The 144,179-nt window shown below is 36.0% G+C and overlaps 11 protein-coding genes across 19 annotated transcripts in view; 3 read left to right on the top strand and 8 right to left on the bottom strand.

The window, feature by feature from the left end:
• LOC109110059 (phosphatidate phosphatase LPIN2-like) overlaps positions 1-9,611 on the bottom strand; it is a 20,149-nt gene extending 10,538 nt beyond the window's left edge. The window contains exons 1-5 of one of the 2 annotated variants that reach the window (XM_019123109.2): positions 8,943-9,611; positions 2,963-3,163; positions 765-860; positions 306-610; positions 117-224 (exon numbers count right to left, since the gene is read on the bottom strand). In XM_019123109.2, the coding sequence (XP_018978654.1) occupies positions 117-224; positions 306-610; positions 765-860; positions 2,963-3,154 (701 nt within the window). In that variant the 5' untranslated portion in view covers positions 3,155-3,163; positions 8,943-9,611. Of the gene's footprint in view, positions 1-116; positions 225-305; positions 611-764; positions 861-2,962; positions 3,164-5,818; positions 5,969-8,942 lie in introns of those variants that run through there. The other variant, XM_019123102.2, reaches the window with a different exon arrangement.
• A 193-nt stretch (positions 9,612-9,804) lies between these two features.
• On the bottom strand, positions 9,805-32,637 carry LOC109110114 (M-protein, striated muscle-like). Of its 3 annotated transcripts, XM_042718414.1 has the most exons (38): positions 32,482-32,637; positions 31,590-31,794; positions 28,702-28,824; positions 28,258-28,435; positions 27,908-28,065; positions 27,723-27,815; positions 27,406-27,494; positions 26,789-26,824; positions 26,448-26,609; positions 26,126-26,287; positions 24,685-24,826; positions 24,412-24,611; positions 24,245-24,301; positions 23,311-23,435; positions 23,042-23,225; positions 22,078-22,252; positions 21,869-21,990; positions 19,569-19,765; positions 19,268-19,394; positions 18,301-18,476; positions 17,924-18,038; positions 17,661-17,817; positions 17,382-17,488; positions 17,075-17,119; positions 16,833-16,969; positions 16,577-16,721; positions 15,841-15,900; positions 15,692-15,759; positions 15,461-15,586; positions 14,457-14,528; positions 14,130-14,217; positions 13,570-13,608; positions 13,317-13,422; positions 12,957-13,120; positions 12,803-12,839; positions 12,524-12,546; positions 12,218-12,273; positions 9,805-12,127 (listed from the first exon to the last, which is right to left on the bottom strand). In XM_042718414.1, the coding sequence occupies exons 2-38, from the start codon at positions 31,739-31,741 to the stop codon at positions 11,867-11,869; spliced, it is 4,464 nt and encodes a 1,487-aa protein (XP_042574348.1). In that variant the 5' UTR covers positions 31,742-31,794; positions 32,482-32,637; the 3' UTR covers positions 9,805-11,866. The 3 variants fall into 3 exon arrangements, with proteins under 3 accessions (XP_042574348.1, XP_042574349.1, XP_042574350.1); XM_042718415.1 differs by lacking the exon at positions 14,457-14,528; XM_042718416.1 differs by lacking the exon at positions 31,590-31,794.
• Positions 32,638-33,559: 922 nt separating this feature from the next.
• LOC109110091 (myosin regulatory light chain 2, smooth muscle minor isoform) lies at positions 33,560-36,086 on the top strand. The gene is made up of 4 exons (XM_019123135.2): positions 33,560-33,699; positions 34,280-34,487; positions 35,334-35,495; positions 35,642-36,086. Exons 2-4 carry the CDS (start codon positions 34,304-34,306, stop codon positions 35,812-35,814), a joined length of 519 nt encoding a protein of 172 aa, XP_018978680.1. The 5' UTR covers positions 33,560-33,699; positions 34,280-34,303; the 3' UTR covers positions 35,815-36,086.
• Positions 36,087-36,336: 250 nt separating this feature from the next.
• On the bottom strand, positions 36,337-38,722 carry bag1 (BCL2 associated athanogene 1). Its single transcript, XM_042718413.1, has 7 exons — positions 38,620-38,722; positions 38,154-38,279; positions 37,838-37,920; positions 37,645-37,758; positions 37,429-37,536; positions 37,185-37,247; positions 36,337-37,003 (listed from the first exon to the last, which is right to left on the bottom strand). The coding sequence occupies exons 1-7, from the start codon at positions 38,654-38,656 to the stop codon at positions 36,914-36,916; spliced, it is 621 nt and encodes a 206-aa protein (XP_042574347.1). The 5' UTR covers positions 38,657-38,722; the 3' UTR covers positions 36,337-36,913.
• Positions 38,723-39,793: 1,071 nt separating this feature from the next.
• LOC109077636 (charged multivesicular body protein 5-like) lies at positions 39,794-43,941 on the bottom strand. Its single transcript, XM_019093176.2, has 8 exons — positions 43,778-43,941; positions 43,552-43,656; positions 42,967-43,013; positions 42,761-42,854; positions 40,761-40,832; positions 40,545-40,653; positions 40,337-40,452; positions 39,794-40,228 (listed from the first exon to the last, which is right to left on the bottom strand). Exons 1-8 carry the CDS (start codon positions 43,841-43,843, stop codon positions 40,178-40,180), a joined length of 660 nt encoding a protein of 219 aa, XP_018948721.1. The 5' UTR covers positions 43,844-43,941; the 3' UTR covers positions 39,794-40,177.
• Positions 43,942-47,925: 3,984 nt separating this feature from the next.
• LOC109077626 (delta-type opioid receptor) lies at positions 47,926-54,429 on the bottom strand. Its single transcript, XM_042718412.1, has 4 exons — positions 53,983-54,429; positions 53,451-53,698; positions 51,055-51,407; positions 47,926-50,619 (listed from the first exon to the last, which is right to left on the bottom strand). The coding sequence occupies exons 2-4, from the start codon at positions 53,693-53,695 to the stop codon at positions 50,084-50,086; spliced, it is 1,134 nt and encodes a 377-aa protein (XP_042574346.1). The 5' UTR covers positions 53,696-53,698; positions 53,983-54,429; the 3' UTR covers positions 47,926-50,083.
• Positions 54,430-68,585: 14,156 nt separating this feature from the next.
• Positions 68,586-106,099, bottom strand: atp6v1h (ATPase H+ transporting V1 subunit H). 2 transcript variants are annotated; one of them, XM_019116591.2, is made up of 14 exons: positions 105,967-106,099; positions 105,285-105,418; positions 99,230-99,329; positions 98,959-99,048; positions 97,996-98,109; positions 96,220-96,324; positions 88,181-88,234; positions 87,047-87,144; positions 85,574-85,766; positions 79,405-79,583; positions 79,195-79,320; positions 76,768-76,869; positions 75,155-75,268; positions 68,586-69,243 (listed from the first exon to the last, which is right to left on the bottom strand). In XM_019116591.2, exons 2-14 carry the CDS (start codon positions 105,386-105,388, stop codon positions 69,177-69,179), a joined length of 1,446 nt encoding a protein of 481 aa, XP_018972136.1. In that variant the 5' UTR covers positions 105,389-105,418; positions 105,967-106,099; the 3' UTR covers positions 68,586-69,176. The 2 variants fall into 2 exon arrangements, with proteins under 2 accessions (XP_018972136.1, XP_018972143.1); XM_019116598.2 differs by lacking the exon at positions 88,181-88,234.
• Positions 106,100-106,767: 668 nt separating this feature from the next.
• Positions 106,768-115,843, top strand: LOC109103228 (regulator of G-protein signaling 20-like). Of its 4 annotated transcripts, none has more exons than XM_019116605.2 (5): positions 106,768-107,172; positions 113,176-113,339; positions 113,748-113,837; positions 114,905-115,139; positions 115,234-115,843. In XM_019116605.2, the coding sequence occupies exons 1-5, from the start codon at positions 106,960-106,962 to the stop codon at positions 115,420-115,422; spliced, it is 891 nt and encodes a 296-aa protein (XP_018972150.1). In that variant the 5' UTR covers positions 106,768-106,959; the 3' UTR covers positions 115,423-115,843. The 4 variants fall into 4 exon arrangements, with proteins under 4 accessions (XP_018972150.1, XP_018972156.2, XP_018972162.1 ...); XM_019116611.2 differs by having other exon boundaries at positions 106,774-107,172; positions 113,760-113,837; XM_019116617.2 differs by lacking the exon at positions 106,768-107,172 and adding an exon at positions 111,051-111,672 and having other exon boundaries at positions 113,136-113,339.
• Positions 115,844-119,336: 3,493 nt separating this feature from the next.
• On the bottom strand, positions 119,337-123,813 carry tcea1 (transcription elongation factor A (SII), 1). The gene is made up of 10 exons (XM_042718410.1): positions 123,615-123,813; positions 123,005-123,067; positions 122,811-122,916; positions 121,309-121,408; positions 121,021-121,166; positions 120,708-120,764; positions 120,433-120,587; positions 120,207-120,353; positions 119,986-120,057; positions 119,337-119,885 (listed from the first exon to the last, which is right to left on the bottom strand). The coding sequence occupies exons 1-10, from the start codon at positions 123,687-123,689 to the stop codon at positions 119,877-119,879; spliced, it is 930 nt and encodes a 309-aa protein (XP_042574344.1). The 5' UTR covers positions 123,690-123,813; the 3' UTR covers positions 119,337-119,876.
• A 4,039-nt stretch (positions 123,814-127,852) lies between these two features.
• LOC109099702 (oxygen-regulated protein 1) lies at positions 127,853-135,604 on the top strand. The gene is given in 4 exon segments (XM_042718409.1): positions 127,853-128,561; positions 129,278-129,434; positions 129,568-131,527; positions 131,563-135,604. Coding segments are annotated over 4 exon segments (6,267 nt in total). The 5' UTR covers positions 127,853-127,892; the 3' UTR covers positions 135,044-135,604.
• A 111-nt stretch (positions 135,605-135,715) lies between these two features.
• si:dkey-94e7.2 (uncharacterized protein LOC100141353 homolog) lies at positions 135,716-138,774 on the bottom strand. 2 transcript variants are annotated; one of them, XM_042718407.1, is made up of 7 exons: positions 138,657-138,774; positions 138,120-138,235; positions 137,836-137,991; positions 137,591-137,695; positions 137,186-137,395; positions 136,900-137,092; positions 135,716-136,783 (listed from the first exon to the last, which is right to left on the bottom strand). In XM_042718407.1, the coding sequence occupies exons 1-7, from the start codon at positions 138,677-138,679 to the stop codon at positions 136,681-136,683; spliced, it is 906 nt and encodes a 301-aa protein (XP_042574341.1). In that variant the 5' UTR covers positions 138,680-138,774; the 3' UTR covers positions 135,716-136,680. The 2 variants fall into 2 exon arrangements, with proteins under 2 accessions (XP_042574341.1, XP_042574342.1); XM_042718408.1 differs by having other exon boundaries at positions 137,836-138,002; positions 138,657-138,675.
• Between the last annotated feature and the right edge of the window lie 5,405 nt (positions 138,775-144,179).

Genomic DNA, 144,179 nt, shown 5'->3' with positions numbered 1-144,179 from the left:
TGAAAATTAACAGAGTCTTCAATTCTTAAAACATATTTTTGGAAGATCCCCAATATGATAAGTATCAAAAACATATCTTAAAGTGCGCATGAGAGAGATATTAAGCATACACAAACCTATCTGTTGGAGACCAATCTCCATCAGAATAAGGGTAGTTGTCCAAAGAATGACGAACTGTTGGTAACTTGGGTTCAACTTCTCTAACTGTATTAATTGAAGATGTTCTGAAAGACAGATTTTCCTTTAAATCAAATGTTCGCTCCATCAGATACAAGTATATCCGATGTGGATGCATCAGTTGGTACCTGGTGTTGGAAGCAGGGTCCTCATCGGAACTCAGGTCCATCTCAAATATATCATCTGTTGAAGGGGTCGAGCTCATGACGGCAGGAGGGGTCAGCTCCTCTCGACGTGGGTCACCTTTATGCTTCTTTCTCCGTTTCTTCTTCTTCTTGGCTGCCCCAGTGCTGGCTACAGGGGGATCAGGAGGGTCCTCGGGGTCTAGTGGATCATCATCCAGGTTCTGACTTGACCTGTGATCACCTCCGATCCAAAATAGGTGACTCTCAGTGGGGATGGGGGAGGTAGCCAGGTGAGCTGGTACAATCTCCTACAAAAAAAAAAAATCATTAATGCATGGCAGATTGACTGTTTTGCAATGCTAATGTTTTTTAAACAAAATGCCCTTTTCATACTGAAATATGAAGATTTTTGGTGCAGTCAGTCAAGTGAGTGACAATACCTGTGAACAAGAGGACACTTACGTTCTGCTCTTCAGTTTCCTGCACAAAAAAGGCTTCTCCATTATCTCCCAGCTTCATATGGAGATCCACAGGCTCCCCGTTGATCTCTATGTCAATCTGAAGGAGTTGCAGATGATTCATGTAAAACACAACCTTAATATAGAAGCCACCACCAGATGTAGCTTCAAACTTTCAATAAAGTTACACACCATAACTTATGGTATGATCTGTGTGCGTTTCATAATTATCCAACACCACGATTCTAAATCAAATGTCTGACCTTTGCAATGTCCCTTTTTATTTTATTAAAAATATCTATGTACGGTATATGTGTTAGATGACCTTAAAAAGCCAATATCTGTTGACATTTACCCTGCGATTCCCTTCTGAACTCATGACTTTTCACCCTGCACGTCCAATATGAGACTAACAGCAGGTTTACTCTCCTGTCCACCAATGAAGTTTTAATCGTTTGAGACACAATACCTGTTGAGGGGGATCTAGCCACCAAAACATAATTAGCAAATTTGTGCCGCTCTGAAAGCACTGCAGCCAGCTGACCTGCAAAGAGGATCGCATCACACACCTGATACCACGACCCGGCACAACTGCAGCTTGATATTGAGCTGTCTCAGAGTCTCAGATGACATCCACAGAAACATTATCCTTCATAGGACCTCCAAGGTAATACAGATTTATTTCCCAGTGTTCTGTGTTTTTTAGTTTTCTCACAACTGTTTCTTTGGACTGCTCTTATACCAACTCGTTTTGTCTATCCAGGGGCCTCTGAATCTCAGCTTCAGGGTTGCTGGGTGTTTTATGCGTGCAGAGTAATGGGCCAGAATTTTGATGTCGGTATAAATCATGACCCTGGGTAAATGTTGAACGGAGAGCTCACTTACATGCGTGCTCGTGGACAACAAGATCTGGATTTCATTTCACAGCATAGCAAGAAGAGAGGGACGGATGTTGTTCTGACTCTTAATGACTGTTTTGTATCAGCAATCTAATTTGTTTACTTTAACAATCCAGATCCATTTCATAATGGTGGTAAGAAAGGCCAACTGTCTCTTATCTGCACTGTGGGCGAATGTTACACCACACTCTCTGACAGAAACTCACGCAAAAAACTGGGATTAAAAATGGCCAAGATAAGCTTGAAACACTTTTCAAAGGTTGTTGAAGCGAATCTACTGCCATCTCCCAATCACAGAGACAACCTTGACAAAACTCTCACTCCTCTGCCTCCATTTCCTATCTCTTTTTAGTCAGAGAAACCTGTTGCCATAGCGACCACTTCTTTTTAAACCTCTTCACACATCCTGTAGATAGTGAGAACTGCTCCATCCCCCATTCACTGCTGTTTCTCATGCACACTGGTAAATGTTTTATGCTAAACACTGTAACACATTCTGTCTGTGTACTATAGATGACTGAAAACATCCGAATGGCTTCAACATGACCGGAATGCTTTCAGATATGTTATTTATTGCCTATAATCTTGTTATTTACTGCTGGAGATAAATACATAGACTATCACAGAATGAACAGTTTCAAAATTAAAAAAATCTCACTGATCATGTCTACAGCCCATTTCCTATTTTTCATGATTTTACTGTTTAAATGAGAAGAATTTAACATACCACTTTCGAAATCACACGGTAATAGATAAATAATGATTTTCCTGTTTTTCCATTCGACCATTTATTTAGCATATTCTGTCAATGCTCTAGGTCTGTTTACATGCAGTACCCTCTGCTGGAATCTTCTGTCACGAACATGCCAGCAAAGACACATGTTTATAGAGCTGCTACAAAGGCACAGGCCTGCATACGCATTGTTGAGTGTTTTCAAATGAACCACCGCAGACATGCACAGATGAAGGCATATTTGAAGACAGCAGAATCATGAGGACATTTGTGGATTCAAGCTAAGCTTCTTTGATCGTACTTGTGTTAGCTTTTTCATCCAGTCATTATGGTGCAAGTTTAATGCTGCCATAGGCTCCAGACTGGAAAGCAGAAAAGCAAATATTGTCCAAAGCTCAGATCAATTATATTGATAGTGACTTGTCTGTGGATTTATTTATTCTGTGTTTTGAAAAGTTTTCTGAAACTCAGTTGCTTGATAAAAATCTATATGCCTTGGACTTGTTGATGACACTCACAATTTATCTTCATGTTTTAATTAGAAATTTCTATTTGCACTTCAACACTCACCACTTTCTCTTTGGAGCGCAGCACACCCAGTTTTCCGAAGCGCACATGGAAAGGGGAGCATTGGTAGGTGCCGTCCTTCTGCCGGACCACCACTACATCGATGCAGCCTGAAAGCGTGGCCTGGTTAATGCCCTTATACAGCTCCTTCATGGTCACCAGTACCTGACCGGCCAACTGCCCCACGTAATTCATGGTGTCCGCCTAAGAAGAGGAACAGAAAGCAAAACAAACTTAACCTTAAGACATCACACAGCAAACAAGAACTACCCTTTTTTTTATCTTTCCCATTGTATTTGCATATGGCAAATGTGGCACGATCTCCCCTTAACTCATAGTAAAAGTGAAATTCTCTGAAATGAAAAGTGAAATGAAAAAGTTCTCTTTGGCTGCCTGCCTTTTTAAAACTGTTATCAGCAGACCAGCAGACGGCTTAATGATGTTTCACAAGTGGTGGTCTGAATGTGCTCCAACATTACTGTCCAATAGGTGAGCAAAGAGAGCAAATTCACAGGGACACAGGATGAACAAAATAAATAAATAAATAAAAATGTATTTATGTTTCCTGATATACTTTGAATGTGAAGATCAATGCACATTTTTGTGGAATTGCTGGCATTCTTTTAGTACCTGTTTAACAAGTATAAAAGACCACAGCAGGATATGGTTGCACAAGCGGTTGCAAATTTAAGAAAACTGACTGACATGTTTATCTATGATAGCAAATTATTCAAAAAACAAAAAACATCCGGTCTAAAATTAAGGTTGATGCCCAGGGTATGAGACGACATGCTAAATGAATCCCCAGCAGACTAGTGAAGTTCACAGAAACGCTATTTCTGGAATTAATTATTATGCTAATGACAATGAGTAATTCTGATTTAACAACATGGCTTTTAGTCTTTATGAGGTCTAACAATGTGAAAACAGGCAAGTTATTTTTAAACATCAGATCAAGGAAACCACAAGATTAAATACTGTCACAGCTTGTATAAAATGCCTGGGGGGAAAGGCAAATAGCTAAAGCAGAGCATTCTCTCTAACAATAGGGGCAGCCAAAAAGGTCTTTACAGACTTTGCACCCATGGCTAACCTACTTTTTCCCCAGCACAAGAGTCACTATTTACATGAACCCTTTTCTCTGAACCATTCACACATGCAGTTGCTTTAAAGGAGAGAAAGAAAAGGGATATGCAAAAAAGCTGAGCACAGCATAACAATAAATAACATTTACATTTATGCATTTAGCAGACGCTTTTATCCAAAGCGACTTACAGTGCATTCAGGATATACTTTTTTTTTTTAACAGTATGTGAAACACTTGTGAAACAATATGTGAAACACACAGTATGTGAAACACTTGGCCTAACAGGAAGTGCATTTAAAGTATAATATACAACATGCAGCACATTATTGTAAAAAATGGCAGCATAGAGTAAGCTTTATATTCACAAGAGTACTTTGTGTGCAAAATTGGTCATATGGGGTAGAAAATAAATTGTACTAGACATAATTAATTTACGCTGATGAAAAACATTACCGTTCAAACAGTTAGGGGCAACAGCATTTTTTATGTTTTTGAAAGAAGTATGATAATGATAACATTATTTGATCCAAACTACATTAAAAAATGTTGTAACATTACAATTTAAAAACAACTGTTTTCTATTTTAATATATTTTAAAACTTAATTATTTAGAATAAAAGGGATGTTAATTTCTTTTTTTAAATTGTATTAACCTTATAATTCTGAACAGTATTATACATACATATGAGGACTGAACACTTGTTGCAAAGTGACATTTTAACTGCACAATATACTATTATTATCATAATTATTATTATGAAAATAGTGTTATTCTGCAAAACAGAACAACTGACCTCAGCCTCACAAACTATTTGTAGCGCAATTTATAGAGGACACTGTGAGCATGGGTCATAGCTGTGACACTCATATCAGCGATCTCCACATATCTAAATATTTGATTATCAGAAAACAGCCTGAACAGAACAACAAACATATGACATCCATGGTCAACCAAAACTCAGCTTACTGTGATAAGTTAAGCGCATAACTTGTGACTTAAAACTTTTAATTGCTCCAAAACAAGCCCCTGAACTGGATAGTTCAAATAACTATTAAAAGATCATTATGTAACGCCTATCTCTTTTTATAGCTTCTTTTTAAAAAAAAATGTTTTTTAAAACATAAGCTTCCAATATGAGCCCATAAGTTTTTCAAGCCTGCAATGTTTTAGCAATTAAGCAAATAAGAAGCTAGCAAATCCCATCCCAATCCTGACAATGACACTTTAGCTCAATCTAAATAAAAGGCTTAAGCCCTAACATAAGCAATTCGTTCAATTGTTTTATTGGCTAAACTGTAACTATTCTAACATCTTCATTTGTAAAATACACTGGTATGCAATCTTCAGCCACTGGCAATCAGCGTAAGGCCAAAAACTAACATAAATCTTAGACTTATATTAATCAGCTGGAAATCAAATTTTTCGTTTGCAACATTTGAAATTATTTTCTTCTCCGGTTTATATTAAAAATGTAGATAGAAGTAATTCAATGCAAAATCAGATAAAAATATAGATGTGCCGGACTATTTTTCATAAACTGTTTATAAGCTTTACCTGATAAAAGAACACGTTTTAAGGCATTTACATGACCTAACACATTGTCATGTTATTAGACATAATCAATGCAAGATTGTGCATGTAGACACTCAGTGTGTGGTAATTTATGGAGTTAATTGCTAATATTAATAATATCACTTAACTAATGGTAAACTGGACTCTTAACTCTACACCTAGATACCAATGAACTGTCTCATTCACATTTCTCACTCACCCAGGACCACGATGCCCCAAGGGGTGAGGACTCATCTTGTTCACTGTTGTCCTCCTCAGTGCAGCTGCCAGTGGCTTCTGGTTCTGCCCTAGGATGGAGTCTTTTCATCACTGTTTACCTCTGGTCTTTCCTTCCTTAGAAATAATTTCTTTACCTGTGTCATCCTAAACACTATGTCAGGTGGCCCGCCTACCTGGTCTGAGTCAATGACCTTGTATGGCATAAACATAAACTACTGTAACCTTTCTGTCACTGCATACACTTAAAAACTGAAGCTGCATTTTAGTTGTCAAATCACATCATACTAAAGAAGACCTAACAAATCAACCAACTGGGTATAAGAACTTACGCTCACCAACCAATGAGGCAAAAGTAAGAGGTCAGCAGTTCTGAAGGAGAACGTCCTACATGCTGATTCTGACAAATATTAATCTTAATTTAATTAATGATTCAACTCAGAAGATCTTCTATATAGGCATACGAGCCCACAAAGACACCCAAAAATAGAAAGTTAATATGCTACAAGCAAACTTATTCATCACAACATTACAATGTACTATATGAAAGATGGATAATTTCATTCTGAGATTTGCTTAAGAGAAACAATAAAATTATATTGTACTTGTTATATTGTACACACACATATACATACACACACACATATATATATATATATGCACCCTAATCCAAGATGTTCAAAGGTCTGTATGTTCACCTGCTCTGTTTAACTGACAAACAAGACTGAGTGTAGAATCAAATTGGTTTGTGTATCTGTGGTCTCTCCGGGAACACCTCTAATTACAGAGGGCACGTGTATTTGTCAGGTACATGTTATCAGTACTGCTGTAGATAATGAAAATATTAGGTGTAGTACAAAAAGTCTGTAATTTGCCATGACAGCACACCAAGTAGTAAAGGCTATTGACCTTTAAGGCTGCATGACTAATGCATAGTCATAACTAGCTGTACACAAAAACTCCTCTAACAGTTATTGTTAAGCTAGACTGTAATTATGAAGCAGAGAGTTCTTCACATTAAACAAGCTAACACCTGCAAGAACTTAAGGCTACTTGGGTGGGGATATCAAAATTATTAATGTACTGTGTTGCTCACACACAAAGTTGCAGGTTAAGTCCTAAAACGTGAGCAAGGAAGACATGAGTCAGTTAAAGTAATAGCTCACAAAAAAACAAAAATGTGCTTAAAACATTCAAGATGTAGACAGATTTGGGGAAATTTAGCATTACAATGCGCAGACAGATGTCCAAACAGCTGATAAGAACATCACAAAAATTCACAAGTATTTCACACACCTCCAGTTCATCAATTAACATCTTGGAAAGTGAAAAGCTGCATGTTTGTAAGAAACAAATCCATCTTTAATGCATTTTAAAAAAATGGTTGCTTCTGGCCAAAATATAGGTCCATAAGGCTCCGGTGAAAATGTCCATCTCATTTTGTCTGCTCACATCAAAATACATATTTTTTAGAACTGTTTTTGAATGTAAATGCAGTGCTTGATCTGTGCATATTTCTCTTTTTCAGTAGAGAAAGCAATATTATGGAAAGAGGACTCATATTTTAGCAGGAAGCAATGGTTTGAAGTTTAAAAAATGTCATATTAATGGATTTGTTTACTACAAACACAGATTTTCACTTTACAAAATGTTAATTGATGGACTGAAGTTGTGTTTTTATCACCTGTTTGGACTCTCAATCTGACGGCACTCATTCACTTCAGATGTAATGCTACATTTCTCAAATGTACAAACAAACAAACTCATCTACATCTTGTATGGTCTGTGGGAGAGTAAATTGTCATTTCTGGGTGAACTATTCATTTAACAAAACCACAATCTTTTTTCAATAAACCCATTGACCTCAAGCAGCACACTTTAGTCCATTTTACACCGGTGGGACGGTCAAATTATGTAATGGGAGTCATTTTGAACGAAGAATTTACTAAATGGCAGCTAACTTCTTGAACTTATGTTCAACCACCCGCTTTGCTTTATATTTCTTGTACTTTGCTGTATCATGAGATGTGAAGCAACATGCCCAGCATGAAGTCTTTCACGTACATACACTTACACTTTCAGTTCAAGTTCAGTTACAAAGGGCAAACAAGCCAGCGGAAATGAGCCGTCTTACGCATTCTCTCCTACTGTAAACAGTTATAGATTTATATCAAAGCCAAAGCAAATCTGAAATGTCAAAAATATGCACTTTAACACAATTCAGTTGCTCAAATCTGTAAACACCCTTGAGGTTTCATTTTCAGTTCTTTCATATTTAGCAGTAAACAACATGACGATTGTCAATCAGGAGAGACACAAAGCATATATAACAGCAGTGTCATACTAAGCTATTTCAAATGGTCATGTTACATAACTCAACGCTATAAAAGGTAACCCAATGTGGTTCAAAGAAAAAAGTTAACATGGTGACTTGCATTTATTGACGTTGAGACAAGTACAAGTTCAAGATAAGTTTGAGTACAGCTGTCTTTATCAGCACTTAATGCTTACTAACACTGTACAGTATAAGCCTGCTATTGCTTAACAGTCCTCACTGTTTGTTGCAGTTATAACAGCAAAACAGTTAATTTGTCAGGAAAGTAAGTGATGACTGTTGTCATTTTTCTTATTAAGGAGTCGAAAATAACTGCATTGTAACAAAATAAAATGTTCTTTTTCAATCAGCAGCCATTCATATACTAATGGTCAGTGTGCAAAACTCCTGTTGGCCAGTGCAATGACATAATGCTGCTGTGTTCAGTGAAACTGTAGCGTTTTGGATTCACACAACAACAGCAACTAAACATTCAAGTGACATTTTTAGACAAAATGTAGCATTAGCAAGCTCTAAATGAATAAATAGATAAAAATAAGTAAAATAATGACGTTATTCTTGGTTTAAACGACATGTTGGGTTACAGAGAATGTTCCTGTCAGAGCATTATCATTCTGGTTAACGTTAGCTCGACTAGCCAACCTGCTAAACTGACATTTACATCCCCATGCTATCAAATTTATGTTTGTGTCATTAAAATAGGTTTTGTATACTATTATATGGTACGTTTGACCGAAATGGTTACTCAGAAATGGTCTTGTGTAATGTTTACCTTTCAGGTGCTGCTGCTGCTGTTGTTGTTGAGATATTGGACGTTGTGTCGCCGTCTGTTTATCCGCTGCTCTCTCTCGCCGACGTTATTCATTCATTTCTGAACGAGCCTCGCTGACGCCAGTGAATATTTACACCTCTCAGCGCCGACCGGAGCCCTCCTGGTTGTCTCGTGTATCATAACAGTGGGCAGTTTTTCGGAGGGTCACTTGTACTGCTCGTCCACCGCGAACAGGTCATGCAGTGCAGCGGCTCACACACAGCGGTGGTTGGCAGTGACGACGCGACGCGACTGAGGCACTTCAAACAGAGGCCTCTCACGTGACCGCCACAGCAGAATTCCCCCGAGCGCAGTCTAGCATTCGCAGATAACCACCACAACCACTTCCTTTTAGAAGTTTGTTTGTGATTTGTTCGGCTACTTGTCAGTAAATAGCCGGTTTCATTTTCTAATCATGATTGACGTGCTTTTACTCATACACTTGATGAATGTTAACAGTACAGGTCCTTACACTCCAGGTTTGGCAGGTTTTCAAGTGAAACACATTTTCTGCCTTGCAACGGGTTATATTTATTGCATAGCACTGACTATGGGTTTTCTGATTAAGATCGGTGTCAGTTGATAAGAGCACAAAACAACAAAGCCTTAACAATAACTGATCCTGTGTTATCTATTGAACCTACACAGATTAAATTGCCTTGCAACAGTGCCAACTGACTTTACTATTTTTATATGTTTACATATAAAGACACAAAATGCATTAAGCAAGATTCAGCAGACATACAACAATAAATCATAAAACTACAAATGAGATTATCCATACATATATTTTTTTTTTCGAGAAAGGATTTACCAAATTACATTATTGGTTAAGTAACTTTAATGTTCTGTTGTCTACTGTTAAATAAATTTTTTTTTTTTTTTTTTCACAAAGCAGTAGATTGACACTGGAAACTACACAACCAATTTAAATTAAAATGAGACAACAGTTGAGATACATTCTAATGTTCCAGTTTATGCTTAAAAATAAAGCAAGTCCCAAAGCTTTTTAATTCAAAACATGTTAATATTGTTATACCCAAGTGTCATTATTAACTGCAGGTACACTGCAGTTACATAAAGCAATGAGATGCATATTTTCAGTTGCTAAATAGGCTTTGCGAACTTTTTTAAACCCAATATTAAGAAATGACCATATTTTATAAGGCTTATAACACTAGAAATGCCCATGGTACCACAATTTTAAGGTTAACACCTCGATATGTTTACTTTTCCAAACAGTTCATACATTAGCCTGGGTTAGCAATTCACACTGTATAGTTCTAAAGCCAGAATGGCAGCAGGGCTTCATAACCTCCCTCCCCAAATTCAGAATTACAAATGTGACCCTGGACCACAAAACCAGTCTTACATAGCATGGGTATATTTGTAGCAATAGCCAAAAACACATTGTATGGGTCAAAATTATTGTTTATTTCTTTTATGCCAAAAACCATTAGGATATTAAGAAAGTATCATGTTCCATGAAATATTTTGTAAATATATTAAAACTTAACTTTTGATTAGTAATATGCATTGCTAGGGCAATATACTCAGTATTTAGATTTTTTTGCACCCTCAGATTCCAGATTTTCAAATAGTTGTATCTCGGCCAAATATTGTCCTATCCTAACAATCCATACATCAATGAAAAGCTTATTTATTCTTGTTCGAAAAATTAACCATTATGACTGGTTTCATGGTCCGGGGTCACAAATGTGAAACACTGCTTAACACATTAGAGTATTCTTAACTCACATTTAAAAAGACGTTAAAGGGATATTTCACCTCAAAATTAAAATTCTCTCATCATATACTAATTCTCGAGTTGTTCCATACCTTTTATGAGTTTTTTTTCTTCTGTGAGCCAAGAAAAAAATTATTTTGAAGAATGTTGATAACCAGATTCGGCACCAGTCCACACAAACTATGGGGTGGGGGGCATTTGCATTTCTAGAGGGGGGCACAAGGACCAAAGTTGCTGGGCCAGGCCTCCTCATGGCACGCACACTGTTTGTAACCAAACAGTCGACGGTAGCCATTGGCATTGACAGTATTAAAAAAATACTATGGAAGTCAATGGCTACCGTCAACTGGTTACTAGTCTCAGCCTCAGACCGTTGGCTAAACGTCTGATGCATATGGGACACAAAAGTGGAAACACTTCAGGAGTGTCGAAGTCGTCATCGGACTGGTTGAATTCTACAGGATTTCCAGGAGACATGCGTGTCACGTCTTTAATGTTCCACCTGGAAACAAAGATGCCGTGGCGCCAAACCCCCTCACTAAAGAAGAAAGCCAAAGTGTTTACATCTGTGACAACAAGCACTTTTCAGTATTGCAGGATTTTCAAAAGTATGTGAAATATTTAGAGTTCGCGGCTTAGAATCTTTCAAATACGTCTGAGAGTTTTACACACCGGTCTGTTATAGTGGCAACATTTCCACGCCCCAAAACATGACGCTAAGCAAAACGAACTGTGATTGGTTGTTTGACAAGTCGGTCAAACGGCCTCATGGGCGGGCCTTGACCAATGAAAGCTGCCATGAACTCCAGACCTTCAGCCATCAGTCTGAAGGTCTGGCTATGCGAGACTAACTGGTTACCAACATTCTTCAAAATGTTTTCTTCAAACAGCTTGAAGGTGATTAAATCATGACAGAATTTGAATATTTGGATGAACTATCCTTTTAAACCCTGGGTTAAGTATAGTGTGAACAGCCTAGAAGCTAATATCGCTCACAATGGGAAAATTATGTTTATTTAAATGTTTATTTAAGGGGAGACCATACAAGATTGCACTGTGGGTGGGGCTGCTTTGAATTAAAATGCTTTGGAAGGTATACTGGTCATATGTTAACCCCTCTCTCCCTCTGTGCGTGTCTTTACTCCTTCTTCTCCGCTTCATCCTCTGGGATGTAGACACTGACGGTAAACTCTGCCGCCTCTGTGCCATACTTGTTCTTCACCAGCAGGGCGTATTTGCCCGAGTCGATGGTTGCAACAGCAGCGATGGTGATGCTGGCAAACTTTCCGTGCTCAAACTTCAGCGTGTAGTGATCATCAGACAACAGCGGTTTATCATTCTTCACCCAGCCAACCTCAGGAACAGGATCACCCCATACGTTGCCGGTGAGATTGAGAGATTAAAAGGGTGAAGATGGATAAAATGTCAGGCCAAATTATCAATAAATTCTTTATGAAATATGAGGCACATACACGATTGATTGTATTACCTTGCCCTCCTGAATGGTGACTACATCAGGCAGGCCGCCCACCACACGAGCACGGTCTACAGATACACAAACCATTTAATAAGCTGCAGCTTCAAGAAGTTTTAATATGCGATGAACCAAATCAGTATCTGTTCTCTCTAAAGGAATGAGTCTGAAATGTTTGTTCAGGCATATTAATTTCATCTACTGAAGACAGAATATGATTCTGCAACTGAAACATTCAAATTGAATTGCTTCCATGCCATGACATTGCGAATATGTACACACTGTCAGAGCACAATAATAACAGCAAAGACAATCACTTACTTCTCTCTGCTATGGCCGCCGCCCTGAGGAAGGAAAGATAGATAAACACTCTGTTATTTAGGTCTTTAAATAGTGACCCCAAAGGTGATGCATGTTTCTCACACTTTTCAATATCAGGAAATGCTTCACTGCAAGCCTACTGTGACGTACTCATGGGTGGTCTATTTTAAGATTATTCTGACAGCTTATTCAAGGAGGTCTTAACCAGAGAAAAGTAGAAAATTAACAAATCATTGTCACATTAATAGGATATGAAGTTTTTCATTAGTTTAAACTTACTTCAGCCTCTTGAATTCTTCAAATGCTTCCTCCCATACTATGTAGTGGAATGATAGGGGGGTAAATAATTAAAAAAAGAAAAATACAAAAGGTAATAACAGGGATGTATATGGGATTTTTTTTATATATTGTGTTGGAACACCTGAGCTCTTACCTTGTCCGGACAGGTCAAGAACTCTCTTCAAGCTGCCTTTGCCATCAAAGATATCAATGGCATATTTGCCCTTATCTTTCTCAGTGGGCTCGTTAATTTTGAGGAACAGCTGTTCTCCGGTGACTCCACACTGCACTCTGTCTGAATGGGAGATCTTTGATTCTCTGGAACCAGTTAGAAACAAAAGGGCAACACACAAGGTCATTGGCCATGGTGATATGGTACAGTGAGCTTTGGATTGGATTAGTTTTGGGAAGAAATTTAGTTTGAAACTGTTTCAGTGTGGCTAACGTGACACTGAAGTCACATTAAAACAGCCCACACACACTGTTAGATAGAGAAGGGCGCCAGGATGCCTACTTGTGAAGCCAGCCAACACGGAGATCTTCAATATAGTGCACAACGAATGAATAGAGAATGATTCCATGTTCTGTGCTCATAACCTTGAGCTCGGTTGAAGAATTGGCTACAAGAACAGAGAAAGAATTGCATTAAAATCACATGACATGCACTGATCGGATTCGAGTGCATGAGAGCACATTCCTAATGAAGCATCATGTTACTGTACATTCAATAACACTGTGTGGTGAAGAACTGATGGCATGACACTCACCAATAACTCTAAATACTTCATTCAGCACTGCTTGATAACCTGTTAGGAAAAAACAGATAATAATCATATTCAAATAGCCTATGGATTGAAAAAAGACAAAAAAAATTAAATAAGCATTTACTGATAGGTGAATTGTTTTTAAATCGGAATTTAATGACATAAAATCCAAGAATAAAAATGATTTTTCAACATGAAGCCTAAATTGCGTATTTAATATGTATGTATGTGTTACAAATTTCTATAATTAATAATGAAATATTAAATATAAGATAATAAATCTTATAAATAAGTTCTTTAAATAAGTCTTCATATAGAGCGAAACAAGCAAAACACCTAAAGAAGTCGTTTTTCCAGGTTTGTTTCTGTGCTGGACTAATGAAATTCTGTTGTATGTCTGTGCTGAATTTCTTTGAATTGCAAATCAGTAAATTCCACAACCTGTCATTCCAATTCAAATTCCAATTCAACATCCTGTGAGATGCAAATTGCATCTCAACGGAAAGGATGGCAATCCTTAAATTCAGAATTTTGATCAGGCCCCTTTACAATGTGGCTCCTACCTGCATCTGTCAGGTTCAGCAAAGTTTTGTCCTTTCCCCTTTCATCTTTCAGTTTAACCTCATATACTCCTGCATCTTTCTTTGAAATCTGTTGGGCAATTGTGGGAACAGTGAGGCATAGACACTGGACACTAGTTTTATCAATACGAATCAGAAGCTAAAACATTCTTTGAACAACATTTAAATAAACGAAACAGGAAAGACCGAAAAGCCAAGCTTTTCTCCTGCGGAGGATGCTGCAGGCAAACAGAGTAAGAGAGGAGAAGACAGCACCATCACAAATAACAACATATCAACACTGATGGCAACTTAATCAAAGCTCCAGACTTTTGGCTTGCTTGGACTTTCTTCGGTTGCAGGTTTCTTTTTCCGTTGTGCCTTTTCGCTCTTAATAACAAGCTGCGAATCAAACAAACATTGCAGTTAATGCCAGCGCCCCCTACTGGAGTGGCAAGGGAGTTTGCCCCTCTTCTGCAGCATGCATTAAATCCACCCCTCTCTCAGTCCAACTGGACTGGCACCTTATAGGTAGTTGAATTCAGACAAACTAAGATGGCTTTCAATATTTATAACCCATTAATATTACAAAATGGAGGTCAGATTGCACATAATATGATAATTTGCATTACTTAACCAAGCTGCCATCCAAATCTGACTGAATTCAGGAACTGGCTTCCTTTAAAAACCAAGGTACACACACGGAAGAACCATATATTTATAATATATGGACATAAATGTTGATAAATGTTATAAATAATTGAATAGGTTTTCCATCCTGTCCGTTCATGATAGAATCCAACACAGGTGCATATGCACTTACATATTTCTCCAAGGGCTATTTAACTTCAATAATGTAATTTTATTACTAATAATGCTGTATCCTTCATTACATTAACATTAACCATCACAACATTGCTGCGTTAACTATTGCCAAGATTTTTGAAACCTTGGATTACGTAAAAAGTAGCCTAAAACAAGCTTAAGCCTAAGTTGCTAATTTTCCAACGCAGGTGATGTTGGATGAAAATGAAGGGCATTTTAGAAGAGCGAGTTGTTAAATGTGGATAAAAGATTACAAAGATCACTTTTCATTGAAAAATATGAATGAATCAAGTCTAAAGGAACAAAGAAAAGAAAGATTCTTCAGTACTATGCAAATATCTCATCATTTATGAGCCCGTGTGTCAGAGAGGAGAGTGGCTTTTTGCGTAGCAAAGCCTGTAGCATATGTAAAATACTGCATTCAGCAAAAATGCATTCATTATAATAATCATACAGATGCTGGAATCCCAGCTCGAACACAGCCTTATCATTGCCCAACCAAGTCTGACCTTGCCAATGTCAAAGATCAACACGTCATCAGATTTTCCGATCTTCTTAGCATCCTCATCATCCTCTTCAATCTCAATTCCATCCTTAAACCAGGCAATCTCAGTGCCAGGTTTGATGTTTCCAACCTATAGCGGAAGAAAGATGGAAAAAGGGATTTTAACAAGTATCTTTTCAACCTGAGGCATTGACAGATGGTTTCATGTTCCCATCTTTGATTCCTAGAGCCTTACCTTGCATTTCAGATGCACATCACATTCTGGAGTGACCTCGAAACTGAGATACTCCACAAAGTGAGGACCTGTGTGTGGGAGAATATTTTTAGACATTCAACAACTAAAGTGTGATTTAACACAAACAAAACAGTGTAAAGACAGCGTACCTTGCCTTCTGACCCACTCTGCTCTCTCAAACTCAGATTTCTTCTGAAGCTCAGCAAACTCTGCAAAACAACATTATTAAAAATAGAAGGAAATGATCAAAGCGTGCAGAATACAGCTTATTTTGAGTTTTGAATTCTGTTTAGAGTCCATTCATAAGCATTCCCCGGAGCTAGATCACAAAACACATTTCTTGTCACCCCACCTGTCTAGTTCATTTGGATTTGGAGTTATAAACGGTACTCTTCTGCCCTCTAAAGGACATACTGATATAAAACTCTGTTAGGATGCAGTACTAGTGAGATGTACTAATGGTTCACTGGTTTTAATAATGGGTTGAACACAAATATATGGTGGGCTCCAAATCTGGGATTCAGAATCTAAGTTAAAATGATTTAATAACCAACAAAAGTTATGATGTAAAATAAATGAGAAATAAGTTAAGACTGTTTCTATATCACTAATTATTCACTCAAATTGTTGTGCTTTTAATAATAATAATTCTCATCATTATTATTATTTACTCCAGTGAATGAGTGACAGAAAGGGACAGAAAAATTATGATTTTTTTATTAAAAAAAATATGAATTAGAAGCATTTTAACTAATGGTTTCAGACTTCTGGACACCTCTGAATTTGAAAATAATATATATATATATACACACACACACACATTACTAATTGGACAAAAAATACTAAAGTGACAAAAAAACAAAACAAATTAAAATATGACTTCACCTTCTCCAATAAGCACTAAGCTGGTGCGACCAGTTGCTTTGCCATCAACGAGGTTGAATGTGAATGTTCCTTCATCAGTAACCTCCAGTAAGTCCATGAACATCTCAATAATGCCAGTGGTTTTGTTAAAGTTCATTGTGTACTTCTGAGTTTGACCCAAAAAAAAAACATCATCATGTATGCTGTTCAAGTTTACATGATAATTAATATTAGTTTGTGAAGTCCACTGGAGCTAAAATGTTCTGATATGTCTTACCCTTCCTTCATGGATGATATTGTCATTGAACACGTACTCCACTTGGCAATTAGAAGTGAACTTGCCAACTTCGGCCCAGAAACGCACACGACCCTTCTCCTGCAGCTCAATGGCCATTTCACTTTTGAAGGGAATTACTGCAGAAAATTGCTCAATTAACATAAAACAACCTACTGACTTGTAAATGCATATTAAGTATGCATATTGACTATACTATAAAAATGTCTAGATAAACCACTTACTGGGGAACTGGTGGTCATGGCTGATGTCCAACAAGCGCTTAAGTCCTACAAAATATAAACAACATTGCACGTAATCAACTTACGAGATGTAAACTTTCTATGAAAAAAAACAGATTATTGACGTGAATTATTTGTTTTGTGTGGAATCATTTGTTTGTTGTTTATGGAAAAGGAATCGGCAGCTGCTGTACTCTCAGTTGACATTAAGAAGTAGTGATCTTCATGTTTTCCCTTCTTGAGCATGAGCGTCACTCAAAGAAATGTAATGGGATGGAATATCACCACAGATTTAAGGAAAGTGACTCACCTTCCTCAGTGAGCGTGTAGCTGGCAGAGACACCATCAGTGTTAGTCACAAAGCAAGAGTAAGTGCCCAAGTCTTCCAAAGATGGGTCATTAAAGATGGCTCTGGACCTAAATAAAGGTAAATGAATGGTTCTGTCAACAGTGATACATACAATTCACTTGCAGATCTAGGTATTTCTTTACATGTAGGTTACTGGGTATACAAAAAACAGTCAATCTCAACAAAATATGAAAGTTTATGAAACTATGCATGACTGTATTATTTCAGAAGTCAACTCACCTGCCCGCAGCAGTCTGAATGGTGAGACGAGAAGTGTCAGTGAAGGCCTCGTAGTTTTTAGACCACACAAACTGAGAGTTCTCTTTAAGATCGGAGCACTCAAAGATCAGAGAGATCACACCATCGTCGTCCACATCCACCACAATCTCATTGGTTCCTGAGGAGAACCCAACATGTGTAACAAAATTAGAAGTACAGGTGGTGAGTGACAGATGTTTTCCTCTACCGCACAGCTCTATCCATGTCCTATAATAAAACCTCACCAGGGCGAGTCTCAGCCAAAATTGCATCAGTTGCCTTTGAGGGTCCACCAACACCTGCCAGATTCTTAGCATGGACGCGCAGCCTGTAGGAAACACCCTCTTGGAGACCAGTTACCTTTATCAAACAAAGAAAACTAAGATGAGTAAACGCCCTCTGACATTTTGTTCGTTCTCTTTTTTAAATAACAACTAAATGTCTCAACACAAAAAAATAAAGAAACAAAAAACATCATTAAAAACAGAAGCCAGTTCTAGGAAACTGGTGTGCAATTAAGCCATGGGAACAGTTCTGTCTCCTTTCTAAAAACAGAACTTGAGATACATACTGTAAAAATAAATGACTAAACTGTGAGAACTAAAAAAATCTCATTTATTACCTTCATGTAAGTATTTTTTGTGGATCTCTCTTGGACACATCTCCATTTGCCATTCTCTTCCTTATAGTCTACATAATATCCAGTCACAGCACTGCGGCCATTGAATGTAGGTGGTTCCCACAGAAGCACCACAGAGTCTTTACGCACCTCCTGGACACGGAGGCCATGAGCAGGGCCTGAGTTTGTTAAAAAAGTCAAATGCACAGAGAGAAACACCTGTGATACATCACCGCAGGTAAAATGGACAAAAAACCTGTGATTATTGCTGACTAAATTGAACCCAAGTCCCTTTAGTGGCAAATCAGCACCTTAAATAGTTAATAGGCAGAACAGCCTCTTTCAATCCTAAGAATGTAAAAAGATTTTTTATTTTTTTTTTAAATAAGAAAAAACAAGCATTAAAATGAGCACAAATAAATAAATGTAATTAATTAATAAATATGTTTTTTTCAAGATTAAAAAAAATTATTTTTATTTTTTTATAAAGAACAAGCATTTGGATAAAACTGCTTTGTCATTTGTATAATTCACTTTTTATTTCAGTTATGCCAAACTAACTATAATATTATATATAACTAACTAAATATTTTATTTGGCAGAAAAAAAAAGAAAAGAAAAAAGTAAAAATTATCCTTATTCTTTTTTTTTATTTCTTAATCCTAATTTATTAAATAATGAACAGCTGGAAAAATCATTGGGCCTTGAATACTGGTGTGAATAAATTTGGCCTTAGAGTCAAAAAAGTTAGCAGCCACTGTTATAGAGTAAACAAACTCAAAAAGGCAATTTACACTCCTGTAGCTCATATATCATATTGAACATTATGATTTCTTCTCCTTGATCATTTCCTTCATCACCTATGAGTGGTCTGTCTCCTCCCCATTCTAATCTCTCCCATGTACTGATTTGAACAAGGACATATGTCTTTAAAAATCTCATTGCCTGACATAAATACTGACTGGTTTACCTGGAACAGCCACAGTCCATTCCTTGCACTCCAAGGGGACAGTGGGTATGGAGGATTCACTGATACCAGCCCGATTGACTGCACGCACCTGGAACTGGTAGAATACGTTTTCCTTCAGGTCTGTCACCTAAGTCAATGAGACAGGAATAGGGACAACAGTTATTCAGATCAGTCTTCAGCACCATGTGCATTGTGAATGTGATCATAATTCATACAGTAACTTTATGAAAGCTTTTAATTTTATTAAACTAAATAAACCCACAAATCGTCATATATCCAGCACTTTGATCTTATGACCTACTTTATAAGATGTGCCAGTGACTGCCTGGAGGTTAATTTCATGCCACTTGCTTGTGACTCCATCCTTCACTGTTCTGTAGTCCAGGTAGTAACCTTTGATGTCAGCTCCACCAGTATTAGCAGGAGCTTGCCAGGCCAGCACCATGTAGTCACGGACCCTCTCCTGCAGGGTCACACCAGTGGGAGGGCTTGGGACGGCTGCAGAAAGACAAGACTTAGTTTAGCCCAACAATCATTCAAACATTGGCTGTTTTACATGTTACCCAAACAAATAATTCTTCTTGAAAGAGTACAAGATCTGTTGTGTATCTTCATAGTGGGACATCAGCATATCAAAGTCTGATGACCTGAAATTTTGCTGTTGCGTGTTCGTAATAATAAATAATAATAATAAAATAATAATTTTAGAATATTTTCATGCTGTTCAGACTATCAGAAAGCATGCAGCACTTGTTATATAACTCCTGTTATATAAATCCTGTTATATATAGCCTGTCTAGGTCAAATTTAACCACAAAAACAGTAGATAATAGAAATTATATCTTGCATTATTAAAATAAAGACTATTAGAAAAGATCTCTTTAAGACGTTTTTTTCATTTTGTGACTTTTCAAGAAAATCAAGTCTGTTCTACAGATTTTTTTTTAATTGTGATAGAAAAAATATAAAAGTAAGCTACTGAAATCTAAATTTCATTCTCTTAACTGGAGTACAAAAATATTATTTGTTATTACATTTTACTTTGTGAATGAATATAGTGAATGAATGGGGAAAATGTAATTGTTTATATATATATATATATATATACATATAATGCTTTATATATAAATAATATAAATTTATAATGCTATATATAAATAAATAACAACACACACACACACACACACACACACACACACACACACACATATAAACTACTGCAAAATGATGAGTTTCTCTGGATATATTATTTCTAGGTATGTGTTTGAATAATATAAACATTGTTTTATTCTATAAACTACTGATAACATTTCTTTAATTTTCAAATAAAAAATCCTTTTTGTCCTTTAAAGCAGAAAATTGAAATTTTGTAAAATGACAATTGTGACCAAGATTCATCCACCTGTCCATGACACATAATGATACACAGATTTGTCACAGTCTGAACAGGAATATACTCACTGTGCTCAGGACGAAGGATGACCTTTGCTCAGCTTGTTCTACCAGCCATCCTGCTCATGCATAGGTTTGCATTACACACCCTGCAGTTATTCAGCAAACAGACACACAGCACAGACACATGACAACACAGAGGCACACTGTCTGATTTTCAGTCAACGTGCATTTAGCTGTCTGGGATAGTTAACGAGATACCCTTTTTGTCTCTTTCACATGGCTGCTTTGTTAATCTTAGTACCTAGATGTTTGTGTCACGCAGCATACACTCAGGTAATGACTGTGTGTTTCTAAGGGAATTAAAGGAGTTCTGATAGCAGGGCAGGGCATGCAGAGGCAGGACTCGTTTTAATAATATGTTCATGCAGCATGCAGGCTTTGTATTTTTAGCTTGGTGGTATGCAAAGTTTGAATAGCACAGCCATTATATACAGTACAATGGTGACTTTTTAATGGCACTGAATGCTAAGCGAGAGGGTAATGAACATAAGAGGAATATGGAGAATGGTTTTGTACTAGTATGGTTCCAAGTGCTGGCATACATCAGGGAAAGAATGAATCATAGATATGAAATGCTTTTTAAATGGTTTCGTTCCCAAAGATATAACAGACAACATGAAATCTACACACTGGATGCCTTACACACATGGTTCAAATTAAAGGGAAAGTTAACCCAAAAATTTAAATTCTGTCATCATTTACTCACCCTCAAGTTGTTCAAAACCTGTATGAGTTTCTGTCTTCTGTTTAAAACAAAAGATATTTGAAGAATGTCGGTAACCAAACAGTTCAAATGAAATGGATAAAAATACTATGGAACTGTTTGTTCACCAACATTCTTCAAAATATCTTCTTTTGTGTTTAAACTAATACAGGTTTGGAACAAGTAGACCGTGAGAAAATGCTGACAGAATTTTCATTTTTGGGTGAACTATCCTTTTCATTTAAACAAAAGCTACAGTTCAGAAAAATTTCATTGTGCATCTCAGATTAAAAAAAAAGAATATGATGACTAATTTATAAGTGTTGTGATTAAGTATGTAAATTACAGGCCATGCTACTTGTTAGTTATACCTGTTCATTCTCTATATGGGGTCCTTGGCATGAAAAAGTTTCAAGACTTCTGCTGTAGACAACAATACTCACCAATGCTTGCTTTTACAATGCAGGCCTCAGATTCGGCGCTGCTTCCACTGTATCCTGCAGCATTCACAGCCTTCACCCTAAACACGCATTTGTCCATAGTGTTCAGCCCGTGGCACACAAACCTGCACACCAGAACACAAGTTATGCTTGCTATAAATATCTATATAAAATGCTTTATTGTAAGTTATTAGAAAAAATATCAAACATACCTAGTGCCTTTGACTGGCTTGTTGTTGCAGGGAACCCAAACGCCACTGCCACTGACGCTGACCTCGATGTAATAGCCCACCAGATTCTTAACCTCCTTAGATGCCCCCCAGCACACAACTACAGATGTGTCAGTGTTTCTGATGGGAATAACAGGCCCTGGGACAGAGGGCAGGTCTAAAAACAACAACAATAAAAAAAAAATCATATCAAATAAAAGACAAAGAATGGGGTTCATATGATTTCCAGGCAAGCCATACTCACACTTACATTAACAAGATCATGCCTATCGTGAATTTTTTTGTTGTTGTTATTTTGAAACAAAACATTTCTCTAGACATAAAACTACCGTTTCAAAAGTTTGGGGTCGGTAAGATTTATATTTTTTTAAAGTCTCTTATGCTCACCAAAACTGCATTTATTTATTATTAAAATGTATTTACTGTCAAAACTTACAATTTTAAAGAACAGTTTTATATTTTAAATGTAATTTATTCCTGTGATGGCAAAGCTGATTTTTTTAGCACCCATGTCTTCAGTGTCACATGGTCCTTCAGAAATCATTCAAATAAGCTGATTTGGAGCTCAAGAAACATTTCTTATTATTATCAATGTTAAATACAGTTTTGCTGCTTCATATTTTTGTGGAAACGATGATACATTTTGTCAGGATACTTTAATGAACAGAAATTATGGAGAAATCTTTTGAAACATGATAAATGTCTCTACTGTCACTTTTGATCAATTTAATGTGTCTGTGCTGGAATGAAAGTATACTGACCCCAAACCCTTGAATGGTAATCTTCTGAACTGATACTGCTGGTCTCATCCCAAATTCATGCCACGTAGGATTAGAAGCCCTTTGAGGCACTTGTCACAGCAGTCTTGAAACATACTCGCTATCATGCAATTCAGAACATGTGTCACCAACCTATTTTCTTTTTTGTGTCAAGTGCTAATACTCACCCAATCTGTCTCCCACAGTAGTCGCCCCAGTTTCTTCCGACGGCTCTCCAACTCCAGCAGAGTTGCAGCTACGGACACGGAAGCTGTAGGATTTGCCCTCGGCAAGGTCAAACAGGGCAAAGCGGGGGGACTTCACTGGCATCCCGGTGTTCACCCTCTGCCATGTATCTGTACCCACCAAGCACTGGGAAAACATTTGACAGTCTAAAAATGTCCAAACTCAATTCAAGGAAAAAATCAAATGTTTTATATGGAACATTCTGCTTCACCTTCTCCACATAATACATGACACCCTCATGTCCTCTCTGGATGGGTGGCTTCCAGCTCAGTACCACATAACTCTTAGTAGCCTCAGTGACAGCCAGGTCAGTAGATGGACCAGGAACCACCCCCACTGAAAGAGACAGTGACCGCCACACATTATTTCCCCTCTCTTTTTACATTTCCATTGTCTTTGCTGACATCTAACACTTAACTTCAAGTCAATCTTTAGTTAATAATTTAATAAAACTGTTAAATGCAAGAGAATCTATAAATGAATATCCATTTTTATAACATCCATTGTAATGCTGCAAAGCCTAGATTTACTTGAGGAATTTAAAACAACTGATTTTAATTTTCTGTATTTTATTTAATTAATTCACACTACTGTTCAAAAGTACAAGATCACTAAAATAAACTTATCAATAAATCACATTATATCAATAACAAAGTAAATAATAAAAAAAAAATTATTCAGGGACTGTCACTTAAAGATATTAAAAGTGTTACAAAAGATTTCCATTTAAAAGAAATACTGTTCTTTCGAACAAATAATCCAAATTTTTGACAATAACTGTGATAATAATTTAAAAAAAATGTTTCTTGAGCACCAAATCAGCATATAAGAATGATTTTTTCTGAAGGATCATGTGATACTGAACACTGAAGTAATGATGCTAAAAATTCAGTTTTGTCATCACAGGAATTAACTGCATTTTAAAATATATTCAAATGGAAAACAGTTATTTTAAATCTGTAAAAAAAAAAAATATTTAAAAATGTACTGTTTTATTGTATAAATACTGCCTTGTTGAGCATAAGAGACTTCTTTTAAAAACGTAATTAATAAACGAAAATATCTTACAAACCCCAAACTTTTGAACAGTAATGTACTTAGACAAAATTATGAAAGACTATTATCAAGTTAGTGTATTATTTTACCTGTGGGGTCTTCCTCAGTGAATTTGATCATTCCAGTCCATGGAGCCGAGGGACCAGCTGTGAAAAAAATAAATAAAAAACATACTTATTCTCATAGGCAAAACTGATTGGCTTTGTTCTTCACTTTTAATTCTTTGTTCTTTAGTCTTTATTCATATATCCTTCACCTCTAAAGCGGGCACGGTCTGATGGATCCATGGCAACTACAGGGTCAGAGGCCCGGGACGGGTGGCTCACACCAGAATTGTTGAGGGCTCGGACCCTAAAGGTGTAGGAGCGGCCCTCAATAAGCCCAGTGACAGGAAAACGGGCATACTTCACTGGAGTGTCATTACACTGGGTCCAATGATGAGTGCCAACCTCCAACCTGTACAGAAATATTTAAATGATAAGCACTGATGCGAGCTCTATGGTCTCATTGCTGATGGCATATGACTCACCTGTCAATAAAGTAGCCAATGATGGAACTGCTGCCCTCCACTGCTGGCTGCTTCCAGGTAACAACCACATAGTCTTTATTAGCATCATGACAGCGCACATCAAGAGGAGCAACAGGAACCCCCTCCTCCTCCACATCAGCATCTGATACACACAAATCAGCTTGATTTGCGCCCTGCTGTCACATCTAATTATGGCAAAGTAAGATACACGACAACGCCTCCGCTCTGTGAACATAGCTAGCTAATTTCAGCTCTCTCTTAACTTAGGAAGTGTTTTAATTATCTCCTTATGTAAGCCTTAAGGGTTTAAAAGATGATGTCAAAAACAAATACTTTCTAAAACCATTTATTTTGTACCATTCACGAGCCAACAACAAGCCTCAAATCAAATAAAATGGATCAAATTTGATTTGAACAAACAGAGACAGACTAAATCCAGAAGAGCCGTGGCAACGTCTCCAAACTGCTTCAAGAAACCTATCTGCAAAGCTACAGTATTTTTAAAATATTTGAGGCACTTGTGTATAAAAGCTGTAAAATTAGGATGCTTTCAAAAAATATTGTCATAAATAGATTTTCTTTATCAATTAACTTCTATTAACTAAATTAAAATCAACATTTGGTGTGACCATCTTTTGCGTTTAAAGCAGCTTTTGCCCTCGGTGCACTTGCGCACAGTTTTTCAGGTAGCTTTGCACTGTATAAATAAATAAAACTCTTAAATATTAAAATTTTATTTCTGATTTTATATATTTAATTAAAAATGTAGACTATGAAATTTTGACTTTGGGGTCAGTACAAGTATTAATGTTTTTAAAAGAAGTCGCTTATGCTCATTTATTGCATTTATTTGATGAAAAATACAGTAAAACAATAATATTATGAAATATTATTAAATACAATAATATATTATTTCCTTTTTTATTTATTCCTGTGATAGCAAAGCTGAATTTTCAGCAGTCACTACTTCAGTCTTAAGTATCACATGATCCTTCAGAAATCATTATAATATGCCGATTTGTTGCTCAAGAAACATTTCATATTTTTATTCATATTCTTATTATTCTTTTTGTGGAAACCAGGATACTTTTTTTTCAGGATTCTTTGATATATAAAGCACAAAAACAGCATTTTTTTGAAATAGAAATCTTTTTTAATGGTCTTTAATGTCACTTTTGATCAATTTAATGTGACCTTACTGAATAAATGTATTAACTTCTTTCAAAAAAAGTTACTGACCCCAAACTTTTAAATGGTAGTGTAACTTGTACTTCACGCTGGCTGCCTTTAGTGCTGTCAACCAAAGATAGAAGCAGCATTCCCAGAGAGAAACCTAATACATGTGGTAACTCTTAAAGATACAGTGCTCACAGCTTGTGCAAGGACAAGAAGACATTTCCTTTCAACATATGAGTACTCGGCACAAGCAGACAGGTCTCACCTCTGACAAACACATAGGCAGAGTGGGTGTCAAAGCCTGACTTGGTGTTGACACGCAGAGTGTAGAGACCCTCGTCTTCTTTGTTCAGATGCACAAGAGTCAAAGTGGCTCGCTCACCACTCCAATGCATTTGCACCCACTTAGAAGGTGACAAGGCGACACCTGATGAAGAAAAGGGATCATTATAGACTGTAAACCGCACTTTAATTAATAGCTCTTGCATATTAAGAGCACATAGGAGGACAAGGGTTAGGAGATGGTGACTAATGCTTCAGTAAATTTGCAAGTATCTTTTTAAAATGCACTTAGCATTCATACTTACCATTTCTGTACCACACTATCTCTGGCTGGTAGCGCTTCACAGTGGGGTAGACAATGACTGTACAGCCCAAACTCATGGTCTCTCCCTCACGGCCAAAAGAAACGTCAAACTTGTCAATGATGGTAGTGTTGAAGGTCACACCATATTCAGGGCTGAAACCATCTGAGTGAATATGAATAGAAACAGCTTAAAGGTCAAATGATTGCTATTATACACATTCAAATGATTATAAATGAGGTGTAGAATTTAAAGACCAAAACATAAAATTTGTACTTATATAAACACTTTATATGAGTACAGATGTGATCATAAAAGAGAATTATATGGTATAGGAAACTTACGGGGCCTTTCAGCCACTTCTTCTCCTTCTTTGAATCCTTTAGAATGAAAATGCAAATGAGCTCTTTAGTGCATTCTAAATGAAAAATGTATGATAATGAAACTGTATAACTGCATGGTGCATTGCAAACAGAACCAACTGCTTCTCTTTAAATATTCTGTTTGACCTTGGCGTACATGATTGATACACCAAACAACATTAAATAATAAAGACCCAGTCAAGATATTTCATAGCATTTGCCTGTGCAAAGGCAGTGGAAAGATGCTCTAGAATAACACAAGACAAACTGAGGAGCTGTAAGAGCCTTAAAATAGAACGCCAAGAGGACAGCAGCTGTAAACCAGAGCAGAGTGACTTACGCACAAGTATAAGCACAGTTTCTACATGCAGTAGAATATGAGTACAACTTGTGCCTGTGCTGCAGATGACCCCTTAATTATGTCCTTCATTAACTAAAAATATATATAATTCAGGTTAATAGAATGTTCAATCCAATCTTCATTATTTGCTTCTTATTTTTTGAAGACCAGATTGGAGTCATCATCAATACACAACAGTTTGATTTTGAGCAGATGTAAAAAAGTATTCAAAAATCCATTAAAAAAGTGAAATACTCACTTTTAATAATGACAGAAGCAAACGCAGAACTTTCTCCCTTCACGTTAAGTGCAGAGATTCGGTACTCAGCAGTGTCGCTAAAATTACAACTGCAACCCACAAGAATCATTTTAATATCATTTCAATATAATATAATATATCATTTTAAGGGAATCAAAAATAACAGTCATGCCTTTAATGTTTATCTTTTTCATGCATCTGATATTACTAAGAAATGAAATCATCCCATGTATTTATTGGAATATAATGAAAAAAAAAAAAAAAAATCACAAACTAACTTTCGCAAACATTTTAAACAACATAAAAATTTTCTTTACTTCTTGATTTCCAGAGAATGCATGTTGTATTGGCTCTCTGTGAAGTATTTCTCAGGGTGAGACTTAGCATCAATTAAAACATTGTTTTTGTACCTGAAAAGGAAGGATTACAGAACAGAGTTAAATTAAACCTGGGTTAAATGATTATTTCTATCCAGTAATGCTGGAATTGAAGTGTTTCTGACCAGGCCACGCGGGGTTTGGGCCATCCAGCCACCGTGCAGTGCAGCGTCACACTCTTCCCCTCCCACACGGTCTGGCCACGTGGTTTCACGATGAACTCCGGAGGGTGAGTCAAACTATCTGGGTTCATCTTCTTTTGGAATTCTTCTTTCTCATGAATCTTGTGTAAAAAACAACATAAAATAAAACAATCAAACAAATTCTCACACTGCTGGAATAGTTCGTCTGACTAACTTCTTCTACAATAAGCCTTAATATACAGTTTTGGGATACAAAAAGTTGCATCAAACTTTTTAACAGTTAAAGGCGCAATGTTTTATATAAGCATCTCTTTAAACATTTTAGGTCAAACCTTCCTGCTCAGAGCCATGCGTTCAGCAGACTCTCTCAAACTGGTCTCTCTGGACTTCTTCACAGTTCTCATCTTGAAGTCAGTCTCCCTGGAGAACAGGTTCCTCATGACGACATACCCCACACCCTCCTCCTTCACCTCCTCCTGAGTCTCCATCAGATCCTGGGTAGCCAAATGACTAATGGAAAAGAATAATTAAATGAGCAGCCTGAGCCAATATTGACTAATACTGTTTGACATATGAGATCCATGTTAGTCTAGACGTACAGTTTTCAATTAGCCAGCAAAGGGACGTAGGATCAACTCCTGACTTAACTTAAAAAAGGTCTAATGAGTTTCATAGACATGAAGGATAGACGATGACAGAATTTCCAGTCAGGTTTAATACAGTCAACTGAAACAAAAAAAACAACAACAACAAAATTATTAAATCCATGCAACCACCTGCTTCTGAAGACTGGCACAACGTATCCAATGACCTCGTCTTCTTTGTCTACAGCCAGGTACGAGCGCTTTTCTTTCTTAGAGAGAGTGCTCAGTTTCTTCTCCTTTTTTGAGATCTTGTGCCTAAACAACAGTGAACATCAACAACACCAATAAACACACAGTTGGATTATATGGCAAAATGCATCAAAGATTTTGTGCATGGCTGAAAACACTTCATTCCATTATTCCATCATAAAATGTCAATTGCATTTTTTTTTTCTTAAATCCTCCTAACGCTAATGGAACAAAAGGTTCTATATTTCAGCAGGGTTAATGGAATAGGATGGAACAGAGTCACTTGAAAGTCAGTCTTAGTGTGTTAGTGGAAAGTAAATATTAGCAGAGGCATCCACTAAATTAAGCATTTATTAAAAAATAAATGAAAAAGCCTGAAATAAGCAGCACTTTAGAAAAAGCAATTAAATCAATATACAGTACCCCAGGATATTGTTACTGTGTGTGCGCACATCATCCTTGTTACAATGTTCCTCATTAGCACACCAAAAAATATTAAAAAAATAATACTATATTACATTTTTTCTTCTTTTAATGTACATTTTGTTAATTGCGATAAAGAAAGATCATGACCAGCTGGAAACAAACATTACTTGAAATGTCATGTCAGCCGGAGATAAACCATTTAGTATGCATATGATCCTGACAGTCACTCACAACTGCCACCGGCATTATGGGCTTTGGAATGATTTATAGATAAAACATAGAGCTCTGTCTGCTATTTGTGAGGCTGATCCTTTTATCTCTTACACTGTTACAACATATTTTAGGATTACAGCAGATTCTAAGCCATATGTGGATTGTTTCATAAGTAATACAATAATACAAAGTGCATATTTTGCAATTTGTTCTAACAAACAAATACAATAAAAAAATAAAAAAATTAAATCCAAAAATAATAAAATACAATCACAACAAATATTTAAATACAAAACAGTATTGCTGTCAGGAACCTATAAAAACATTAATGGACCATATAAGTGTTTGGTTTGCCATATTTAAAGCATACATGTGGCAATTTCTGATTTCTAAGAGCTCAAATACTGTTCTACCTTAAAGGGATTTTTCACCAAAAAATGATAATTCTGTCATTAATTTCTCACCCTCATGTCGTTTCAAACCCGTAAGACCTTCATTCATCTTCAGAACACAAATTAAGACATTTTTGTTGAAATCCAAGAGCTTTCTGACATCGTTAAAGTAGTTCATATGATATCAGTGGTTCAACTGTAATTTTATGAAGCTACAAGAATACTTTTTGTGCGCAAAGAAAACAAAAAAAGACTTTATTAAACCATTTTTTCTCTTCCGTGTCCGTCTTGAACACACGGTCATGATAGTACCACAATGCATGCGTGGTGCTGCTGACACAGATGCCAGCGTTCTAAAGTGTTCTGACTATTTTAACAATGTCCTGACTTTGTGGGCCTTGAACGTTTAAGTTGATAATCATTAAATTCAAGGTCAAAAAGCACTCCAATTTCACAAAAAATAACTAAATTTATAATCCAAACATCAACTAAGAACCAAAAAACAACATGAACACTAATAATAAAAAGTTTTGTTGCACCTTCCTCTAACCCCTTAAACAGATACAGTAGCTCAACAAAAATAAAATTGTTTCATCATTTCACATGTTGTTACAAGCCTGTATGACTTATTTTCTTCTGTGGAACACAAATGAAGACATTTTGAAGATGGCTGGGACCAAACTCAAAATGTCTTCTTTAATGCCCCAAAAAAGAATGAAAATCATACAGGCTTGTAACGAAACAAGGGTGAGTAAATGATGAGAATTTTCATCTTCATCACCAAGCCACCTCAAGCAGCAAAGTGATGTACAGTTCATGTACAGTTACAGCTCAGCTCAACTACTGTGATTTCAAGTTTCAGTGACCATAAATAATCTCTAAGACCATTAATAACTTTGGCTCACTCCCACAGAGGCTCAAATTCTTCCAGCAACAGGGTCATGGTATCATGGAATCCTCAAGAGCACATATGTTCCTCTATAACAAAAGATTCTGACCTATATATAAACATAGTTCTAATGACTGTGAGCATCAAGAAAGCACAACAGCCACAGCACACTCAGCTGGCTTATTTTTTTTTAAGTATTTGTTTCCATGCATGTTCTCCATAAGGATTTTTTTTTAAATATTCAACAAAAAGTTATAAGCTATGAACCAAAACAACTAGCGTAGAAATAAATCACAATATTACAAACTATTTATAGTGTAAACAAAGTGAGAATCAGTCAGACACAGCAACATTTGCTCAACCAATGAAATGAGTGTGAGGCAGTGCATCTGTTTGTACAATCAGATACAGATCTATAAAATATATAAGAAGCTTGAGAGTGTAGGGAAAATCTATATCTCTGCATATACCAAAGAAAAACAAAGTCTTTTTATATATGACTTGATTTTAGAATCTATGTTGTCATTGGTCATAGTTATAGTTTTGTTACTGCAATAAGCGCTGATGTAATTTGCGGTCATCACAAAATGAAACAGATAATGAAAGAAAATGCATCAGTGTTCTTTGTAACATTAGTGAAACAGAAAGGCTTGTAACTTCCAACACAAAAACAACAGATTTTTAGAGGTATTTTGCTATTTTGTTTTAAAGCAAACAAAAATCATAAGCTTATAATGAAAGGGTTATGATGTAGGCACTTCATATGATGCACACATTTTCAAGTAAGCAGCATGGAATGTGTTATAAAAGCACTTGTAGCTAAAAAGCAGTGCTTGTGAGGGGGTTGCTCTACAGGGGCCAATCTTCAGGGCAGCATGAGCACAGGGAGAATGTCCCCTATGTCCTCTTACCCATGGCTGCTGCTACTGCTGCTGCTGCTCACATAAGCAGCATAAGACTGGCGGCTAACAGATGACAGGGAGCCTTGGTGGTAGCTGCTCTCAAAGCGTGTCTCAAGGTCCCGTTGCTGCTGTTCCTTTTGTAGTTTTAAGGATTCTGACATCCTGAGGTGCTTTTTAGATCGGCCCAAGGACCCTTTCTCTCTCTGCTTGCAGTCTCAAGTACAATTCCCAATGAATGTTAATTCAAATGCACAAAAAACAACACCTGACTCCAAACACAATTTTAATCATGAATATGCATTGTCAGAAAAAAAAAAGTGTAAAGATTTATGGCCTTATGGGGTATAGCAGCTTGTCCCTGGGGCAATAACCTTAAAGGGACATCTTTGTACCTTAGTGTAGTAATACCCTTAAGGTACTACTCTGCATCTTTAGTGGTAAATAAGGTACATTTATGTTTCTTTGAGAGTACTGCCCAGTCAAAAGCTGTACACCAAAATACATGCTTTGTATGCACTTTTTTTTTTTTTTGTAAGTCCACTATTATTTTTCAGAAACAATGTATGGGCCAACACACATATCCAAGACATTTGTCTATGTATCTTTGTTTACAGTTCCAAAAATAGTACCAGACACATTCTTGTTCAAATTAAAATGACATAAATCGACTTAATATCAAAATAGCAAAAATTAAATAGTCCTAGAAAAACGTTCCTAGTATTCAAAGTATAATGGCAGACACCATACAATCATATGATCAACTAGTTTTGTCTGTTGTGGTGGTAACTAATTCATAAATTTAGATTAAGTTGTTATAGACAGTTGGATGGTTTTAACACATTAGCCTACTTCCTATATTTGGGCCAGGCCTAGCGTCAATTAGAAATACAAAGTCACTTACCAAGTCAAAGTTGCTTTTGCAAAAAGAAGAAGGAGCACACTCCAAAAAAACGAGAAGCCAGTGAAAATCCAGGCACAGCGGCGGGTATGGGGCAGCCGACAGGACGGGACTTCACTGAACAAAAATAATGCTGCCACTCTGCAGATTGGAGCGTCAAGCCACGACCTTGTATGGCCACTAGGTCTGTTAAATATAGACCCTGACTAGGACTAGGGGCAGGCAGTTTCAACATGTTAACTCTGGGAACGCGCGTAATTCAATTTATAAACACAAACAACGAAACAATATTTTATTAAAGGAGTATCGCAAGACTGCTGTTATCAAATCTAGTAGAGCAGAAGTGATTGAGTGTGATATATATATATATATATATATATATATATATATATATATATATATATATATATATATATATATATATATATAATTTTTTTTTTATCTTAAACATTTCATCAAACAATATGTTAATTTGCGATTTAACCACAGTATCATATTCTCCCGGCAAACGAAAGTCCCAAAAGAATCCTATTTAGATATAAATTTATATATAAATGGTATTGATTATGATACGTTTACAAACTGTTTGCTGTCCCTTTCAGTGTTTTGTACTTGAACGTTCTGCTGTCATATTAAAATCATATATATATATTATATATATATATATATATATATATATATATATATATATTTATATTATATTAGCCTATATATATATATATATATATATATATATATATATATATATATATATATACTATATATATATTATATATATATATATATAGTTATTTAACACAAGTATTATATTAGCCTATATATAAATATTTTTATAAACCTATCTTTATAAATTATATATAAATATATCATATATTTATATATATAAAAAATCCATATTTTAATGGCCTACCAGCTTAAACAAGTAATTGAACTAATTATTTAAAGTATAATATACTGAAAACTAAACCAATAAACACACCCGTTACCTTATTGTACCAATTCACTCATTTTAGCAGTCATTCTGGCATTCTTCCTAATTTTGATAATTTGAACCTGCCCCTGCAGGATATAAGGCATGGTTTATTCCAGTCGGTGATGTAATGATCTGTAGACGGGACTTTACCATTGCACTAATCTACAAAGGGGTGCTGTGGGTCGTCAGTAACCAGCGTGGCAGCTGTTGTTTAGGTGTCCTGCCTTTTTTTTTATTTACCGGGATAGGTATGTGAAATTTTACTAGATTTACTGCGTCAGTATCTCAAATCTAGATGGAGATATTTTTATGAGTTTATATGACGTTAGAGTTTTATAATTTGTATTACAAACGACAGACTGAAATCAAACAGCTCCGTTGCTAGCTAGCTTATTTGTAATTACGTTACGTTATGTGTTCTGCTGCTTCCTGTCAGCACAACAAGCTTTATTATTGACCATTAGTGCTCTTAATAAAGACAATATATTTGAATGTGGACGAAGGAATTAAAATAATCTATCGAAATAAACATAACGTCAGCTATAAAGATTTTAAGTAAGTTAACGTTACTCAGTTTATGACAGTTAGCTAGTGGGCTGCTCCGCTAACGTTAACGCAGTTAGCAAAACAAACTCAACCACAGTTTTATATAAACAGTAGTTTGTTTGTCTTAAAAGTAAGTTGTTTAAAATAAACCAAAAGTCAATGTGGTTTATATTGACATGGTTGCTGAATGACTTTTTAATAGCTCATGGATTCGTATAATGTTTGCAGAACGTTTTTCACTAATGTAGAAGCCTAACAAGCAATACATCTCTTCTATTTCAGTTGTAATATCACAGCATTGTCAAAATGTCTAGCAAAAGGGCTAAGGGAAAAACCACCAAAAAGCGCCCCCAGCGGGCCACGTCAAACGTGTTTGCCATGTTCGACCAGTCCCAGATCCAGGAATTCAAAGAAGCCTTCAACATGATCGATCAGAACCGTGATGGCTTCATTGATAAGGAGGATCTGCATGATATGTTGGCTTCATTGGGTAAGGACAAAATAGAGTTAAGGTTAAATGTTTTATACTTGACCTTGGCCCTTAATGACCCAGCTACCTTCTAATGGCCTTCACTTTTCTTCACCTTTTTTCGCATAAACACTATTAAAAATATAAGCATAAGCTGAGCTCTAAATAAAACTCAGGTTTTGCCAATATTATATTTTGAATAGTATTTATAGAGTTCTGGAAAGGTTAAAGAGAAGTCTTAACCAGGTACAAACTTTTATCTTTAGAAAATCAATATTAATGTTTTATAGCATTCCTTTTTTCCCACATGTATGAGTTTCTTTCGTCTGCTGAACACAAAAGAATATGTTTTGAATGGTTGAATTTTTTTTCCCCATATTATGAAAGTCAAAGGCTACTGTCAAAATGTTTTAGTGCCGTCAAACGATTAATCGCATCCAAAATAAGTTTTTGTTTACATAATGCGTAGGTATTGTGTATATTTATCATATATATATAAACACACACACACACACATATATATTTTGAAAATATTTTCATGCAATATGGATATTGATATAATTTATATTAATAAATATAACAAATACATAAACAACAATTTTCTTAAATATATACATGCATGTGTGTGTATTTGTGTATATACACACAAAAAATATGCACAGTACATAAATATATATAAAAAAAAAAGTATTTTGAATGCGATTAATCGTTTCACAGCACTGAAATGTTTATATCTTTTGTGCTCCGCAGAATAAAGAAACTGAAACAGGTTTGAAATATTTTTATTTTTGGGTGAAATATCTCTTTAAAAGATACATTTTAATCAAATACAAACTGCTTTTGACTGACAGGTTATTTCATTGTTAGGTAAGAACCCCACAGATGAATACCTCGAGGCGATGATGAATGAAGCCCCTGGTCCCATTAACTTCACCATGTTCCTCACAATGTTTGGAGAGAAGCTTAATGGCACAGATCCTGAAGATGTTATCAAAAATGCATTTGCTTGTTTTGATGAGGAGGGGACGGGTAAGCATGAACAAACCACTGATATAAAATAGCAAGTAACACTGGTCATCTGTATTAGTCTGAAGTACTAAAATTAGAGGAATATATGCTGTATTTTATAAACATTTGTTAGGTTATTATTAAACAGGTTGCCTCGTTTGTCCTAGGTTTTATTCAGGAGGACTACCTGAGGGAGCTCTTGACCACTATGGGGGACAGGTTCACAGACGAAGAAGTAGACGAGCTGTTTAGAGAGGCCCCTATTGACAAGAAAGGCAACTTCAACTATGTAGAGTTCACTCGCATCCTGAAACACGGTGCTAAAGATAAGGATGATTAGAAAACGGCCAAACACTACTGAAACTAATGAAAACTACACTGTAACACTATGACATGTATAATTGTCTTCTTTTCCCCACATTTATGGGCTAGTGCAAAGGGATACGTTAATCAAGTCAAAATCATTTGACTCTACTGTACCTTCTCTTAAACAGTAGACTTGTACATAACTATGAAGTAAACAGACATGTAATCTGTGGTAAACCTCAAAGTGAATGAATGCTGTTCTGGGATGTAAATGTTGAGAAATAAATTCCGGAATTATTCAATGTAGCCTGGAGTTGCTGGATATTTACACTTTGTAATAAACAATTTAAAATAAGTTAAGTCATCAAATTTTCATTACAAAATGTGGGACATTTTATGAAAAAAAAAAAAGGTCAGTTTAAAGTTTCTCCCAACATTTTTTACCAAAAAAAAAAAAAAAAAAGGATTTTAGCATTTTAATTCATAAAATCATTAAAACCTAGTAGATATTGGATTTTACATAACAGGACAAAGATTTACAGAGATGACACAAAAGTTGTCTTTAAATGTTTAATTTCTCTCAATAACATCACAACAGCATTTTAGACAGAAATGGATGGGGAAAACCACCAGTGGTTTGAAGCACCCTGAGATTTAATCATGATAAAAACAAAACAAGGACTATCAATTCTGAAATCTTTTGCTTAGAACATTTTTTATCCAAAAGTTTTACTGCACGAAACTGATTTATTGAATTACATCATTTATGTTAGATCCTTTAAAAGGATATTCTTCCAGCACCGTTTTTTTCTCTTTGATCGAAATGAGACTATAAATCCGACATCTGTCAGGCTAGATAACAAAGTTTAAAGTGAGAACAGTGTGGTCCAGATGGTCAAAACTCCTTAAACCTAGCCAGAAGTATTTCCAGAAATTTGCATGAAAAATCTAAACTCATAAGAAAACGATTTCAAAATGTTTCGAGTGCTGCCTGTTCTTCTCTGCGTGACAGGTGCGTGTGTAGGTTGTGGGGTGTAGGCGAACTGCAGGACCACCTCCAGTGCCAAAGCTCTCAGTGAGGTTCTTCATTTGCAGCACCAGTAACTACTGATGTCAGGAGTCTTACTTCATGATCATTCTGCTAAGGCTAAGTTTTTTGTCTGAATCTTAGCCAAGTGATCTGATATTCCAGCTTCAATTTTGTCACACTGAGCTAAGAACCCCTGAGCATGAGGAAAATAAAGAAAACAATATTTAAGATATGAAATCAAATAATGGTCATGGGTATGTTAAAGTCTAAGGTGCTTAATTAAAACCCAATATTAAAGGAATAGTTCACCCATTAATATTTACATCCAATAACATAAATGGGTTTGTTATTCCTTTAATAAATCATAATCGTACCTGAACAGTTTTCACAAGTCCTTTTTTCTTCATCCTGCAATCGCTAAAACTCTCAGGAAAGCTCTGTAAATAATTCATATAAAGAGGCACAAATAAGTTTTACTGATCAGTGGAAGCAGCAAAATATTTTCTTCCTTGTGTCATACATCTAAATGTAACACAATGCATTTACAAAATAGGTAAGGTGAATTTTTCTTTCATGCCAACTTTAAGAAACAATATAACAACAACGAAAAACAATTACCATTCCATCGATTTCCTCTAGGAATTTCATGAACTGCTCAGAGGCAACTTTCACCCTGTGGTCCAGTTTGTTAAGAGCCTCGGCTTGCAATTCTTTTGCAAGAAAACCCTGTAAATAATCCATTAAATTATGAAATTACCATATTGCCAAATATATAACAAGTACAGTGTTCAAGAAGAGCAATAAAGAGTTTTTTTTTTTCCATGTTACACATACATTCTTCAGTCCCGTGAGTTCACCATCCACCTTCTCAAGCTTCTTGGCGGTTTGTTCCACTGACTTTTCAATGTCTTTGAGCTTTTTAAGTTCAGCTTCCTCCTCCGGGCTGTTCTGTAAAGATAAAGCAGCTTGTCAGACTCAGAAATAATTACAGTGCAATCTGTATGAATTAATGAACGGCACATTTTACCCTCTTTCCAATCATCATCAGTTTACAACCCTGCTTTATTCCAAAGCTGGACAGAGGCTCCTCCATCTCCTTCAGTGATTTCCCTACAACCAGAACAACATAATGTTACAATTCCAGTGATCCAGATTTTCTTGCATTCAACAACAATACAATGTTGCACTGGCACAGACTAACCATGCTTTTATTTCAAACACTGCATCATTCTGTTGAGTTCATGTAATGATAATTTCTGTAGTTTATACCCAAAACACAGCTGGTCATTTGCAGTTGAGTAAATATAACGCATGAAGCACATGAAGAGTGTATTCTGTGTTACCTTTAAATATGACTTTCTGGGATGGTACTGGTACTCCTGTGGCTTCTGTCAGCGCTTCACACAAATCCTTTAACAGTGGCTCATGTCCATCCTGTGCTGTTAAAGTGATGTTGTGTTTGGTTGTGACTGAGACAAGAAGAAGAAGACAGGTTTAATACTCAAAATGATTCCGAGAGCTAACTGGCACCGTTATCTGCAAATCCAGCATTGACATTTAAACATTAACTAACCGCAAGTAGATTACAATTAACCTGGAAACTCAAAAATATACATTCTTAGCCTCAAAATGTAACTATAATTGGAATAAACGTCTGTGGTTTAGAGGGATGTTCAAATAACGTTACTGGTACGTTAGCTAGCTTCAACGCTGTCGTACCGTATAAAGCCTCAATAAAAATATCCACTGCATTTATTTTCGAATTATCTTAATGTTTTAAAATATAAAAATGTAGTCAGTTATCTTTACCATAAGCAACTGTCACTGTCATAGTGTTCTCCGCCATATCGGCACACTATTAGCTAACGCTTCACAACTTTACACTGTATACACATGCAACCGGAAGTGACTCTATGAACAATAGGCCATTGATTCTAAATGTACAATTTATTTTCTTAACTAATTATTAGGGCCCGAGCACCGATGGTGTGAGGACCCTCTTGTATCAAACAAAAAGACTTATTTTGTACAAAAAAAACTATATTAAATAGAAAAAAAGTTTGGTATGCCTAATCTAAAGGGGTTGTGTGATTTATTATTATAATTTTTTTTTTTTGAGGATGTCATTTTAGAAAATAAAAAAAAAACACAAAAAACAATTATTATTAATGTAAAAAAACAATACATAGTGCAATTATTATTCATTTAATTAGGAAAATACCATATATGCAGGAAAAAGAGGGCTTTTTGCGAATCAGACTACACAAATATTTTGATCAAAGTAAATGCAAAAAATGCTGAAAATGTAATGTTTTTACATTGTAAATAATGCGTCTGTAATACCTCTTGTTCAGTCTGTCTTTCTTCTGAAATGTGTTATTGCTGCATGAATAGCCTAATGGCTCCACAAAAATGCTCCGGTGTTTTCAAATACCACCATTTATTGCATCTCTTACAGACAGACTCCAGTGATGCATTTCACATTTCAGATCTTGATGTATAACCAATAACGAAAAAAACGAATAAAACCATGTCATTTTAATAATCCAAGCAATATTTGGACTAGTTGATGGCTGCTCCATGCAGGTTCTTCATTCATGCTACCCAGAACTATGATCTTGAAATTCTTGATCAGCGTCAACAATTCTGTAAACTTTTAAACAAGCTTCAGAGTCCAGTGTGAAGCAACACACACTTAACAACTTAACATCTTAACAAGAGCATATAGACAATAATATTAATTGGCAAATGTAAAATTACTATTAAGAATAATATGAGTTTTTATGTTTATATGTAATTAATATAATTAATAAGTTAATATGTAATGAGATGTTTTAATGTGAGTAATAACTTGACTTTCCCCAAACTGTTTGTATCATATACCATTATGGCAGGAAAAGAGGGCTGTTTGCGAATCAGACTACAACAAATATTTTGATCAAAGTAAATGCAAAAAATGCTTTTGAAATTTTAGACATGCATTACTATTGACTTTCCCCAAACTGTTTGTATCTCATATCATCCAGAATTCTTTTTGTTTAGACATGCATTACTATAAAGGTATGTTCAGATATAATGGAAAGTAGGTGATCCAAAATTCTGATTAATAAAGGGATATGCCAGGAGTTTTACTTAGATATCTTAAAAACTGTAATCTCGTCGGAATTTACTGGGTTATGAAAATCAGGCGAACATGTTTACATGACCAAATTCTAAATAATCCTGAAAAAAACACACTTCATGTGATCATGTTAAACATTAAAGTGAATTTGCAATGCTATGTACCACACAACATGTTCAATACCATCAGCACAAGAAAAACTTCCTCCTCCAGCTGTAAACAAAACACTGTTTAGAGAACAGACTCTTATGTGGCAGGGATCTGTGGTAGACCAAATTCATCCACCAGAACACCATCCTGAGAGATACAAATACAAATATGCAGTAAATTACAAAGTCGAATAACGACAAATGATAATGAATATGAAGATTTTGTCATTGAAAGTTTTATCAATCCAATCTGTACCTTATTGGTTTTAGCGTCGCTGGGCATTCCTTCAGGAATGGAGGGTGCAGACGAGGCTTCATCTAAGTAAGAGCTGTCATCATCCAGCAGTAATTCATCTCCCAGAGCATCCAGCTCTGCAGCAGAAGAAAAAAAGTGAAGCTCTCAGCTCCATACAAACACACACACACACACACACACACACACAAACACACACACAGAGAACTACCTGCTTCTAGTTCATCCTCATCGATCTCTGGTGTGCCGTAGCTGCGACTGAGAGCTTCCTGCACCTCGTTGGCCTCTTCCATCATGTCTTCCAGTTGATCCTGCAGGTCCTATTAGTCACAAAGAATAGTAATGAAAAGTATACTTTATTACCACTGATCATCAATCAAAAATATAGCTTAAAAACAGTCAATATCAAAATGATTAGTGTATATACTTCAATCTGATCCATTTTCACTTGTTTATATGCTTTCTTCATTTCTTTTGCTCCAATCTTCATTGCCTCCACCTACAAAAGAATAAAACATATGCAGAATCTAACAGTTAAAATGAATAAAGAATGAATAAATTAAATTAAAAATCCAATATTAATAATAATACAATATTTTATTACTGATAACATGGACACAAAATGACATTTTAGAAAGTAAAAGAATATATATATATATATATATATATATATATATTATATATATATATATATATATATATATATATATATATATATATATATATATATATATATATAGTTGCATCTCAAAAAATTAATCATGAAAAAGTTTATTTTTTATGTAACTTATTTCAAAAGTGAAACTTTCATATATTCTAGATTCATTAAATGCAAAGTAAAACATTTCAAAAGTTTTTTTGCTTTAATTCTGATGATTATCTAATTCTATTTTGATGACTACTTTCTTATGAAAGTCAAAAATCCAGTATCTCAAAATATTCTAATCCTCCCTAAGATCAATTTAAAAAAAAAGGATTTGCAAAACAGAAAAGTTCAAGTTCTTTAAAGTATGTTCATCTCTGCTCTCAATACTTGGTCAGGGCTCCTTTAGCACAAACTCCAGCATCAGTGAGGTGTGGCATGGAAGCGATCAGCCTGTGCCACTGCTGAGGCACTATTGAGCCTTCAGCTCATCTGTATTGTTGAATCAACTGTTTCTCATCTTTCTCTTGAAAATATCCCGAAGATTCCATATGGGGTTCAGGTCAAGGATGTTGGCTGGCCAATCAAGCACAGTAATATCTTGGTCAGTAAACCAATTGGAAGTGTTTTTGGCACTGTGGGCAGGTGCTAAGTCCTGCTGGTAAAGTAAATCAGCATCTCCATAAAGCTTGTCAGCAGATGGAAGCATATAGTGCTCCAAAATCTCCTGGTAGACGGCTGCATTGACTTTGGACTTGATAAAACACAATGGACAAACACCAGCAGCATCACGGCACCCCAAATCATCACTGACTTTAGAAACTTCACACTGGACTTTAAGCAGCTTGGATTCTGTACCTCTCCAGTCTTCTTCCAGACTCCAGACCTTGATTTCCAAATGAAATGCCAAATTTACTTTTATCTAAAAAGAGGATTTGGACCACTGAGCAACAGTCCAGTTCTTTTTCTCCTTAGCCCATGTAAGATGCTTCTGATGTTGTTTCTGTTTCAAAAGTGGCTTGGTAGCACTTTTCCTGAAGATGTCTGAGCCTGGTGACACTTGATGCACTGAATCCAGCTTCAGTCCACTCCTTGTGAAGCTCTCCCAAGTGTTTGAATCGGCTTTGCTGGACAGTATTCTCAAGCTTGTGGTCATCCCTGTTGCTTGTGCACCGTTTCCTACCCAGTATCTTCCTTCCAGTCAACTTTGCATTTAATATGCTTTGATACAGAACTCTGTGAACACCCACCCCTTTCGTAATGTCCTTCTGTGACTTACCGTCTTTGTGGAGGGTGTCAATGATTGTCTTCTGGACCATTGCCAAGTCAGCAGTGTTCCCCATGATTGTGGTTTCAAAGAACAAGAGATACCCTTAATTTATACTGTAGGGATGATCATTTAATGAAACTCAAATGTATTTTGAGATACTGGATTTTTGACTTTCATGAGCTGTAAGCTCTAATCATCCAAATTAAAACAAAAAAAACTTTTGAAGTGTTTTACTTTACATGTAATGAATATAGAATTTATGAAAGTTTCATTTTTCAAAATAAGTTACAAAAAACTTTTTCCACAATATTTCATTTTTTTTAGATGCACCTGTGTGTGTGTGTGTGTGTGTGTGTGTGTGTGTGTGTGTGTATATATATATATATATATATATATATATATATATATATATATATATATATATAGTAGGATCCTAAATAATAAATAAACAAACAAACAAACATTTTATGCATTAACCGTGTTTGGAATAATATGAATAATATCAAGACTTTACTGTTGTTTTGGTGTCCCTTAAAGACTGGATTGTATAGTTGGCCTGTTCCATATTAAATGACTGCTGGGAAAGCTGATCTCTTTGACCTTCATACCTGCATAATACAGTCAAAAGGATTGAACATTATTATTATAAAACATAATCTTAAATACTGAAATACACATTTCACAAATTACAAGTGAATATTAATATAGGGGAAAACTCACATTCTCTTTTGTTTCAGCACTCTCATCGCCTTCTGTTTCACTGTATTCTGTAAAGAGATTGTTCATTTCATGCTTACAGAACTCTGTTTGATTTATAGTGGGGTCCAAATATCTTAGACCACATATAATAAAGTAAATAAAGTAAATTTGTGAACTTGAAAACTTCTAAAGATAATATAATGTATAATAGTATATAATATAACGTGTAATAATATATGATATGTTACTTCAATAACAAAGTAAAATTAAAAAAGTAAATGACAAAAACACAACAAAATGACTTAAGCCTTAACTAAAATAAAAAGAAATAAAAAACTAATTCAAAATATTAATAAAAACCATAATATTATCTCAATTATATTAAATTTATACTGGCTCAAGTTCTGCTATCATAAGAGGACATACAAAACTAAGACATTCATGTTCATTTTTCAATTAAAAATTAAAATTGATTAACAGGTTGTTATGTTGATAATAATGTATTGAAAATCCAAAACAGACTTTTGGATCTCAACTGCCTGTATATTTAGAATGAGTGTATTATTGCATGTTTACATGATATCAACTCGAGATTTTGATGCTCACTTTTGAGGGTCCATCCCTCATCTTTTTCATCTGGCCCTTATACTTCATTAGCTCTGCGTCGATTCTCGCTATTTTCTTATCGACTGACTCGATCCTCGTATCCACCTATAACGGGAACAGCACACAGCATCAACCATGTCCATGTTCATCCATGTCTGACATGCAAACACCAATCAGGATGCTGCACTCGTGTTCTGGGACACAGTCACAACAATACACTACTTACATTGCCTATGCAGTCAGAAAGGTTTGGGGTAGGCGTTTGTTTGCTCCGTCCGAAAATCCGGTTCATTTTTAACGGGATTGACACTTATTTGCTTTGTAAGGTATTTAAACGCTGATCACAGCGGGCTTGTTCCGGTTGGTCGTAGAATGCACACCATAATAAAAGTCACGGTTGAGGATTATCATCCGCTGTTTTTCTGTAGGTTCCCACTGGTCCCACTGGTATAGCTCTTCTTAGGTTATTGCTGTATATGTTTCTCTTTCGTCTTATTTTTCCCTTGAAATTGTTTCGTCACATATCTTTTAAACCGGCCAATATAGGGAGAAATGAATCATGTGTATTAATTATTGCTACCATTGGTTTACTATTATCAGGTTGATATATTTCATAATTGATGTGTTATGATAATGACTGATTATTGGGCTATTATTGTAATTTTTAAATAATATTTTTTGTTTGTTTTTATGTGTAATTAAACTGTGAAAATAAAATATTTTTTTTTTTTTCAATTAGTTTTTAATTTTAGTTATCTATCAATTAATGAATTTATTGTTTTAATTGACTGTAGACAATCTGAGACATCTGACTGCTGCATTCAAAAACCGATTTTTTTTAAGTTATTTTTTTAACCACATTCAGTAGGTAGGCTACATAGGCTATTACCTATCATGTTTATGTAACCACCATGATCTGATGATGATGTAAATTCACTCTATTCCAGTCAGAAAACATGTTAGACTAGTATTTCAATTTAAAAAAAAAAATAAAAAATGATGTAAGAAGAGAGGGTGTAAGAACGGATAAGTCATTTTCTCTCACAATATATGTGTAATTACAAACAGATTCCATGGAAATTAATTGTAGGCTACATATTCCTTCTCTGGGGCTGTTCTGACAAATAGATGTTTCACAGTTTCACAGTTTGACCTTGAAGCGCTATGTTTATCCATTAATGTCTACCATGGCAACGTTAACACTTCATTAGATTTACCAAGAACTAGATTTAACTGTGTACTGACAGAACCGTCTCTGAAAACTGTTAATGTGCACATAATCTGACAAGGTTCTGAACAACTCTGTAAAAAAGCCCTTTAATTTTCTGTTCCTTGAAGCCTACCATCATCTTAACTTGCAAAGCACGTTGTATGAAAAATTATTTAATGCACCTTTACAAGGACTGTTCAAAAAAATGTAAATTCTGCCATCCTTTAGTCTTCTTCATGTCATTCTAAAGTGAGGAATTAAGCAGAATGATTCCTAACCACTTGTATTTGGAAATGAGCATTTGGACTACTAAATATCTCTCTTGATGTTCCCTGAAAGAAAGTCAGAGGGGAAAATCTAATGTTTCATTAAAAAATATCATCAGTTTACAGAGAGAAAATCTTTTTTTCTAAATTAAGGCTTTAGACATATTGTCCATTGATCATCATGTCTTCCTCTATGACATATCTGAGATGTTCTCATTATACTGACAAGCATCAAAGGTGTGGAAAAAAAGAATGTGTCTCTTGCTGTTTGAAATAGGCTATAAGATGCACAATCGGTTGCCATGGCGATACTGCCTTTGTTACATGGTTACGCTTCTTTCATCTGGCTTTGTTGTCTTGAATGATTTTTCGGACGCATCATTCAGTCGTGATTGACATCTCTGAACAGAACATGACTCATCTCAACACTCATTCTTACAGTTCACTTTATTGACAATATAGTTTTCAAATACAGGTAATATTATACAAGCAAGGTACAACTGATGGCATAGCAAAGCTCATTTCATTTCAAATGATTTTATTTTATTTTATTTTTCAAAAATTGCACATATTGAAACACAAGCTGAGAAACAAAACTTACTAACACATTCAAAATCTGCCATGATATAATAGTGTACATTACTGAAAGTACAGTGGAACTTACAGAAACTGTGCTTCATTGTCCTATAACACCAGAAAGCATATTAGATGACCAAATATTTGCAATAATGTCATATATATTGATTTATGAAAAACCAAAGGCACAAAGGGCATTACATTTTTTCAAAAGAATTTTGCAATCTCTATACTGTTGTGGCAAGAGCACTGATGATGTCATAATAAAGGAACAGAACTACAGTAAAAGATTGCATTTTTACGAACGTCAAGACATATATATATATATGTGTGTGTGTGTGTGTTTTTTATTTAATTTAATATAAAAAAATATATATATATATATATATTGCATTCACATCCTAAAGGTAACATTACAAATACTTACAAAAATCAACTGTTACATCAATAATGTCAAAAACAATGTACATTTGAACTGTTTTCTACCACGGAACTGATTTTGTATTTTCTTTTCATTATAAATTGCATTTACATAAACATTTCTCAGCGATCCCCACATTTTCATTGTCAAACATGCAACTGAGATGTACATCTTTTTTGTAGTTCTAGGAAATGATAATACACTGTATTAAGCATGAACAACCTGACTAAGTAGATTCAGTCCTTTAGTTGGTTGTTTTAAAGCCCTGTTCCCAAAAAAACAACAACATATAAATCCGTAGACTCCCTCTAAGGCAACTAAGATCTACTTAGATACATAATCCTTCATACATAATAATTCATAATCCTTTTCAGACATAATCCTTCAATCTAAATCAAAGACAGAGAATATAAAGCACTTATCAAACAGAAAGCAGTTCCAAAAACACTACACTCACTTTACTTGAACTGCTGTAGACTATTTTTTCCCCACCATTAGATATATAGTTTCCTGAGTGATAATTATGTGACACTGTTGATTAATATACATTGATTTATACATTGATATATATATATACATATATATATATATATACATATATATATATATATATATATATATATATATATATATATATATATATATATATATATATATATATATATATATATATATATATATATATATATATATATATATACCATATATATATATATATATATATACATACATATATATATATATATACATACATATATATACATACATACATATATACATATATATATATATATACATACATACATATATATATATATATACATATATATATATATACATACACACAGTGCCTTCCACTAATATAGGTAAATATGAGCAAAGGTGGCTGTGAAAATCAATCTGCATTGCTTATTATTTTGATCTTTATTTAAAAAAAAAACCATATATATATATATATATATATATATATATATATATATATATATATATATATATATATATATATATATTTTTTTTTTTTTTTTTACAAAATTCTAACCTATCATTGAAGTAAAACAATTGAAAGTGGGGAGAAAATCTCATGATGAAATAATTGTTCTTCTCCAATGCATGTTGGCCACAATTATTGGCACCCCTAGAAATTATTTTGAGTAAAATATCTCTTAAGTATATTACCATTGATATTTACATTTTTTAGCACAACAGGGTGACTAGGAGCATGAAATTGTCCAGCCATGACTTCCTGTTCCACAGGATTATAAATATGGGGAACACAAAGGCCAAATACCCTTAATCATCCATCACAAGGAGTAAACCCAAAGAATATAGTTCTGATGTGCAGAACAAGATTGTTGTAAGAAAAGAGCTAAAGCATTGAAAATCCCTATTTCCACCATCAGGGCAATAATTAAGAAGTTCCAATCAACTAAAGATGTTACAAATCTGCCTGGAAGAGGATGTGTGTCTATATCGACCTCATGCATGGTGAGGATGAGAGTTTGAGCAGCCAAAGACTCTCCAAAGATCACAGCTGGAGAATAGCAGAGATTAGTTGAGTCTTGGGGTCAGAAAGCCTAAAAAATAAAAATAAAAATCATGCAGCCCCTACATCACCACATGGGAGGGTTTTGAAGAAAAATTCTCCTCACTCATCCAAAAACAAACTCCAGCATATTCACTTGTCAAACACGACTGGAACTTCAAATGGCACTGGCTTCTATGGTAAGATGAAAAAAAAAAAAAAAAAAAAAACCTTTTTGGCAGCAAACCCACCAGATGGGTTTAGTACAAACAGGGATAAAAAGTACCCCATGTCCAGGGTTAAATATACTGCTGGATCTTTAATGTTGTGGGCCTGCTTTTCTGCTGGAGGTCCTGGACATCTTGTTTAGCTACATGGCATCTTTGATTCTATCAAATACCAACAGATTAAAAAAAAATCTAAACCTGTCTGCCTCTGTTAGAAATCTCATAATGGGCCGTGACCTGAACCCTATAGAAAATGAGTGGGGTGAACTGAAGAGAAGCCCATCATGGAGCTGTGAATCTAAGGGATCTGGAGAGATTCTGTATGAAGGAATGGTCTCTGATCTCTTATCAACTGTTCTCCAAACTCTTCAGGCATTATAGGAGAAAACAAAACTCAGAGCTGTTATATTGGGAAAAATACTGTATGTTGCAATAATTGTTGCCAACATGAACTAGAAAAAGCATTTATTTCACAATGAGATTTTCTCCCCACTTTCAATTGTTTTACTTCAATGACAGGTAAGAATTTTGTGAATTTTTTGAATGAAAGATCAAAAGGATAAACAATGCAGATTTATTTTCACAGCTGCATTTGCTCATATATTTGCCCAATATTAGTGGAGAGCACTGTATATATGTATGTATTTACAGTTGAAAAACAGACGCATACATACAGTGTTTTTGTTTGCAGTTTTTGGCTACACTATTTTATTTTATTTTTCATATCTACTCAAATGAAACTATAAGTTAGAATTAAAATATGATGCCTAATATACTATATATCCCAAAGGACTTATTACGCAAAAGGATCTTTGAGCATGTCATTTGATTGTGAGGGACCAGATTTTAATCATTTTAATAATAATCACATATTTGGTCAATGGATATTCAAAAAAGCAATAAACTAGATTTGAATTTGAAGTGATACACTGTAGATTTGAAGTGATACACTGTAAGAAACGATCATATTTTATCTTAATGGTAATTCCCTTACTATATATTAGGAAAAACTATAATAATGGGACATGAAAAAAACCCCACAAGTGATCCTATCATTTACAGTGAAAAAAAATGTAAATTGACATTCCTGTGTGACACTTCACATTTGATGGCTTTTGATTGAAATAACAGTTTCTTTGTTTTTTTTATCGTTTATGTACATTAGGGTTTAAGTTAGTGAATTAATGTTTACTGCATTATTTTAGAGTCATGTATATTCATGTAAATCTTCTGTATATTAATATCAACCCCTTGTGGAAAAGTTACTTGTGATAAGCTTTGATTCATCATGTGGCTTTCTCATTACCACTTTGTGTTTTTGGTGGTTGTCAACATATTATAAAAGCATAAAACATATTTAAAAATTTTACTAGGTTGGTGTTTTCACATTATATCAGTTAATAAAATATAATGTATGGATTTTTACTGTAAACTTAAATGTTTAAAGTTTTATTTATTTTCTTATAGCGTACTATCAAAATCTGAATATGGAAATACGAAACCCCTTTCACACAGTAATACCAGTAAATTGCCGTAAAATTACCGGAACGACTTTACCGGTAAATTAAAAGATGCACTCTTCACAAGGGCAATGGCGTTCCGTCTTTTTTCCGGTAAAGCACCATTCACACATTGGTTTAAAATTTCAAAACCGGTATATTCTGTTACAAAATTAAACGGAAATGTGCCTCATGGTGTTGTGTTTGTAAACATAGTGGGGAAAACGCGGCCAGTGTTTTTGTTGATGTTTTCATTTTTGTGTCAAACAATCACATTCATGCAGCTTCTTTTGGCCCAGAGACATCATATTAGACGACTTCAAACTGAAATACACAGCATGGAGTAAATGCGCCATCTGTGTCAGAATGTTATGATTGGCCCACAGCCATTGAAGTTTGTATTTCAAAGGCTCTGGATTGGCCCGGAGTAGACATTAGCGCATTCTGAACTCATACATGCTCATACCGGTCATTTTCATTCTGCGTTCACACACAGCATCATTCCGGCAATTTACTGGTAATGTTACTTCTCATACCGGTAAAATTGCTGGAACGATTTTTTATTTTTAAAAAGGGCCTATTCACACATGACCTCTTTACGGCAAATTACCGGTAATTTTCCAGTCAAATCCGTATGTGTGAAAGGGGTAAATGATTTTGCTAAAAGATCCCTTTTTGCTCTAGCACTAGTTAGCCCATTTTTCTAAAGGTAAAGGGCACAATCTCTTCCTCACATGGCGGTGGTGATCTGTGTCAGTCCCAGGTCATTTGAGTCCTCTTGACCATGAAAGGACGACAGCTCCACGGCTAGTCATACGGGTCGACCTTGGCCCCCGTCCCCTTTGGCCTCTGCTGGGCACGTGTGCTCGCGAAGAGTGCTTCTGACCCGACTGACGCCATGCCCGTTCCCAGAGGTCCGACCTGGGCAGCAGAAGTCCCTGAAGCAGCGTTTGAAGTTCTCATCAAGGAAAGCATACAGGATGGGGTTCAGGCTGCTGTTGGTGTATCCCAGCGCCACACAGAAGAAGTAGGCAGCCATGACCGCAGTGGTCTCCGGCACTCCGGGCGCAAGAGCTTTGACTAGGATGAAGATGTGTATGGGCGTCCAGCACACCACAAACACAGCCACCACAACCAGCACTAGACGGGTGATGCGTCTCAGGTTGCGGTCTTTCTTCCGGGAGCCCGACAGCAGACGTACGCTCTTGAGACGCAGGACCATGAGCGTGTAGCACACCGTGATGATGAGGAGAGGAGCCACAAAACCAAAGATGAAAACACAGATCTTCATCAATGTGTCCCAGTAGAGATACGGGTCTGGAAACTGCAGAGCACATTCTGTAGTGCCTGCAGAAGAAATATAACAACAGCGGTTAATTATTAATCAGAAGTGAGGACAGCTTAATCATCTGTGCTGTAATGAAGCCTGTGGGAAGGAACAATAAATACATTAGGATGGAGTAGAGAACTCACAGTCCCATCATTTAACGTAAGATATTTTGGATTTCTTCCTAAATGATAATTAGATGTCACTACTGATTATAATACATTGATTTATAGATAGATAGACAGACAGATGATAGATAGATAATTTTATTCAGCAAGGACGCATTAAATTAATCAAATGTTACAAAAGTAATAATAAGAAGTGTTTTTACACACCCAATAAACATATTAGAATGATTTCTGAAGGATCATTTGAAACTGTAGACTGGAGTAATGGCTTTCAAAAATATTTAAAAAAATATTTTGAATGGTAGTGTATATATCATTCATCCCTACCATTGTTTGTTTGAGTGCTCCCAAGAACCATTGCAGGGATCCCAGCAGCCGAGGACAGCACCCAGATGAGGATGTTGATGATCTTAGCTTTCATCGGTGTCCGGAAATCAAGGGCCTTGACGGGGTGGCAGACGGCCACATAGCGGTCCACACTCATCATAGTCAAGGTGAAGATACTAGTAAACATGTTATAGTAGTCGATGGAGATGAACACCTTACAAACCACCTCTCCAAACGGCCAGGAGTTCAGCAGATAATCTGTGCTTTGAAAGGGCATGGTGGTGGTTACCAAGGCATCTGCAGCAGCCAGGTTGAAGATGTAGATGTTTGTGGCGGTTTTCATTTTAGTGTATCTGTTGGGAAAATCGATTGAGCCAGAGAGTGTCAAAATAAATGAAACACAACCCATCAGTGTGATAAATTCACATATGAGATTGCTTTCAGACTGTATACTAAATAAACTGACAACAAATTCTCAAACGTTACCAAACATTTCTCTTTCACTGGTTGTGTATAGAAATTATATATCATTCACAGCTTAAACCCATCTGTGTTTTGTGGTTATATTTGCAGTATGACAGCTTGTGCTGTGATACATTATTTAAACAAGCATGAACTTCTTTATCTCAAATGTTTCAAAAACCACATATATACGGATCTTTACACAGCACAGAAATCACATTTAAAGTGCCATATACATGACTGCCCTGTTTTAGTATGATTCTTATTCGTCTATAAACAGAATGTGAGCAGACACAGTCTTTGCTCAAAGCAGTATACAGGTGCATCTCAAATTAGAATGTCGTGGAAAAGTTCATTTATTTCAGTAATTCAACTCAAATTGTGAAACTCGTATATTAAATAAATTCAATGCACACAGACTGAAGTAGTTTAAGTCTTTGGTTCTTTTAATTGTGATGATTTTGGCTCACATTTAACAAAAAACCCACTAATTGACTATCTCAACAAATTAGAATACTTCATAAGACCAATAAAAAAACATTTTTAGTGAATTGTTGACCTTCTGTAAAGTTCATTTACTGTACATGTACTCAATACTTGGTAGGGGCTCCTTTTGCTTTAATTACTGCCTCAATTCAGCGTGGCATGGAGGTGATCAGTTTGTGGCACTGCTGAGGTGGTATGGAAGCCCAGGTTTCTTTGACAATGACCTTCAGCTCATCTGCATTTTTTGGTCTCTCATTTCTCATTTTCCTCTTGACAATACCCCATATATTCTCTATGGGGTTCAGGTCTGGTGAGTTTGCTGGCCAGTCAAGCACACCGACACCATGGTCATTTAACCAACTTTTGGTGCTTTTGGCAGTGTGGGCAGGTGCCAAATCCTGCTGGAAAATGAAATCATCATCTTCAAAAAGCTGGTCAGCAGAAGGAAGCACAAAGTGCTCCAGAATTTCTTAGTAAACAGGTGCAGTGACTTTGGTTTTCAAAAAACACAATGGACCAACACCAGCAGATGACATCGCACTCCAAATCTTTACAGACTTTGGAAACTTAACACTGGACTTCAAGCAACTTGGGCTATGAGCTTCTCCACCCTTCCTTCAGACTCTAGGACCTTGGCTTCCAAATGAAATACAAAACTTGCTCTCATCTGAAAAGAGGACTTTGGACCACTGGGCAACAGTCCAGTTCTTCTTCTCCTTAGCCCAGGTAAGACGCCTCAGGAGTGGCTTAACAAGAGGAATACGACAACTGTAGCCAAATTTCCTTGACACGTCTGTGTGTGGTGGCTCTTGATGTCTTGATCCCAGCCTCAGTCCATTCCTTGTGAAGTTCACTCAAATTCTTGAATCGATTTTGCTTGACAATCCTCATAAGGCTGCGATTCTCTCGGTTGGTTGTGCATCTTTTTTCCTTTCTTCCACACTTTTTCCTTCCACTCAACTTTCTGTTAACATGCTTGGATAAAGCACTCTGTGAACAGCCAGCTTCTTTGGCAATGAATGTTTGTGGCTTACCCTCCTTGTGAAGGGTGTCAATGATTGTCTTGTGGACAACTGTCAGATCAGCAGTCTTCTCCATGATTGTGTAGCCTAGTGAACTAAAGTGAGAGACCATTTTGAACTACTTCAGTCTGTGTGCACTGAATTTATTTAATACACATGTTTCACAATTTGAGTTGAATTACTTAAATGAACTGTACTGCATGTCAAGGTAATTTTGACTGCATTGTGCATTCATATTTCAGTCCACCGAGGGGAGCTAAACTGCCGAATTGGACTTAAACCCTTGACTAAATGTTTTCCTTAAAACAGGTATTTCGTCCAAACTATCACATATTTTAAAAAGTGAGATACATATTTTTAAATTCGATTTAAAGGCACTCGTAAACAATGCAGGGCAGTACATCTTAGGACAATGCTGTTTCTTACCTGATAATGACATACATCACCAGGCAGTTTCCCACTAGTGCTACAACAAACACCACGGAATACACGGCAGTGATGATCGGAATAATAGGAGACATAGTTTCCTGCTCGTTCGTCCAGCTTTCATTCAGTGAATAGTTATAAATGTCCGAGACAGCAGACTGCCATGTGAAGTTGGGTAAACAATTCTCGAGGTGCGATGAGGGGCATTTGTCCTCCTTAAAAATCTGCACCACGTTGCTGTCCATCGTCTGTTTATTTGCAAAATGAGAGCAAATGTCTAACTGAGTCACTGGAAAAGTTCAGTCGCTTAAGAATACAGATTATATAAAAATGGTCAAATAATAATCAGAAATGAATAAATAAACGACGGATATTAATACTGACAGTTTTTACAACATAATTATTCAGTATGCATTTGTTAAAAAATAGATACAGTGCATAGGCTATATGCTGAAATCTGATTCTGTATTGCACTTTACCTCAAAAAATATCTGTTGCACAGTTGTTAAAACATCTAATATAAAAGACTTACCTTATTATAAACTGCAAACCGCAAATTTAAATTGAAAAGCCCAAGCTTTTAAAACAACAATGGGGTCTGTGCGCAATGCGTTGATTTCTTTGGCCCGCTCCTATTCAACTGATGACTGACTGCCACCTTACGAGAGCAGCTGCCTCCGCCGTGCGAGCGTCCCGTATGACATCAGATCTCATGTGACGGTCTCCATCTGAAACAGTCCGTTAAGCAGCTGTAGTGTCTCACTGCGACTCTTCGTCTATATCGGCGGTAATGAAGTTGTCTTCTAAATGTGAAAAATGTCTTGAAAACATACGCCACTTCTGTCGGTTAAATAGTTTTAACGTTTTATGAGATGGCGCGCGCCAAACTTCATGTCTGGAGACATTTCACGCGCACACCATCGCGAGAGAACTCAACAGGCAAGACCGCAGGTTCAATAAAGATAGCAGCAGGTGAAGTTCTCCAGAGTGAGTGGACATTATCTTTTTTTCAAAGAGACAAAGATGGGGAAAACCGCATTAGTTTTGTCAGAGAAGGATGTGCGTAATTCTGTGGGCAAGAGACGTATTAGAGTAAAGGATTAAACAGTGATTGCGTTTGGTGGTCTTCTGACCCGAAGAGGAAAAGTCCATCTGTCTTGTTTTGTAGTAGCCTACAGTAGGCTATACATTCATGTGCATGTTCCATTTTATGTTAAAACGGTTTGTGGGTAGGGGAACAGTAATTATTATTTTTTATTTATTTATATTAGGCCAATATAATATTTCTAATAACTTTCTTCAAAGTCTCGTCAAGTCTATGGGCTATCAAAACTTTTACATTTTTTAAAAAAATAATAGGCCTCACCATAATACAGTAACTAATTTTTTCTATGCATTTCATTTATTACCACTAACTGGTGTTCAGCTATTAGGCCTATTATTAAAAAGCAACTTAAAAAAAGCAACCTAATTAAATTCCTCAACTTCCCAATTAAGGCGGCAGGTGTCTAGTTCAATAATATTCAGACTAGCGTCAGCATCCAAATTCGCATATTGAATGAGTAGGGCCTACTTCTTTTGAATATTTACAAATGTGAATTTGTACTTACTACTCCTTCACATTCACTCTTTCACTATTGTTCGTCTACTATATAGTAGCGATGCATATGCAGTCTAGTTGATGTCTGAGTGGGTGTATCCTTGATTTTGTAATGAAACTATTTTCACTAGTTTCAGGCACATGTGTGAACTTGTTATGAACATCATCTTCAAAACAGCATGATCAGCCAATCACAGTGACTTGGAGACACCACCTCCTCTCATGTGACTTTTCAGCGACCTTCACTCCCCCTCACATTCACAGAGAAGAGGCAAGAGAGATGCTGCCTACCTTGTTACTACTGGACAGTGTCACTTTATAACAGTAGGTGCTTTATAGACTATTTGATCTTATGTTCCATAATATTAGTTTTAAAAAGGGGCTAAAAATCCCTAATATGGTGGTCTGCTTATCATGTTAAGTACAGTAGTAAAACTTTATCATGTTAAGTAAAGTAACATTAAAACTTTTGCATTTTCCAAAATAGGCAAACTTATTAACTCTATAAAATTCTCTTTAAGCAAGGTTAAGGAAGCAGAAAACTAATGCAAGCATAATATGTGATATCACCTTATTATTCTGTTGCTATTAAATATTTGCCCATTCTAGATGGCAATATTAGAAACATAAATGGAATGAAAGAAGTAGGTTCAGCAAAACCCAAATGTGTTCCTTCATGAAAGCACATGTGCTAGTTTTGTTCCCTCCCAACAACTTTGAAAACAAAGTACATGACTAAGGGTCGACCACAGCAAGAGCTCTAATGGCCCCCTTTTAATGTTACTATTTACTCTTCCATATTGATTTTACTCATCTAAACACAGTCTTGTCATGCCAGTAATGGACACAATAAACATCTACTGTAGTTCATCAGCATGACATTCTGTGAATGCAGATTCTTGTTCATTTCATTCTTTCTAGGCAAAAGTAAGAGTAGTTTTCATGTTGCTAAGAGACATAGGAAGTTGATGTTTGTGTGGTATGCTTTTCCCCCCAGTGCTTGTGCTTCGTAACTTCAGGAAAAAGGGCTTATAGGGGTAGATAATTACAGATCCATCAGACATCACAAAATCCCACTCAAGGACACAGCTGTGTGGAGGGAAAATGGATTTTAATCAGTTATTTTATTTAGTCTTTGTATTTCTCTTATGCAAGTTTTTTTTTTCTTTTTAGTCTACACAGACATATACAGTACATATAACACAGCTGAGTATAAGTTGTTTGGAAGTTTTCCACATATTCTGTCATATTCATGCATACTATTTTTAGTACTCTGCCTACATAAATTACTGAGATATTATTGTAAACCTATAAAACTGCATATATAAGACAACAAATTAAATGGTTAGTTTACCTGACATTGACTTTTTGCTATTTACAATGACAATTCTGCTGTTTTCTTACAAAATATTATACATATATTATACAATATTTATTTAATCACATCATTATTTTGGCAATACAACGAAGAAAAAAAAAAAACCTTAATAAAATACAAAACTGAAGACAAAAAAAATCACCAGATGTAAACACAGTAAAAAAGTCACAAAACAGTCAAAAAACAACAACAAAAAATATTACTAACCACCAATGAATGATTAAAGATTTTTTTTTTAAGAATCTTCAAAAACAAACAACAACAGTTATGACCATAAGCTTTCAAGGCAAAAAAATAAAACACATGAAAGCAGTCAATAACTCCACATTCCACATCTTCTGAAGTCATAATGACATGTGTGAGGAACAGAGCAACATATGAGTCATAATCTTCCTCGCTGCTGCAGCTCTCAGGTCAAAATATGGCATGATGAGAGATTCATAGATATGTGTATATAGAGCCACATTGGACTGCTCCGGAAACATCAATGTGTCCGCCATCTTGGAACAGTCAATGTAAAAATCAGTTCCTCTTCCGAGATTTAAATTCTTGATCTTTCATCTTTCAGAGGTGAGAATGCATCAGTTTGTGTTTTTATATGTGTTAACTCAATATTACAGATTTTTAAGTATGGTAACTAGTTTTAAGTTTAAGTTTTTTTAAGTTAGCTAACGCCTTTATCTTGTTGTATTGTGTTAGATTATCAAAATCATCTGCTGAAGACTATTGCAGATATACGTAAATTCATATATGCATATATCTATGATTGCAGACACAGTCAGCTTGCTCTTAGGTGTTCACAGTCCATCCCGGATGGGGTTACATATAATGGTTCATGGAAATAGCCGCTGGTGAGGCATCTATGTATATATATAGCTATGAAAAGATCATCATGACATTTTTACAAGACTGAAGAACCAATGGCATACAGCATGTCCAACCTGCCTCTTGTGTAGGTTTGTAAATAATGACATAATTACTATTTAACAGACAAAAAAATAAAAAAAATAAATGCCATTTAGACAAATTTTCCAACAATAAAAAAAGCACAAATTGTTCGTCAGAAATAAAAAAAGGATAGAGAATAATTAAAAATTCTCATTATTTGTATGTGTTTTTAAAATGCTAATGTGCAAACAAAACTAGCACATGACAAAGAAAAAAATTGAATATTTACCAATGATGAATTCAAGCATTGATGAATAATAAAAGAGAAAACTTTTATTTTTTAGAAAGAACCAATAGGGAAAAATGGAACTGTGTGCCATGCTTTCTCAAGGTAAATCAAGTCAAAGACAAGAAAAAAAAAAACCCACTCTGAGTCACATGACTCTATTTTATGATATGGTCTTTTAAATCCAAGCTCAGCAGTTGAACACAGTTGAAGACGAAACTGTACAATCTGTTCAAGTCTAAATAAATATATTAACATATGCCAATATATGCACAACTTGGATAATTGCATCTGCTAAATGAATAAATGTAAATGTAAATATGCTCTGCTTTACACTTATGAAATATAATTTCTTAAATGTGAGGCATCTGTAGCTTAAGTGGATTGAGAAATAACCTGCTGAAATTGGCCAAAAACAAAAAGCATGGAGAGGACAGTTTATATGTTTTTTTTTTCTTATGCATTTGAATAAGAGACATGAGTGCATGAGAGAGATAGAAAGAGAGAAATAGTGGGGTTATTCTTTCTCTTTTTCAGTGCCCTTGAAGAATGAAATGAGTGTACTGTGTGAAGGCATCAGTTTGTTTAGAAACAGTTTCCATGGAAACCAAAGTTTATTTTTTATATATATTCACCAAGGTGCAACAGTTCTGAGTGTGCATGATTTCATGCCAAACATCAGACCTCCCAGCCATGAAATAGATTATTGGTGCCCTCACAAATACAAATGAAGTGTTACAATGACGACTCAAGAATGCAGCCTGCAAGGAAATCAAGAGACAGTCCTTAAGCATTCTGAATACCACTGTACCAGAGAAAAATAATAAGAACTAACATCAACAGCCAATCATGTAAGCTACTATAACAGACAGGTTACCAACACTTCCTCTCACAGCTACATAAAAGGATGCTTCTAAGAACAATAGATTTAATGGAAGTCCTTATAGATCTGTCAGGTAGTTATAAATCAAGCCAAGTAGTTCTTACCAGACATGCAGTTTCTGCATTCATATATATTCACAAATAGCAATAAGTGTGTCAAAATGGAAGTGATCTATGGGAGAGAATGAAATTTTTCCAATATTAATTGTTTCCAAATACACTAGTATACTCAGTAATGTTGACGTTCACATCACATTATACGCAATGTACTGCTGCATATGGATTGCACACATGATGAAAACAGCTCTTGAATTATTTCTGCTTCATTTCCGCTCTATGTGCACCTTCTAATTTATTGTTGTGAATCCCAAAGACAGTGACCATGTTTTTGTGGTATAATGGGCAAGTGTTTATCATGCACAAAAGGATAAAAAGGAACACAAACTTCGGATTTTGTTCCATTCCACCCCGCCTGAACATTGCAAAGAGGCTCTCCAAATAAAGGCTAGCCACAGATGGCTCCGCTGATGGTGCCTAAGCTTGATCAAAGTCCGTGTCATCCTAGCACAGGCCTGAAGATTGAGCACTCTTAAACAGCCATTAGTGCTGATGGTGTAATATTGGAGGAGAAATTTATGGTTGAGCTCTATTCTCTGTGGTTCTGCATTTTACGATATCAACCAGTAATAAATAACAACCTGCCTAAAAGCAAGTAAAAGTCAGTTCTAAGACTGCTGGCTTTAGAAATTCATTTAACCACATCATTTCATTGATGAATGTCTGTAATTATCAAAATAATAAAACAAAACAAACAAAATAAAATACAAAAAATAAAATAATAATAACTAAATAAAATAAATAAAAAGAATAAAATAAAATACACAAACATAAAACAAAAACATGGAAAAAATGACAATGCATACACAGAAACTAAATACAAAACACAAAAGTAAAAAAAAACAATAAAAACAAAACAAATAAACTACAAAAATATATAAAAATACAAAGCAAAACAAACAACAGTATAAAATAAAATAAAATACAAAAAAACTAAATAAAAGAAAAAGAAAAAGCAAATTAAACAAAAAGCAAGAAAAAATAAAATAAGTTAAATACAAATAAAATAAAAAACTAATGACAAACCATACACAGAAACAAAATACAAAACACAAGTAAAAAAACAATAAAAACAAAACAAATAAACTACAAGAAATTCATTGAAATACAAAACAAATAACAGAATAAAACAAAAAATAAAATAAAATACAAAAAATAATGAAATAAAATAAATAAAAAGCTAATTAAACAAAAAACACATACAAAATAAAATAAGTAAAATACACACAAAAAAAGCAAAAATAAATGACAAAGTATGCACAGAAACAAAATACAAAAGAAAAAAAAAATTAACAAAATACCCCAAAACAAATAAACTACAAAAAATAAATGGAAACAAACAGCACAGGATAAAACCAAATAAAAATAAAATGAAGAAAGGAAAAATAAAACAAGAAAATAAAAATAAATTGAAACCCAAGCCAAACAAAATAGGATAAAAAAGACAAAGGAACAGTCAACATCACATAAAAAATCAACCATGTGACCAACATCATAGCATACCAGATACATATATGTATCTGGTATGCTATGATGTTGGTCACATGGTTGGTATACCAGTATACTGGTATACCAGTCCATTTATAGTATACTAACAATCAGTGAATGTCTAGACAAAATCATCCTAGTAGTCCTTGTGACTTCTAGAGAAATATCAATATATTTAATCAATATCTTTAAGCCATTTACTGATCCCCATGATTATCTTCTCAATTTGAGATATTTTTGAGACATCCAAAGATGACTAATTGCGCACTGTCCACATTTAATAACAAATATCAGAGAAATGTGTCTGATTTCCAATGAATGAGCTTATTGGCTGATGCTGCAGGGTTAAAGGCAGTTTCACTACCGACATGCCATGAAATGGCCCTGATCTCAGCAATCAGGAGCTGAATAGGAACTCCTGTTGTTAGTGAAAGGTTCATTGGAGAAAGAGAGGCTACGGCTGCAAAATGTCAAATGGATTCAGTCGCAGACTGATTGTAACAAAGCGGTCTAAATGTGATCCAATATCCAAAGACAGTGCAGCCCGTATGTGTGAATTTAGATCATCCACAAAAATGATTCACAGAAAGTACTTCAGGTTATGCAGGTTATGCATTATGCCTAACAATACACATGAGAATAGCACATTATGAATTCTAATAGTTCCATTACAGTGATTGGATGAAATTCAGCTTCTTGTCACACACAAAGGTAGATCTGCAAACTTTGAAAACAACAAATACCACAATAAATCTTTCTGTCAGAGTCCATCTGCTATCAGGATGAGAGGGGAAATACTCTTAACTGCTGTCTGAGTTGCTCCTGTTTTTAATTGTAACCATGGGAACAGGCAATCTGTGACCCATGTCAACAAGAGCAGAGAAATCCGGTCAATTTGACTAGTCGATAATATTCCACCTGTATTACAAAGCCACATCTTCAACTGACAGCCTCAGTGAGTGGCTCGGTAAGCCAATGCTGCCAACATTCGGCTGTAACATGCAGCTGTAAGCAAGCACTGGGGATTGTTGTTGAAACAGTGCTGTCAGTCAATTAAAATTTTTAATCTAATTGATTACATGTTGTAGCAATTAATTTAATTAATCGCAAATTAAATGTGGTTGTGAAAATACCCACAAAAGATTATTTAAAGCTATTATTGTGTTAAATGAGAAAGTAGCCATTACAAATAGTAGAAAGAAAGAAATATGTTACAATGGCCTAACATAAACTATGGAGCATAAAAGAAGATAATTTGAGAAACATATCAGTATTTTTTGTTCATGCAATGAAAGGCACTGTTAGCCAGTAGTGATGGGTCGTTCTTGAACGATTTCGTACATTTTGAATGAATCTTTAATGTATGGAGACAGATAAGTCTCAAATATAATTCACACAAAAAACACGATTCCACACATGCGTAAACAATTTCACATGCATGAAACCTAATTCACGTACACACAAAAAAAATTCACGTGCGTGAAAAAAAAAATATATTTCACAAAAAGCAATTCACATGCGCAAAATAAAATTATATATTCATAAAATACATTTCACGAATGCAAAACACAATTCGTAGATATACAACTGTGCACAAAAACCTTTGAATGTTTAAAAATGTACGAGTGTCTGAATGTACAAATCATCATTTACTACGAATCCACTCGGATTTGTGTGTGTGTGTTTTTGAGACTTTCCTGGCACAGCTCTCTTCCCACGTGGGTCTGTCGTACTCTTTAACCAATCAGATGCGAGCTTACCATTCAACCAATCATATCATAAGCCACCGAGAGTGCATTCAGAAGCTCGCAGGCAATCGGGGAGACGTCAAGAGAGAAGCCCATAGAAGCCCTGGCGTTACAATTTTAAAATACTATACAAAATAATTAATCAGAATACTTACCCCTGCTCACTCACGCCAAAGAACTCCCCGCTCAAGCTCGCAGTCTCTGCAAGATTAACGATGGCAGTTTGCACGCACAGCTACTAGAAGATTTACATCTGTCAGACAGGTTGCTGACGTCATCAAGCTTAGTTTGAGTCTGCGCGTCAGAAACGGAAGTTCTAAAAATCGCTAAAAATGGGCTTCACTTGTCTCAATTGAGTTCCAATTGGGTCGCTGTGTCCATTTCTTTTACTGTCTATGGGATTACTGATGTAAAGGCTTAATTTCCGTTCTAATTAATTCATATTGCGCAAAAGGTGCGCAGAATCATTCTCCTTTAATTCACTCTCAGTGGCTTATGATATGATTGGTTGAATGGTAAGCTCGCATCTGATTGGGTAAAGAGTACGACAGACCCACGTGGGAAGAGAGCTCTGCCAGGAAAGTCTCAAAAACACACACACACAAATCCGAGTTGATTCGTAAATGACAATTTGTACATTCAGACACTCATACATTTTAAACATTCAAAGGTTTTTGTGCACAGTTGTATATCTACGAATTGTGTTTTGCATTTGTGAAATGTATTTTATGAATATATATTTTTATTTTGCGCATGTGAATTGCTTTTTGTGAATATATATTTTTTTTCACGCACGTGAATTTTTTTTGTGTGTACGTGAATTAGGGTTCATGCATGTGAAATTGTCTACACATGTGTGAATCGTGTTTTTTGCGTGAATTATATTTGAGACTTATCTGTCTCCATATTAATGTGACTCGGGAAGAACGAGTTGTCTCGGGTAGTGATTCGTTCAGTCGCGCAAGATCCTATAGGTTCTGCACTGAATTAGTCTTTGGGTCTTTCGAGTCCTTTGTTCATCACGTGACAGCCCCATATGCGTAAACCCTACAGTCCGGAAAGAGAATTGATTAGTTCATCTCTTGAGTCTTCGGGTTTGAGTCGTACGTTCATCACGTGACAGCCCCATAACCTAAACCTATGCAGTCTGAGGGAAAAAGACTTAATAATAATATTATAACCAACTCTTTAGTTTATTACCTTTGTTACCACATTCACCGTTATGGAAAAGAATCATCATGACAGAAATTCACACATTTAGAAACTGTTAGAAATAAAAAGCTGTTTACTGTTACTGTAAGAGTTAATAATAATAATAATAATAATAATAATGACTATGCACCCGTTTGTAAGGAAGGTTGTAAAATAACTAATTTCTCTATCCAATGCTGTCACGTCACGTGGCAAAAGAACAAACCCAAAGACTCGAGAGATGAACTAATCAATTCTCTTTCCGGCTCTGACTGCACAGGTTCAGCTTATGAGGCTGTAACGTGATGAACGAATGACTCAAACCCGAAGACTCGGGAGATGAACTAATCAATTCTCTTTCCAGCTCAGACTGCATTGGTTAAGTTTATGGGGTTGTAACGTGATGAAATAACAACTCCAACCCGAAGACTTGTCAGATATAAGAGCTGAGGTGAATTAATCATAGACTAAAGACCCAAGTAAACTATTAATTATTTTTTTCTGTTTCTTATACCATTATAATTTTGTGTTGTTTGTATTGTGATCAACATTTGCATAAGTAGTAGATGTGTTAGGGAAGTAGCACGTAACATTTTAATTATATATACATTTTGCTATAATGAACGAAATGAACGGAATGACTCGAAAAAAGATTTGTTCATTTTGCAAAGGTCATTTCAAAGGTCTGAGTCAGTAAAATGATCCGAACTTCCCATCACTAGTAGCCAGAACAACTTCAAAATACATTCTTTTATGTTGCACAAAAGCAAGCAAGTCATTCAGATTTGAAACAACATAAGGGTGAGTAAATGATGTTTTTTTTTTTTTTTTTTTTTTTTGTGAACTATCCTTGTAATGTTTGCATTTATTTATTTATTTATTTATAAATAAAATGATACTCTAAAGAAGAAACTAAAACTGCCAGCAGGTGGCGGTAAATGTCTTTATGAGTCATTCATTCATTCAATATGTTCACACAACTGATTGATTCAGGAATTAAAGGTGCAGTAGGAGATCTTGGAAAATGCTAATTTTAGCCTGATGGCACTGAAAGCAAATGTCCCACCCTCCCTGCAAATCGCAGTCCAAAGCCACGCCCCCTGAACACATATACACACACCAGACGACCAGAGACAATGTTACTACAATACATCATGTGTTATTCAACGTTGAGAAAACTTTCTTTTCATTTTACATTTTTAGATTTTACAGCACTTTGGTCAGCAGCTGTTGTTTTAAATCTGCTTTAGAAATAAAATGCCTTGCCTTGCCTTAGTAAAAGTATTACAATACCAGGAAGGAAGATCAGGTTGTTGATGTTTGCCTGTCATTGAGTTTTGATTGGATGAACATTTCTTGGTCCTACGCCTTCCACAGAATATATAAATACATATAAATACATTTAGACCACTTAACTTAATGATTGCTATCGGGATGTGAAGAGACTTTCAACCAGCATAACAAAAAATGTTTCTGAAGACAATCACCTGTTGCACCTTTAAGTAAACACTCTCTCTATGAATGGGGCTTTGAAGCATTGGTTTACATGATTTGTTCAAAACACAGATTCATTCAGAAACTAAACTATGTTGCTCACAGATGCACAAAAGTGCCTTTATGGATAATATTTTTGTTTGCAAAATTGAGCAAACAACTTAAAATATCTTATTAACTGAAATGCTGTATAAAATCATTTTCACTCGTGGTATTTGGACATAAACAGCACTCGTGTGATATTGCTTTTGCTGCTGATGTGATATCGCTTATGTGATATAAATAAGACAAAAACTCATATGGGGCATTTTTTGCCCCAATATCTTGAATTTTAGGTCAAAACTGCATTTATGGAGTTGTTGCCCTGCATATTTGTCAACAGTCAACTGTATGAAATGTAAGATGACTCACAGGCATGGGGGCGGGGCCAGTGTGTAAACTGCGTTAAAATATTTTGATCACATCGTAGTTGAAACATAAGTAGGCTAAACCAAATCTGAGCCTCTTCGCAAAGACTTGCCCACCTTCATTACTGCTGGTATGTCCAGCAAGCAATGGCGCTCTCAGTAAAAAATACATTGCGGAGCAAAGAGATAACTGACAACACGTTGACAGACAAGACAGAGCAGGCTCTGTTAGGTATAAAAAAAAAAAAAATCTCAGCTTTCTCAAATGTTCTCAGAAAAAAAAAAAAAAAAAAAAAAAATCAAACAATAAATATAATTTTGTAGCTCTTTAATGTGTTGTGACAAATCGCTGTAGCACTTCAGTTCAAGCGGCACGTGAACCGATCATCTCTTCCTCTTCCTATAACATGAAATAAACATGAATGAACATCAGAACGTATCTTGCTTCTACTGCGGAAAGATGTCAATACACACCATTTTTCAAGTTTAACTCCACCAAAATTAATCTAATCTAAACCTGTCTGATTCATTTGTCAGACAAAACTGTCAGATTCTGCGTTGTGATTGGTCAGATCGCCTATCAGTCAAACTCCCTGCGAAGGGTAAATTAGAAGTTTTGTCCTAGCTCAGTGAATTTAATGTCACTGAAAGAGGCCGTTTATAAAAACAGCCCTTAAGAATGCTATGTGCAGCATGAAAAAGAATTCACAAAAGCCATCGGCACAGAGTTCTCAAAAGCGACATGCCTCCGAGAGCCCTTACACAAATTCATCATTGATTATGGCAAAAGAATGTCTGCATCGCACATTGCTTAAAGCAGCCACTCAGTGTGGGAAGTGTCACACAAGCGCTGGCATGCCATACAGCCCTGTTGATATGTGGGATCGTAGACATGAGTCACTTCATTCTTGACACAACAGCAGCATCTTAATATGACGGAGGTGTGAAAGAAAAAAACAAGATTCCCAATAAGGTCGAATAAGACATCTGATAATGCCACTAACAACCTTGTTCCACGAGGCCTAAGATGACCCTATTAGAATTCAAATGACCCTTTACACATCCCGAACGAGTTGATAACCACATATGCTGTGGATCTGTCAGACAGTGTGGTGGTAATAGGCTTTGAAGGTTATCTCTATCTGGACATCCACAAAGCACACAGAGTACCGGGCTATTTGCTAACTGATAGTACTACAGCTACAGCTTGTTTTCCATTTAGACAGAGAGAGAGAGAGAAGAGAGGGCGACTGAACACAAATTACCCAGTGGCTGCATCTGCTCTCGTCTGATGCTCTGCCCAGTCGTGTATGGAAAAGGTTCTGGGAGGTTATTTAAAAAATGGGATGCACAAGGAATGCAGCAAATTGGCAAATGGGTTTGTGTTTACGAATGACACAGGTGTGACACCTTATCATAAAAGGTGTAAAAAGGCCCACTGTGACATGAAATGAAATACATGAATCTGATTGGAAATATCTGAGAAGCTGACAACAGGAGGAATTAAATTTTCTGTGATGTTCTGGGCCATTCATGCAAATACGTTTTTGCCTTGAAAATGAAAGATGCAGGGCAGTGGAATGAAAAAAAAACACCTAGAGATTTAACTTAATTAATTTAAGTTTTAGAACTGTGTGTAATGTGGGAGACCCTGCAAAACACAGAAGGAGAAATTTTGAAGTAACTTAAAAAAAATGCTGCATGTACATCAAGTGTAATGGTTATCCATAAAGAAAATATGTAGGGTGGAGACTTGGTTCTGTGCAATGGTTGTTGACTGGATCTTGATTGTGAGCATTGCATTTAAAAATGGAGGCAGATCAATATAAGCAGTCATAAGAAGTCTGGCATACGTCACCAGATAGAAGATGGGAAATATGAAAAATTATAAGTCCTTTAAATTAAATTATAGTGTTGTTACACTACACTTCAGTTTCTTGTTTATGAAGACACATTCATAATTTCAAAAGAGCACGGCTCTTCTAAAGGTTAATAACTTATTCCCTTAGAGTAAAGTATATGATCTAAAAAAAAAAAAAAAAAGCTTGCAATATCAATAGCCGCCCCCAGTCTGTGCCGGCAGATTCAACCAGGCCACCTGTTTAGGTGCAGGATGCATTGTGTTTTAAATATATTTTTCAAAATGGAGATTTTCTTGAATTTTCTAAAAAACGATAGAGAATTGAATGTAGTCAAGATGCAGTCAATAGTATGTCCGATGAGCAACTACTGACATATGTCCCCAGATCTGGAGACCGGATTGCAATGAAACAGTACTGCAGAAGAGAATTAGCTGCATTAGAAGGAAATACCATAGTATTTGACGGAAGCATAAGGGTAGACAGAGAGAGAGTCATTGGGAAGTATTCTGTACAATGTAAGCTATTTAAACCCTAGTACACTGAATGGTTTTAATTTACTAATAACGTCAGATTTTGGGGTAAAAAAGTTAGTATAAGAAAATCACCAAAACAAATCTTCATGTTAAGAATAGTGAATAGTGCACAAAAACTTTAAAAGTTTATTTAAAAATCAAGCGTTCATTAATTATTTTATGATAAACATATCACTCTTATGTGCCCTCATTTATAGTTATAAATTAATAATAATAATAATAATTATTATTATTGTTGTTGTTGTTGTTGTTGTTGTTGCTGTTACTACTACTACTATTATTATTAGGCTACCATTGTTATTATTACATTTACATATGTATTTAGAAAAAGCTTTTATCCAAAATGACTTTAAAAAGGAAACAAAGCAGTAAAAACAGTTGTAATACACAATGCCAGGTTAATTAGACAATAATAATAAAGTGCTAAGATTATCACAAATAAGCATAAGATTTTTGATGCAACTTAATAATACACAATAAAATAATATACAAAATTTGTTCTTCTAAAATGAGTTTGTGAGTACAGTTTACAAACCTGTTGGAACAGATTGTGAAAGCGTGCACACAGATTATGAATTTGTGGGTACGGATTTTAAAACCGAAGGTACGGTTTACAAAATCTGAGCGCACGGATTGGAAATTCGTGGCTATGGTTTATTAATCCATGGGCATGATTTATTAAACCAAGGGAACAGTTTAAGAATTTGTGAGTACGGTTTATAAACTGAGGGGTCAAATTGCAAAACAGTCTTCGTGGATTAAATTATTTATTTATTCCTACAGGTGACTCCATACTTTCAAAAGCAAAACGTTGTGATACACCGTAAAATAAAATTATGACCTGAAGGTGGTTGTATTGCTTATTACACTGAAAGGAATGATATGGTCCAGGGACTTCTGATATTGAAGGATTATCATATGAATCTGATATTTGAGCAAGATCACAGAAAATCAATCTGTGTTTCTATAAGATCCTAGGATGAAGTGCAAATAACTCCAGATGATTTTTCCATCTATTCTGAGAAAAACTAATCTGAGATAATCAGACATATGATTCTGTCTGCCAGTCAATTTATCGATCTGAAATAACCACACATATTGTCTCGATCTATGTACTGCATCTACAGACAGATAGATAGACTTAACCACAAAGACTGAGATTTCAATTTTGAATGAAATTTAAATTTTTATAATTTACATAATATATAAAATTGACATTTGACTGGAAAAGCTAAACAAGAAAAACTCTTCAACAGAAACATTTGTCAAAGTGCACTCTTTATTGGAATGCGTACTCATTGTTTACATCAAAGACATAAATAACATTTTTTATAAAACGGATAGTTCCGGTCCTTGATTCTGATTGGTTGAGCCGCGTTCAAAGCTGTTGTAAATGACACTACAAACATACACCTTTTTTTACTTCTTTGCTCGGCAACCACTTTGATGGAACCACAACTGTTTCTGAGGAACTACATTGTTTGGAAAAAGAATACTGTTTTTATTTATATCATTATACTTTATTTGCTCTGTTTTATTCTGTGAAACCTTACTACATGGAATAACCGTTTTATAAAAGCAATAAGCCCCGCAAAGCTTCTTGGGGCTTATTGCTTTATAATATATCTCTCAGAACTGTTCCGATCACTTAATGTGATTTTATTATAAGGACGCACAACTTTACACAACGACATAGAGCACAACAAAGAAGAAGTAAATCATAAATTTAGGGTTCAGTACATCAACTCGACTTTTTTTTTTTTAACATGTTCATTCTATATAGCACAGATTTACATTCACACCAAGAACACAGGATCAGACACACTGGCTCACACACAAGAACAGGAGCAGTTCAGCTTCGGGCAGCCACAGCTGGAGTCGACTGCTCGGTGGACTGCAACTGCTTCCCCAGGTACTCCCTGAAAAAACAAAAAATAAAGACCACAGGATGATTATGCCCGTTTATCTTTTGAACATCTATGATATGCACCTCTTTGTATTTCTGGATATTCCTCAAGCCTTTATGGAAGTTAAATAGCAGGTTTTTGAGCCGCTACTTTAAGCTCGATGAGAGAAAAAAAGAAAAAGAAAATGTCACGCGTGCGGAAAGAGAGAAAGTTTGTTCACGGCGTTTTCCTACAGCTCCACCACAGATGTTTCTCCAATCTAACTATATTCAATTGCCTATGCCTTCCTGAATAATCTTCACAAGATTTGATTCCTTCCTCTTTGATTACTGAAAATGCCATTTCACCAGAGATATTTCATTCTGAATGGCACCTGTGGTTTCTCAGCTGTCGGGAAATGCTATCTGTCATTTAAATCCTTTCAAAGTGTCCACCATCTTGATGTCGAGCCAAACCCGTCAGCGTTTTCTGTCTTTATGTCAAACCTCGTAACAGTTTCTCCTTAACTGTGACCTTTTTTAAGTGCTGTGCTTTATTTCAGGCCTTAGGTGCTTCAGAAAAGATTACACTGCTTTTTAAGGGGTATACAATTCAGATACGATACACAATAGATGCCTCATATCTCACATCATTCATGTCAGAATAAACAGTATCCAAGAAAGCAATTACCACATCTGCTGAAAATCTAACATGTATGATGCATGAAGGGTCGAGAAGTTCATCTAGCAGGCTCTGAAGTCATCTGAGTTCAGAGACAACTATGTGAGTTCAGGTCTTCTTTTTTTGTGGGCAAATTGACTACATTAGCACACCTGTCATTCAATAATTGTCATTTCTGGCGGCTTGTCAAACAGCTACTGGGTTTGACTTCAGCCAATATTTGCATGGAAACAAAGCAGATAAGCGACGCGCTATTGTACATCAGCGGCAAGACAGAGTGAGAGAATCACAGAGGGCTGATTCATTGGGGATCCAGCAGAAGAAATAAAACAGCATTAAATATGAGGATTAATAACAGCTTGACAGTCCATTTGTATATTAATTGAGCTAATATGTTCACAGCTAGCACACAAAAACAAGATATGCATGGCATTAGGGGTTTGTTATGGAGATACGGAGCATTAAGTAACTGCAGAGCAGGGTTTCCCAAGTGGAACTGCAGAGGGTTTGTGAGTTGATGAAAAGCTAAAAAATAATTAAGCTATAAAATGTAAAAATTTAAATAAATAAATACGGTTGCATAAAATCTCAAAAGTCTGATGCACTACATGATTAAAGCACGGCACTGTGTTCATTTACACACAAGCAGCACGTTTTCAGCTTTTTGGTTCACAGTAAATGCTGCTTCATATGAACTCCATCTCTGCAGGCTGCTTCTAATACATTTAGGAACACACCATGCATCATTTTATTTTCATATTTCCAAACATTTTTGTGGATATAAGTTTTCAGCATTGTACCAGATGGTTAACAAGAATTCTCACTATTAATATATTGGCTGTTTATCAGTACTTATAAAGCACATATTCTGCATGACCATGCTGTATTTAACATCCCTTATCCTACCCAATTCCTAAACTTAGCAACTACCTTACTAACTACTAATAAGCAGCAAATTAGGAGTTTGAGGCAAAATGTTTACCTGGATGTCATGTGACCATTAACTGGCATAAAAGAACCATAAGCAATTATCAGAATTTGAACTTAGATTCTCAGGGGTACTTCAAGAACATTTTGACTACTAAAAAGTTTAGAAATACCAGTTGTAGAGAAAAGTGTCTGAAATCTGACGTACTTAATGTTGAATTTAGGCACCATAAGTTCATAAAATGATAGAGCTCTGCTATGGACAGGAGCTGCACTAATAGTTTACATACTATAAGGTCTGTCTGTGGAACATAGTTAATTGAATATTAATGTCAGATTAGTTGCACTGCTTTGTGCCAATTGAAGTAAAGCTTCAAGCTAATATAAAGATCAGCAGTAGATGACATTCATATATTAAAATGCCCTATGAAAACTTTCATAAAGGTCTTCATTTTAAAGGGTAAAATGGCAACTCACCTTATGAATAAAAAAAATAAAAATGTAGAAATTTTAGTGCAGTCTAAAATGGGTATGCAGAAAAACACATTACCTCACAAATGACTCATTATACTGAAATCTATTTTCATTTCCTATCAAAAAGCACTTCGAGGCATAATTTAGTTAAGTTCCCCAGGTTTAACATAGACTTTGTATCTTACACTTTCAGTATGGTCTCAGAATTTTAGACTGAATGGCATCGAACAAAAATCACACAAAGACAGTCCTCCAGAACAAACAGGACGCAGACAACAATCAGACTGAAGCAAAGTCTCCACTGGGCTCAATCAGTTGCACTTTGCATTCAATTTTCTGCCAAACCTGCAATCGACCCAAACCACAGGATGTATGTGAGGGTCACAGTGTCAGCGTGATGACTTCAAGAGAATCTTAACTTTGTCTTCACTGACACCTTGAACTGATTCCTTCATTTTGTCAATGTCAATGTCTTATAACGAACAGCAAGAAAAGTTAGCAAACCTGCCAAAGGCGAGATTTCATCCTCATTCATCCCAAATATAGAGCAAGAGTGTGGCATATGAGACACTTATGTCTGTGGTCTTATTCATTCAACCTGTGGTAAATACGACTATGACCCATGGCGACCTTGTGTTGGAAGAGCTATGGCTGATTTTGAAAGCTGAATAGAAAGACACGACTCTGTTTTTCTACCAGGCATCAACAACACTATGCATTTTTACAAAATAAAATTCAAAACTGAAGAGCTGATTAACAATCTACCTGCGTCCTCAGTTGTCTGAGACTTTAATGACTAAGAGGATTCAAATGAATGCTCTATTACTCTATGGACTGGAGCTTCTAGAATTATCCAATTTAAGAGTTCAAGAAACGGTAATATTGAATTCTCAAGGCAAGGCACCATTGTCTCATGCTGAAAGTTAAAGAATATTATAAAGCCTTTAGAAATAGTACTAAAATAAATATTGATAAATATCTAAGCATACTTTATTCAGTTTGGAATGGAGCACATTATTAAACATTCCTGTAAATATGTCAGGTTAGTTATTATTACAGCAAATTTGCTAATGTAATCTCTATTAAGTTTTCAGATTGTAACAGAATTTTTCAATCAAGATTTTAAGGTGACACTAAATGAGTGACAGGTTTTACATTTTACATTTTTCTCTCATGCACCTTTAAAGTCTGTTAGTATACTGACTGTACAAGCTTCGGACCAGATGCCTGAGTCCAGCTGGATAGACAATATGTATAGTATATTGAATTGAAATAATAATAAAGTGTTGATGCCTTTGTATTCTTGATGCTTTCAAATATAACAAATTAGAAATCAATTAGGTATAATTAAACATTCTATATTCATATATACTACCATTCTAACATTTTTTTAAAAGAAAAAAAAAATTCAGCAAGTATGGACTAAACTGATAAAAAGTAACAGTAAAGACATGTATCTAGATAGACAGATAGATAGTGTGTGTCTTATAAAATATTATAATGTCTTAAACCTGGATGTCTATGCAATTTCTCTTCAAATATTTCCACATTCACTGTATAAATTACTTCTAAATGATAAAGATATGAAGCACATAACATAGCAAAGGTTTAATCATCTTTGGTCTTGTTTGGCAGTGAAACCTTGCTTAATAATTTTTCTGTTATTCCGATCAGGACTTCATTTCCGAATAAAATTAAGTTTCATAACATCGAAGCACTTCTGAGAGATTTCACGCTAAGCTGCATCAGACAGACCGCAGATGAAATCCTTAAGTGTGTAAAGGCTTGAGCAAAACAAACATGAAAAAAAAAGAAAAAAATAAATTGATTAAACACTGTGTCATCCAACATCTCAAGACTGCGGAGCTGCTGGCTGAATTTCTACACACGCACAGCGGCACACCTCCAGGGGTTAACCCAGATGGTACAGATACAATAAGCTAACAGCGTGCAAAGTCGGCCATCTAGAACTGTGCCAACTAAAACATCTTCTCCTCCGGCTGTTGCCATGACACCAAACAGTCTCTATGGTGTGAGAATGGGAAAAAGCGACAGCCATAGTGTGGTGGCAGAACCACATCTCTCAAGGGGAAAATAAACTGTACGCACACATGCTTTTTTTTTTTTTTTAGTTATTTTCTGTATCCAACTCAGAGTAAAAAAAGCTCTACACCAAAAAAACTAAACAAAAACAACAACAACAAAGAAAAATAACCTTTTAGTATCTTTATACAAAAAACCATGAAGACAACGTGTTATGCAAAAAATGCCATGGAAACTAGATGTTCTTGTATGAAACATCATCTCAAAACCATGCTAGATAACGGAAGATAACCCTCACCAATATAAAAATCTCTCGAGAAGAGTACAGCAAATGGAAATGGAGTCGTGGATGCAACTGGATTGCAAAGATGGCGTTTGAGGAGAGGCAGTGAAAGGCCAATCTTGTATGGCTCTTCTTAAGAGCACCTTGGAAACCACGTTCACCAAATCTTAACTCAATCATCCGGTTATTACATCCCCTGTAATTTCCTTCTCCAATTAAGAATACAAATAAGAGTTGGCCTTCACCTCCCTTCAGATTTTCCTATAATACATGCACTGTCTGCCTCTTCAGCCCAATTGCCATTTTTAATAGTTCCCTTTTAACTCTGGGTCTGTATCTGAGAGACTTGAACCAAGATGCAACCATTACATTATTCCCGAGAACAATCAAAACTTACTGCTCTGCTTGCTTTTATCCTTTTTGGTGGTGACATGCTAAGCCTTACGTCAAACCGCTTCAAATTTATGCACAATTAATCCTGAAAATTACATTTGAGCCATTTAGCTAATGGCTAATAATTGCCATGATCCACTGAGTCAGAATTAGCAGACGGAACAGTTTCTAAGCAAGGAAATGAAAGAGCTGCTGAAATTATCTCATATATATATACACATATACCTACATAAAACCCTCTGTCTGGGTTCACAGTATAAATACTAACATAGAAATTCTTCCCTGAGCATCGGCCTCCATAAATTTCTATCTCCTGCAGTGCGGCTGATGATAAAGATGAATTATTCGGAGATACTTTATGGAGTCCATTCTCCCTTTGCAGGTGTGATCTATACCACTCAGGCAGCATTTAAAGTGACTTGTATTCTGCTCGATTTGGCGCTAAACTTTCAATTTGAAGGCTGATTTAAAGCCACTGTAATGAAACGCTGACAGCGAACAATTACTTTTCATGACACCACTGAATGTACACCAGTAGATGTCCATTGTGCTCTAAACACGCATGCTGTGTGCCGGGGCCTTTGAGGTTTATCATCCCTGTTTAAAGAGTAATCTGAAGCTCCTAAGGATGAATGCAGACACAATAATGAGCTACTAGTGTTAGGCTGTGTTTGTTCTACCTGAACCTGAGCCAGAGCCTCGTCAGCCTTGATTCAACAGTTTGTCGCTCGGACAAACACATCGAACATGCTTGGAGAAGTTAATCATGTTTTTTTCTACTTATTCTGTTCCCTGGGTTTTAATCAAAGATCAACTAACGCTGAAAAGACACAATGGTCCACTGAATAATTCAATATATTATGCAGTGCTGAAGTGAGAAAATTACTACTGCGTGGCAAAGAGAGATTAGGAGAAAGCTCTATTCCAGGTCACTATTGAGGGCAGTGTTGCATCAGGCACAAACACTAGGGATGTTTTGCTTGAGGAATAAATACAACAATCAGAACTGCTGTGAAGATGTTAGGTTAAAGAGAACACAATTTTGTGCGAATATCCTGTAAATAAATAAATAATGGCAACATGTAATAAATAAATGCTGAACATAAATTTTAAATTCATAAATGTATATGAAGTTAAACGTACCAGTTATGCACCATGAGCTTCTGAACAGCCAGCAGGGCATTATAGCGGACAAGCTGGTCTTCATGATGCATGTGGTTCATCACTAGCTGTTTACCACCCAGCTGTTCGATCACCCTAAAGGACAGAGAAGCAGAGAGATGCAGTTCTAGATTATTATGTTCTGCAAGATGGGTAATAACACAGGGCCTCTATGCCTTTCAATTCAACTCTGGGAATGACAGAGAACAACAGCTGCATTATTTTTGGCAATTCCAATCATTAAAATGAAAAGGCATTTCAGTGCAAGATCAACAAAATCACAAAGCTCAAAAAGCCTTCAACAGGTCAAATAGTCCTTATCTTTAAATTAAAAAAAGCAACTTTCCAAAGAAAATGTGGCAAAATGTGAATGTGACATTTTCTATAAAAAATGTGAATGAACTGGAAACTTGCCACTACCATGCTAGAATGTCGTTTTAAGAAAGTTGTATGTATGTAAATAAATACATACATACATAAATAAGAATTAACAATTCATAAATTAAAATTTTAGGCCATTTTATAAAATGTAATAATAAAAAACATATTTGTAACACCATATTAAATTTTACATGGTCAATTTCGACTTGATTTGTTGATGCTGCTAGAAATATTCAGAAGGAAAGTGTCAGCAAATGAATCCTTTTAAAATAAAACAAAATTATTAGAGCTGTTAATAAAGCATCCACAAATACCGAACTGCGTAATCAGACTCTTGTTGATACTTTGTGAAAGATTCCAAAAGAGCTCAAGTTTATCTAACACAGCGCTTTCTATGAACTGCTTAATGGCACTTACAGTTTTCCATTTAAAATCAGTTTGAACTTGATCTGAAATGCTCACGGTAGAAAAATGCTACCTTCTGTAAGAAATATTATTGACAAAACCATTATGCTCCCACCTGAGGACCGTCTGTGCGATTTATACTATAGATACAGACAGACAGATAAAAAGATAGAACGACAGAAGGATAGATAGATAGTAATATCTCAGCACTTGTCAGAACTGAATGCAATTCTTTTGCTCACCTGCAGAAGCTAATTTGTTCTGGAGTGGACTAATTACAGGGTTAGCAGGGCTGATGAAACCAATGAGTCCCTATAGATTCAGCGCGGTTTCTTTGAACGATGGGGGCGTTTTGAAGAGGAAAGCGAGAGTGTGCGTTGTGAGTGGCTGACCTCAGGGGGAGGATGGTCTGGATTAGAGAGGGTATTAGACACTCACATGATTGGCGGATCTCTACTTTTAGAAGAAAACTATATATAGCATTCTTAAGTCTAAAATTGATTGGCCGATCATGAATGCTACGTGCCTACAATATAAATGGCAAGCTTGGGCAATATCTTGCAATAGGTCAGCCTGGACGAGTTAGTATGCTGCTCTCTTTGAAGTGATGTAAGTGTAAATTGACACTGACATCATCACATGCAAGCCGTTGCCACAGATGGTAATAACTCTAACCTGGGCGATTTTCAGCACTATAATCGCACAGAGCTACAGGATATTTGGGTACTGAGAAACAGTCATAAATTTGCAGAGCCGCAGAGTCAGAGAGATGGTCATTTATGGATGAAGGATGAAGGACACTCGCTCACCTCTTGCCGCGAGGGTAATGTCTCACGTATTCCCCCACGTCGTGAGCTGCAACGGCAATAACCTGAGGGTCATCAGACACTTCCAACAACCTGGTCAGTATCCTGGCAAGAAGCACAAACACACAATCATTTCAGGTCCCCAAAAGCAATCAGTAACACCTCTAGGGCAACACTAAACCCACGCTGAGCAAATATATCCAAGGGTACTGTACAGCTGGAGATGTGGTACCACAGCCCAGGAAAACATTAAAGGCTCTGTTAGCTCAGTAAGAAACAAATATGGGAAAACTGCAAAACAAGGTTTCCTTAAACAGTATTTTAGCCTTGTTTTCCAATAAAAGAGCTATACATCAACCATATACATTTAATAGAAAAGAATAAAGGCTTGTTTTCAGAAAATATACAGTGGGCCAAAAAGGGTTTGATTTTTAATTGTTTTTGAAAGAAGTTGATCAGTAAAAACATAATATTTTGAAATATTACAATTTAAAATAACCATTTTCTTTTTTAATATATTTTAAAATGTAATTTATTCCTGTGATGCAAAGCTGAATTTCGAGCAGACATTTTTCAGTCTTCAGTGTCAGAAATCATTCTTCATGGGTATACAACAATACATTGTATGGGTCAAAATTATCGATTTTTCTTTTATGCCAATAATCATTAGGATATTAAGTAAAGATCATGTTCCATGAAGATATTTTGTAAATTTCCTTCCGTAATTATACTAAAACTTAATATTTGATTAGTAATATGCATTGCTAAGGACTTAATTTGGACAACTTTAAACCATACAAACCACACATCAATGAAGCGCTTATTTATTCAGCTTTAAGATTATTTATAAATTATTTATAAAGTTCAAAAGATTGATTCTTATGACTGGTTTTGTGGTCCAGGGTCACATATGCTGATTTTAATGCATCCTTGCTGAATATAAATATAAATTCTGTGAGATTTATGGCTTGTAATTCTTCATATAGTCATCATATACATATTTTTCACATCATATAAGTTTTTTTTTTTCAACATAAATACAGCTTAAGAAAATGACTTTGTAGTGAGCAAGAAGCTTGTTGCTCTGGGGAATATGATTTCAATCTATTTCTGCTCAAAAACAATGTCAAGTATGAGACGGGTCTCTTCTGCATGAAAGCATGAAATTATAACAGTCGTGCAGAATGGAGAGAGAGGGTTCAAGCGCTACAAATCACCTGCACACTGAGAGCAAGAGATGGAAGGATGGAGACGAACTGAAGTAAAACACAAATAGCTGAGGGCTGAAATGGAGCCTTGTGCTGATTGTGGAGAGGGTGGTGATGAGAGGAATGAGATGAGTAGATTAGGATTTAAACAGAGCTGTCAAAAGGGTCGAGCTGACGCATGATTAAACTACTGAGAGACAATGAAAATGAGAGTTTCAACCGCTGATACTCGGCTTTGGTTTCAACTTGTGCGGCCTTCACCAGAGAGGGAGGAGAGGTGATTCAGACAGTAAAAACAACTTGTTTAAAAACAGTACAGTAGGTTCAAAACAGTAATTGAACCATTTGCTCAATACTGCAAAAATCATTTCAGTCCCTCTCTGAACACTTGACCCCTGCTAACATCGTTTTATTCTAAAAGCAGGGAGAACTGAAAACACTCATTATGACTGTTCACACGTGTGAATGATATCAATTCACACAGCATGTATGTTTTTAAAGCAGCAACATTCATATTACAATATTCTTAATCATCTTTTTTTTTCCTTCTTTTTTATTTATGGCCTTTGTTGGAAGAGCGCTAGAAATAATGGGGGGAACAGAGAGGGAAACAGAGAAATAACAAGCACTCAAATATTTTGTTTTGCAGCCACTGTATCTTGAATTAAGTTTTCTTGGAGTAAATTGGCAAACAGATTTTTTCTGTCAACCATAAATTGACAACATTTTGAAAACAAGTCTTAATATCTTATACGAGTTTGTGCTTCAAGTAAACATGCTTCTTTATTTTAACAGGACAAGACCTGTGTATTCGTCTGTAAAAAACAAAACAAAAACAAACTATCAATTAAGCAAATATTATAAAATGGATCACTACAACTGTAAATCATGATTGGCAACTTGTTAACAATTTTCACACAACCAGTAATTAAACCAGTAAATTATATGTGACTATCAACTGGAGTGGAAGTTACAACTAAGCATTTGTGGAAAAAGAAAAAAATAATTCAAATATATTTTTGGCTGTTTTGTTATTTTTGATCAAAATTCAGCTTCAATCTCAAATTCTGTGGATTTTATTACAAAATTCAGACAATAAATCTGATTTTCTATGACATTCTATGATTTGGTGTGACAGAACACTGTAGATGCCAAATGGCAAGTGGTCTTTCCCTCTTTATTACTAGTTATAGCCCCAATACTAACACCAGATGCTTCTTACTTCAGCAGCTCGTAGTTCTTCTCATTCAGGCGAACTGCGTTTTCCCTCCAGAACTTCTCTGATTTGTGCACTGGACTCCACTCCAGACGTCCAGACTTCAGCTCAGAGCTGTACTCATCAAAAGAACTGCAAGAGGAAGAAGGAAAGCAGTATAAACATGAGGAAAAAGCAACCTGTTGAAAACATGTTGAGAGAGTATGTGGGCTTTACCTGAGATCCTGAACGCTCTCTCCCAGTCTTTCCAGGAGGAACTTGATGTCATCAGTGATGTCCTCATCATCATATTTCTGCTGGTCCAGGTTCTCCAGCTGTTTGAGCACTTTGCACTGGATCATGGCAAGAGCGTACTCCTGACGGGTCTCTCTCTCAGCAGACTTCTCCAGCAGGTTCTTTAGCAATGAACATGTTAATGGTGTTACTAGAGAAAAATTCAAGTACTAAGAGTACTGGAAATAATCCAAGCACAATTTAATTGGATGTCTATGATGAAATCAATCATATTTAAACATCACTTCATTTCAAATCTACTTTGTGATGAGTGCAGTAATTCAGAAATAGATATCTGTCACAATATTTAAATTATAACAATCATTTTCTTTTATCAGATTTCATTTGAAGGTGGATACCATGTTACCATGGTGTTTAGTAATAAAGACGATATATTTTCAAATATATCTTCAAAGAACTTTAAAATTTTAGATCAACAGTGGTTGAACAGGGGATCTTAAAGACCTGTCCTTGCCTTTTGCAGTCAAATGATTCAGTAAATTCAAGACTATTTCCCAGCAAGAAAGATGCTGCACAGCATTGGGAAAAAAAAAAAAAAAATCACTATTTGAATTGTTGAGACTGTTGTAAAGAGAAAGTCAGTGCTTTCAATTTTAAATATGCATTCACCATTTCTTTTAGAGTTTCTACTCTTAAGGAAAGCTTTGTGCAGCTACATAGTGTGAGAAAAGATGTTTTACCTGCACAAATTTGACATGGCCCCTTTCGACAACCAAAAAATGAACCCCTGCACTGAGCACTTGATGAGGAAATGAACATGCCATATTTGAATAAGAGTGCTTTTATTTCTCAGAATTTATTACAGTCTTAATGGACATGGTTCATTTGGCAGGAAATGCTAACATAAGCTTTGACTTCCTTTTTTAAAATGCTTTGCTCTTAGCTGTACTAAATTAGGTGTTGCTCTTTGAAAACTGTCCTACAAGCCTTGAAAACATGCCCTTTCTGGCAAATTCCTCTTAAGTTGTTCTTCCAGTTGCTACCGGTAGTCATCAAGTTAAATTGCTTAGATCAAATTGGGTGAAATATCAAATCAACTCATGCTGCTACTCTAAAAAATATCATCAGTTAATGGACATGAGAATGCTCAGATGTATAAAAAAAAGAAAGGAAATTAATAAATGAATCATATTTTCCTTTCATGTCTGCTGGTTTAATAAAGTTTAGCTGTAGGTTTTATGATACACTCAAGGTGGTACATAAATGTCATTCCACTCAGGCAGCCTAAGAAGACGAGCTCTCAAACAGGCGAAGTATTGATTACTGATGAAACAGAAACAGATTTCATTTCGAAGGGGCCTGAATCACTGTTACTGAGACACTTCAATTTGAAGCTAGTGAGGTAGAAACCAAGTAATAATTAGGCATCTCATTGCTTCCAGGCAGCTTTTAATCACCAGAATTGAGACATTATTATATAATAAAGCTACTGACAAAATTGAATAATTAGAGTCAGTGAACGCTCAGCTGTCCAGCAGGAAGGATGTCATGCTGTTGAATGTATGAAGGACAGCAAAGATATAAAAGAGGAGTAAGTAAGCTTGCAAAGGAAGAGTACATATTAAGAGGCAGTGACAGACTCCTAATAGAGCGATAGCTGCAGTGTTGAATTACAATAGTAATGCATTTTGAAGAGACGATGAACAGTGCTGGCATTTTAATTTGCAGCAGCCTAACGTTTTGCTTCATTGTGGACTGCTGCAAGGCAGTCTGACAGGTCTTGGTATTGGCAGTCCTGCTTCAAGCAAACATACATTTTTTATGCAGTCCGGACACATTTCTCCATTCCAAACAAAAGCTTCATAGTTATTCTCATTCTCTTTCTCATAACGATATACCGCAAGTCACATCCTTAATCAGATCCAATTCCAGATGCACCCAATACCATGTGACTATTCTTTTGACACAAAAGAGGAAGTCTCCTTCATACATTTGTAACACAATTTCTGGCCTTATAATGCTTGCTTTGCAACACATAATAAATCATGCTGAACAGGTCAAAAATCTGATTAGCCCAATGTATAGCTGCAGTAAACAAGATGATGGATTGTTAGCTCAGTGCTGCCCTACACCTTCCTCTGTGACATTCTGCATCTATGCATACTTATACACTGCTTTCCCATTCCGTGGAAATAAGACATTGATGAATGAGCAGTAAGTGTGGTTTGTTGGCATGAGAGTAAATGAACTTGTTAAAAAAGACACTCAGATTGACAAATGGAAAATGATAGAGTGACAGATTGTTAGATACTGTAGAATAATAGAACGATAGACAACTAAATAGAATGCTAGATAGAATGTCAGATAGAACGACAAAGACAGATAGACAGACAGATAGATACATAGAGACAGTCGGATGGACGAACGGACAGACAGATAGACAGATAGATAGAGACGGATGGACAGATAGACGGACAAACAGAGAGACAGAGAGAGAGAGAGAGAGAGAGAGAGAGAGACAGACACAGACAGACAGACAGACAGACAGATAGATAGATAGATAGATAGATAGATAGATAGATAGATAGATAGATAGATAGATAGATAGATAGATAGGTAAAGATGGATGGAAGGACAGAGGGAGGGAGGGACCGATAGACAGACAGACAGACAGACAGACAGACAGACAGACAGACAGACAGACAGATAGATAGATAGATAGATAGATAGATAGATAGATAGATAGATAGATAGATAGATAAAGATGGATGGAAGGACACAGGGAGGGAGGGAGGGACCGATAGACAGACAGACAGACAGACAGACAGATAGAGACAGATGGACAGACAGATAGATAGAGACAGATGGACAGACAAATAGATCGATAGATAGACAGACAGACAGACAGACAGATAGAGACGGACGGACAGACAGACAGACAGACAGAAATATATACTGAAAAACAGAGAAACACAGACATACAAACAGACAGACAGATAGATAGATAGATAGATAGATAGATAGATAGATAGATAGATAGATAGATAGACAGATAGATAGATAGATAGATAGATAGGTAAAGATGGATGGAAGGACACAGGGAGGGAGGGAGGGACCGATAGACAGACAGACAGACAGATAGATAGATAGATAGATAGATAGACAGACAGACAGATAGATAGAGACAGATGGACAGACCAATAGATCGATAGATAGACAGACAGATAGAGACGGACAGACAGACAGACAGACAGACAGACAGACAGACAGTTAGATAGACAGATAGACAGATAGACAGATAGATAGATAGATAGATAGATAGATAGATAGATAGATAGATAGATAGATAGATAGATAGATAGATAGATAGATAGACAGACAGTAGATGGATGTACTGACAGACACACAGACATCAAGACAGACAGACAGACAGACAGATAGATAGAATCATAAACTCATAGACTTAAAGATGGATATACAGTACAAAAGATAGATAGATAGATGGATAGATAGATAGATAGATAGATAGATAGAGAAGGATGGACTTACAAAAGACAGACAGACAGACAGACAGACAGACAGACAGATAGATAGAGACAGATGGACAGACCAATAGATCGATAGATAGACAGACAGACAGATAGAGACGGACAGACAGATAGATAGATAGATAGATAGATAGATAGATAGATAGAAAAATAAAAAAAAACAAAAAAAAAAAAAAAAAAAAGAAAGGACTGACCGACAGATAGATAGATAGATAGATAGATAGATAGATAGATAGATAGATGAAGAACGGATGCAGACCAAGTGACATCATTCCTGTACAACCAGATCTCTATACCAAGAACAGAAAGACAGAGCTGTGCAGCTGATTACGCAATAAGAATAAAGAATATTTGCAGTATAAGAATAAAAAGAGACCTTTGATCAGCTACAATAATCAGCTGATTAATAAATAATCACAACTAGGCTATACAACAGACCAATTTCTTCAATCCTGAGTGTTTAAAGTATTGCTTTAGGTAATACTATATATAACAGTGGAGAAGAGTGTACAAATGTGGAACATAAATAATGGCAAATGTGCAGAGGCAGATCCATTGATAGCTGTGAAATGGAAGCCATGTAATCATGGACAGGCACAGAGAGAGAATACCTGGTCAGGACAACTTAATAAGCCCTTCAGCAGGTGAGATGAATGAAGCGCTGCACTCTAATTCAATACTGTCAGCGACATGGACAATGAATTCATTACACAACTCTAATACCAACAACAGAGCCCAGCTTTCAGGGCTAATTTGAACATTAAATGTAGCCTGCACTATGAACGCCATGTGCAGGAAAATGAAATGCAGAATAAGAGTAACAAGCAGCCTGTTTTTGTGCCTCGGCTATGTATTAAACAAATATGTGCCGGCAGTGGAAAAGTAATAAGCCCGACGGAAGATAAAATGCCTTGGGACTACATTTGGTCTAGCACTATATCCTGATTCAAATGATCAACACAAGCAGGAAGGGCAATGTGGGGGTGACTAGGTTTTTTTTTCTTTTTTTTCCATTTATAGTCTCTTAAAACCAAGCACTGAATAGGCGATGAGTGTAGAAGAGATTAAAATGAGCGCTTTTGTCAATCTGCAACCTTAATAAGGTAATAATGGGGTTCTTAGTATATTCTGGGTAAATTACATCCTTTCAGAATAAAAGAGTGAGTGATCCGCTAATGGACTTTGAAGAGGACACCTTCTGCTGAGCTATGCCCTGATCTAAAAAAAAGTGAGAAAACAGACACATCCATCCATCTGTAATGGATTCAGCACACGCACTGTTTCATTCATTATTTGTACACCAAAAAAAAAACAACAACAGTCAGTTAAATAGTCCGGCATCAGACTTAATGATCACTCATTAAGTACTTTTAGAGATATGTTTATATTTACTTATCTTCATTTAACAGATGCTTTGCAATCCATTTCCTTAAGCACTCTAATTGCAGCAATGGTGCCTTGTACTGTACATGATTGGGGTTAAGTGTCTTTGAAGTGTCTCAATATGTTGTGGCTCTGAAAAATGTTTCACTTTTTAAGTGCGAGAGGTCACAACGGTTCAAATTATGGTCTAATGACCAGTTTTTAAAATAAACCAATTCAAACTGAATTGTTCATCAATACATATAAAACACTGAAAAAAATTCAATTCAAAATCTAAACCGTCAAAAAAAAAAAAAAAATTTTTCAACCTGTAAATAAATAAAGATTTTGAATACATTAAGAATTTTTTTTTTTAAAAAAGGTCATTCTAAAAATGTCATTCTAGGTCACTAATTAAATAAGCAAATGTGGGGAAAACAAAATGAAATACACACTGAAAAATATGGAATTTCAAAAAATCTCAACCGAGATGCAGATGAGTTTACTTCTTCAAAAAATGAGGAAAAAAAAAAAATCACCACAAGTAATCCACTCTAGTCCATCAATTAATTTATTGTAAGGTGAAAAGCTGCATGTTTGAAAAAAAAAAAAAAAATTGATCTCTGCATATTTTTCTCTTGATTTAGGAGAGATGACTTTTTCAGAGAAGCGATATTATGGATAGAGGACTCATATTTTAGCTGGAAGCAAAGGTTTAAAAATGTCTTGATGTATTTTTTTCTTACAAATATGTAGCTTGTGGGTCACTTAGATTACTTGTGGACTTTTGTGATGTTTTTATTAGCTGTTTAAATTCTCATTCTGACGGCACCCATTCACTTGCAGAGGATCCATTAGGTGAACTATTTCTTTAAGAATGTACTAAAAAAATAAAAAAACTGTACTAAAAAAATAATAATTAAGTGTTCTCAGATTTTTGGAACTAGTAACAGTGGCATTTTGAAAAAAAAAGCAGGCGGCTGAGTGATGCTGAGAGGATTCAGGGGTGGCTTCAGTGTGAAATAACCTATTAGTTTTCTGCAGCTGAGAAGGCATGAGGCTGATTTTAATCCTACAATCGCTTAGTGTGTGTGTGTGTGTGTGTGTTTTTTTTTTAAAGGGAAAAGGCATGAGGCTGATTTTAAAAAGAAAATTTGACACTACTGCATTCACAAAGTCAGGAAAGGAGACTGGATGGCTAATGAGTGCGGTTTGAAGCAGACGCGTTTCATGACACATACCCTGAAAGCAGCCAGGATTATGCGAGTGACCTTCTCTTTGACAGACTCTTGGAGGATGTCGGAGAGTGCCGGTACCACGTTATAGCGCCGCAGCTGTTCGCAGAGTTGCGGGCTGAATGCCAGAAGCCACACGCAGAAGATCATCTGATACTGCAGCTGGAAGCCACACTTATTGCTCAGCACTGCCGTGATGCTGAAAGAAGGACAGACAGAACAGTCGAAGTTAGTAAACAGTAGGGCATCTCGCCCCTAATGGTGTGCTGAGAGGATGCTCTTCATAAAGTTAGCCCTGATGGTCTGATGAGGGGAAAATGAAAGCCCACATTTTTGTGATGTATAATGAGACCATTACATGAAAGAAATTTTACTTGAGAGGTAAGAAAAAGAAAATTATCTTCAGAGAAGCCTCATTATCCTGTCTTTTACTCTGTCTGTACTCTAGAAAACAAAAGAACTTTTATGATCACAGGGCTAAAACCTGCTAGGACAATGAGATGCTTTCTTGTTCTACAGGATTTGTTCTTTAATACGGCAGGGGATGGGGAGCATAAAAGGGGCGTGAGTAGAGCACACTGATAATTATGTGCTGCAACTTTCAAAAATAAATAAATAAACAAAGGTGTTATTGGGTTTGACCAATCAATTTTCATGCCTATTCTATGACTCTTCCAGACTACTGGTTACAGATTTAAAAATAATACACAGCAAGTCCTAGCCAACAAAATATTTTCATTAATATTTAATTAAATAATTAAATGATGAATAAAAACTAAATGATAAAACATCATAAACAAACAATTTATACTTTATTTATAATACATACTGTGCATATATATCTCAATAAGAATTTTTTTTTTTTTTTTTAAGATATCGATACGTCTATTATCAAGGATGCATTAAATTCATCCAAAGTGGCAGTAAAGACATTTATAATATTTTAAAAGATTTCTATTTCAAATAAATGCTGTTCTTCTGAATGTTTTTAACATTGATAATAAAAAGAAAGTTTTCTTGAGCACCAAATCGGCATAATAGAATGATTTCTGAAGGACCATGTGACACTGAAGAAATTCAGCTTTGCCAGCACAGGAATAAATTATATTTATTACAATAGAAAACAGTTATTTTAAAATTTAAAAAATATTTAACAATATGACTGTTTTTACTGTATTTTTGATCAAACAAAAATTTGAGCCTTGGTGAACAAAAGAGACTTCTTTCAAAAACATTTTTAAAAATCTTACTCCAAACTGAAGTGTATTTTTATGATCTAAAACATTAAATTTAATATTCAATATTATTTAATACAATATTGTTACAAATATTATTAATTCCAGGTCTGGAAATAACAATGATAAAATCCTCAAATACTTCTAGATAAACATAACACAAAGAGAGCTTAGGTATTGTTTACAATATTGTGCAATATTACCCAAAACATGACCTACATATTAGTGTGAAAGTGAGTATTACCAGTTCACTCCGTCGGCCTCCACCCAGGCGAATCTGTATTCATTCACTCTCAGCATGAGCTGTAGGCAACCAGCGACGCACTGAACGTACTGGGAGCTCTGTGAGGGTCAGAAGGAAAAACACACATACACGAGACACACACACACACACGCACAAATGAACATGCACACAAACACAAAAGGACAACATGATCAGAACACGAAGTACAGAACAGTTCAGATAAGCAGGGAAATGGATGCATGAAATAAGCCCGTCCTTTTCAGGTACTAGCAAAGGAACACAATGAAACTAGGCTGCTCAAGCAGCATTTACACTCTCAGTAATTCTGCATTCACTTATGCACGTGCAGTACGCTCTGACTTTTACAAAAACGCCTTTTGGGTAACATGCTGGATCAAAGAGACAATCCGACAGTGCAGCAGAGAGAAAGCAGCAGCCTTGAAACCTGGACAGAGTGAGTGAATTATAGAGATGTTAGAAGAGATGTGGCTGAGAGGAGAGAACAGACTCAGTCATTAACTGGGAAAGATGATACTGTAGATCACCACTATATGCATAAAAGTAGAGTGGGCCAGAGAACAGAAGAGACAGGGAGACAGGTCATGAAGAATAGCAAAGTGGAGACGTCTTAAGAGCCATGAGAGGAAATTGAATTAAAATTTGTGGCTGCTTGCATTGTGCCAGCAGATTTTGACTCATGACATATGATTAAAGGGAAAAAAAACAAAAAAACATTTCTTTTCAAATGAACTCTACAAAGCGCAAAAAGAAATGAAAGAGGAAATTGCTATAGTGCAAGACAAAAGCCTTCTGGTGGTGCTTTCAATCTATCAAGTCTAGTTTCTTAAAAAAAAACAGCAGAAGTATTGGAATATGACCACAGCCACCGGAAAGAGAGGAAATAATCTTTATAAGAATGCTTACGGACAAAAAAGGTGTTGCATTAGAGAAGTGCAGCTGAAGGAAGAAGTGAAAAGATTCACAGTGGATATGAATGAAAAAAAAAGCAGTGGACAAGAAATAGCGTGTGCCGTATCCCGAAAAAGAGAGGGGTGAAGATCTCGACCTCTGAAAGTTGATGGAGGCTCGTTCACACAGTTGCACACCCGCCTCCTTCATCTGTGACATACTCACTTCACTGGGGGAGATGGTCCCTGTTCCAGGTTCAGCACCTGTACCATGTAGTTTCTACCAAAAAAAAAAACAGATAGAAAGAAAAAATTCTGTGATTTTGGGCCTCTTGTTGCAGCGAACTAGAGCGGTATTCTTGGACAATGATGGAAGGCATATGACTCCTGTGTGAGTGAGACGGCTTGTTCATGACAGGCAATCATCTAAAATTCTGTGGGAGAGTGGCCCTGAATTTATTTCAGTCTCAGCTGCACTGCAAAATGAAATGGTTAAGCTTGGTACAAGAGCTAAATCACAATTTGGATGTAAAGACACGAAAGTCAACACTTTTGCATCTGCATTTAAAATAAAAACCCCAACATAATTAAACTGGTATTTATAGTCATTTCAAGCATAGAATAATAGACAGCATTTTTTTACCGATTCATTGAAAACATTTATTCACAGCCAGCGCAGCTTAGCTACAATGAAACAAATTTATGGAGTGCACTCTGAGTGGTCTAATAAACATGAAATGCTTTGAGAGGTTTTCTATTTATGATTTTCAATGTTCATTAATGCAGAGATCCCTAAGGCTAAAATATGAAATTGCATGCAAAATGCAACATCCTATTACTGTAAGGTGATTTGTAGGGGAAGTGAAAATGAAAGCTGGACATTTAATCACGTGATCTCTAAGTATATGCATTCACTAAAAGCTAGAAACCACTGTATGAATAAACACACACACACACACGTAGTGTTCTCATTTAGCAGAGGACCAAAGCACTGCTGATCTCTTATAGCCATAATAAAACAACTAGTATGAAACAGTAACTTTAGAAATAATAAACTGAATAGTTTTTGTAATGAATCAAGAGTAATTTCATTCATTTTGAAGGCATTTCATTGGATGCCATTCATTCATTATTAATTTATTTCATAAGCTCATAAAAGAAGAATATCATTCTACTATTTTTCAGCTAATCGAAAATAATCTTTTTCATCATATGTATTGGAGAATAACAGACTACTTATACAGTATTTTTAATACAAAAAAATCCATCCAAGTTGTAACAGTTATGTTTTTATTCACTCCTTTCATGTCAGCATTAAATAAACCAATCGAATGCAGTACTCTATCTCAAGGTTATATGCTCTCCTGAAGTGTATCACGGTGTCTTGCCATTAAGCTCAAGAATGTACTCTAAAGCCATTTTCTAATGAAAGCAATTGGAAAAAATATTGAATGTGTTAGTACACAAAAGAGGGATGTTTTCAGTAATTAAAGGGATACTCCACCCCAAAATGAAAATTTTGTCATTAATCCCTTACCCCCATGTCATTCCAAACCCTTAAAAGCATTATTCATCTTCAAAAAATAATTTAAAATATTTTGGATGAAAACTGGGAGGCTTATGACTGCCTATTGACTGCCAAGTAAACTGCACTGTCAGTTTGCGTTCAGTGGATGTTCTCCAAAATGGCGCTACGGTGATGCTGAGAGACACAGAGGAGACAAATTGTTGAATAAAGTCGTTATTTTTGTTTTCTTCGCATACAAAAAGTATTCTCGTCGTTTCATAAAAATCTGATTGAACCACTGATGGCAGATGGAGTATTCTGACGATGTCTTTCATACTTCTCTGGATCTTGATAGTGTAATTTACTTGGCAGCCTCCCTGGTTTTCATTCAAAATATCTTAAATTGTGTTCGGAAGACGTACGAAGCTTTTACAGGTTTGGAACGACATGGGGGTAAGTGATTAATGACAAAATTTTCATTTTGGTGAGGAGTAACCCTTTAAATCACAAATATGACTTTGATTTCTTATGAACCTCCCAGAAATTCTTTGTACATCTGTAGACATCTGTACTTCAGTGGTTCTGGGTCAGTAAGACTTAAAAAAAAACTTTAACTGATCACGCCATGTCATAATTACCACAATTCTGAGTTGACAACACGTGACATTCTACTTGGAGCTGTTCCAAGTCCTAGGACTCCAAATTATGCATTTTTTATGACAACACTTTCAACGCTGTGTTCACATACAGTTTGTCATTTCAAATAAATGCTGTTTAGTTGAACGTTCTTTTCATCAAAGTGGGAGAAAATTCCAAAGGAAATTTTAATGTTTCTAAATAAATACTAAGCAGCACAACTGTTTTCAACATTGATAATGAAGGATCATGTGACACTGAAGACTGAAGTAGTGGCTGCTGAAAAAACAGATTTTCCAACCAGTGTTAATTTCGTCAACGAAGACGACGATGAAAAATATCCGTTAACGAACCTTTTTTCGAGACGAGACGTTGACGAGCTAAAACTATTATCTGATGATAAAAAAAATGACGAAATTTATGCCGAGTCTTCATTAACAAGGACTATCGGACATTCAAAATATATACTACAGGCTAAGTTAACTGTCTTGTCTTTCAAAATGTGCATCCCTGTCATTGGACTGCAATCGGATGACAGGTGTTTGCATATCTAGTTTCAGGTTGGCAAACGCACTGGACAGATAAGCAACCAAAACGCTAACTAGCGATCTGAAACAATAGCCTCAGCACCTGAAGGATTAGGCATAGGGTGACCAGACATCACGTTTTTCCCAGGAGTCACAATTCGTTGTCGATTAACTTAAAGTTAGTGAAGGCAGGATGGGACAGGGGGAATCGCACTGATAGAAGTGCTCTCTCTCGCGCACACTCCACTTCTTCAATTCTCATACAGCGCGCGATCAGTTTTCAGTGCTCAAATACACACACACCGCAGTCCAAACGTATATTATGTAGAGTATCTCATGTAAATACAGTCTGTTATGGCTTAAGTTAACGTAAAAAGGTGGGTGAAAACTGAATGTGTGTCAGTAGGCTATTACATGCATGCCTTCCGTCTTAAATGGACAGCATTCCTAATTAAATACCTATCAGTGTCATTAATGTTAACCAACAAAAGAATAACATTAATGTTAAATAAATGTATACTTGTTAAGTAAACCTATTGTATCTGAAAAATTAGTTTAATATGTATCTCTACCAAAAAATGAAAATTGTCATAATTTATTCCAGTTTTTCCAAATTCAATCCTTGATTCAAATTTCTCATATAATTGATTTGGTCTTAAGATAGAAGAATTAATGGCTATTTTTGTTTGAAGACTACATATAAAATAGCTACCAAAATAAATGTTGGCAACTGCAGTTTAACTAAAAGTAATGACTAAAAGTTGACAAAAATGCAAAGACTTTATCAACTAAAACTGAAAGACTCAAATGACTAAAATGTGACTAAGACTATTAAGCATTTTTACCTCAAGATAAAGACTAAGACTAAGTCAAAATTAACACTGTTGCAAACACAATAAGTTGGATTTAAAACATATTAATAGCAAACAACTATTAATAATTATTAATTACATAAAAGCACATTGGTAGGCATAAGATTCAAATAAGATTTTACGATTAAAAATAATTACGATCCAAATATTTTGGAAAGTAGTGTATATCAGGAATGAGGACACATTTGTTTGCACTGAAATGCAATCAACTGGAGCTGATGGCATGATGGTGGAGTAAAATATATATATAAAAAAGTTTCTAAAAATAAAAAAGAAGTGGCATGGGACATGTCCCACTGTTTCCACCATAAATGATGCTTACGAGTGAAAACAAGATTTTGTAATGTTGACACAGCCTTCAAATCTCGGATATAATCAAAACACTTGTTCTGTTATTGGTACTGCATGTAAATGGAAGTTCATTACAACTATCCTCAAACATGTCCTTACAAAACACATTTTTTGCACTCTGATGAAAATGGATTTCGGCTCAGGCTTGAGAAACGACACAAAATATGTTTGAAGGTCATCTAAAATGGTTACGATTAAGAATACATTCAAATCCAACAACATACACACACACTTATACTGTGACAAAACCACAAGCAATATTTCTGTCCAGTCGGTTCTCTAAACACCCTTGTTTATGTGACACAATCACAGCCAATTAGAAGATATTTGATGTTTAATGTACAGCTGTTAAGAGCAGAATTTTAGACCAGTTAGATTTCACTGTAAGATGCAATATTGTAAATACAGGAACTTAGCGACTGACAAAACATCCTGCCCTTTGTTGCGACTGATTAGGACAAAACTCAGATATACATGGAAAACAGCTTTTATCTTTTGCTACTTTATAACTTACTGCCTGGTACACTGACAGGCTTGGCTTGACATAAATATATGTGCATATCTACACCAAAAAAGTATTGTGGGCATGAAACAGAGACATAGAGACAGAAACAAAAACGCAATTCAAGATGCTGTTTCACCAGTTCTCTCAAGCAGGTAACACAAACAAAACTTCTAGAAAACCATTTTTTTTAAAGCAAATAAGTCGGTACCACCACAAATAAGGTTGACCCCTGGTTCCAATGTGCTGGTGGTAAATGACTCAACCCAGTGCACTTAGCACCACTACGCCCTGAGTGAATCTCTTAATCTGTATCTGTGGCTGGCCTGCTGCAGCAGAGCTCACAGCTCATTCTGAGTCAGGAGGATCCAGGATCAAATCGTGCTCTAGGCACTTCTCGGTTTATTCTTCTTGTTGTGCACTTTATAAAAAAAGCACTCTGCTGCAGTAGTGGCCTGACAAGGCTGCCTCTGCAGATCTTGACCCCAGTACATACAAATTCACTCGTTCCTGTGCAGGTGCTGCAAAGTGTTTGACAAACAAGCTGGGCTCAGAAAGTCTGAAGCTGTCTTACTGTTTTGTTAGCTATTTACCATGACCTTTCCAATTATGTTTCATATATAATATAAAACAATCACTCAAATCAGTTTGGTTATGAATCATCCAGAGAAATTTGTGAATCAATTAAAATGAATCAGTAAAAAAAAAAAAAAAAATCGACACATAAACTGATTGGCTTGCAAGTTGGACATTACTATGGCTTTCAAGAAAATTTACTCTTCACAAATATAATAATTGGGTGTTATTTTATTGTAAAACAAAGTATATAAATTACAGAAATCAAACTTCATCAAGCCTTTGTTATTTCCAGATTTTACATTCAACCCATTAAAAAAAAAAAAAAATACGAATAGTGTTCAATCATATATTTCTTAATTTATTTGATGTTAGTTTCTTTGGTTTACATTAGAAAAAAAAACAAAAACCTTTCTGTTTCAGATATTTTGAATCTTAAATTTTCAATGTGGATTCAGCAATATAACAAACACTACTTTAACTGCTATTGATATTAACTGGCTACCTATTTAAACCCCCAAAAACCTAAATATGAAGGCTACCTATTTAAACCCCCAAAAACCTAAAGGCAAAATTTTTTTTTTAAAGGAACACAGCACGGCCAGTGCTTTGGCACATCACAAATTCTTTTATGTCTGAGCTTGCCTTTCACACTCCAGTGAAAGGAGGAGGATTGAAAACAAGAAGAAAGCGATGGCATCTTTTGAAGTTTCATTGTATAGGAAAATTTACATCATAAGGCACAGAAGCAACACTGATCCAGACACAGTACATTATGTTCTGTGACTGACACAAGAAGCAGATGTGTTTTAGACAAGGTGAAGAGCTTTTCAAGAAACAAAAGCCTGCTGGGAAACAGAGTTTCTGTGCAGTATGAGCTATTTTTTATAGTTTTTATATATTTTTTTATCTTTAAATCTCATGTAAAAATCTTAAAGGGGTCATATGATGTGATTTAAATTTTTCCTTTCTCTTTGGAGTGTTACAAGCTCTTGGTGCATAAAGAAGATCTGTAAAGTTGCAAAGACTAAAGTCTCAAATCCAAAGAGATATTCTTTCTCAAAGTTAAGACTCTGCCACGCCCCCCTAAAACAGCTCATTCAAACATGCCCCCACATGTCTACGTCACTATGTGGAAATAGTTGCGTAATGCCGCCCAAATGTTCACGCAAAGAAAGAAGGTGTGGTTTCAGTAACCGCAGTTAGTGTTGAAGCAGCCATGTCAGGGAGATGCTGTGTGTATCTAGGCGAAAGTAAAAGCCTTCCGAAAGTAGATGCATTTAGGAATCTTTAAGATTACTTACAACAGAACAGCAATGCATTTTATGGACGACCTTTTCAAGAACCTAGGAGAGGAGGTAATTCTGACTTTGCTACGACAATCTGGCGCTTCTGAATCAGCTACTGTAAGTATATTTTATTATTAGTTTAATTATTTGCTATTGACTGTTGAAATGTGGAGATTTGCCAATAGTATCTGCGCGTCGCATGTGTGTGTGTGTGTGTGTGAGAGAGTGTGTGAGAGAGAGAGAGAGAGAGAGAGAGAGAGAGAGGATCACACAGTGGAGTCAGATGTCTTAACTGTCCGTGGCTTGTGTACAGCAAACACATACAAGCTTCATCACTGTGTCTGTCACACGACTCTGTTCCCCTTTCAGGCTTGAACTGATGGTAAATCTAAGGACATTATTAACTGTCTTTACATTTATTTTGAAAGATGAAGCTCGCGATTATGGAAAGGGACTTTACATTTCCGACGAGTGTTTGCGGTGATCAGCCAATCACAATGCACTGGGTCAGTTGGCCAATCAGAGCAGACTGCGCTTGTCAAAAGGAGGGACTTTGTAGAAAACAACGAGTTTGAGAGAGGCGGGGCATAGAGGACCTACAATAATGTACAGTATTTGAAAAATAATGTGTTTTTTGAACATTAAAGCATGTCAACATATTCTGTTATACCAAATACACAAAATAATGATCTTTAAAAAAAGCATCATATGACCCCTTTAAAATGAAAACTGTAACATCATTTACTCACACCCATGTTGTTCCAAACCTACAGTGGTGGCCAGGAAGAAGTGCAGTATTCAACTGTATATTGCATAGATAGGTATAACATATTAACTGAATAAGCCAAATACAAGTCTTCATGATCTCACACACACACCTGTTTACTGTACAGACACAAAATTTTAAAGTTTTCATTTCTAGTACAACCCTCTTTCCTTAGCTCAAGTATGCAAATCTCTTTGCCGCATGCACTGGAATATTTATTACATTGAAAGTTACATTTCCAAATGAAAATGACAACATGAGGCGTTCATATGTGCTGTATTTTCACTAGAGGAAACAGCTGTGGTGTGATGAGGGGTGAACGCAGCAAAAACTTAGGCTACAGCAGATGGGGAACCAATTGCTCCCCTGTGATATTTTGTAAACTGTATTTATGACAAAGAACAGAACTGCACCGATGCAGATATTATAACAATCTATCGGTAAACACACACCTTGTCCTCTGTTTCTCGCTCTGCGATTTGAAGGACACGCTGATATACGGGGAGGGGCCGACCGAAGTCTGCCGCTGTTTTCATATGAAATTTAAAGGTGACTGAGGTGATCACGAATAGCCCCCCTAAAAATGGCCTAGCGATGCCCATGGTGGTGGGCAAAATTATTAGAACACTAGTATTTTCACCAGCTAATAAATGGTTTTAAGTAATTTATTTCTATCTTATGCTGTAGTGTGTCAATAGGAAATAACAGTTTACATTTCCAAACATTCATTTTTTTGACATTAATTGTAATAATCCAGTAAGATTTTTGTTTGCACAAGGAGTCTGACAACAGCCAGTGCTCCACACAGAGATCTGATCTCATCATCATCCAGTCTGTCTGGAATGACATGAAGAAACAGAGCAAACTGAGACTAAATCCAGAAGAAGTGCTGCAGGGTGTCTAAGATGCTTCAAGAAACATACCTGCAAAACTACAGTACTGTTAAAAGTTTTAGGCACTTAGGTAAAAATGCTGTAAAATGAGGATGCTGTCAAAAAAATGTCATTAATAGATTTTCTTTATCAATTAACTTCTATTAAGTAAATGAAATCAACAGTTGGTGTGACCTGACCATCTTTTGCGTTTAAAGCAGCTTTTGTCCTAGGTGCAAAAATCAGTCATTCTGGAATGACATGACAGTGAGTAAATGATTGAATTGTCATTTTTGGGTGAACTGTTCTTTTAATTGGTTAGAGAGAAGGTCTGTTGATTTTATGATAGAATCTCTTTGTTTTCTACCTGAGAGCTGAGCTGGGTCTTAATCCAGTTGAAGTAGTAGTTCAGGTCACTGCCCTCCATCAGGTCACGTCCCCAGGCAGCCAGCTTGGCTATGATCCGCGCAGCCTGAGGGAAAGAAGAGAAATGTCGCATCAGTGATTGAAAAATGCATTTCTGTTATACGTGGCTTTCATACAGATGCTTGAAAATGGGAATATATAAAATGCCTTGACGGGGCTGTGGCCTGGTGCGCCTTGTTTGGCCTCAATAAGCTGGAATAGAGTTTGTATAAAGCTCATAGAATTTTCCAGTCCTGCTCTCAGTCTCTCTCCACATCATCTCCTTTCCTCTCTCGGTTTTCCTCTGAATGAAAGTGGCAAAAGGCCAAAGGACAATTAACAGCATTAACAGGGATAAGAAATGGCAATTGTTGCTCTGCATCCATCTGAAACATTCAACCTAAAATGAAACATCCTAAATTAACATTTCAGCCTAATGAATATGCAACCACTGCAGAATATGCTTGAATTATTGGTCAGATGAAGTGATTCACTGAGAGCTCTATCACTCCCAACATCTGTGTGCGCTATGGTAATGAATGCATTGAGAGATGCATTGTTCTGATGTTTCCAGAAGACATGACATTTACTCTGCTTGCCATGCAAAAGAGGAACTTCAGAGTGTTTCATTAAGAGCTGAGGTGAGGATGGCAGGGGGAATCAATACAATCCTCATGCAGTTCAGCACCCTGCGACCGCTGTCTGCCTGAAGGGTAATTAAACTGTGACGACTGACTTCACGCTGTTCTGTGTGTGAAGTACGTATCCCTAAAATGAGAGTATCCTGGGAAAACATTTTGCTTTTGAGTGAATGTTCGAAACTAAGCATGGAAATCTCTTTGATGAATTATTGATAGACCCCATATTAACTATAGGCTCTAAAACAAAAGGTTTAGAACTAGCCCTCAATGTAAGCTTATTAATCTAGTGCTGTTGAATAAAACGAGTAACAGTTGGATAAAAAAAATAAAAATAATAATAATAACCATAATTTATTGCTTTTAAGAACAAAACACAATGCTATTCTATAGTAAGCAGAATACTGTGTGGAAGAATGTGGACAACTCCGGAAACTTGTTATATTTCTGTTTAGGAACTGACATCATTCCAAAGTAATTATAGAGAGAAGGGAGGATAAGCTAAGTTTGTTCAGTAATTACTTGGAAACATTTTTCTTCCAGGAGAAAAGGGTTGTGAGATATTGGTCCATATTTCACGGTGACTTTGTCACGTAAATGCAGCTGAACCATCAGTAAACACCACCTGCACACTCCTGAAATTTAATTGCGAAATTTAAGCTCTTATGCGTGTAGTTGAAATTACTTTTCTTTTAGAGAAGAAAATAGGAGGTCAAATTAGCTTCTTAAAAACATTAAATTAATTTCACTGCTATAACAAATAATTTAAGGCATATTGTGATTATTTTTAGCTCATAATTGTAATAAAGCACTTTCTGTCTAGTATGGCTGTGGTGTTTTATATCTTTGTGAAAACTCTGACAGGATTATTTGGTGAATAGAAAGCCGAAAAGCATTTTTTTTTTTTTAATATAGGCCTAAATGTTCTGTAACATTGCAAACGTCCTTACTACTTTCACATTTGATTGATTGAATGCATTATTGCGGAATAAAAGTATACATTTCTTAAAAAAAAAAAAAAATCTTAATGACCCCAAACGTTTGAACAGTAGTGTATATTATAGATATTTATCTATTTTTTTTGCCTTTTAGCAACTTACCATGTGAACAGTAAAGAGGTCTTGACGGTTCAGCATTGGGAGGAAATACGACCAGGCTGTATTCTTAGTCTTCTTGGCATAATCAAAGAAGATATTAACTCTCTGGTGATTTTCCTGCATAGTAGAGCAGAAGACCCATTATTGCAACATAAAATAAACTGATCTCAGACACATTGTCTGATATATAGTTAAAAGCTTTCCACAAATGGACATTTAAAAAGTCAGTGACTACATCTGCAAGGGTGAAGTACTTCCATTTCACTGCCACTACAACATGAGCTATACTTGGTAGCATTGTGGCATCCCTGCAAAATACTTAATACACCCTACATCATGCACATGATACTTCCTCAGAGACACATTTATAAAATGAATTGATTTTTAAAACAGAAAGATGAGCCTGTTTTATCTTTGTTTTAAAATGATACCCACTTTGCATGTGAACAGAAGATTTCATCATAGAGGCATAGGGTAAATGAGCTGTGAGGGGACAAGCCACTGAATGAATACAGAAATACTCAGTACAGACTCTGTACACAGAACCACAGACTCCATAAAAGCAACTGAAAGTGGGTTTTATGAAGGCCATCTATCAGCACAAACTTAAAAGATAATATTGACAAAATATACAGCGAAACAGCCAAGCTAGAGCATCAATCGGCATCTAGGCCATTGACAGTGTGACAGTATGAATCAAAATCAGTTTGAGGGTGTGACATTGTTCTGTTTTAAACACTGGCAAGACCAAGGCTGTGAAGAAACAAAAAGAAAATTTCATAGTAATATTCATGTAACTGTCTGCATTTTTCATTTCAATACACTATACACCTTTCAAAAGAGATAATAAAGGGTCAGTATATGCCTTATAAATGAATACTTTGAAGCTTTTAAGTGTGACAGGCAATGAGAAAACAGACATTAGAGTTTGACTTTTTATGTTTCCGAAATGGTGTGTGTTTTTACCTGCAGTGTGTCATCAATCAGGGTCAGGATGTACTGAACTGTTTGCTCTTTAGATATATGAGCCATAAGGTTGAGGAAGGTCTTTGCACACTACAAATAAAATTATGTTAAAAAAAGTTAAATGTACAGACTTCAATAGAAATACAACATGTAATCCTAAAAACACAGGTAATGATCTAGCTCTGTTTAAATGAATGTGGTACATTTCTTCTTTTTAAACTTTTAAAGTTTGGAAGGGGCAAAACTAATATTAGAAGAATGTCATATCCACCTGATGTCCTTCTTTTGTCAGAATTGCTTGCTTGTCCTCAGACCCAGCAATCTCAAACTTCTTAATAAACTCGCAGTCCTCGGCTGAGATCATTTGGCCCCTGAAATGCATGAAACTCACCAATGAATAAAAGGGAGTTAGGCACAACAAAAGGCAATTCAGCAAAGTGCATCAATTGTTCACATTCTTTTTATTAAACATAATTACTCACTTGCTTTTTTACTGTTTTAATCTGTCAAAGATCCAATAAGTCAATTCTAAAGAGCCCACACAAGTAAATCTTATTTCTGTGGAGAGTTTGCAGGACTCAATAATAAGGATGGGCTGATGGGTTGGGCCCATTGATAAAATTGTTACTTGTCCCATTGGGTCCTATTGATTACAAACGAGTGTCTACACCTTAAAAATTAAAGGTGCACTCAGTATTTTTTCAGTAAAATGTCTGACTATTATTACATATGAAAAATCCAATGTTCTTATTAGATCTAAATTATAATTGTATTTGCTGAAGGATCTAAGGATCATCAAATGCAAACTGTGTGTTTTGCTGCAAGAGAGGCAAGGCAAGGCAAGTCTCTCAAGTGGACCTTTAAGTCTCTTTATGGCGGATTACAGACTTATAAGTGCATTACCGCCACCTATCTCTTAAGTGGACCATTGACACTCCTAATTGAGTTTGGAGATAGAGTGTCAATGGTCCACTTGAGAGATAGATGGCGTAATGCACTTATAAGTCTGCGATCCGCCATAAAGCAAGAAGAAGAAGACCCTGAAAAAGTCCCTGAAAGAAGTGAGGCGTTCACCACTTCTAAGAGATCTGCTTTTAAACAGTTAAGCACACTTTTGAAAAAACGATGTGGGAAGTGTGCCAAGATAGCAGGTTGACGATTTAAGGTGCTATATTATTTCTTCCAAAATTTTGTTATCAATTGCTTCAAAAACAGACATAATAACTTCTTTTTGAAATTACAGTCGAATCTGTCTGACCTCTGCATAACTTGAGGATGTGCCAATCACTTTTTTGATATTATTGATCTTCTCAGAAAAGAAGGAAGCAAACTCATTGCATTTGCTGTCTGAGAGCATTTCTGACTTGGGGGGGGGGGGGGGGGGGGGGGTGTCAGTCTCTCAACAGTAGCAAAAAGAGTGTGAGTGTAGTTTAAGTTACTGTTTATAAGGTTTGAGAAGAAGGTCTGTCTAGCTGTGGCTAGTTCCACACTGAAAGCATGAAGGCTGTCTTTATAGATGCTATAGTGAATTTCAAGTTTCATCTTCCGCCACATCTGCTCAGATTTTCTGCATTGTCTTTTCATACTCGGTACTGCTGTTGATTTTCTCCAAGGTGATTTTTTGTCTGCCAGTCTGCTTACTAACTTTAACAGGAGCAATACATAATAACGTTCTTAACTTTTGAGTTAAAGGAATCAAGGAGAAGATCAACAGTCTGCAGAAATGCTTAAAGATAAAGACCCATAAATAGCACACTAGTGTTATTGTTAATGCATCTCTTTCTAACAGAGACAGATCTAGATTCAGTGGTAGCAGAGAAAAATATATCAAAATATTATCAACCTATGGTTCTCTTACCATAAAGGCTGCTGTGTAATTTGCCCCCTGACTAAGAATTGAAAGAATTTAGGGGAAGCATTTAAATAATCCTGTGAATGCACGTAAAGAATGCAGAAACGAATCGTTATAATCGAATCAAATCGAACTGAATTGTGAATTGAATTGAACTGAATCGTTCAAAATGTGAAAAAATCGTTCTTGAATCGAATTAAAAACTTATGAATCATGAATCGAATCGCTGTCTACCCAAAGATTCACAGCCCTAGTGGATTGGCATACACTGCTAAAGGGTGACAGAGGGAGAAATAGATATTGTCTTTTAGCAGTCTTGCACCAAGTTTATTTGGGTTGAGGCTATCAAGTTTAAAAAGTTGTCTTTGGCTCCAGAAAAGATTGAAGTTGTTGATGAAGTTGACTCCTTTTATACTGCAGGTTCTTTATAGCCATGTATTCAGCCCAAGCAACCGTGAAAACATGTTAGTTCCCCTTGCTGGGAGTGGTCCACTGATGAACGACTGAACTTCAAGCCTTTGAAGTGTTTCAAAGTGTTCAATGAAATCCTTCTTAAGGAGCTCTGACGGCTCTTTCCGAATATCATTCTTCCCCACATGGATGATGATTCGATTTGCAGTCTAGTGCTTCATTAGGAAGTATCGAAGTTCCTTGTTCACATCAGAGATGGTTGCTTGAGGAAAGCAGCATGTAGTTGTAGTCCTGCTACTGATGTTTCTGATAATGGAGTCACCCACTATCAGAGTCCTGGGCTCAACTGCACTCTGAACTGAATGCAGCTGTCTGTAATGCCTGTTAGTAGCAATGTCAGCTGCTACCTGATACAATCCATGTTCAATCCCATTTGGGGATTCCTTACCCACATTCATTAATGCTTCAAATCTGTTATCAAGATGTATAGGGGGTGGTAGAATACCAGTGTTTGCAAGCCTTGCCATAGCTGTATCTGGAATAGAGGATGTTACGGCAGCAATACAAGATGTCAGTGACAATCTGATGTCCCGCGTCTTTGGGTCTCACTCCCTGTTTGTACCATCAATTAGTCTGTCGATCAGTTTCGGCTTGTTCCTCTACGCTTGGTATAAACTGTTGAGATTCACTAGATTCACAGGACATTTTCTTTCTTGTCAGTTTGAATGTAGGCAGCTGTGTGTTCCCGTCTCCGGAATGTAAGCTGCTGGCAGTGGGACGCAAAGAGTCTTCTTTTTCCTAGTATTATTCCAGTCCCGAAAAGTTTTTGGTTTAGTGTTTGTGCCAAAGATATGTTGTTGAGCACTGTGCTGATCTGCTGATGTTAAAATCTTAGAAAAATCTGAAAAAGTTACATAAAAAGGGAGCTAAGAGAGCAACCATACATTACTTTCCTTCTTTTATATTCATTTATTCTCCATTTATTCATTCATTTCTTTATAACAATTTATTATTTAATCATTTATTATTCCATTTAATCATATAATCATTTATAATAATAATTTATTGATTATTAATTTATATTATATTGTTGTTTTTATATTATTTTCCCATTGTCGTTTAGCCTTATGATTGTGTGGTTTCAAGGTATGTTAGTCTTCATGAATAAGAGATAAGAGAGTATATTGATGGAAATTCAAGGTTTATGAGACGTTGTTGTGAAGCAGTTTGGTATAACACTAATTCTTGTATTTGTACTGGTCAGACGAAGTCTGATCAAGCATTGAAACATACACAACTAAGCTTATTCAAAAAACTCTGCTCCTTTTTTTACCATTACTTCATCTCTTGCTTCTGCTCTCCACTGGCTTTGCTCAGTCAACTTCTTGGCTGAAAGAAGACTGTTAAAGAGCAGGTCAGATGGTATTTTAAAGTGTCCCAATATTGTATTGGAGTCCCCTACATCAGGTTTAAATGCATCTAAGGTCAGAAAACATTGTCATTTTCTCAGAATATACATTTAATATTAGAGTCATTTGCCAGTGATTAGGAAATGATTCGTTTCAAGCAAGTTCGAAGCAAACCCCTCCCTTCCTCAAGCCTACTCTGCTCTGATTGGTCAGCACAGAGATGAGTCCTTGAGCCAGTTAGCCAGCGCTACCATTGACAAAGCACCTTTACATAAAACAATAATATAGTCAATCCGTTCTTATAATGACATAAAATACAAAAACACTTATGCAAGCGAATCGTGCCCACAGCTAAAGTTTAGCTGCTAAACTGTGAACACTAGGTGGATACAATAGCCGAGTGCTAACGTGACTAACTGATTAAAAAATACAGTTTGTAAAACAAAATATGTCTACTGTAATGTTTGAAGAACGACAGACAAAAGAAGCTTGGTCTTAACTTTTAATCAGAACGCAGAACAGTTGTATCACAGGAGCACCAGCCGAAATCACTCAACTCTCCCGCATTAACCCTGTAACTGCCAGTGCAGCACAATAAACAGCAATTTCACAATTATTATAAAGTCTGTGTGCTACACTACATTCTTTATTATTAAACAAAGTAATTAGAACAACGTCAGTCTACAATAAATCGACATATTCTTAGGTTCACTGCGAATTTTTAGAACTACTTCAGTAAGACAGTAATATCGTGCTTTACCTGGAAACCTAAAGCTGCACTAGGTATACATCACATATTGGCACAAAAAAATTATATTTTGAGCACTCAATTGAAAATGTACACCTAACGTATCAATCGTACTACTCACAGGTCATGGTTCAGAGAGCTTGTTAGTCCAAATTAAGAAGATTAGAAGCCAACGAAGATAAAAGCCCAGATTAGAGAAGCAGTTCTTGATAAAATGACAAGCACACAACAAAAGGCTCGAATTGTATTTCTGTGGTATCCTTGAACACCGCGTCTTCTCAACATGATGTAAACGCACTTATAGCAAAAGTGTTTGTGGGCAGATCAGACTCTGTTCATATTTCGCGGGCAGGTGGGGATTATGCAAATGTGTTACCCAGTGACGTACACCGGTAACAGACAAATGATTCGAAAATATAACGACTCGTTACGACGATTCAGAACCGACTCTCTCTTTTGAGAGACAATATCTTTATTTATCATGCACTTTTTTGATTAACAACTTTGCAGATTGTTTTCATTTAAGGATAGCTACGTTATAAACTGCAAAAGAGAGATTTTTCAGAAACCCATCTGACCTGCTCCTTAATACAGTTTTGGGTACTGGTTTTGGGTACCAGACAAGACTTGCTGTTAACAGGTTTTGGGTATTAGACAACTTTGCTGTCTAGTTGTGAAGGCATGATCTAACACTGCTTTACTGTATGTTGCAAAAATGCATTTTGTTGAGTTTCAAAACTTGTGAGAAATATGAGAGAACAATGAAACTTTCTGAACTGTTATTTTGCACTTTTACTCTGATTTTTAAGATGGTGTCAAGGACTAATGTAAGATGACCAGCCAAGTACATTTGTGCTATTGCCTTCCTTGCATCAATCTGATTTCACCTGCCACATGCCCAAACAGCATTTATCTGAAACAGATTTTTTTGTAACAATTTAAACATTTTAAAACCCATTTATTGCTCCAGGTGCTACATAAAAGTATTAATTTCCTGATTTCTTTCTAAACCTGACCCTAATCTTCTGAACAGTAGAAGTGATTAACACACACATTTGACAGAAAAAATAAACAGAAGACAGGGATTTTGTAATACAAAAAGGAAATGACAAACTCCATGTCTTTTCACTGGACATCATGTTAAAGTCAGCTTGTCTCACATGCATTAGCCAATCATATAAAGTCCCTGACACCACTGAAAAGCTTTCTGGGTTTTATGATGGGAGAGTAACTAACTATGCTACCATGTAAACAGTAAATATCACATATGGGTTAGAACATATAACTATAATTATCCACAGTAGATTCTGCTTAAGCATAAATTACTACCTTTAAAAGCATCTTCATTAAAAAAAAAAAAAAAAAAAAAAAAAAAAACCTAGTGTTGGCTTAGTTGGTAAATAACATTAAGGGAGGACTATGGATACAATAAATGACAAACCTTAAAACACTCACTCTCAGAACCAGAAAAAGACAAAAACACACAGAAACAGACAGCCACACACACTACCTCCATCATAACGGTCACAAGACAATGACACAAAGAAGTCAGTTTCCTTAAAAGATCTATAACTCCTTCCTGTTTTAGAGAAGCATTACACCAGGGAAATCAGCAAATATGCTAAGTTAACTTAAGTTAACTTAAATCTGTATCAAAGAAAGATATCCAAGATCCAAATTCTCAAGATACACAACTGATTTTGTTCTTGTTTCATAGTCAGTGACCTGTTCAAACTAGTGAGCAACCTACAAAGACAGCATTTTAGGCATCATAGGCTTCAAAATTTCGGTCTCTTGTGACAGTATGCTACAAGATCCAAAAAATGCTTTCAGATTTCAGATGTAGTTGTTCCATCGGATCTAGGAGAGGAAAACTGAAGCAGAAGTGGTACTGAGATGTACTCACTGGAGGTAGGACTGCCAGTTGACCTTGTTTGCTCGGACCTCTGCGGCCTTGGCTGCGATGATATTGGTAGGGACGGCAGCGTCCACTGCCCCTCGGATATCCATCTTGAGTTCTTGTATATTAGGACCTTAAAACTGAACACAACATCAAATCGTGATGTGCTGTCCCTGAAAAGGCCACTATAACAAATAATCATGTACTCATTCCAGCTAAATCATCACCTCGATAAGTGGTTAGAATCGGTAACACAATGAAAAAAATATGTTTAACAAAGATTACTGTGCAAAAACTACGGTGTGTTATTAATAAACACTATTAAAATGTTTTAGCGTAACGTTAGCAAGGGACGTGTATCAGCTAGCTAAGGGTGAACGGGTAAAAATGCTAATTCACTTAAAATATAGATGAGATTAACTAAACGTTCCGGTAGGTCTGGACATATCTTTTTAAGATAATTGGATAAAATTTGTTATACGTCTTCAAAACAAACAAACAAAAATACTGAATGGATAGAGACATTGACAACTGCTAATGCAGAAAACAGCAGGTTAGAAAGGTAACGTAGCGCTTAGACTTTGTGTTCAGTCAGACCTTACTATACAGTTATCTGGTAATTATTTGTGAACCCGATAAGCAATAATTCTAATACAAATATTAGAAATATATTTGACTTCTCGCTTACCTGCTGCCTCTGCTGTCAAATTGCTGCAAGACGTCACGGGATCAATGTCACGTGATGCTGTCATGTGAGAGGACCAGCGAATTAACCCTTTAAAGAGCACAATCTTTCCAGTGGTGAGGATTTTGATTCAGCTCAGTGAATCGAATCATTTGAATCCGTTAAAATGCGTTCACTGATTCGTTTAGTGGTGCTTTTATGGAAATGATGTTGTCACTGGACGCGTTCATAAAGAACACCATGAAACGTCAAACACAGAAGAAATTTGAGTCGTGCTTTATAGAGAAATTTGAGGTATGATGACATAATATAGGCGTACCTCTATTTATATTATCAGTGGTTCTTCAACTTTTTGACTCTAAGCACCCCTAATGTAGCTACACAACAATATTCGAAGCCTGCAGCAACCAGTAAATTTTATAGAGAAATTTGAGGTATGATGACATAATATAGGCGTACAGTACCTCTGTTAATAAATGTTCATGCTTTCATTTAATATACATCTGTATATAATACAGTCATATGTAATCTATTATCATTCATTTACATGACTTTTCTAAGTATAGAAATCAAGCTTTTAGCACATAGAAGTTAATGAAAGAGTAAAGAGTAGTCAAGTTAACCACATCTGACTGGTGAAATTCTTATATATTGTACTCTATAAATGCATCCACTTTCTTAAAAATGTCGCTCACACCACACACTCATGACTGTGAACGACAGGCGCACACATCCTGTGTTTAATCTGTCCTAAGCCTTTGAAGTGCACTAAACCACTGGGGGATCAGACTTGATGGGACATGCACAAGTGTAATCCCTTTTCTGTCCTGTTCACCAAGTGCTGCTCTCATTTGTTGTCTTCTGTTTAAGTTCCTTTTGTTAAGGTACCTACTGACCAGAGATGTGAAACTGCCGCGGATCATGAGAAACCTCATGGCTTTGGGTCTTTGGGAACATGTTTGTTCTTTAACAGCACTGAAAGGCTTTAGATGAGCTATGCCATGTAACAGAATCGTCTTAAAGTGGGAGGTCTGGTCCTCTTCTGTGGTACAGAGCATTCGGCTTTCTCCCTACTTGATGTGGGGGCAGCTACGGCATCTTCTTTTGGCCTGTCGGCACGACGAGGGTTACTTTGCAACAAGAAGTTATGAAAATGAGGATGAGAATGATAATACGGAGGACAGATCAAAGGATCCCATATCCTTTGAGGTAAGTCAGAGTATGCACCAAACTGAATCATGTCAGCACTATTAATTATTTAAAGATAGCCATGCATGAGAGCCACAAGAGCTTTACAAAAGAGCATTTTGTCATTCTTGACAGCTAGATTGACTATGATGAGAAAGTACAGATTTTCACAGTAACAAATGCTTTCCATGTCCATAGAATTATACCAGTGGTTTCAGGATGTTATTTATTGTCTGTGAAGGCAGCTCTCTTTGATGTGATCAGGTTATTTCTAGAAGCCTTCCTGTCTGAAAACGGATTAAGAGTATTTGACTAAATGATTGCATAATCAAGTAGGTGCAACACAATTTACGCAACACGTTTTGTTTAATAGGAATAGCTTCACACCAACATGATTGTACACATAAGGTCTACACTGTGGGTTTTTGATGAAATCTTATTTTTAAACACTTAGACATCATGACAAACATCAAAAATACTTTGGCAGTTTACCTTTGGAATTAGAAGAGTGATTATCTAATATCGTGCAACACGGAAGTAAGCTATTTTCTGTGGATATGCAAGACTTCCAATTCATTAGCTGCTATAATGTAGGTAAACAACTAGAATGACGAAGTGCAGTAAACAGTTAAATTATTTGAGCTATGATCCAGTGAGATTATTATTCAGACAATAAATTAAAATATTACAATAAGACATGCTAATATGCAGTATCAAGCAGCAAAACAAGCTGTTTTGTACAGCTAAAAATAACTGGAAGCGGATGATAACGGAAGTCCCACACATTCAAGTTAAATGGGGGCACCCGCTCTTATGTTAAAAATACACCATATTATTTAACAGCTTTAAAGAAGTGAATGTCAATGTTTATAATACCTTTATTTGTTAAAGTCCACATTTAAAGCTGGGTGACAAGATAGGCTGCAACGTTAATGCATTTATAACATTTAAGTTGGATGTATAATAGTTGTCAACTGAAGTTAACAATCTGTTTTGAGGTGATATTGAGGATTAGTAATTGTATGGTTTGGGTTTAAATACAATTTTGGTGTAGTGACAAACCTTGTTCATATTATGTGATGTGTCGTTGCCATATTTAAAATGCTGCATATCATGGTTTAAGTTTTTGGGCATATCACCCTACTAAAAAAAAAAAAAAAAAAAAAAAAACACCTTGAGAAACACCATGCACCAGGGGGCCAGTCCTCCTTGGACTATACAGTTAAAATGTAATTTTCATGGCTTTATTGATTATAAGAACATGGAATTCTGAAATGTAACTGTCTTTAGTAAGCTGAAATATTGCACCAAAGTCATGCGTTTTCTTTTAAAGTGATTGTTTACCAAATGAATATGATTTACTCACCCTCATTTCATTCTAAAAACATGTAACTTACATTCTTCTGTGGAACACAAACAGATAATTTTTTTTATAAGGTTTCAGTTCGTTTATAAAGTTAGTGATGTCCAAAACAACAATGGACCCCAAGGAGTATATTGTATAGACAAAAAAAAAGAGTCATTTCCATTTGAGGTGAACTATCCCTTAATTAGATGTTTTAAATTGGTGCAATAAATATCATTCAGACACAATAGGTACACTGCTGATATGCAAAATGTATGTTTTTTAAACATGTTTTGTTTTTATGCTTTTGGTGGCAGATTACACAAAATATCTGAAAAAAAAAAAAAAAAAAAAAGTCAGGATATACTTATTTTTCTGAATTGGCTGTACTGATTATAGTATGACCTATCGCACTCATCATTGTGAAACATCTGAGTAAATGTGACAGGTTTTTCTAGACTGAGCTCTACATAGTTGCTCTTTGACATCTTCAGCATGTTGGATGGAAATTAGACAGTCTCTTTTAGTTATTAAATGATGCCAGAGGAAAAATGACAGTTTCAGATTCAGAGCTTTTCCTCATTGAAAGGAACACTTTCTATTCACTTTTAATTGCAAGATTAAAAAGCTCTTTGTTAGATGATCATAGACAGTTTAATATAAAACACCTGACTGGCCTTGAAACTTACAGCAGTGGACATCTGGTGTATTTTTAATGAATGTCTTAAATTCACATAAGAGAAACTCTAATAACCTTCAACGAGATCAATTTGAAAATGGCATGAACCTTAAGACCAGCTTCTGCTCTCCTAGAGAGTTCTCGGTTTGTGTTTTTCCTGACCTTTCTTTTTCAAAGGTCAGAGAGAACAGTTCTGCGCCGCTATTGGCATTAAGGAATTGGTTTTGATGTGAAATCATTTCAAAACAGACCTTTCACTTTTTATAAGAATATGTATCGGAGTAACAGAAATCCTGCACTTTGTCAAAGAATGCTGGTCCAATAAACAGTCACATAACAAAATACATAAACACTCCTGAAGATATAAAAAGAATTACATGATAGTCGTATTTAATTCATAACTCTGAAGAAACCCAGTGGCTATATGTCAACTTTAAAGAGTATAGACTTATTGTTTTACTGATGCCATTCTAAATGAGCAATTTATTGTGTTCTCTTGACTATATATTTTGATTTCCATCTGGAAGGCTACTGTTTGCAGAAAAATAAGCACACTAAGGGCAATGATTTCATATATCTAATGTTTGTTAAAGCATTAAAACTTTCATCTGTCATGGATACAGCAGCATAGGTTGAGCTGTCCTTCTCTGTTTCTGAATGTGCCACCAGGTGATATTTTATATTTAGTCTAAGACTGTTTAGAACATTCAATTTCACAACCTAAAATCAATAGACTTTAAAGCACACTAAAAGAATTATCAGAATTGATATCTAGTGATGCAAATGAATTTAAAATATGCAGCCCTAGCCATTAAACACTGCAGTTATTTGGGAAAAGGTATAGACCTATACAAGCGGTCAAACAGTACCACCTAGTGTTTGCAAAGAGCTGTGCCTCTCCCTCTCTCTTATCCTACACAGTGGTCGGATGCCATGACTCTATCTCCACATATACTATATCTAGATCTTTAGTTTCACGTTTCTAAGTATTCCCGAAGGATATGAATTATTTGCATCGCACATTATCACCTTTAAATACGGCGTTTCTGATATGCACAGTAGACTTGTCTTTAATGTCTTACTCAAATCTGTTTTTCCAGCAATTCTGCTCACAGCTCCAGCAGATGTCACTATTTCTTTTAGAGTTCCCAATGAAAGGCCGTAGACCAGCAAAGATGGTAATCACGACTGTATGCGACTGCTAATTATTTTAGCAAATGAACACGTCATGTGGTTGAGTTGAAGTCATAAGCGTTTTCATAACCGTATATTACCGTTCTCATGCTTACAATATAACGAGTTACTATTATATTTGGCATTTCATTGCACGACGAGTATTTATATGCTTTTGGTTGCTAGAAACTGTTGATGTTGATGCGAATTCAGGACCACGGACAGAGTCAGTTGCGCTGCGATCCGCCTCTATTCTGTCACCAAGATTTGATCCAACCATCTCAATCTATGAACAATATTAGACAATTAATAAGTGAGTTTGTTTTAAGTAAAAGTGTGAAGAGGCTGGTAATTTGAGAACTTCGAATGTGAACTGGAATATTACATGTAAAAATAAAAATATTCCAACGATATCAGCTGCATGCTGTTACAATAATAACATTACTAATTACTAATTGTCTAATTTCAGACATTAAAGAACTGTTAATTGCAAATCAAATTCCTGAGTTATTCACACTGAAGTAACAAATTGACTGTTTTCCAGTATTCACTTGCACAAAATCAACATACTGATATTTAAAAATAGTTTAAAATGTCTTGCTCCTGACTGTTTTCAATATAGTTTTATTATTATTTATTCATTTATTTATTTAAAGAATTTGGTGAACGTTTATTACATTCTTGTAAAATGCACACATTTCATCCAAGAGTAGGCTACAACAGAATCTATTATGTCACCAGTGACTCTAAAAGAAAGCCCTGGTTCCTGACGAGAAAGGGAACCTCCTCCTTATGATGTTACTGTGCTTAGGGCAGGGGTCTTCCTCACATTTTAAGTCCATGGTCCACTATAACCCTGTCAGTCACATTCAGTGACATTACTGACACCTTATGTGAGGCGCACAGGGACACAATCGGTCTGCATGACCACTGATTTCATTGGTGGCAGTGTTAAACCTAGGCATCCTCCTCGAGTAAACACACAAAACAATAAAAGCGTTTTATTTATTAGGCTACTAGCTGACGTTTGCGATTCGTATTCTTGACAAACCGCATGCGGATGCGTGGCGTTGGGTGTGTAAATAATTTGAAAGTTAAAACCGCAGGAATGCAGGAAAACATTTAAATATGTCGTATTTCACCGTTAGATGTAAGTGCATCGTGTATCAGTGCCATCCAGAGGATTTACGCTACCACCGCCACAGCTCGCGAGAGACACGCATGCGCATTGTCAAAAAACAGCCGGTCTTTAAAAAATCCTTATGCCAACGGATGTAATCAAGGCAAAGAATATCTCTTATCTCTGGGCATACATGGTGAAATTGTAAGTATGGGGATCCTAAGTTGTTTTTTAAATATACAAGGTATCCGTGGAGAAAACGATCTTTGATTTTGATTGTTGAAGATGGCATGTCATGTTTGACAGAAACGTCTTTTCGATGGTTGTCCTGGGCGATAAAGAGATATTGGGCTTCATGGTGGCATTTGCAATGCGAGGATATGCGATGGAAATGCTGTTAGTCCATTACGGTTTTGTTTTTTTTAGTAGAATGCGCTGTCTTTTGATTTTTCCCAGTGCGCCCCATCTTTAAGGATGCGGTTCACATTTAAAGCTATAATAGCTATTCCTTCTTTCGTCTGTTCTGCTTCGGTAAAATCTAGCAGACCATATCAGGCTTTTCTGTGAGCCAGTGTAATCATCATCGTTTACTAGTCGTGAAATCATGCAGGCAAAAAATTCGGAAAATACCAAATTATTATTATTATTTTTTTTTTAATCGTGTTTATTACCATCTATCACGGCTCGAGCATTTTTTATGCACCGCGGCTGTGATCACTGATGAAGGGATCCGACTGCAGCTAGATGCGTGCTGCGCTCCCTCCTACCCCCAAATATTCCAACATCTTTCAGCTCAAGCGAGGAATTTGATTCCACGATTCTTTGGAATGAACACAGCAAGATCAGAACTATTGATCAGGAGTCATTTAGCCTAACAATTATAACTGGTAGGCCTATCTATGCATTCATAAAGACAGCTCAGTACAGGAACTTACACATTTGCTTCAAATAACCTTCGGTTTTTATCCAGTGCATGGTTTATTTGAACCCTAAATCCAGGTTGTTTAAATCAGTGCAGACACCAAAGCTTGAAGAAATAGAGAAAACCCACCCACATGGCAACAAGTCTAAATTTATTGTGCTGTAGGCCTATGCATGTTCGCAGAATGAGAAGCACTGTATCACTGAATGTGATAATTGTCTTATGATAATAAGCTATTTCTTGAACATGCTTATGATTCAGATATGGTAGAAACTGTAATCTATCAGTTATTAGTTGTAAAAATGACTTTTCCTCACACAAAATCTAGAAAGCCTTTACAAAAAAGACACATGTTTATGTATGGGTTGTATCCATTTATTCAAAGCAGCTGTGGAGAGCTGTTTGAAATAAGTATGACGTGACATGTTCGGGCATGTTAGTGTTTGTGACATGCTAGGACATTTTGGTTTCTTGTCAAGTTAAAACTTGAAAAAAGTCTTCTTCACCCAGTTGCTGTCAATTCAGCATCTTGTGGGGGTTGCCATCCATCCTTTTAATTTCTAGCATGATCAGTTAATGGAAGCCACTTTTGTGCATATTTGTTGTTTCATTAAAAGCATTATTTTCTCCATTGGAAACCATAAAATGTTTAAGTGGACTTGAGGAAAATATCTTCCTCCAGTATCTAAACCCTACATTTGTTTGCTGATCCATTAATTCATCCCGTTGATCTCTGTGGCTGCAGTTGTATTGGCTCCGTCTCAGTTGCATCCTGTTTCCTGCAGCCCATGGGATCAGAGCGGATGGAGATGCGAAAGAGGCAGATGTCGGTGCAACAGGAGTCGGTGGCGGGCACCACAGCACCGGCGCAGAACGAGCAGCCCAGCCAGGGGAACCGTGGCTCCAATGCTTGCTGCTTCTGTTGGTGCTGTTGCTGCAGCTGCTCCTGGTAGGAGTTTTTCTTTCGTTACGCTGCTAATGTGAGATCTTATCTAACAAGGTTAGTTTCGGGCCAAACTAATGGCCAGGAAATAACTGTATTATAAGAAAATAATTGCATTTGACAAGATTATTACTTATCTTCACTACAGTAAATATACCTGGAATTTTGCTTAGATGTGATTTAAGTACTGTTTTTGCTCATTCTGCAAGTATGATGTCATTTTTACTGAAGTGTCTGAGATCCCAAGACATCTGCTTTGAAAAACACCAGAACTCTTGATATTCTGGCTGTGAGCTTATAATGAGCACCAGTTACAGATATAAACTGAACATTGAGCAGGTGAAAGATACTCCAAGGCTTCCTAATGCCTACTGTTAGGTGTCTTGGGATCATGATGTGTTTACTACCTTGCAGTCTCACTGTTAGGAATGAAGACAGAGATGAGAGGAACCGGAGAGCCTCATATGATTTTAAAGCAGAGGGGAATGCAGACTTTGAGGAAAGGTCAGTCAATCCAGCCTTTTATTGGAAGAGGTTTAGTAAAAATACTTAAGTAAAAAGTAACTTACAGGTCATTTAAAAAAAAACAACAACAACAACATATTGGTTAGCTACAATGTTTTGTTAATTGGGTGTAATTGGATATTTATATGTAATAATAAATAAATATATAAAAAGACATGCTTTTTATGTAAAATATTGAAACCAAAAAAGGCTTTTATAGCTTCATAATCTAAATTGTTTGCAAAGTTAATTTAGTTTTGTTTTATAAAAAAAAAAAAAATTATAGTTGTTCAAGATGCAACTTTCAGACAAATTATCCCAAAATATTCTGTATTTTTATTTAAATTAATTGCTGTAGTTTTGTGAGATGCAACGTTCTGAGAAATTACATACAAATTTTTTTATTATTATTATTTAAATGAATTACTATTTTTCTGTAGGATGCGACTTTATGACAAATTACCCCAAAATATTCTTTATTTTTATTTAAATGAACTACTATTTTTCTGTAGGATGCAACTTTTTGACAAAGTACCCCACAATATTCTTTATTTTTATTTAAACGGATTACTATTTTTCTCTAGGATGCAACTTTCTGACAAATTATCCCAAAATATACTATATTTTTATTTTAATTTATTGCTGTAGTTTTGTGAGATGCAACGTTCTGAAAAATGACATATAAAATAATCTTTATTTTATTTAAATGAATTACTACTTTTCTGTAGGATGTAAGTTTCTGACAAATTACCCAAAAAATTCTTTATTTTTATTTAAATGAACTACTATTTTTCTCTAGGATGCAACTTTATGACAAATTACCCCAAAACATTCTTTGTTTTTATTTAAATGAACTACTATTTTTCTCTAGGATGCAACTTTTTGACAGAGTACCCCACAATATTCTTTATTTTTATTTAAATGAATTATTATAGTTTTGCAACATTAAAATTTCTGACAAATTACACCTAAAATATTTTTGCTGTAACAGTATTTCATGAAAAAAAGAACAGGAGAAAACTGTTACTGATGCGTTTGTTGACTAAGACCTCTCTGTTTTTTGGCAGTCTGAAACCGACTGCGGAGGAGGTCTGCTTGTGGGGTCAGTCTTTCGACAAACTGATGCACTGCCCCGCTGGAAGAAGTGCCTTCCGGCAGTTTCTGCGCACCGAATTCAGTGAGGAAAACATGCTCTTCTGGTTGGCCTGCGAGGAATTCAGTAAGGAAACCAATAAGAGCGTCATCGAGGAGAAGGCACGGATAATATATGAAGACTACATCTCTATCCTCTCACCCAAAGAGGTGAGAGAACACATCAGCACATCTAGAAACAACCTAATCACATTTCCTGTATAATCAGGATGGTTAATATTCTTGTTTTTTGTGCTTTTTTCAGGTGAGCCTCGACTCTAGAGTTCGAGAGGTTATAAACAGAAACATGCTGGAGCCAACATCCCACACATTTGACGATGCACAGCTCCAGATATTCACACTAATGCAAAGAGACTCATATCCGCGATTCATGAACTCGATGGTATACAAAAACCTGCTTAAGACGGTCTCTGAGCAGTCGGTGGAATCTTAGATCTCTGTGATCCCAGTCGAATGCCCCCTCCCTATCTTTTCGTTACCTTTTCTCGTGTAGAATATGTTTAAAAGGACCCCAGCATGGGTCCTCCCAGGGATTTTAACGCTATAGCGATCTGTACCTGAAAAAGACGCTCAGGTCTCCAGGTCACTGGATTTAAAAAAAATGTCTCAAATTTCCTGAGGGCTCAACACCACAAGTACTGCTACAGATCAGCATAGCAAAAGATGCTCCAAAGGATTATCAGTGTGTTTCGATGTTTTAAGAAAATAATCTATTTTATTTGTGTTGGAAGGTTTTTTTTTTATTGTTTTTAATTAATTTTTTTATATTAATGTTCAAAGGAAGATGTGATACCAATCGTGGGCTATATACAGTAGATATATTTATGAATCTGTATTACAGTTCTTCAAACTTTTTGTTTCTTGTGTTACAATATTTAAAGAAAAGGGAATTATGGGTAACAAGTATTGCCCGTTTATGAAAAATGCGTATGAGAATCAAAGCTCAAGTCAAGGCAACACTTCAGCTCTACCCACGGGATGCCCTGTTGTAGACAGTATTGTTTCAGCTACTTTATCAAATAACCCCTATTATAATGACTTGGCATCTCCAATGAGAAATCATCATTATCAGAAATAAAGAGAAAAACTAAAAATTATAATTAAAGAGAGAAAAAATATTGTAAGGGGGAAACGTATTTAAATCAGTATTTAAAATCAAATAGCATATCTCAGACAGCTTAGTACAATTATTTCCCCTGCCTTTTGTACTGCTAGAAAATATAAAAAAATTATTTACATAAGTATCATCTATCCGTAAGTGTTTTTCTGTATCATAGCATTCATTGATTCAACTAAAAGTTGGTTGGACATGGCAACTATTCCTTGCATGTACTTAACCCAAAGACGCTATGAAGACTGAAAGCCTCATTAGTGTACAGTATGTAGAGGTAGTAATATTTATACGAATGACCTCGGATAGAAGAGATTTCACGTGCAGGTACTATATTACAGTATCAAATGCATTTAGATCTAAACATGAGCCCTGAATGGAAAGGTGCAGGTTTTATCGCTAGGATCCTCATAAGTAGATGACGCCAAAGTAGCCAAGTCCAGTAAAACTGTGCGATTAGCTTTCTCTCCAATACAACTGACTAGAATTGGAGCTGCCAAGTTCTTACTATATTTTTAGTTCTTTGAATTACTTTGTTGCCTGACTTTCATGTCGCTCAAAGACAAGATCCTCACTCGGGGAAGTGCCTTGACATTCAATTTTGTGACATCTCTTTTTTGGCAATAGTTGATTTAAACTCTTGCCACATACAGTACGTAGACTCTGGGCTTTTGATCATTCATGAGATGACTTGTCCTGCACGGTGGTGACTTCTGAATTGAGCTTTTGCCTCCAGTCTTGGAGCGAAAAACACCATTGGTTTTGTCAAGTGCTGAAGTGGGTCTGTTCAGTCAGGTACAATTCATTAAGATTGTTGATCTGAGTCCAGACGTACATCAGCATGTATTTCATGGTGGTGCTTCTACTTGTCTTAGATTAATTTAATATGAAATGTGCAATTGATATGTGCAATTTGAGCTGAGGGATTCACCACATAGATCAGTGTTTCCAAATCTCAGTCCCTGCCCTGCACATTTCGTATCTCTTATCATGTACGACCTTTGTTCTATTCGAACATAAGTGCCCTGCGAAGTTGACATCACCGGATATTCAACCATGATTCCAGTTCGAAACGAAGTGTGCGAGAATTTAAATTGTATTTATTTATAGAGGTATATGATGTCACACTCGTCTGTGTGTGAAGACAGTGCAGGCAGAGGCACAGCATAAATCTATGAATTAATGTTCCGAAGAGAAGAAAACTTAAACAGATTTCCCCTGCTCATGGAATAGGGAGCAATGAACACTGTCTAGGGGTCATATCATTCGGAACACAGTTAATGCACCTATCTCTCGTCTAACGAGCTGATTATCTGAATCAGGTGTGTTTATCTGAGAGAGACATACAAAATATGCAGAGCAGGGGGCGCGAGGACTGGGATTGGGAACCGCTGACATAGATCAACCTCAATCAACACAGTCTAAGCCAGGGATCCTCAAATCTGGCCCACGAGATCCACTTTCCTGCAGAGTTTAGCTCTAACCCTAATCAAAAACACATGAGCATGCTAATCAATGTCTTCAGGATCATTAGAAAATCACAGGTAGGTAAGTTTGATCAAGGTTGGAGCTTAACTCTGCAGCGCTCCAGGACAAGATTTGAGGAACCCTGGTCTAAACCAATGGTTTGGATTTATACTGCCATTAAAACGTTTTTCTTTCTCTCTTTTTTGTTGTTTTTCTGTGAAGTATACAAAAAAAGTGTTACTTTCCAATCAGTTTACATAAAAATATAATATTTCTTTTTATTAATAATATGTGAATGTTTACAGTAATCAGATTAGTTTTTTTTCTGTTTTAATTAATTGAGAAAAATAATAATTTGTGGGCATTTGGAATCTTTAAGATACAATAAAGCACAATAATTTTAAAATGTGTGATTGTTGTCAAAGCTGCAGAATGGGGATTGACATATATATGAGTTTGTGGGATCATGGGAACTCAGCTTCAAGTTCATGAGGTGTATTTTCTCACCCATACTTTGCTGTCTAATTTACACATACTGTTCTATAAGTCGGGAAATTACAAAATAATATAAAAACGCAGTGCCCTAATTTATAAAATAAATTGATAATAAATGTAAAAAATATACAATACACACATAAAATCGCCAGTTAATCAAACATATTTATAAAAATACACTGATATGATCTACAGGGCTATCTAAAATACTTATTAGAAAATTACCAGTTCCAAAAATAATTTGATCTCTATTTGCCATTTGACACGTACAGCAAATAATGAATCCAAATGTTCAGAATAAACACAGGGGTTTTTGTTTGGTCTTCATTTACAGTGGAGGGTTACAGTGCTGCCCACTCACTCTCCTGGAGAGGATGCACCTGGGAACCTCACAAAAGAATCTTGAACCAAGCGTCCTCCCCATTTAACGGTTCCTAAGGACTAAAGTTAGTGTATATATAAAGAGCATTCATAATGTAAACATCTTTTCTTTTTAAAAACGGATGAGTTGCTCTCCTTATTTTAAATTCTTGTAAATGATGAGCAAAGATGCAGTTGTTTTTGGATGATATAAACCTCCTGTTTTCCATATGCACAAAAGGATGTCAAGAACAACCACCAAAGGGTTGTTTGGTATTCAGATGAGATATTGCTAATGCAAAGGGCTTGTTAGGACATCAAGGCGGTAGTGGGTACTACAGCAAAATCATTTGAGAAGAGCGTGATAGAAATCCACAAAACCGAGCAACATGTCATCTGGCCACAAATGGCAAGTACTATCCACTTTGTATTGATTGCTGATGTCAAAAGGAACATTGCCACAACATATGTGTTTTCTTAACAACACATTATCTCATCATCATAAATCTATTTTATGGGGAATGCTGTTTGTTGCTTGTTAAAGGATCTGCCTTTTTGGAGAAAACGACCTCAAAGGGAAAAAAAGCAAACATGACCTCTACCAAACAAATTAAGATTATGTTATGGATTGCAATAAAAAATAAATTCAGATCCCTATCATGCACAAAAAGTTGTTATAAAAAGCCGTTCTAGATCATACTTGCTCTCATAAGAGGCCTACATTTCTGATATAAGCATTATAGAGTTTCCAATGGTTTTTGAATTGAAAAATATATATAAAATAATACCTGATAAGAACCTTCAGATACCTTGATCAGTAAGACTATTCATTTTCATAACTTACAAACAGCAAAAAAAAAAAAATGTATAAAATATAGCCTCAAAATAACACACAAAAAAACAAAAACAACAAAAATCTAAAAAACATTACTACTCCTGAAAGTAAAAGCCATGTACACAGTAAAAATTTGTAGATCATGCATATAAATATGTATAATTCATAGTGACAAAGAGACTCAAAGTAGCTTCCAAATGAACAAGGTTTTCAAAAAATCTTGAGCCGTCACCAAAAGCAAACATACGCTAAAAGCATTTTATTTCAAAATGGGCAAGTTTGTCTAGGAAAATTAAAGTTTTGACTAGCTTTCTTGAGAGCAAAGCAAAACTATCTAAATATGAATGTTGTCAAAATTTTGAACTACGTATAAAAAGTGATGGTAAAAGAAAACAGAAATTCAACAACATTGATCATAGTCCAAAGGCCTATGGCCTAGCTAAACGTCAAGTTAAAACACAGGACATGAGTTTGTGGACCATTATAATAAAACAAACGGTTGATGGGATCTATTGTGGCCCTTTGTACATCAGGTGCGCCATTAAATTGTTGTCCATGATACAGAAACGTGGTCCTGGAATTTAGCTACATCTCCAAACACAGAGAACAACCCCCAACTTCAGCAGAACTGCAGAAACAGATTGAATAGAGACAGCGTTAATTAAATATTCATCGATGAAAGTCATCAATTGATACAACAAAATAAAACCGCAAAAGGAATAACATACCTTCCACCTATTTCCACATTCAGTGCAGAAGACGAATGTTGTCATAGGTTCATCAGCACTTCGGGTTTGAACCTAAAGAAAGTTGTGTGTTTATAAAATGTGTGTTTATATATATATATATATATATATATATATATATATATATATATATATATATATATATATATATATATATATATATAAACCTATACCAATATTCATAAAGCATTGTGTATGATTACCTGGGTGTAGGTACACTTCTTCTTTTTGCACTTCCCACAAGTGAACAGGTCAGTCTGGGTGCCGCCAGAAGTGGCCACCTGGTGGTCCCTGATGGCTTCTTTGGTCAGATTCTTCCGCATCTCCTTTAGCTCATCGCTTGCCATTTCCTGTTGGATTTAGATTTCCATACTGTCAGTATGAGAGAGAACATGTTCCTAGAATAACTACAAACTGGTTGTCACTCACCTCTGCTGTCATTTTTGCTATGCGGTCTGGACTCACATTCCCACACAGCACATTCCTTCTCAGGTTGGGGTTCTTGGCATCCTTAAGATTGGAGATTCGGCTTCGTACACGATTCTTGTATTTCATATCAGTATTTTTGAACTCCAAAAAGATACGTGCAAGCTGGTCAAGGAAATGCGTGTGAAATTTAGCATGCTGGCAACTCGTATTTTTTAAGAGTTCGCTCACATTTCAATAACAATTGCTACTTTTTGGGCTGAATATGAAAAGGATATATTCTTCAATCTGAGCTCCAAGTTCATCGCAGTCAGCACCAATCGCAATGTAGTCGTCTAAAAGAAAAATAAGACACTTAAACCATTTGTAAAAACTTATTAAATTTATATATTACAGACCAAATATCAATCATTACTTAATTAGTAATACCCGTTAAATTAGCATTAAAATAAAGTACTTCATGTATTTTGAATGTTATGAATTATTTATAACAAAATTAGTAACAAGTCTAAATACGCTTGGTAAGACACTGTATGGTATCTTAACAAGGAGAAAAATATGTGTGCAGAAGAATTGCCTGCCATGACTTGCCTCCTGTTTGCAAAGCACTTGACAGCATCTCCCTGCACTTGATACGGACTGAGTCAGATGTGCCTGGTGCTCGTGGGAAAGTGGCTATCAATGTGTTGGGTGTAACATCGACAGACTCACTCTTACTGCTAGAATTACTACTTGAGCTGAGAGAGAAATAACAAGATAGAGGAAAAAGTAACAGAGGGTGAGAAAGCTTGACAAAGCCGTATTTAGGGCCTAAGATCAAGAACGATGTGATTATTACATTTTATAATAATTTTATGACCATTAACACGGTCTTGGTACCTCTCCTCTCGGGGCTCTGGGCTGGCTTGAGATGGTGAAACCACTGGTGTTGTGCGTTCCTTCTTTTTCTCCTCAGAGTTCTTTTCGGCAGCAGGTTCATCTGGATGTCAAAACCACTCGTTAAACATTTCATCAGAGTAATACTATATATATATATATATATATCTGTGTGGTGACTCAAAATCTGTTACAAAAGGAAACCTGCAGTTGCTACCACATACAGGCAATTTATGGTACTACAACAACACAAACCCATAGTGACTAGTGATATTAATGTTAGTCTAGAAACTAAAAGAGAAGCTTGAAATGAATTATGCAGTTTTATTCATTATAAGTATTTTGACAAATAAGACCCACTTTAAAAAAACGTGTGTGCCCCAGAAAGCCGTATGACTGGTGAGTGGTTTAATATATGATTTCTAAAATAATGGAATTGAAACTTTTATTGCAGCTAAAGTGTATAAATTAGATATAAACATGCAGATTCAAGCATTTTACGACCTCTTAATATTCTAGAAACTACATATGGGCAATTCAACCAAACTGTAAAATGGAGGGAAAACTTGTGTGAAATGCTTAAAATACACTTTTTGCTTACACATAGATTTAAATGAAAATGCCAATGTTATTTCTTGATTAGGGATGTACCGATCCGATATTGTGCGTATACTATTCTGTTATTGTTTAGCCGCACGAAAGACACAAAAACATTATAAAGCAGAAAGTTTTCGTGCACTATATTCCAAGTGTTCTGAAGCCGTTCCATAGTTTAATGTGATGTACAGATGAATATTTAAGTCAAGCTCATGTAAACTCTTCTCTCCGCTGCTTCTGTTATCCTCCATTCAGCATTCAAACTGTGAGTCGTGTTCTGTTTCGACAGTCAAGACAACGAAACTCTCTCCAAGAGCGCACAGTAACTGAGATTTAAAACTGTACAAAGAAAAGGACCAAACTATTGCACAGATTTAATACACTACTCATTAATCTCTCTTCACTTTTTACTCTGAACATTTCTATGCTGCGTGCTGTGACTCCTTGTTGCTTCAAGCGCATTATTCTGCACACAGGATGCGCATAAGCAAAACAAAACAAAGAGCAATGTAACATTTTACCAGATTTAGTCCTACACTTATTCACTTATATTTGTTCCCTATTAAATAATGCTATTTCACTTAATGTTTAGATTTTATAAAATTATTGTGCACTCATGTTTTTTCTAGAATAACTTTTGCTGCTGAATTATTCACTAACCTGGTTTATAATAGTATTTTTATCAGATTATGATTATATATTTTTTCATTTGTTATTTTTCTTTCAAATGAAGTTGTCTGTATTTAGTAGATTGTGTTTAACACACAAAAAAGTAATGATCAGGTAAACACTGAGGTGTAGAAATTCTATGTTGATTTAAAAAAAAAAAATGGTTTGATTAGGCTGATACTCAGAATTTTTGGTATCGGATCTGTCCTGAAAAAAATGGTATTCTTGATTACACTTACCCAGCAGTTTCTTCCAGGACTTGATCAAGGACTTGGCCAGTGAGGTCACTTCATCGTCTGTGCTCTGCTTGCGGATGGCATTGACCGACATCCCGATCCTCGTAGACTGTTCATAAGAAAAGCAGAAGAAATTTCTTGTTAAATTGTATCTGAGTACTGAAGCATGAATGATGAGCTGAACAACAGAGACATACCTGCAGAAGCTCCAGGGTCATGGGTATATTCTTTAGTTCCTTTAGTAAGTCCAGTGCACCAACCTAATAATAATAATAATAATAAAACACTACTTACTAAAATACATTACATTATGATAAACTGATAGACACAATAAACTTTATGGAAACTTCAATGATACATAAGCATGTTTACAGAAACGTCAACAGAAGCAACTATGTAGCATAACATCTAATTAGCATAACATCACTTTTACCGACACGATCTGAGCAAAACCTTGCTTTGTTATATATTTATAAGCATACTGAACGCCAGAGTCAGTTTGTTTTCTAGAAGAAATCAGTATCATTACTGCCTCCCGCTGACTGACCTGTGCGTTTATCCGCGCTAACAACAGCTAACGTAAATGTTGCTAATTTCCCCGCTAGGCGTTGAGTTTCTTAAAAAATAGACTAAACCACTATATATTTTTCTCACTTAAGCATTAACCACTAAATATATTCAAAAAACAGGTTCCCAGTTTCGCTATAGTTGATGAAAACAGTTCTTCTTCATGTATATAGCTGTTAGCTTGCTACGTAGCCTCGTCTGGTCCGAGACTGGGAATTCATTCATGACCAAACACCTCACCCCGTTCTTCTTCTGTGCCATTTTATCCATCTTTTTTGCGATCCGGATGATCTCTTCTTCTTCTTTCTTACCCATTATAGATGTTTATAAGTAAATGTAAAATTTAAACGGAGCTTAAATGTACAAAAACGTAGAAGCACACGCGAACACACCACTCAACCGGCGGCATACGCAACAGCTCTGGCAGGAAGGCGTTTCTATGAAAAGCCTAGACATCACTAATCAAACCATTGACTAGCAGCGCCATGAATCAATCGACGTAAAGCGCAGGCGAGACTAATCGAGGAAGCGAACGCGCGGAACACTGGAAGTGTTCTGTTAATGTATTTAATAGGGCTGTCAAATGATTAATCACGATTAATCACATCCAAAATAAAAGTTTGTTTACTCTATGTATGTTACAGAGTATATTTATTATTAGTGTATATACCTTATATTTTATATTATATATACCATATCTTGAAATACAGACATGCAAGTGTGTGTATTTATATATCTAATAAATATACACAGTAATACCCACAAAATATTATGTAAACAAAACTTTTATTTTGATGTGATTAATCGTGATTAATCATTTGACAGCCCTAGTATTTAATTTAGTGTATCCTTACAACCACTTGAAATTACAGACGCAAGTGATTCAAATCTTATGCACAAGATGTAAAATATCTTGAGCCGTATGGTATGGAGCGATTTGGCAGTGATTTTTTTTCTGAAAGTACCGTGCGGTGAAATTGCAGTAACCTCTGTTTGTAACACTAGAGTGCGCTCGTGCTTGTTTTACTACAACGGCTGACACAACATAACAGCAACAGGGTTTGCTGTCGGATAAAGTGGCACTGGCAATGTATTTATAATCAGTTGGTGGGGATATATCACTAAACCAGTTCTTTTGGTGCGCATTTCAAATTATATTGGTATAGTGGTAAGCTAAATAGGTTTGTTGTGTGCCTCCAGATGTTATGAATGAACAGAGGCGGACACGAAAATATTAGTGGATGCTGAAAATTGAGAAGCAAAAATTGTGAAAAACTACAGAACATAATTATGTTGTCTGTGTTTGTCTAATACCTATCACAGTAGTTTGCTTGAATGTATAAGTGTAGTAGGCTTGTGAATATTGTGGGAAGTTATACTGTGTATAATTTCTTTCTTCTTTTTTAAAGACATAGATGGCAGAATATAATGCACAAGTGAAACTGTGGCCTTTTCCTGGGGTAGCTGAACATGCATACAATTCGTTTTACAAATCATCCTTTCATACTGCCCTAAATTGTCTTCCTGACTAATCAGCAGGATTTCAAAGCTCAAGCTCAACACTTGGCTTGAAAATTTCAGACTTTCATGCTGGAAGGCTTATCATAGCAGCATTATAAATTATAACAGACAGAGAAATAGAATGAATAAAGAAGTTAATCAGTTTAATAGATGCAAGTTAGTTGTTCTAAAATTTAATTTTAATATTGAGATTTCAGTAAATAAGTAGGTGTGGCATTATATCAACATATTCTTGGTATATGACACGGTGAAAGAAATAAAACTTTATCTAAATATTTCTTATGCTATCAATAATATATTGGTCCTGGTGTTTATAACACTGGTTTATATATAATTTATAATGTTCTGATATGTTTCATATACACATCTATACTCAGGCCTATATATACTCAGGCCTTATATACTTGAAAAAAAATGGATGTGTGAGAATCTGTTTAAAACTGTTTTATATACATTTGACTTTTTTTATACATAAGGCTGTTTTTATCTGATTTTATATACAGTTTACATTTTTTATATATTTTTTTTAAGTATATAAAAATACAAAATATGTATTTAGTCAGTTACTAAATGCTCTTTGCTCTTAATGTTATTGATTTTCCAGTGCTTGCTTGTTATTAAATAAAATCCCATGTCTGTCTTACTCTGCGCCTTGCATGTGTGCAAGCCTCTAATCCTTAGAGATCAAGACAACGTGATTCCACATCCAGTAAATTTGTTTTGCTCTTACACCTACATGACCCACAAAATCAATAATTATTATGGCACGTTTTGATAATGACAGCTAGAATGTACCTTGTACCTTATACTGCTCTGAATCTCAACTGCAGTAGTTATAGAATAGAGTAAGAGCTTGATCAGTGAGCAAAACTTTTCGTGGAAACCAAACTGCTTGAAATTTCCCTAGAAACACTCCAAGGCTAATCTCCACCCCATGCTGATAAGGAAATCCTATAAAACTATCTGAGACATGACGGGGAGCCTTGAGATTACTAGAAAGTGCTGAATATCAATGAACAAACATTTCACAATGTCTCATTATTAAGAAAAAAATTAATACAAGTTAAAGAATGAACAGATTCAGCAAGTAAACTCCACTCTTTTATTCTGTACATATCCATATCTCATGCTGACTGATTCACGTGATACAAGATTACCATCTCCCTAGATGTAATGCATTTAGAACTGGTGTTGCTCTGCTGTAAACCAATCACAATCACAATATTCCTGCTGTGCTTTCATAGTCACAGTTATGCTCCCACTGAGAGACACATGCTTTACCAGCTGAGACTTCCCTTTCCCTTATAGTCAGCTACAGCATAAAACCTCTCCACTTCACCCCATTCTAATCCCTATTAACAGAGGCCTTAAATCTGCTTATATCTCTGGGAGAAATTAGAAACACCTTCACCCATCTGCTGGATATCACACACAGCAGAACAAATACTTCATGTCTCATTATGTTTAAGTGAAAGCCACTAAAACAGCATGTATAAATGTAATTTGTTTTGTTGATTATACAGCCAGGTAAGACAAAGATGCAGGAATTATTCTATATAAACAGTTGAGATCAGCCGAAATGTTTGCGTGGAGGTTGTAGCTTAACTTAATTATGATGTTTTATGTTTGTATATCATTCAGTATCACACTTACTGTTATTTTAGTTATCATTACTTTACCATTAGAAACCTCATAGGCTAAATATGCAGTCTAATTAAATGTTAGAGCAAATGCTTAGATTATACAAACAACAAGTTAAAATTTTTTGTGTTTTTACATTTGTTTTAATATATGAAGGCTTACAATGATAGGATTCTTGATGCTCTTTCTCTAAAATGCTGTTTAATCGTGACCAAAGATTACACAAATCGACCCTGATGCCTGCCGTCCCAAAATAGCCTTGAGCGTTGTTCATAATCTCTTCAGTTGATGGACAACAAACTCACCAACTCAAGCCTCCTGAAAATGTGAAATAAGGTAGGATGAGTGGCTTCATATGTTGGTGTGTTCAAATAGTAGCATAAAAACTAGTAGCACAGTCTGTATATTTTTGATGCAAGCTAATCATAAGGTATTATTCGTTATGGTGTTTGTTTTAAGAGACATTGTATAGATTGTTTTATGTAACTTAATTTGCAGCAGATTAGAAGGCAATTTCTGTGTTTGAGCTTTATATATATGTGCTTTAAAATCATGGTTTCCAGAACATGTCTTGTGGCTGTTATGCGATGGTTTACTGAATTGAAAAATTCTTGTGGAGCATCATTTGTCAACTGAATAAGGCTGTGCGTGCCACATGGCAAAGCGATCTGTATACAGATTATGTTTTCAGATAGCATTCAGTATTTATCAAGTTATTTTTAAGATTTAGGTTGTTTTAATGTGTGTGTGTGTGTGTGTGTGTGTGCGTATACATACATTATTTGTTTTATCTCTTCTAGTTTGAGTTCAGTAAATATTAGCATTAGCATTTGTTCATTGACTTCCATTCTTATAGCTGACCATGTTAAGCGTACATTCCTGAGCAAAGTCTTCTAGTCCTTAAGAGAAGCCATTTCACTGTTGACTGTAGGAAGCCATTTCATTAATGACTATGATGAAAAATTTAAAACAATACCTGAAAGAAGAATGTAGCTGTTGCTGCTAATGAGCTTCTGTACAGATAAATTTTTCTAATGCATTTGTAGTTGTAAGAATTGCAAAGTATAAAGACTTCATTACAAAGAGCATATCACATAATTTAAAGGATTTGTTTTGTTGTCATCAGCTGAAAGTCCCCCAGAGTACATTAATTTACAAAAACACTTGCTTTATGGGTGACACAAAGTGAATTTGGAAGCAATTTCAGTACGGTAGAATTAAACCTAATGGGACGCTGATAGTAAGAACAGAACAATGTTATGGCATACAATTCATAATTTATATTTTTATTATGCACATTGTTTTTTTTATTTAAATCTTGTTTTTATTTTAATTTTTTTCTCAGTATCTCTTAACATGAGCACAACACACCTTAATGATGCACCCCATCCCGACATATCCGTGGGGAGTGTGCAGACATTGGTCTCCAGATCACTACACCCCCAACCAGACCCCATTACTACTAAGAGGGTATGTTTCTACAAGAGCGGGGACCCTCAGTTCACAGGGCACCGGATGGTCATCAACAGCCGCACTTTTAAAACCTTTGATGCCCTTCTAGATGCCCTCTCCAAGAAAGTGCCTCTGCCATTTGGGGTAAGGACCATAACGACACCCAGGGGAACACATGTTGTCCGCACCCTTGATGATGTGCAGGATGGAGGCTCTTATCTGTGCTCAGATCAGAAGAAAGTCAAGCCTTTTAACTTGGATGAGGTCCATAAGAGACAGGTCCCGTGGAACACTACCAGACCTGTCAGTGCGGGACGTCAAGCACGCAGAGAACTGGTCCGGCAGCTAGTAAAGAGAAATGAAGTGACCACAAGGGCAGGAAAAATGGCAGAAAACGCAGTAGTGATACGAACACCAAAAAGACTGACGGTGTACAAAAACAGGGATCCGAGTATGAAGCGAGTAGTTGTTCTTCATAGAAGAACAGCCCCAAGTTTTAAAGCTCTTTTGGATTATCTTTCTCAAGTGATGCAGTTCCCAGTTGTGAAGCTTTTCACAGAGGATGGCAGAAGAGTAAGTATATCATATATATAAATGTTTTCCTAGTTAAAATTATAGCAAACATTGGTAATTGGCAGCTAGTTAATTAAGAATCTGAAGTGCTAACACTATGATTCATCTCAGGAGTTACTGAAATATTTTTTCTCTATTTCACACATCACTGTGCCCTTAAAAAAGAATGAAGTTCTTAAAAAAACATAAATATTTTCTAAAAATAAGTACATTTAATTTGAGGAATTTTATGTAAACACTCAATTATACTACTATATCTTTGACTAACAGAAAAGGAACTAAAATGCTGTGATATTACTCTGTAATGCTTTGGTTTTGTACAAAAGATTTCAGCACTGTTTAACGACTCTTTTGCAAAACCTGTCTTGAAATATTTTTGAGACAGTTTTGCTTTGCCTTGTCATTGAATGTTTAGTCTATTAGGTATGTTTTTGTGCAAGATTTCAATCTTTTTATCTTTTAAGCTTCAAAGTATACTATCCCTTTGTTCATTACAGTCATTCCGTCAATCCTTGATGGACTAAACCATGATGTTTTAATTCTTACCCCCAGCTGTGAGAGAGAACACAATCACTCTTGTCCCTATGGTGTCTTGAGGAATGTCACACACATGACTGACTAAAGCTCATGTTAGCTGTCAAACTTATGTCCTAAAGTTTCTGAAAAATGAATAATGTTATTTACTGGATGCACATAAGTTTCTGTTCTATTTATAGGTTGAAGGACTTTCTTCCCTCATCTTGTGCTCTGGGATTGTTGTGGCAGCTGGTAACGAACCCTTCAGAACAGGAATCTATGATCTCCAAGCTCCCACTAAAGTCCAGTCAAGGATATCTGAATCTTTGTATCCAACACAAACTGATACACTACTACGTAAGCCAAAATTATTATTATTTTTTAGCACTTTGCTTTACTTTTCAAGTTTAATTGATGATGTTTTTTTCTTTTTTTTCCTTGCCATCTTCCATCTTCTGTCTTCTAATAATATCGGATCATTCGTCCAAAGAAAAAAAAATTCCATCTGGGACTATTTCAAGATCAAGAAATTTCTCTTTATCTTCTGAGAGGTTCCTTGTAGAGCAGATCAATAAGTCACTAAATGGAAATCTGGCAGAGCTCAACAGGACAAATAATGAATCAATGGAAACCGAAGGCAGTCAGCCAGTGGGCTCAGATGAGATGGAGACCTGTGACTGTACAGATGGTGTAGAGAAGAGGAATTACCCCATTATGCCTACCGAAGATGACATTGAAAAATCATTTCGGGTCAATGAAGATGGCAGCATGACAGTGGAGATGAAGGTGCATCTTACTATAAAACAAGAGGAAATGATCCACTGGACAACTACACTGAGCCGCATTTCCGTTAATAACCAGCAGAGGGCAGTGTGCAATTCCAAGCCACAATCAGGTGGAAACTCATTAGATGTAACCAATGACTCAGGCAAAGAGTCGAATGGACCTCACAGCCTAGATTCTAAAGAAATCAATACACACGCTAGCAAATCTGTAGGATTCACCAAAGAAGAAAGGGAAGAAGAAAGGGAACATTATGGCAGTGATACATCATCTGAAAAGCCCAAGTCCATCTATAGAAGGCTACCCACTCCAGGTCCCAGACAACAAAGAAAAGAGGCCTCAGTCGAAACCATCAAAACCATTTCAGAGACTGAAGTTCAGGAGAGTACAGTAGGTGCGTACTCATATATGGAGCGAACTGCACAAGGAGAGCTGACGGAGGGTTATTGTGTGGTCAGTCACAACAGTAGCAGCAGCACAAGAACTGTGTCAAAACCTGGGAAGAGTGAATTGGGAGAGGTAAAGAAGAACAAGTCTGACACTTCCTTTAGATCCTCAGGTGTTGCACAGATTCTTCAGCTACAAAACAATGGGACGATGGGAATAACAGAGACTGTGATGCACATATATGAATCGCAGGGCACGTGTGACAATTACAATGCAAATACACAGGTGTATGTGGACAGCAAGCCTGGATATCACACAAAAGCTTTGCCTCAAAGCAAGCCAGGCTCAACAGACTCAGGACCCCGTTCGTCAAGTAATGATTGCGATGTAGATCTCACTAGGAAGTCCCCAAGTTCCAACTCCCAGGATGGTGGAAAATCCGATATGCTATCATTATCATCTGCCTGTTCAACACCTCCAAAAAAGAAAAGCAACAATCCATCCATCCTCACTGATGATGAAAAACAAACATTGGTTGACGGTATGTCTGAAATGACTGAAAAGGAAATTATCCATCCAGCAGCAGCGATGGAACAAGTCTCTGATGATAAAAGCATTGTAAGTAATAAAAATAATACGCCAAAGTCCAAAAAATCTAAGAAAAGTACTTCTTCTGAATCATCTGGATTTGGGAGAAAAATAAGGGGCAGTGCTCCAAGGTCTTCAAAAGACCTCCAAATGACGTCAGACACAATAAGCCACACAGGATCAGAGAAAAAGACTAGCTCAGCAGAAAGTGACAGACGTGAACACAAAGCTGTAAGAGACAAAAATAAGAAGACAAAAACATCTGAAAGTTCTCCAAAGATTAGACACTTTAATCTCAATACAGGGAATCAAAGTCGGTCAGATGAAGATCTCAAGTTAAAAGATAAAACTATCAAAGACATTTCCCACAAAGTAAACACAAATGAGCATGACTCTCAGGGGCCTAAACTAAAGAAGAATAGTTTAGACATTCATCCGCCAGCCCCAATACAGAGGCTACCAAAACAAAGGTCAATGAATGGTGTCAGGTCAAAAAAGTCCTCTAAACAAAAACAGGAGTTGAGTGAAAGTGTATCATTGCCTGTGCTGCAATTATCCCCCTCCAGTGTAAATCAATATGTTGAAAGCTGGCTAAATAAAATTGAACCAGAATCTGTGCCCTACCATTATGAGACAAACCATCCAGAGATTGTACCAAGAGCAGTATTCCAAAAAAGTAATTAACCCAACTAATGCCCCTAAAATAAAAATTAACCCTAAAAAAAACACACGTAGATGTTAAAGGCCCTTCTCTAGAAGATGATGCTGACGAGAGGCCAACTTCTCGCCCACCTGTACAAATAATGTGTGAGGGAGAGCCAACCGAGCCACAGAGGCAGAGAGGATTTTGTAAATCAATGCCAATTTTGAGGGTACATTCTGAACAGGAGGGTCTTGTAAGAATGCACAAGTCATCTGAGAACTTGGCTCCTCCTGACCCTTCTGGGACATCACAAAGTACAGAGGTCAGAGTTAGGTCAGGCATGAAACCGGTTTTGCAACAGTTGTGTTTGTCTGTTCAGTCCATCAAGCAGGCGTTGAGTCCTACCCGCTTAACATCTCTGGAAAGGGAAAAGTCGAGTAGCCTCCCGGATTTTTCCTCTCAGGTGGCCTCTGCCTTTGGGTCTCCCTCAAGAGCTCTTCTGTCTTTCTTGTCACTGATGACTCTGAGAGATGGACTTTCAGTCCTCTACAAAGATGAATCACAAGCCAGCAACTCTAACATCTGTCCAGAGTCCCTGCAGGTAATGCAGTCCTTGGAGAAAATATCCAGTATTAAAGATGAAGATGAGCTAAAGGCCAGCTTGACCAGTCTTCAAAGTTCAACTTCATCCAAACTAAAACAAAGCTGGAGAGATTTCCAAGAGCAAAATGTCTTTGAAGAGAGTCCACCGCTGTCACCAAGATTCTCAGAGCAGGAGTTTGCCGTAGAAGTGGACCTAGAAGGAGAAACAGAAGATCAGGACAAACAGTGCAGTTTTAGTATAGAACAGTTACTGGATGAACTGAACATGCCTGAAGATCTTCACACAGAGATTTCATCTCTTGTTGAAGGAGAAATACAGTATTTTAATCAAGAAGACGTAATCAAACACGATGATACCATCAGTGAAATTTCAGGTAAAGAAAAGGAAAATGAAGATGGCTCCTTAAGTGGTAGTTTAGAGAAAGCTGCTGACATGGAAGAGGAAAAGGAGAATATCGACCAAGACAGTGACAAAACTAATGATCAAATGGAACCAGAATCTCAGGAATTGTGTTTAATTCAAGCTCATTCCCCTGACTCCGAAACTATAGACGAGGACATGGGTAATGAAGATTCTGGTATAGCAGTGCCCATTCAATCACCTGAGGGTAATGGTAGTGATTCAAGTAAAGCAGAGGTTTTAGAAACATCTGATAACAACCAGATGAGTGCAGAGAACATGCAAGTAAGGGTAATGCATGAAGATTCTGAATCTGAAAACAAAGATGGTGATGGAAATCGTTCTCCAACATCAGAACAAAAAATAACAGATGTAGCTGTAGAAGAAGTTTCTGAGCTCTCTGATCACCAAGACAATATTTGTGACAGAGAGGACAATGTAATGGCAGAGATTATAGAAGAACGAGACACTGATGTAGAGGAGGAGGACAGCATTCAGAACATCAGGGTAACTAGCAAGCAATCAGATGCTTCAGAACCTGAAGACACAAATGCCAAATGCTCATGTTCAGGATTAGAAACTGAGTGTGTGCCATTTTCAGACAGAGAGGCCCCTGAGCTAAATGAGGACAATCAGCAAAATACAGTTGAGGACTGCGTCAGAGAGGAAGCTGAACTTTCTGATTCTGAGGAAACAATTAGTGATGGAGGACATGAACAAGAAAACAAGTCCATCTCATCAAAATGTATTTCCATTCACTCAGAGACATCATCACCTCATTGTGATACAGAGGGTGAAAGTAGAGAGCAAACGTTAGAATCATCCAGCCAAGAAGATGATCAGGTGATGTCTCCTGATGTCAAAGATGAAGATCAACAAGAAGATGTGCCAGAGATCTCAGAAGGTGAGGATCCTGATCCACACTGCAACAGCAGCCCTCAATATGGTAGTAATGATGAAAATAGTATGACTCCTGAAGCTGAATATATGAAAACACAACAAATTGAAAATGGGCTTGTGGAAGAACATGACATTAATGAAGTGGACCATGAGAACTCTGAAGTTTGTGAACGAGTAGATCCAGATGCTGAACCAGACTCTTGTACAATCTCTGATCCTGAGGTTGCGGATGAGGATGTGACAGAAACAAAGCCAAACACAAGTGATTCCGAACCCTGCAAAGTCCAGATATTAGAGAAAGGTAATCAAACTAAAAAGGACAGTTCTGCTGAAGAGTGTGATGTAGAAGAGGAAGACTTGGGTTCGCTTGATTCTCATAATAGCTTGAATAGTGTTAGACACTCTTGTACTGATAATAAAGATTCTGTGGAAGGGGAGTCATATGGCAGTATCAGTACAAGTGAGCACCAGTTTGAGAAAGCTGAGAGTTTAGGTATGGAGCATGGCTATCATTATCTACTACATCCAACTGAGATCTCACAAGAGCTGCTAGACCTAATTAATTCGGCTTTGTTGTCTTCTACCCTGACTGTCAAATGTGATTCAAATGGCAACCTTAGAATAGAGCCAGACAAACACAAAATGAGGGATATGTTTATGGCTTGCCAAAAGATAGATAATCAGTATGGTCAAAAATGTCTCCCGAGCCCAAATACATCAGATTTGTCTGATTATAGGCCTGAGACATCCGACAATGGTGGGTACCAGTCGCAGGAGCTTTTTACTGAGAGTGGAGAAGAGGAGGCGGAGAGGTTGCGTATCTTTCGAGAAATCATAAAACGAAGTTCAGAGAAGCCAAAAAGAATAAACCATGTAAAAGAAAGTGGCTTGATGAAATCGTCCACATGGATGACAACAAAACCCACTCCCAGTCCAAGTTTAAAAAGCAGCAGTCTTGCTTCTTTTCAGGATGCAAAAAGCGCAATCCAAGAGACAGTATCCCACAGTAGATCACCAAGTGATAAAAGTTCACTTGACGGAAACTATAAATCAGTACAGTGCATGGCTTTAAAAGACAACGTGGACTCTGGAGAGGGAGTGCTGATTGATAAAGGCAGATGGCTTCTCAAGGAAAACCACCTGATCCGTAACTCTCCTCCTGTAACTGTGGGAATGTACAGAAATGGAGACACAACATCAGCTGACACAGCTCAGGACAACAGAAGTGAGGATTCAGCCTACCCATATTGTGAGAACCAAGCCTCGCATCTGGCTGTAATATCCTCTTCTGAGCTGGAGGACATGGCTAAACCCCCTACACCAAAGTGTACATACTTCAAAATGGCACATAGCAGTGACTCTGATCCTCTCTTGGATGCCCAAAGTGTCAATAGTGGCAGCGGTGGAGGGAATGCTAGAAGAAACAAGGAACTTAAGGTATCTCCGATGGGTGAGTCCTCTAAAATGTGGGCAAAGAAAAATGGAAGTATGTCTTCATTCGCATCTGTTGAGTTCAAACTGCCTGATGGTAAAGTTCATCCTCAGGAGGGGTCGGGATCTGGTACTAACAGATCTCAAAGTCAAGACAGTCGGAGAGTACAAGAGGAAGAGTCGAGGGAGGGTCTAAATCTCAGGTGTGGGCAACACTGCCCAATTCTATAGTTCAAAAGGGAAAAAAACAGCCACAAGCACTTCTATTTAAGGTATTGTCAGATTGAATTTATTTGTAGTAGCTTATTTGCTTAAACTGTTTGAACAGCAACATGTAAAGGCATACAGTCTTTAACTGCAGTGAAAAGACTTTAATTTTCTCACTTTGGTGCCTGCTGGTATTTAAGCTTTCAGTTATAAACATTTCCCTGTTTTAAACAGTTTTGGGTTATTTCAGACAATGTATTTTCATTTCACAGGGGCTATATTGCACATATGACTTACTTGAATTTATTGAACATCCTAAGTGGTATTTCTCATAAAGAAAAATAAAAGAACTTAATTGTTGCATTGGTTTACTAATATGGTCCTGTCTCTTACTAGGTAAAAAACAAAAATCACCCATATTCCTAAAATATGCCCCAAATAGTACTCAATGTGGATATTTGTATTTAGTAACTACTGAATACCTAATAAAGAACTACTTTTGTCCTAAATTATTATATTACTTACTGCAGTGTTAATGTGCTACCTATTATTTACTGCATAGTTGTTTAACAACACACCATTATTTTAAAGTGTTACCTCACAATTCAAAATGTCTTTGTATAGAAATTCTCAAATATATATAAAGTAATTTATACTGTTACTTCAACCAATGTAATTTGGTGAGAATAGGAGAAGAGTGAACAATGTGCTGTTGTCCTACATTTTTGTGCCATTGTTGGTCCTGTAGATTCATGTTTTTCTTAGGTCACATGAAACACTGACAAACAGTAGATCCATGGGTAAGCCCATTTAGCAGTGTGTTACGTGTTAAATTGAAAATATTTATTTTTTGAATTGGTTGATTATTTTGAGGGTGTCTTTTACATTAAAAAATGCTGTTTTTAATGCAGTATTAATATCATAGCACAATAACATTGAGGAAGAGCGCAATGTAAAAATATGATGTACAACAATGAATAAGTGTATCGAAAGGCAGCTGTCATCATTATCACATTAAATGTGATTATTTTTATTGTGCTAATATCAAATAAAATTGCATCACCTCTACAAATGATCAAGTTTATTAAACTGTATAGATTAACTATATAAATTTATGACAGTGTTATATTATATTATTATTCCGTACAGCACAAAAGATGTTGTAATATGCATACAGGTTGTAATATACATACATACATTATCCTCAACTGATTTGCATCATTAAAACTTAACACAGATTACATTTTACAAAAAAAAAAAAAAAAAGAGAAATCACCAAACCATATTGAAAAGAGATTAAACAAACACTACAGTATTTGGGTAATTGATTCTGTCAAACATGTTTAGTCTGTGGTTTTAGGAAATATTACCTGTGGAAGGTCAAACAGCTAAAATTGACTTTAAGTTCAGTGTATAGTTGTTACATGCTCACCGTATAATGTCCTTATATCAAGAGTCTAGAACATCTGATAATGCAAAATGGAGGTCTATGAATGGGGAAAAATTAATTATTCTAATTCTAACTAAAATAAATCAACCTACTGTGAAATAAATATTTGTTGATAAGAGTTTGTGTCATGGCATTTTTCCTTGGGTGTTCATGTTGGAATTAATTGTAAATAAAAATGGATATACTGAATTGTTTACGGAAAACACTGGATTTAGTCCCAGACTATTCTCAGCATTTTGCAGCTGAGCTCCCAAAGTTTCTCAGCCATTTCATCATCTCTAGCAGCTCTGGTGCATCTGGAAGGTCTGCAGTTGCTGAAGAAAATGGGAAATAAAAAGACAAACGAAACAAAAATCCATTATGGGATCCAGTCAGTATATATCAGTTACCTCTGCAACTGTATTTAATTTAGTATGACACAATTCAATACCTGTAGTAACCACCATTCTCTTTGTCTAATTCTGGTTCCACTGCACAGAAGATGGTAGTTTGTGCTCCCTGCACTGGGGTCTTTGTGAAAGGTCTGACAATCTTCCACATGATTAGAAGTCCGAGATTCATATGTCTTTTAAGTTCTGTCCGAACGATTCCTGGATGGACTGCATATGCTGTAACACCTGTGTCTGAAATTATAATTCACGATATATCAAAAAAGTACTCCCCTGGCACAAGTACCCATTCATTTTCCCATTTATTTAATCTTCCAGATTACTTACCCTTAAGTTTTTTGGCCAAGGTACGAGTGAAAAGGATATTGGCCAATTTACTCTGACCATATGCCCTCCTACTGTGGTAATTCCTCTCACTATTGATATCATAAAGTGCTATTGTCCCCCAACTATGAGCCATGGAGGAAAGGATGATGATTCTTGAGGGGGCAGATCTCTTCAGCAGATCAATCAGCAGGAAGGTTAACAGGAAGTGACCTATTGACATACAAGTTTAAGTTATTTTTCAACAGCAAACTTCATATACAATAAGTATACACCATTAAACATGCAGCAAGTCAAAGGTAAAGATATGCAAAGGAATATTATTGGTAACGTGCATTATGTTAAGAGAGGCATTAACGAAGAGGTCTCTGACACATTGCCTTTGAATGAACAAGAAAAACACTTTACCTAAGTGGTTGACACCAAACTGCATCTCAAAACCATCTGCTGTCTTAGAGTAGGGACACATCATGATCCCAGCATTGTTAATGAGTATGTGAATAGAACTTTCCTCTGAAAACAAGAGGGTTTTCGAAATTATTTTGGTCTACTGTAGGAGAGAGGTTTTTTTTTGAGTGAATTGCTTTATCAAGTTTTGTTAGATCAAATACACAGTCAGATTTTGGTGTAACACTCTTATATTAATCACTTACCGTTGTTGATTACCTCAGCAAATTCTCTGATTGACTTGGTATCAGATAAATCTAGTTTCCTGATCACTATGTTTTGGTTCCCTGACTCCTCCATGATCTCATTCTGTGCTCCTTCTGCTTTGTCAAGGTCTCTGCAAGCCATTATTATCCTGGCCCCTGTGAAACAACTCCAAAAACCATGACTTTTATAATTGGTGTAACATACAATTCAAGTTTTTTTTTTTAGTTTTAGTTACTTTCTAGAAGGCTCATAACTGCACACAAGAATAAGATAAATGTGATACCGCGTTTTGCCAGGTCTCTTGTGGTTTCTTTTCCAATGCCAGTATTTGCTCCAGTTATAATGACTGTTTTGCCATCGAGTCGTGCACTAGATGACCACTGGCCACCAAACATTTCTCTGTGCAAATGCATCATAAATGTAAGTTAAAGGAACAGTGAACAAATTACACATTTTACATTTTATGGTGATCTTCCTTAAACAAGCATTTCTTAACAAAAGAGATACAACAAATGGGCCAGGCCTTTTACAAGGTACACTTTGAAACAAAGCAACTGGGTTATTCCATTATAGAGTCCATGAACAAGTATAAAATAAAAATAAGAGAATGAGTAAATAAATCAATGAAAAAAAAAACAGTTTATAAACAGTGACAGATTTAAACTATCTGCTAGTATACACAATACTCATGATATAAAATGTCTGAACTAAACTAAAACTAAAACATAAATTACTGTAGCAGCAATAAATAAAAGTTGTGAGAAATGCTACTTATGTCACATTGTAAGTTTACATCAAAAGACAGAAATTATAAACCTACCTCAGAGTGTATATGTTGGACATATTGCTCAATGCATAGATGCTCTACAGACAACACATGACTTCCCTCTGGAGTTGTTTGCAGATACTGCACTGAAAGACGGTGCATTGTTTAGCGTGAACCACAGTGCATTGGTGTGGATTAGAAACTGAACAGACTAATCTACAGCTAATCGGTTTAAAGCACTGATCTACTGTTAACTCAGCGTGAATGCATTCCTTGTGGATTCTGGAAACTTGCTGCAGGTTTTTAACCTAAGTATATGAATAACCTAAAAATAAACATAACCATATAAAACAATTGATAGGTGACAAATCAGTCCGTATATGAGTAGTACAATCTGTGTATATGAGCAGTACAATGGAATACTAATTAATGGAGTAAATAATTTAGAAAAATTAAATTAGAGTGAGATTTCCTCCTCTAAAAAACCATGAAATATAAAGGTGACCACAAGTATTGTAATAAGATAGACAGACAGACAGACAGATATAGATAGATAGATAGATAGATAGATAGATAGATAGATAGATAGATAGATAGATAGATAGATAGATAGATAGATAGATAGATAGATAGATAGATAGATAGATAGACTCAGGCCGGTGTCTTTTGGCACAGTGGGCCAATACCAGCACGGATCCATTTTTCCAGATCTGGACAAGATGCGGATTCCTTTATGATGATTTTCCTTTATGATTAGCCTCAATGTGGGCTGGATCTGGTCCAGTACCATGCCGGATCTGGGCCAGCTCATTTTTTGTGTGAGTGTGTGTGTGTGTGTGTGTGTGTGTGTATATATATAGGCCTACACACACACAAAAACAATATTCATATTAAAACAATTGAATTACTACAAAAAAAAAAAAAAAATAGTATAATAGTAGTACAAGTCTCTACTTCTAGTGCTTCCTGTACATATTATTCACTAAGCTTAAAGGGTTAGTTCACCCATAAATTCTGTCATTAATTACTCACCTTCATGTTTTTCCAAACCCATAAGCCCTTCGCTGATCTTTGGAACACAAATGAAGATATTTTTGAAGAATTCTGAATTATTTCTTTTGAATTTTTTTTAAAGAATAGAATTAGAATAGTGAGTACTAAAGTTAGAGGGTCAAATAAAGATGGAAGAGATGTGTTTTAAGCCGATTCTTGAAGATGGCTAAGGACTGAGTTGGGCAGGTCATTCCACCAGGAGGGAACATTTAAAAGTCTGTAAAAGTGACTTTGTGCTTCTTTGGGATGGCACAATCAAGCGACGTTCTAGAGGGCACATAAGTCTGAAGTAATAAAGTTAGGTAAAGGGGTGCAGAGCCAGTGGTGGTTTTGAAGGCAGACATAAATGCCTTGAATTTTATGCGAGCAACTATTGGTAGCCAGTGCAAACTGATAAACAGAGGTGTGACCTGTATTCTTTTCGCTCATTAAAAATTAATCTTGCTGCTGTGTTCTGGATTAATTATAAAGGTTTGATAGAACTGGCTGGAAGACCTGCCAAGAGAGCATTGCAATAGTCCAGCCTGGACAGAACAAAAGCTTGGACAAGGAGTTGTGTTGCATGTTCCGAAAGAAAGGGCCTGATCTTCTTGATGTTAAATAAAGCAAATCTGCAGGACCGGACAGTTTTAGCATTGGGTCTGAGAAAGTCAGCTGATCATCAATCATAACTCCAAGGTTTCTGGCTGTTTTTGAAGGAGTTATAGTTTATGTGCCTAACTTGATGGTGAAATTGTGATGAAACGATGGGTTTGCTGGAACCACAAGCAGTTCTGTCTTGACAAGGTTGAGTTGAAGGTGATGGTCCTTCATTGAGCAAGAAATGTCTGTTAGACAAGCTGAGATACGAGCAGCTACCGTCGGATCATCAGGATGGAATGAGAGGTAGAGTTGAATGTCATCAGCATAGCAGTGGTATGAAAAGCCATGTTTCTGAATGACAGAACCTAATGAGCCCGTGTAGACAGAGAAGAGAAGTGGTCCAAGAACTGAGCCCTGAGGCACCCCAGTAGTTAGATGTTGTGACTTGATGTTGGGACACCTCACCTCTCCAAGATACTTTGAAGGACCTATCTGATAGGTAAGACTCAAACCACTGGAGTGCGGTTCCTGAGATGCCCTTTGCCAATAGGGTTGATAGGAGGATCTGATGGTTAACCGTGTCAAAAGCAGCAGGAGCTTTAAGCAGGATAAGTATTGATATATGATTGTAAACAAAATTAATAGTGATTGATGTGGTTTGGAATTGGTAAAAAGTGCTTAAAAAATATGATCATAATGTTGACTCGCCTAATAATTATGCATGCAATGTATATGCTTTTTCACTTTGTCATCCATGGTAAGCATTTTTGATTTTCCTGTAATCGAGTAAGTTTGTCCTGCTTTGTGTGTAACGAAGATAATGTTCATTCTGCTTATTGCCCATAGGTGTGAAGTATAATAACTGATACAACAGAGAAGAAAAGCAAGGGGAAAGGTGCCACCTGTTTCATATAATAAAAAATACACAACTATTTGCATATTACACAGATATGTTATGAATGCATTTGTTTAATTTATTATTAGAAAGCAAGGAAGGCAATGTTTAAGCCTTACACATAAGAGTCTCAGTTTATTCACATGCTCTACTGTGGAAATTAGTGCACATAACATAAGTGTCACACACACTTTAATCGACGACTTGAGATGAAAAATAGTTTGTGGCAAAATGACACAGACTTGTTATAGCATTGCTATAGGAATATGACTCATAAAAGGTATATTGTTCAGGATACTGAGTGTGAAGTTATTTGAAGGAGCATTTCTCCAGAAAGCTGCAAGCCACAATCGGCCCTAAGTATGTTTTGAACAGCACTAGTTGTAACATTATCAGGCACTCAATATTATCCATACTCAATTATACATTGTGGCATTCAAATAGCTTGAATAACTGAACCTCCACTGAACACTTAAAAAAAAAAGGACTCTCCTTACTATTTGACAGTCCCGGCTCTCAGGATGCACCTGAGAGTATTCTGCCTGCTTAATAAGGGGACTGAGCTGGTCAAAAGTTTGGACACATTACCATTTTTTAAATATGTCTCTTGCTTATGAAGCCAGCATTTATTTGATCAAATTTAAAATAATGGTTTTCTATTTTAACATACTTCAAAATGTTATTTATTGCTTTGATCAAAGCTCGTTGTTGGAAACAGTTGTGCTGCTTATGTATTTAATGTTTATATCACAGGGAAAGCTCTTATAAATGTGTCACCATTGTGTGCTTGAGTTGGTTCTAGTTGTAATAGACTCATCTGCAATGGCGTTTCTGAGGTAAATGTGAGGCCTCCATCTGACTCCACAGCTTTAAAGACATTTCCCTCTTTTTCATTGTCTCTAAAAAAAAAAATAAAAATAAAAAAAAAAAAAAAAAAGTCGATAAAAATGTTATTGCTATATATATACAGTACATGCATGCATACCTACTGTACACACACACACACACACACACACACACACATACTGTATATACACACACGACACCGTTCAATAGTTTACATAGACTTGGTTCTTAATACTGTGTTGTTAGTTGAATGATCCACAGCTTGTTTTTATTTATTTATTTATTTATTTTTTTTTATTTTTTTTTTTGTGATACTGCCTGCTGTTCTTCAGAAAAATCCCTCAGGTCCCGCGAATTCTGTGGTTTTTCAGCATTTCTGTGTATTTGAACTCTTTCAAACAATGACTGTATGCTTTTGAGATCCATCTTTTCAAACTGAGGACAACTGAGGGGCTCATATGCAACTATTATAGAAGGTTCGTTCCAAGCACCCCCAAACAAAAACGAAAGCACCCTCAGATAAAATTTTTAATAGTGTATTCATTTTCACCATCGATAAACACACAGACAGCTGCACACAAATACACAAATTTGCAAAATTAATGCATAAACACGATCTTTCTAATTATGATATTATTTTCATCATGCTTTCATGCATAGGCGGAGGGTGGACCAACTCCAGGGTAAGGCTAAAAGCAGACAAATCTATTAAATAAAAATATCAGAAACCTGTATTTTTAGGCAAGAACCAGACGTGGGTGACATGTAAAATATGTTTAATGGGACTGCATTTGTATTTAATGTGATTACCATTTAATTAAAACATTAGACATTGATAATGTTTCCTTCCCACGGTTATTCAAACGGCGAAATTACATTACATTATCACAAACTTTGATCTACTGCACTCTCAAAAAACAAAACTATCGTTATAATCACTGAAGCTGTCTACACTGCGAAATGATTCCCTTACTTACATTCTATGTACATCTGCGCTTTGTTGTCAATGGTGAGAGAATTCGCGAAATTCAGTCAAAGAACGTGCACGCATTCAACAAAGCTGATGAGTTTCAGTTTTCAGACTCATCTGAACGCCTCTGATTGGCTATTGCAATCCTAAACTCAACAGAATCGTGTGGGATTGGCTATAATGCGCAATACTGTAAAAGCGCCTAAAATGAAAACTTTTTATTCATTTACACTTTGTTAGCAACAGACGTAATGGATTAAATTTTTTTGTGCAGGGGCATTTTTGTTCAATTTAGTGGCAATTTAGCTTAGAGAGCCTATTGTGTCTGTAAGTCTTAATATTATCTTCTTGTTTATTCAAACGCAGTATAAAATCATTACATTTGCAGTCGTGCTGATATTTGGGGGAAAACCAGCACTCTTCGTGTGATATTGCTAGGTGTGAAGTATAATAGCTGATATAACAGAGAAGAAAAGCAAGGGGAAAGGTGCCACCTGTTTTATATAATAAAAAACACAACTAATTGCATATTACACAGATATGTTATGAATGCATTTGTTTAATTTAGTATTAGAAAGCAAGGAAGGCAATGTTTAAGCCTTACACATAAGATTCTCAGTTTATTAACATGCTCTACTGCTAAAATTAGTGCACATGACATCACAGACACACTTCCTTTAACCACGACTTGAGATGAAAAATAGTTTGTGGCAAAATGACACAACTGTTATAATGACTTGTTATAGCATTGCTATAGGAATATGACTCATAAAAGGTATATTTTTCAGGATGCTGAGTGTGAAGTTATTTGAAGGAGCATTTCGAGCATTCCTCCAGAAAGATGCAAGCCACAGTCGGCCCTAACAAACAGCACTAGTTGTAACATTATCAGGTACTCAATATTATCCATACTCAATTATACATTGTGGCATTCAAATAGCTTGAATAACTGAACCTCCACTGAACACTTAAAAAAAACAAAAAACAAAAAACAGTGTTGCTGGACAATTTCTCAATGAATTTACTCAATTAACATGGAGCATACCGTGAACAGAAATAAAAGCATCTTTTGGCAATACCAAACAATAAAATGTGATACATGTCTCTCTCTTCAGTGCCCCTCTCTGTTTCTATCATTCAGGATGCACCTGAGAGTATTCTGCCTGCTTAATAAGGGGACTGAGCTGGTCAAAAGTTTGGACACATTACTATTTTTGAATTATATCTCTTG

The sequence above is a fragment of the Cyprinus carpio genome, chromosome B2, assembly GCF_018340385.1.
Source record: "Cyprinus carpio isolate SPL01 chromosome B2, ASM1834038v1, whole genome shotgun sequence".
Classification (NCBI taxonomy): Eukaryota; Metazoa; Chordata; class Actinopteri; order Cypriniformes; family Cyprinidae; genus Cyprinus; species Cyprinus carpio.
This window is presented reverse-complemented; position numbering and strand designations above follow the sequence as displayed.

Coding starts and splice junctions, on each gene's coding strand:
- LOC109110114 (XM_042718414.1), bottom strand. CDS start 31,741: ATGTCAGAATCCTTAAAACTACAAAAGGAACAGCAGCAACGGGACCTT. Junction 17,818..17,923: donor TTTGGCTGAGACTCGCCCTG/GTGAGGTTTTAT, acceptor GGTTCTCCTCAG/GAACCAATGAGATTGTGGTG. Junction 15,587..15,691: donor ATGTGCATCTGAAATGCAAG/GTAAGGCTCTAG, acceptor CTTCCGCTATAG/GTTGGAAACATCAAACCTGG.
- LOC109110091 (XM_019123135.2), top strand. CDS start 34,304: ATGTCTAGCAAAAGGGCTAAGGGAAAAACCACCAAAAAGCGCCCCCAG. Junction 34,488..35,333: donor TGATATGTTGGCTTCATTGG/GTAAGGACAAAA, acceptor TTTCATTGTTAG/GTAAGAACCCCACAGATGAA. Junction 35,496..35,641: donor TTTTGATGAGGAGGGGACGG/GTAAGCATGAAC, acceptor CGTTTGTCCTAG/GTTTTATTCAGGAGGACTAC.
- bag1 (XM_042718413.1), bottom strand. CDS start 38,656: ATGGCGGAGAACACTATGACAGTGACAGTTGCTTATG. Junction 37,759..37,837: donor TGATGATGATTGGAAAGAGG/GTAAAATGTGCC, acceptor TTATCTTTACAG/AACAGCCCGGAGGAGGAAGC. Junction 37,004..37,184: donor GACTTGTGAAAACTGTTCAG/GTACGATTATGA, acceptor CCTCATGCTCAG/GGGTTCTTAGCTCAGTGTGA.
- LOC109077636 (XM_019093176.2), bottom strand. CDS start 43,843: ATGAACCGGATTTTCGGACGGAGCAAACAAACGCCTACCCCAAACCTT. Junction 43,657..43,777: donor TTTCTGACTGCATAGGCAAT/GTAAGTAGTGTA, acceptor TTCCCGTTATAG/GTGGATACGAGGATCGAGTC. Junction 40,654..40,760: donor TGAAAATGGATCAGATTGAA/GTATATACACTA, acceptor TGTGACTAATAG/GACCTGCAGGATCAACTGGA.
- LOC109077626 (XM_042718412.1), bottom strand. CDS start 53,695: ATGGACAGCAACGTGGTGCAGATTTTTAAGGAGGACAAATGCCCCTCA. Junction 51,408..53,450: donor GTGATGTATGTCATTATCAG/GTAAGAAACAGC, acceptor TTTTCCCAACAG/ATACACTAAAATGAAAACCG. Junction 50,620..51,054: donor GAGCACTCAAACAAACAATG/GTAGGGATGAAT, acceptor TTTCTTCTGCAG/GCACTACAGAATGTGCTCTG.
- atp6v1h (XM_019116591.2), bottom strand. CDS start 105,388: ATGGATATCCGAGGGGCAGTGGACGCTGCCGTCCCTACCAATATCATC. Junction 99,330..105,284: donor AACTGGCAGTCCTACCTCCA/GTGAGTACATCT, acceptor CATGCATTTCAG/GGGCCAAATGATCTCAGCCG. Junction 79,584..85,573: donor TAATCCTGGCTGCTTTCAGG/GTATGTGTCATG, acceptor TCATTGCTAAAG/AACCTGCTGGAGAAGTCTGC.
- LOC109103228 (XM_019116605.2), top strand. CDS start 106,960: ATGCCATGTAACAGAATCGTCTTAAAGTGGGAGGTCTGGTCCTCTTCT. Junction 113,340..113,747: donor TGTTGCTGCAGCTGCTCCTG/GTAGGAGTTTTT, acceptor ACTACCTTGCAG/TCTCACTGTTAGGAATGAAG. Junction 115,140..115,233: donor CTATCCTCTCACCCAAAGAG/GTGAGAGAACAC, acceptor TGCTTTTTTCAG/GTGAGCCTCGACTCTAGAGT.
- tcea1 (XM_042718410.1), bottom strand. CDS start 123,689: ATGGGTAAGAAAGAAGAAGAAGAGATCATCCGGATCGCAAAAAAGATG. Junction 121,167..121,308: donor CCAGAGCCCCGAGAGGAGAG/GTACCAAGACCG, acceptor TTTCTCTCTCAG/CTCAAGTAGTAATTCTAGCA. Junction 120,058..120,206: donor AGAAGTGTACCTACACCCAG/GTAATCATACAC, acceptor AACTTTCTTTAG/GTTCAAACCCGAAGTGCTGA.
- si:dkey-94e7.2 (XM_042718407.1), bottom strand. CDS start 138,679: ATGTCCAACATATACACTCTGAG. Junction 138,236..138,656: donor TCCAACATATACACTCTGAG/GTAGGTTTATAA, acceptor GCATTTGCACAG/AGAAATGTTTGGTGGCCAGT. Junction 137,992..138,119: donor AAGAGACCTGGCAAAACGCG/GTATCACATTTA, acceptor GTTGTTTCACAG/GGGCCAGGATAATAATGGCT.